General features: G+C 48.4%; 5 protein-coding genes across 10 annotated transcripts; 1 reads left to right on the top strand and 4 right to left on the bottom strand.

Annotated features, from left to right (window-relative positions):
* Positions 1-21,366: 21,366 nt before the first annotated feature.
* On the bottom strand, positions 21,367-46,125 carry Cnot12 (CCR4-NOT transcription complex subunit 12). 5 transcript variants are annotated; one of them, XM_090347668.1, is made up of 12 exons: positions 46,028-46,125; positions 42,954-43,062; positions 40,724-41,363; positions 39,195-39,264; positions 33,588-34,940; positions 29,396-31,506; positions 23,937-24,312; positions 23,589-23,739; positions 23,340-23,467; positions 22,480-22,637; positions 22,149-22,221; positions 21,367-21,798 (listed from the first exon to the last, which is right to left on the bottom strand). In XM_090347668.1, the coding sequence occupies exons 2-11, from the start codon at positions 43,045-43,047 to the stop codon at positions 22,161-22,163; spliced, it is 5,142 nt and encodes a 1,713-aa protein (XP_090203794.1). In that variant the 5' UTR covers positions 43,048-43,062; positions 46,028-46,125; the 3' UTR covers positions 21,367-21,798; positions 22,149-22,160. The 5 variants fall into 5 exon arrangements, with proteins under 5 accessions (XP_090203794.1, XP_090203795.1, XP_090203797.1 ...); XM_090347669.1 differs by having other exon boundaries at positions 42,954-43,065; positions 46,028-46,115; XM_090347671.1 differs by lacking the exon at positions 46,028-46,125 and adding an exon at positions 43,633-43,648 and having other exon boundaries at positions 42,954-43,065.
* Positions 46,126-47,056: 931 nt separating this feature from the next.
* On the bottom strand, positions 47,057-55,626 carry Ssrp1 (structure specific recognition protein 1). Its single transcript, XM_090347665.1, has 16 exons — positions 55,436-55,626; positions 54,838-55,023; positions 54,027-54,132; positions 53,585-53,775; positions 53,243-53,473; positions 53,011-53,114; positions 52,780-52,908; positions 52,278-52,499; positions 51,549-51,621; positions 51,000-51,138; positions 50,555-50,600; positions 49,320-49,449; positions 48,857-49,027; positions 48,602-48,690; positions 47,738-47,927; positions 47,057-47,539 (listed from the first exon to the last, which is right to left on the bottom strand). The coding sequence occupies exons 1-16, from the start codon at positions 55,487-55,489 to the stop codon at positions 47,468-47,470; spliced, it is 2,133 nt and encodes a 710-aa protein (XP_090203791.1). The 5' UTR covers positions 55,490-55,626; the 3' UTR covers positions 47,057-47,467.
* Positions 55,627-59,035: 3,409 nt separating this feature from the next.
* P2rx3 (purinergic receptor P2X 3) lies at positions 59,036-91,537 on the top strand. 2 transcript variants are annotated; one of them, XM_090348744.1, is made up of 12 exons: positions 59,036-59,169; positions 68,385-68,520; positions 68,877-68,948; positions 69,130-69,193; positions 69,924-70,017; positions 70,357-70,434; positions 70,623-70,764; positions 71,231-71,367; positions 89,647-89,740; positions 90,018-90,083; positions 90,619-90,696; positions 91,245-91,537. In XM_090348744.1, exons 1-12 carry the CDS (start codon positions 59,051-59,053, stop codon positions 91,356-91,358), a joined length of 1,194 nt encoding a protein of 397 aa, XP_090204870.1. In that variant the 5' UTR covers positions 59,036-59,050; the 3' UTR covers positions 91,359-91,537. The 2 variants fall into 2 exon arrangements, with proteins under 2 accessions (XP_090204870.1, XP_090204869.1); XM_090348743.1 differs by lacking the exon at positions 68,877-68,948 and having other exon boundaries at positions 59,051-59,169.
* A 14,986-nt stretch (positions 91,538-106,523) lies between these two features.
* Prg2 (proteoglycan 2, pro eosinophil major basic protein) lies at positions 106,524-108,061 on the bottom strand. The gene is made up of 4 exons (XM_090349175.1): positions 107,710-108,061; positions 107,265-107,396; positions 106,766-106,877; positions 106,524-106,582 (listed from the first exon to the last, which is right to left on the bottom strand). The coding sequence occupies exons 1-4, from the start codon at positions 108,034-108,036 to the stop codon at positions 106,524-106,526; spliced, it is 630 nt and encodes a 209-aa protein (XP_090205301.1). The 5' UTR covers positions 108,037-108,061.
* An 11,178-nt stretch (positions 108,062-119,239) lies between these two features.
* Slc43a3 (solute carrier family 43 member 3) lies at positions 119,240-136,952 on the bottom strand. The gene is made up of 13 exons (XM_090347664.1): positions 136,859-136,952; positions 135,575-135,916; positions 135,098-135,227; positions 133,219-133,265; positions 130,222-130,298; positions 129,901-129,993; positions 127,140-127,279; positions 126,415-126,521; positions 124,050-124,223; positions 123,803-123,922; positions 121,422-121,608; positions 120,943-121,066; positions 119,240-119,421 (listed from the first exon to the last, which is right to left on the bottom strand). The coding sequence occupies exons 2-13, from the start codon at positions 135,756-135,758 to the stop codon at positions 119,317-119,319; spliced, it is 1,488 nt and encodes a 495-aa protein (XP_090203790.1). The 5' UTR covers positions 135,759-135,916; positions 136,859-136,952; the 3' UTR covers positions 119,240-119,316.
* Between the last annotated feature and the right edge of the window lie 3,546 nt (positions 136,953-140,498).

The raw sequence follows: 140,498 nt of genomic DNA, 5'->3' as shown, positions 1-140,498 counted from the left end.
CCCAGGCCTAGAGCTGTGAAGGGCCACATTAGGTCATTCAGCTATGAGATCCAGCGGCCGCTTCTTTGAGGCACGCCTAACATTCATCTGATCAGTGCTCTTTGAGAGTTTCTGATGGTGCTTCCAGACCTCTAGCTGGCTCTTCTTGGGCATCCTGCTTATGAACTCATCACCCAGAGGAAACACAGAGCCCAAAGACACTGTACCTCTCCCTCACAGGGGCTGAACAGAAGGAGGAGCTCGCGCAGGGCATGGCAGCCGAGCACTCAGGCTGGCAGGAACCTTGGCACGACTGAGCTGGCAACAGGATGCTCTTGCCAGGCAGCTGAATAATCTGAAGCAGTGAGGTCTAAACCTTAACCACTATCATTTTAAAGATGATCATGTGCAGTTATTTCAGCTAATTAAACCTTGAGTGCCAGCCAGCTTAGCAGGCTTCCAGCTTAGAGAGGCAAGTGCTTTGTACAGACTTCCCCCAGTTTCTCTTCTCCCTACCTAGGGAATCTGTGCTCATAGGAACAGGACAACTTACTCTTCAGGATAGAGGGAAGGAGGGTGGAAAGTAAAAAAAAGGGGAGCCAGAAAGGGAGGGGGGTTCAACCTGCCACCTCCCATATTTAAGGAAATGGGAGGCCGCCTTTATCACTTCTCAGGGAACAGTGCGTTCTTTGAGTTTATCAGGGAAGAGCCAGGGCCAGCTTGGAGCCTGGGGCTAACAAGTTTGGGGGTCCCAGTTGTTTTTGTGGCTAGAAGTTATAAGGATTTGAAGATTTATTTCATCTTCAATGCTGTGTGAAACTTAGCTTTAGCATATAAAATAGAAAATCAGTACAAGCTGGAAGCCAGTGGCTCACACCTACAATCCTAAATACTCAGGAGGCTGGTAGCTGGGGTTCAAAGCCAGCTCAAGGTAGGAAAGTCTACAAGACTCTTATCTCCAATTGATCCCCCCCAAAAAAATCCAGAAGTGGATATAGCTCAGTGGTAGAGCACACATTTGAAGTACAGTGAATAATTTTGAAGCAGGTGAATAATTTTGAAGCAGGTGAATAATTTTCCCAGTGTCACATAGCTGGGAAGTATGGGCATGAGAACTCAGGAAGTAAGACTCCAGCCAGGCTTGAGAGCTATCAGTGTTCACTCACCCACATCCCAGGACAGGTAAGGGGAGCGGGAAGAGAACAATGTGTCTTTGTTCCCAGGGCCTCTCTTCCTCTTTCACCTGTGCAAAAGGACAGATCAATCTGCTGTGGATAGGAGGGAGGGAGGCAGGGCAAGAACCAACAAGAAAACACCTGTCCAAGGAGAGGTACAGGTTATTAATTACTACGGCATACAACTGTCCTGTCATCGCAGGTCACTCTAAGTCTGCCAAATGAATGATGTCCCATTATGCCTGGAGTAGGGCTTGAACTCAGAGCCTCCTGCTTGCCTGGCTTTTTTCTTCAAGGTTGGTGTTCTACTAGAGACACAGCTCCACTTCTGGATTTTTGCTGTCTTCTTTAAGAATCTTACAATTTTCTAGGCCAGCTTTGATCCTCAACTCAGCCTCCTGAGTAGCTAGGATTACAGATGGTAAGAACTAGACTGGCATCAGACTATTGTACCATTTTTTGAGAACAGGAAAATGACATTCAGAGGGATTAAAAGACCATTTGAAATGAAAAAAAAAGCCTCAAGCTAAGGATCAAAGTTTTGAATTTATCAAACTATCTTAGGCAATTGCAAAATTAATGGCCCATCTTTTCTTTACATAAAATAACTCTTTGGGACCAGGAGTGTGGCCCAATGGTAGACTGCTTGCCTAGCATGCACAAAACCCTGGGTTCAATTCCTCCATACTGCCTACATAGAAAAAGCCAGAAGTGGTGCTATGTGGCTCAAGTGGTAGAGCTCTGGCTTTGAGAAAGGCCAAGGAAAGTACTCAGGCCCTGAGTTCAAGCCCCAGGACTGGCAAAAAAAAAAAGAGGGAGAGAGTGAGAGAAAGTCCCATAAAATCTCTTGCTCTTATATATCTCTGGCTTAATCTCACTTTGCTACAGTGATGGACTCCACCAGGCTGAACAGAATCAGCTGTGGTAGGATTGGCTCAGTGATCAGCCAAGGGATATTGAGCAAACAAAGCCCAATATATTCACACTGGTCAATCTTTACAGGTCTGTTTACTGGTATTCCTAATGCTCTTATGAAACTGCCAGAAATTATGATATTACGCCCCCCTCCCCTGGGTCCTACTTCCTGCTCTTTGTGGCTCTGAGATTGAACTTGAACAAAGCAGAGTCTGGCTTTTCCCACCACCTTGCTCCCCCCATCCCAGCTCAGAGACCTAGTGGGTGGAAAGCAGGAGACTCCTTGACTACAGAGAACTTTGCTGGAGATGCCCCCAACCTCTCCCCACCAGATCCTCATACCGGCAGCACTGGCCACAAAGAGATGCACTTCGCCTGACACTGGCTTCCTGTCACTGCCTTTCCTAGTACAATGTCATTGGCTTTGGCTCCCTGCCTGGCTTTTCTACTTTCTCCCCCCTCTTTCTTAGAGAGGCAAGAAGGACCTTAAAAGGCCAATAACCCTAGTAGCCCAGGCTCTGACTCTCTGTCTGTTAGCAATCCCCTTGCCAATTCAGGAAGTGACTCGTTGTTGTTATTGTTGAACTGGAAAGTCAATTAGTGAATGGACAGATGAACAAGTGGGATGGACTGGACAAGATGGATAAAGGAAGCAAGGGAAGGAGGGAGAAAGGGAGCAGGGACAGATGGATGAAGTGAGGGAGGGAGGAATTGTCTCTGGGTGCCTTTGGGACACCCTACCTCCTTGTACAGGCACTGGTGGCAATCCTAGCTGTAATCCTAGCTACTCAGGAGGCTGAGATCTAAGGATCATGGTTCAGAGCCAGCTTTGGCTAGAAAGTCTGTGAGAATCCACTCCTTTATGGCTCAGCTTGTAGAGCACCAGCTTTGAGTGAAAAAGCCAGAGAATAGTGTGCAGGCCATAAGTTCAAGGCCCACGAACAGCACAAAAACCTCTCTTACATAGAGCATCCTAAGATCCACCTTTTGTATGGATAGAATAGACCTTCCTTTGTTTTTGAACCCATTACCTAATCCTTCCTAGTCATAGCTAATTTTTACCTGGTACTCTTGTTACTACTCCATGGTCTGGCTGTCATGATTGTCTGAAATTTACAATGAAAGAAACCAAGGCTAAGAGACAGTCAATTTTTCAAAGTACACAGCCAGTTGACAGCTGAGATAGGTTATATCATGGGGCCCTACACACACACACACACACACACACACACACACACACACACACACACACGCAAATTTGTTTACATCAACACCAACTTTCTCATACTCCCTTACACATGTCATTCCTTCGCTATTGCTGAGCTGTCTCAACAATTGTCCCTCTTCCCTTCCATGTTACCCGATGGAAGGAAATGCATCTGTCAGGGTATACTCAGAGCCAGGCTAAGTCTGAGCAAGTAAACCCCTAAATCCCAGTACTTTGTACAGCAAAAGCTGCGTTTTTTTGTTCATCAGACTGATGTGGATAAGATAGCTTTCCTCCATCCCATAAGTGGACTGCCCAAGCAGCTCAGCCATTTGGTACCAATGGAAGCAGGGAAATGGCTAAGGTCAGGACAGGTGATAGAAGAGTGAATAGGAGAAGATAGAAGACTGAGTATAAAGCTGTAAAACCCAGTGTTTGGGTGGAACCCATTTCTATTGTTTTTGAATATTGTTCAGGGGACATGAGCCAATGTTGAACATGGCTAGGACACTAAACTCTTTTTTATCTAGGTTTGGAGCTGTTAATGACAGGATATGACCTGAATTAAGTGAACAATATAATAAGAATAACAATCCTTGACTTTCCAAATTGCAGAGCTTATAAATCAGTACTTGCAGCCATAATCTCATTTGACCTTGACAATAACCCCACAACAGAAGTGTGTGATCACCTTTATATGGTAAAGAAGCTTAGGGAAGGAATGACATAATTCACCAAGGTCACACAAAGCCTATGTGTCTGTGTGCACTTTCCACACCAGTTTTCCAACCCATGTAGAAGCCTCTTCTGCAGGTCAGCTGCCTCCAATGCAAATTCTTAGGGAAATGGATGTGAAAACAAGCACCAGTAGGATTTTGGATCCCAAAGGTTAAGTATTCTGCACGTCAAGAACGAGGCGTTTGCTGGACACTGATGGTTCATGCCTGCAATCCTAACTATTCAGGAGTCTGAAATGTAATGATCGCCAATGTGAAGCCAGCCAAGACAGGAAAGTCTGTGAGGTTCTTATCTTCAAGAAACCACCAAAAAGCCAGAAATTGAGCTGTGGCTCAAGTAGTAAAGTACTAGCCTTGAAGGAAAAAGCTCAGGGCCAGTACCCAGACCCTGCGTTCAAGCCCTTAATACCAGTCCCCTCCCATCCACTCCCAGGGGAAAAAAAAAAAGAGGAATAACAAGGTGTTTAAGAGTGTAAGTGCCATGGCCTGTTCTTTAATCCCAGCTTGGCTTCCTGCTCCCTCAGAGACAGTTGACAAGGTAATCTATTAGGGTTCACTTTCCTCTTTTGGGAAAATAAGGACACTTAATCCATAAAGTTATGGAGAAGATTTAGGCAGATAAAGAGTTTAAAAATGCTAAGCCCCATGACTGGCTCAATGCTAAAGCTTAATACACATGGAATAATACAGTCAAGAATCTTCTTTTAGAGACAAAAAAGAGGTCACTGTGCCTTCCTTCCTCCCCAGGGTGTGATCGGATAGGATCTCACTCCTTTACACCTGGCCCCAGCTAAGAACAATCTAAGGGCCTAACCCAGCTTCACTGCCCTAAGAAGGGGATGTTCCCTTCTTTGTCTGAGGTGTAGCATTGGTCACTGCCCCAGTCTCAGTTTTGTTGCTACCCAGAGCTCATGCCATGCCACACCAAGGTTTTCAAAACAAAACAACAACCACAGCAAGCTGGGATGTAGCTCAGTGGCAGAGTACTTGCCTAGTAAATGTAACATCTTGGGGTAGTCCCAAGTACAAAAAAAAGAAGACAAAAATATGTTTATTTTATATGTATATAGTGTATAATACATTTTATATAATATTTTAATATAGTATTTAGTATATTAAAGGGGACTAAGAGTAAAAAACGTGACCCAAATTTGGTTTTTTGGTTTTCTTTTTATTTCTTTTTGCAAGTCCTGGAGCTTGAACTCAGGACCTGGGCTCTGCCCCTGACATTCTTTTTCCCAAGGTTAGAGCTCTACCACTTGAGCCACAGCACCACTTCTGGCTTTTTCTGAGTAGTTTTTTCTTTTTTATTGGAGACAAGTTTCTCACAGACTTTCCTGCCTGGGCTGGCTTTGAACCACAATCCTCAGGTCTCAGCCTCCTGAGTAACTAGAATTACAGGCGTGAGCCACCAGCAATAAGCTCAAAACACACACACTTTAGTGTGTATGCTGGTACTTGGGCTTGAACTTAGGGCCTGGATGCTGTCCCTTAGAGCTCTTTCTGCTCATGGCTCACGATCTACCACTTCTAACTTTTCGGTAATAATGGAAGGTAAGAGTTCCATAAGCCAGGATCTGGTGGTTCATGCCTGTAATCTAGCTGCTCAGGAAGCTAAGATTTGAGGACTATGGCTCAAAGTCAGCAGGGCACAAAGATCAGAGTGATTCTTTTTTTTTTTCATATATTTTTATTGTAATTAATAGAAGGGTTACATGATATTTGCCAGATAGAAGGTGCATTAATTCACATACATTGATACTCTTTCACATGTCTTGGTACCCATTTCCCTCCCCCCACCCCCACCCTTCATCTTGTTTTCCCCCCTTCCCTATCCAATTTCAAATAACCACCAGATAACCAGAGGTGGCTCTGTGGCTAAAAGGGGTGGACTGCTAGCCTTGAACATAAAGAGCTCAGAGACAGCACCCACACCCCAAGTTCAAGCTCCATACTGAGTTCCCCCCCAAAGAAAAAAAAAATTCACAAATTTTACTGCCCCCGCTAGGATTACCGGTATGAGTCACCCCACCTGACTTCAAACTCCATTAGAAGCATGCATGGAAATATCATGATGAAACTCCTTACTGGCTACCATTTAACACAAAAAAGTGGGGGGGGGAAACAACAGAAATGAAAAGGGGGGGCAGGGGACTACATCTAACTCTCAGCCAGTGAGATGTGTAACATTCAGAAGAATCACACTGGTGCCAGCACCACGCCCACAGCTCACCCCCTTGAGATAAATGGCTCTGAGTTAGGTGAAACTAGAGAAAAGAGAGAGAGGCAAAAGGAACCAGGAAAACCTTGTCTGTTCCCACAGCAACAGGAATTGTGTGTGAGCTGTTGCCTGAAAAGAGGTGTCAGCAATGCCTCACTGGATGACTTAATGTTTAGTTTTCTGACGTAATTCTCCAGCTTGTAAACACAGGAACAAGGAAGCTATGAAATGGCCTTTCCTAAATATCTTTGAAGATAAAACAGTACAAAGGACTTGTCTCTGGGATTTTGTTTTGTTTTTGGCCTGTCCTGGGGCTTGAACTCAGGGTCTGGACACTGTCCCTGAGCGAGCCACAGCTCCATTTCTAGCTTTCTCTGTGTATGTGGTACTGAGGAAACAAACCCAGAGAGAGTTTCATGCATACTAGGCAAGCATTCTACCATTAAGCCACATTGCCAGCCTTATCTTTTTTCTTTTTTTAGTGCAGGTACTGGGGCTTGAACTTGACCTTGCACTCTTACCTGACTTCTTTGCTTAAAGCTGGCATTCTACCACATAAGCCTCAGCTCCACCTCTGGCCTTTACTGGTTCATTGGAGATAAGAGATTCCCAATCTTTTTTTGATTGGGCTATTTGAAACCTTGATCCTCAGATCTCAGCCTCTTGAGTAGCTAGGATTTTAGAAATGAGCTTGACCAACCTACCTTTAACTATCTTTTTATTTTGGTACTTGTCCTAAGTCTTAAACTCAGTGGCAGGGTGCGTGTTGAGCTTCTTTTGCTCATTTGAACCAGAGCTTTACTTCCAGTTTTTTGGTGATTAATTGGAGATAAGAAACTCACTGGTTTTACTGCATGATCTGACTTAAACCTAGATCCTCAGTTCTCTGCTTCCTGAGTAGCCAAGCATGACATTTGGTCCAACCTATAATTTTAACTGCCATGTTATAATCCTCTGTACAGCATTTAGAATGTTATTTCATAATAAAAGATGTCTCATAATGTAGGAAAAGAATTTGACATGGATTTGTGACCTCAGAACAGAATTCCGAGGGTCAAGGTGCCAGTGCTAGGTAAAAAGATTTTTTTTTAATGTAAACATCTCCTGAACATTATGTGCCTGAGGCCATGGTAGTCAAAGCTCTTGTACATGCTTGCTGAGACTCTCAGGCTTCCAAAAATCTACATTCCCCTTTTTGGATAAGCAGCCAAAGATCTCAGAGCAGAATCACACCCTTACCACAGATACCTGTTGTTTCCCGGGGCCATGAGCAGAGAGAATCAACAATTAGCCTAAAACAGCTGGGAAGAGACAAACCAAAGAAATGACATCCAAATTGAGGCTGTGTAACAGCCAGTGGGCTCAGGAAAGTATAGTTTCTCGCCATTTTCCACTCAATAAGGCAACCTGCCTCTCCCCCCACCCCAGAGCCTAGCCTTTTCCCACCTGTGCTCCAGTTATGAATATTTCATCACAAGTTACTCCAAATGGTTAACACAATTCTTGTATTATGCAACTATACTTTGCAGGTCAGGGTAAGAATTTCACCAGGTGATCAGGTGAAATGTGGCGGGAGCTGGGAAGAAAGTCTGACCCAAAGGCTGAGACTAAGAGCAGAGAGCCTATGTGCCATCTGTCTATGCAGTGTGGCACCCTTTATGGATTGGGGATTAAACTTAGAGCCCTAACCCAGGCACTGGTGACTCACAACTGTTATCCTAGCTACTCAAGAGTCTGAGATCTGAGGATCACGGTTCAAAGCCACCCCAGGCAGGAAAGTCCAAAAAAAAAAAAAAAACCCAGAAGTCAAGCTGTGGCTCAAAGTGGTACAGTCGTAGCTTTGCACTAAGGAGCTCAGGAACAGCACCAAGGTCCTGAGTTCAAGCCCCACGACTGACAAAAAGAAAAGCCCTAGAGTCTTACACATGTTAGACAAGGGCCACTCTACCACTGTTACCACTAATCTTTCCAGCCCCCTTGAGACTTCTTAATTGATGGGGGCCTTGATCAGTTTTATTTCTATCATCAAATACCACAGACTGGATGCATTGTTTAAAAATAGAGGTTTGGTGGGGAGCTAGTGGTTCATTCCTGTAATCCTACTACAGGAGGCTGAGAGCTGAGGATCACAAATCCAGACCAGCCAGGGGAGGAATATGGGTGTGATCTCTTCAATTATCAAAAATCTGGAAGTAGAGCTGTGGTTCATGTGGCAGATGGCAAGGCCTTGAGCAAGAAAGCTAAGGAACAGAACCCAGGCCCTGACCTTATGCCCCAGGACTGGCACAAAAATAAATGCATAAATAAAAAATAAAGTTTGCTTAGCTCACAGTTCAGGAAGATAGGACATCCAACAGCATGACAGTGGGTTTGGGGTTTTTTGGGTTTTTGGGGGCGGTTTTGGTCACCATTCACAGCTACCCAGAACAGGAAAGTCATGAGACTCACCTCCAATGAAATACCCAAAAGCCAGAGGTGGTTATGGGGCTTGAACTCAAGGCCTAGGTATTATCCCTGAGTGTTTTAGCTCAAGGCTAGCACTCTACCACTTTAAGCCACAGCGCCACTTCCTGTTTTCTGATAATTAATTAGAGCTAAGAGTCTCATGGGCCTTCCCTCTTGGGCTGGCTTTGAACCACTTTCCTCAGCTCTCAACATCCTGAATAGCTAGAATTACAGGCATGAGCCATCATTGACTGCCCTTCTGACACTGGATTCCAGCAAAGGCCTTCTTACTACATTGCATCCTGGTAGAGAGTATTACGTGTTGAAACACAGCAAGCTGTGCCAACTTGGGCTTTCTTTCTTTCTTTATGAAATTACTAATATTCTCCTCATTATTTCTTGTCATTCTCATCATCTCCATAAAGGCCTTCTTTCCAAATGTCTTCCATATTTGAATTTCAGGATCAAATTCAGAACTTCCAGAGACCTATCTAGCTATAGCCCTGAGCTACAGCATCCCAACATATAAGACAGCAGGTACATCATGACTCAGCTAGAAGTCCCATGGCCTCATTCTCCTGTACTCCCTTCATAACAATCATCACAAGCGCATCCCTCTTTAGCGGTGGGAGAGATGGCAAGGAATTAAGTGGTCATGTTTATCATCCTCTGCACCCTGACCCCTAGGGAGGAACAAAGTGGAAGAGGCGATCTGAGAAGAATCTTCCTTGATCTGGCTATTTAGCGCCCTACAGAATCCAATGGGAGAAAGTTCCAGGCAAAAGAAGCCAGATACAGGGCTGGGAAGTAGCTCAGTGTTGGATGCTCAATGCCAGGATCCAGGAAAAGACAGAAAGAGCTTCCTGGGGTGGGTACAAAGGAGGTAGCTTGTTGAGCTCCTAGCCTGTTGTATATTTTGATCTCAGTGATAGTTATACTACTACATTGATGTAAAAAAAATTAATCAAGCTTAGACTTAAATTTTATGTTTAGCAGGGTGCTGGTAGCTCAGGCCTGTAACCCTAGCTACGTATGAGGCTGAGATTTGAGGATCACCATTCAAAGCCAGCCAGAGCAAGAAAGTCCATGAGACTCTTATCTCCATGAAACACCCAAAAGCTAAGGTGGAGCTGTGGCTCAAATGGTAGAGTGCTAGTCTTGAGAAAAAAGAACTCAGGAACAAAGTCCAGGTCTTGAGTTTAAGCCCCAGGATTGGCATACACACACACACACACACACACACACACACACACACACACACACACATTATTATGTTTAAAATAAGAATTATCCAGTCAGCTCCAGTTAGAATGTCCAGGATCAAGAAATCTAATAACAACAGATGCTGGCAGGGATATGGCCAGGAGGGATCATTACTACACTGTTGGTGGGAGTGCAAACTCGTACAACCATTATGGAAAGCAGTATGGCAGTTCCTCAAAAGACTAAACATAGAGCTCCCCTATGACCTAGCAATTCCACTACTTGGCATTTACCCAATCATCCAGAAACAAGGACATACTAAATCCACTAGCACAACTATGTTCATTGCAACACTATTTACCATAGCAAAGATATGGAACCAACCCAAATGCCCCTCCGTTGATGAGTGGATCAACAAGATGTGGTATTTGTACACAATGAAATTCTATGCTGCTGTCAGAAAGAAGGACATCACCCCATTTGTAAGGAAATGGAAAGACTTAGAAAAAATCATATTAAGTGAGGTAAGCCAGACTCAAAGGAACATAGGCTCAATGGTTTCCCTCATTTGTCATAATCAGTATAAACCTTGGGCTCTCCTAGCAGAGATTTACAATAGAGTAAAACTTAAGATACATAAGGCCATATAGTGTGACACTAAATGTAAGGACCTCCAGGATAAGGAAACAAAAGTCATATAATGAGTGACTGTTGTCTTTAATGTACTGTTATCTCTCATCTCTTTTGCTGTCCCTTGGTTATCTCATACTGTTACAATATTTCACTTTGTTATCTGATATATTCTATATATGCTTAATTGGTTATTTGAAATTGGATAGGGAAGGGGGAAATCAAGATGGGGGGGATGGGGGGGATGGGGACCATGACTTGAGAAAGGGTATCAATGTTTGTGAAGTAATGTACCTTCTATCTGGTGAATATAATGTAACCCTTCTATTAATTACAATAAAAATATATGGGAAAAAAAGAATTCTCCAGTTAGAGACTAAATGAAACAAGAGCTTTATCTTGTGTGATTGTTGTTTTTAATGTACTATGTTATTTCTCTTCTCCTTTGCTGCCCTTTAGTTAATCTCATGTTGTTACTGTATCTGACTTTGTTACCTGGTATATCATATACATACATTTGTTTGTTTGAAATAGGGAAGGGAAGGGGTGAAAACAAGCTAATTGGGAGGGGTGGAAGGAGGGACACGGGGACAAAAACATGAGAAGGGGTATCAGTGTGTGAGAAGTAATGCAACTACTATCTGGCCAATGTAACTGTAACCCCTCTATACATTACCTCAACAATAAAAAATAAATTAAATAAAAACAGTTATCTAGTCAGAGCATATCCTTTTCCATCCTTGCCCTGAGCCAGCTTCACCTGTCCTCCCAAGAAAGCAGATTCCCAGGCATCCCCACTTTACTTGGGAGATGGGGTGGGGAAGGCAGAGTCTGGGGCAGCTTTTTCTTGTGTATGTGAGTAATAAGGCTTGAACTCTGGGCTTGGGCCAGCTCAAGGCTACCACCCTACCCCAGAGCCACAGCCGCACCTCCTGTTTTCTAGTGATTAATTGAAGATAAGAGTCTCACCGTCTTTTGTGCCTGGGCTGGCTTTGAACCATGATCCTCACATCTCAGCCTCTTTAGTAGCTAGGATTACAGGCCTGAGCCACTGTGCCCAGGCTTCTGGGGCAGCTTTTCTCAGGGATAGAAGCATGCATTTTCATCCCTCTCCCCTTCCCCTCCCCTCTTCCTTCTCAGTTTCAGAATGTGAAACTACCGAAAGAGGAGCCAGGTCTTCTAAAATCAGGACCTTGATTTTATAGAGGAGGAAAGCAGGAAGCTAAAAGTTGAAGGGCTTAACTGTGGGTCCAGGAGGCAGGACCGGACTTCAGGCTTCCCAATTTCCTGCTCAAGACCCTTCCCCAGTGTGACATGAGGAGAGCCACACAAGAGGCAGAACTTTGCTCCTTGGATCTTCTTTTCCCCTCAGTATGGCTGAGCTCTCCATGGCCCCAGGCCTCCTTCTGTCAACTGTAGGCTTCATGTCAGTTAACAGAAATTTCTGGAAAGAAGACAAGTTTCCTACTTGATAAAATCCCAGGACCCACCCAGCTGGCCTGGCCAGGATCTCACAGGGGCCAGGCAAAGGGCCAGTGCTGACCTCTCCCTGGGGTGTGGATTCCATGACAAAGTCTGGGGGCTGTGTGCCTGAGAGACTGCACCCCTCCCAGAATTGTCAGAGCCTTGAGGATGGACAGCTGAGACCCTTTGCTTTCCAGTGAGCCTTCTCAGGCCAAACACAGCACCTTTGGGTCCTAATGTGTCGAAATCGATCCTGTCCCTTCCCCCTTTTCCCTAGCCACCTCTGCTCATGGACTCAGTTATGTCCTTCCAAATTCAAACATGGATGCCCTGACCTCCCAAGCATTCAGGATGTGGCTGGATTTGACCGGGCAACAATATCTCACACCGATAATCATAGCTACTCAGGAGGCCAAGATCAAGGTTCCTGAGGTTCCAGGCCAGCCTGGGCGGCAAAGTTTTGCCCTTTACAAACTTTAGTTGGACCCTGATTTTATAGAGGAGGAAAGCAGGAAGCTAAGAGTTGAAAGGCTTAACTATGGGTCCAGGAGGCAGGGCCAGACTTCAGACTTCCCAACTTCCTGCTCAAGACCCCTTACCCCACAGCAGGGACCAGGATCCTCTGATGTGAGGAGAGCCACACGAGAGGCAGAACTTTGCTCACTGGATCTTTTTTCCCCACTCGATGTGATTCTCTAAGGAAAAGAATAATAATGTGCTTGTATGGTGTGTGTGTGTGTATGTGTGTGTGTGTCTGTCTGTCTGTCTGTCTGTCTGTCTGTGTCTATGTGTATGTGGGCAGGGGGAGAGAAGATATGTATCTTGGGGCACAGAAAATCCATTCACCTGTGTGGTGAGCAGAGCTTAGAAGCTGCTAGAACTCTATGGAAAGTGAGGCTTATGAAATTTAGATAGACGATTAGAAGCTCAACTCCTTTACTGCCTGCTGATCAAATGAGTTGATGGTTCAAATGAAAGGGTCCAGCGTGTCTCCTGGTCTCTGGTGGGCATGCTTCATCCAGGCTACCCTTCCTGTCCATCTTGCCCCAGTGCTGAGCCCAGAGCACAGATGACATTCTGTTCTGGGCCGGGCTGGCTAGGGTTAATTAAAGAGAGGCAGCTGCTTCCCGCAAACAAAGTGTTGGGTCAATAGATCTCTAGCAGCAGCCATTGATCAGGGAGGGCAAAGGTCCCGAGGGATCTGAAACCTCTAGAACAGCCATTCAGGAAAGCCAGGCAGAGGCTTGAAAGGCCCTTTGTAGGCCTGTTCTGAGATCAATATTTTATGAGTGCAGGGTCCTTCTACCGACCCACAGGTTTCCTCCAGACCAGACTGAAAAATCATGTAGAATCAGAGCTGGAAGAAACCCTGACATCATCCTGTTTAGTTCCTTCCCTGGGAACTGAATGGCAGGAAAACAGTCACCAATCTGTATCTGAAACAGTATTTCTTTGCATCATGAATCCATAGCCAACACATCATAACATAGAATTTGTAGTACCTAATATTTTCTTGTTAAAAATAACAGGAGCCAGGCATTGGTGGCTCACGCTTGTACCCCTAGTTACATAAGAGACTGAGGTCTGAGGATTGCCGGTCAAAACTAGCCTGGGGAAGAAAAGTCTGTAAGACTCTTATCTCCTGTTAACCATCAGAATGCCAGAAGTGGAACTATGGCTCAAAGTGGTAGAGTCCTAGCCTTGAGCAAAAGAGCTCAGTCACAGTTCTCAGGCCTCCAGTTTAAGACCCATGATCAACCAAAAACAAAAAAGAATTCCTGTAGCCAATTGCTAGAATCTCACCCCTGAAGATCACAGTTCAAAGCCAGCCTAGACAGGAAAGCCTCTTATCTCCAATAAACTCCTCCAAAAAAAGTCCAAAGTGGAGCTGTGGCTCAAGTTGTAAAACACTAACCTTGAGCAAAATATTTCATGGATCAAAAAAGCATATATATCCTAGCTTACAGGAATCAAAACTCCCTCTAAGGGCTAGGATCTGTCTGCTGTGTATAGTCCTCAACCCAGTATTACTCACATAGCCAACCTGATCTGTGAATTGGTGAATGAATGAATAAATGAATGAATCTCTGTGAAAAAAAAATAGTCCTGCTATGTTTCAACATCTGCTATAAATGAAGAAACCAAGGCAAAGAGCAAGCAACGCTGCTCCTGAGTGGAAGGGTGGAGAGATGAATGGATGGTGTATACACAGATGGTAGGCAGAATAATAAATAGAAGTGAGAATGAAACTTACCACAGTGCTAACATAAAGAAGGAAATGTTGTTGCCCCCATTATCCAGGTCAGAAAACTGAGGCATGGGAAGTAACCTCCCCTCCCCCCCCCCCGGACACACACACACACACACACACACACACACACACACACACACACACACTCAAGGCTGTATCTACACTCAGAAATCTCTCTTCTTTATAATGCTCTGAATGACTTTTGAGTTCTGAACTCTGGTGGGCTCATAAGCCAAGGCTTAAATTCTAGCTCCACCACTTTCAGGCTGTGTGACTATGGATAATACAGGGTAGTAACACATGTAATAAATAACTACCTTCACTACTTCCTGTGCAACTTTCATTCATAGCTTGAAGACAACTGCCCCCCCTCCATAGAAATCACTTAGCACGGGGCCAGGAGTTTGGCCTAGTGGTAGAGTGCTTGCCTAGCATGCACGAAGACCCAGGTTCAATTCCTCGGTAACACATACGTAGAAAAAAGCCAGAAATGATGCTGAGGCTAAAGTGGTACAGCTCTAACCTTGAGAAAGTCCAAGGACAGTGCTCAGGCCCTGAGCTCAAGCCCATGACTGGCAAAAAAAAAAAAAAAAAAAAGAAATCACAGCATAGCACTTGAGTGAGTCCTAGATAATTTTAGTTTTAGTGATCAAACCAAAGCACAGGTGAAATTGCCCCAAAATAAGAAAAAAAAAAAAACTGGTGATACTGGAACTCAGCTTCCATGATTGGCAAAATTGGCGGGTGTCCCATGAAATTCAATACTTTTCGTGGGCAGTAGTGGGGGCAAGGGGGGCAAGAGGAGACAGGCTTAAAATGGAGGAAACTACATGGAAATGCCAGCATTAATCAGTTCTGTCCAAAGAATACAAGAGTACAATGTAAAACCAAGGGAGAAAGTAACTTCAGAGTGGAGAAAAATCAACAAAAACTCACTAGGTCAGCTGATCAAGGTTGAAGGTAACATCAATAGTTCACAGTGCACAGCCTGTACCTTTGATACTAGGGGTCAGGTGAATGAGAATGGCACTTTACTCCTATGTCCAAACATCCATAAACCCAGTCTTATCACGAGGAAAATATCTGATATTCTACAAAACACCTGCCCAAGGCTTCCTTAAAATGTTAAGGTCACCAAAACAAGGAAAGTCTAAGAGAGGATCTCAAACAAAAGGAGTGTACACCTATGTAGTAACTAACTGTAATGTAGTCTCTTGCACAGGACCCTGGAACAATTTGTTTAAAAGGACATTAGGCAGAAAGTTAAGGAAAAGCAGAGCTTACCTAACAAGTGTGGGGCCCGATATCTAAAAAGGGAGGGGAGGAGGGAGGAGAGGAGGGAGGGAAGGAGAGGGAAGGAAAAGAGGGAAAGGGAAGGGGTATGAAGAGGGAAAGAAAAGGGGAAGGGGAGAAGGAGGGGAGGGAATAGACAAAGGGGAAAGAAAAGAGAAGGTGGAAGGGAAGGGATAAGGGAAGAGAAAAAAGGAGAGGGAAAGGAGAAGTGGAGGGGAAGGAAGGAGAGGGAAGGGAAAGAAATATAAGGAATGTACTTTAGTTAATGGCTCATCTATATTGTTTCATTCATTGTCATAAATATACTACACCAATATGGAATATTAACACTTTGGGAAAGGAGGAGGGATTTTTCTGAGTCATCTACAACAAAAATAATTTGCTTTCATTATTTATTGAAAAATATTCAATGAATTTAGCTCTAAAAAGTTCAATGAATGGATGCTAGGCCCTTTGGAGCCAGTGTTGCAATATCAATAAAAGTATAATTAGAGTCGCTCCTTGGGCAGCGATTAAAACCCACTTTATCACTCTGTATCCAGGCAGCTCTGGCCACAGGGGCCTGGCACTCTCCCCAGAGTAGGGTGGTATGCTTCTGGAATCTGCCAACATTTTTCCTGTCTGTGACAGGCACTCACTGGCAGGGGAGAGGCTGGAGCCAAGGTGTCTGCTAGGAGGGCCAAAGGGCTGGTCCAGGTGAGCCTGTGCTTCTTTCTGAACTCGGTCAGAGATGCCAGGAGGCCAGCTTTCAGGCCAAGCATGAGCAGAGTCTGGGTTACCATCAGCCTATGAGGCAGGAGGCCTGCACATGGTCTCTCGTTGTCACCATAAAAACAAAAAGACAAACCCAGTGCTTTCTCTCAGACGCTTGGTTCACTATCATTCAAACCTCAGTCCAGCTCTATCTTCCTACTTTTTTTTTTTTTTTTTTTTTTTTTTTGCCAGTCCTGGGCTTGAGCTCAGGGCCTGAGCACTGTCCTTGGGCTTTCTCAAAGCTAGAGCTCTACCACTTGAGCCTCAGCACCACTTCCGGCTTTTTTTTATGTATGTGGTACCGAGGAATCGAACCCGGGTCTTCGTGCATGCTAGGCAAGCGCTCTACCACTAGGCCAAACTCCCAGCCACTTCTTCCTTCTTTTAACTGTGGCTCTGAGCATCCACAATCCATAAGGGATTAAGGAGTGGGATGTAAACTCTGATCATTTCTCTTCGCCTTCAGAGATGCTCACAGAATACCATCTTTCTTCACCCACTTTTTTTTTTTTTGATGCCAATTGTGGGGTTTGAACTTAGTGCCTGGGCACTCTGCCTGAGCTTCTTTGGCTCAAGGCTAATTCTATATCACTTGAGCCACAGCTCTACTTCTGACTTTTTGGTGCTTAATTGGAGATGCTTCTCATGGACTTTCCTAAGTTGGCTTTGAATTGCAGTCCTCAGATTTCAGCCTCCTGGATAGCTAGGATCACAGGCATGAGCCACCAGCACCTAGCTTGACACCTATTTCTTAACTAACTCTTTCAAGGACAGGCTGTGACCACAGCAAAGGGCTGGCCCACACTTGGGAGACAGGATGCTAGAGGTAGGAAGGACCAAAAAGTGGGAAGCAACAAGACCTCCTAGAGAAGCCTGATACCACCACCCAAATAGAGACATCTATTCTAGAGCCCCAATAGTTGGGAAAGTAGTGGGGACTGTTTCGCACCTGCCAGTTTCTATGGAGCATCTTCCAATAATGGTCCTGATATCTAGGTCATTCTTACCTTGGCCTTCTCCAGTAAGGGACCAGAAGCCTAGCATAGGGTTGAGCTAACTGAGGCATAGTCCTAATTCTGAGAGGATTTTGGGACAAGATTTCCCTCTCAGCAAGACCCTGGGAAGGACCTGCTCGGATAACAGGTAGGAATTTGATCAATTCAGAAACACACAGCGATATAGCCTTATAAATGGATTCCTTGGAAGACAACCCACTTATTCTAGAGACTTCCAGAGCTCGTTCAACTCCCCAGAAATCCCCTTTCAGACCCACTTTTGTCTCAGATTGATCATTCCACTTCATTGTCCTAGTGACTTTTGGGTCCTTTTAAGGCCACTCCTGGGAAACTCAGGCCCAGTCAGAAAAGGCCACAGGACAAGAATAACATTTCCTTTCCCTGTCATCTGTCCAACACCTGCCTTTATGATCAAATCACTCGTGTACTAGCCTCCATTTTCCCTATGCACAACAAAGACCTTAAATCATTCCCAGAAAGGAGAAGAGTGTGGGAAATCCCTGTCCACAATGGAGGGCCCAGCACTGCCTTCCCCAGAAGCCTGGGCCCCTGCCTCACCTCCCTCCCAGCACAGAGCCCAGCCCAAGCTCCATTCGTCCCATTAATGAGTCTTAAGTGTTTAGCTTGGGCTCCTGCCAGTCTTGATCCTACAGGAAGGGGAGGGTGGGAAAGAATGGGACTGAGCTTGTGCGTGTCTAGCTCTGCTGGGAGGTTAGGCACAGGGGTTATGTCACACAAACCCACCAACCACATGTGCTCCCTTGAAGCCCACTGTTTTCTTTGATCCTCTGCCTCAGAGACTTCCTCAAACATACATTCCTGGGCCTTGCTATTGGGTTGGGCCCAGAGCATATATCTTTCATAGCACCCAGGAAGAGATAGTAACGTGCAGTGAAGGTTAAGAACCATTGCTCTAGGAAGCTTGTAAAATGCTTTATATACATATTTTCCAAGGATCTATAGCTCTGATCAAATTCTCAGATTAAGTAGATACTCCAAACTCTAAATAAAAACAAAATTAACCTTCGAGGAAAGGAATGCTAAAGAATGGAGAAAGGCTTTGACAGGTATCCTACCCTGTTTCTTAGCAATTATGCAATTCCCCATTAAAAAAGAGAGAAAGAAAGAAAAACCCAAAGAGGTTGGATTCAGAGTTTCTAGTTAGCTAAATTCATGGGGGTTTCTCGAAGATTGTTGTTACGATGTGGATGTGAAATGCCTTCTCCCACCCTTCTCACCCAAAAAGAGATACAGGCTTCACAAGTCATGGGATCATGAGGGCTGAAACTTCAAATCCATCGATGAATTCTTAGCTTAATATGACATTGGAGGTGACGGACACATTAGGAGGTAGGATCTCATTGGAGAAAGGTGGGGCATGCTATTGAAGGGAAAGTTTTATCCTGGCTCCTTCCTCTCTCCTTTTTCTTCCCCTTTCCTTTTCCTCCCACCTTTCCCTTTCCCTGGTCATGAGACAAATTGCTTTCTTCCACTTACATCATGATATACTGCCTGGCCTCAGGCCCTAGCAACCACCCAAACGATTGTGGGTTGAAACCTCCAAAACTATGTGCCATCTTTGAAAACCTAGCTGCTCAGTATGAGAGCAAGCACGTGCATGAGCGTGCGTGCGCATACACGCGCGCGCACACACACACACACACACGTGAGCCAAAATAAAGCTCCTCCTTGGGGCTGGGAGTTTGGCCTAGTGGTAAGAGTGCTTGCCTAGCATGCACGCAGACCAGGGTTCGATTCCTCTGCACTTTACATACATAGAAAAAGCCAGAAGTGGTGCTGTGGCTCAAGTGGTAGAGTGCTAGCCTTGAGAAAGCCCATGGACAACGCTCAGGCCCTGAGCTCAAGCCACAGGACTGGCAAAAAAAAAAATAAATAAATAAAAAATAAAGCTCCTCCTTGAAATAATGTCCAGTATTTTGTCACAGAAAAGGGAGGCTAACAGTTACCACTCAGAGTCTTGAGAGTTTGAAGTCCCTCTATTCTTCAAACCATGCAGTTCTTCATTGGTATCATCTGTATTTCTTTTACAATAAACCAGTACATCTGTGTCTTCCCTGAGTTCTGAGTCACTCAAGCAAATTAAACAGGTAGAGGGACTTAGGAAAGCCCCAAGTGATAATTAATTGCTCACAAGTATAGGTTACACAACAGCAGAATATTTGCCTGAAGAAATTCTAAATCAAGTGTTGAAGGTACAGCTTTGCTTCTCTTGAATGTTTAAACTACAAACTAAAAAGAGAATTACTTAACCTGTCCTTAGGGTAAAAGCGTTTCACACTGGGAACACGAAGGGTGTGGTCAAGTGATCATTGGATATAGCAATCAGTATGAAACAGCTGAGTGCTACTCATCTAGACCATGAGAAAATGAATGACCTTGAAGCATTTCTGATTAGACCTGACCCTCCCCTACACGGCCCAGAGTGCCAAGGTCTGGGGAACAAAGGAAGGGACTGAGAGCGCCCACAGGGTCTCAACACGCACTGGCCAGCACCACCTCAAGGCTTTCTGCCCCACTTTTCAACACAGCCTCTCCAGGTTCAGCCCAGAGATAGCCCAGGACAGGCTGGGCCACTGTGGGTGTCCTCAACCCTAGAGCACATAGGTAGTAAACTTTGGTGTTGTGTGCAGAGTACTCATGCTGCGGGCACGGCTACCTTTGCTGGGACTGCAAAGGATGCCACCCAAGAGTGTAGCCACACAGGACTGCAGAATGACCCAACTAGGGCCCTATCCACTGGGGCCCAGAGTGAGGCTATCCACAACCCTACCAGTCAAGTCAACCGGACCAGTGGAGCCACCACTGTGCAATTCTAATCCAAGACTGTAATTTATGACCCAAGTACAGTCACTGCAGAAAACTGACATAGAAGCAATGAGTCCAAAGGGAAACATGGATCTCACGAGCCTGCCTCACCATGCTCCTGCAAACACCATGTCTGATTTCACAGATTGACAGCTAGAGAACAGTGTGCTTCTGACGATAAGCCATACCCTGTTAGATATACCTTAGAAGAGACCTCGGGCAGGTGGAATGCAATGGTCTATGAATATGTAGGTCCAATATACAACAAAACCCTAACCTCCTTGCTAAGGCTACGAGAGAAAGGTCTTCCTTGAGGGGACTATGGGTAGGGTTCTCACAAATAGGTAGTGTCCTCTTAGGAGTCCTCAACAAGCATCTTTTCCCTTGCACCACATGAGAGAGTGAGGAAGGTACCATTCTATATGCCATGTAAGGACAGACAGAACCTACCAGTCTCTTGATCCTGGATTTCCTGGCATACAGAATATGATAAATACAATTTCAGCTGTTTGTTGTTAAATCTTTTGTTCTCATAGTTCAGGCGGACTAGGATTCCCACCTCTCCACTGAATTCTGGGAACGACTCTAACATCCTTAAAAGTGGTCGAGCCATAATACAGGCGGGAGCCTGGGCACTAAATGACGGTGAGACACAGAGGGCTCTGCCACCGGCCCACATTGGATTTATGCCGTGGGTGAGAAACAAACCTTTCTGTGCTGAGAAACTGGGGTTTAGGGGATGCTAGATCAACTGTCCACCCGCTATAACCAACGTACTCTCGCAGGGTCACGGAGCCCTGAGTTGAAGGGAGGCAATGTGCCAATACCACAGCCAACCTCGGTTAATCTCGTCACCTCGAGGGGTTTGAGAGCACCAGAGCTTAATTCTGGGTGTGTCCTGGGGAGCATTTCCAGAAATATTCAAGGGAGGAGAGAGGAAAGACCCATTCTGACTATGGGTACAGCCTCACCCCCAGTTAGCCTGGGGAATCCATATGAAAGAGAAGGGGGAGAATGAAAAGGACTGGAGGCATAGGCTCCCTTCTCTCTGCTTCCTGGCCTCCAAGAGAGTCTTTGCCCCGCCACCCTCCCTGCTGCCATGGAATGAAACCTCTGAAACTAAAGTCTTGCTCAGGTATTTCATCCTAACCATGAAAACTTGACTCAAAGGGCTAAAACTAACATTTCCCAACTCCAGCCTGAGAATGGGTGTGGGTGCAACAATCACATCCCAAAAACCTGGGCATCACCAACTCCCAAAAAAGACTTTATTGTTTCAAATGTCATTGGTCTCCGTGGGGCACCTGGGGGTGGGGGGAAGAGAAAACGAGGGGTGGGACTTGGGTAGGGCTCTGCCCATTACAAAAATCAAAGGCTTTTTATAAAAAATGCTATAAATTGGTATCAAAAGAAAACCCAAAGGAGGCTGGAAGAGGAACAAGAGAAGGAGAAAACAGCAAAGGAAGGATCAAAACCTTCAACCACTAGTGATGGACTCCAGGCTGGGAGCGGGGAAGGGGCTGGGAAGGAGATACAAAGTGCATAAATGTGCCTCCCAGAAGCTCCTCGGAGGTGCGGCAGAATGGAGGCTGCAGCCTGGGGCCTTGGCAGGGCTTCCAGCCACCTTCTTGCTTGGGACCCCACAGGAGCAGGCACTGCCTGAAACTGCCAGGTGGGAAGGACCTGCAATAGGGAGAGATGAGTAATGGTCACAGGAAAGACTCCAGACTTCAACTTCCTCCGCCCATCCTGGCTCAGTCCATCCCAGATCTGGAAACTGAGTCTTGTCTGGAGGAATGACTTGGGGTCCCAGGGAGCAGTCTGGTGAGAAAGCGGGTCCCAGCCCCGAGGATAGACTTAGCGGAGCCAAGGGACCTGCCAAATCTCTGTGCTTGGCTCCACTCACTTCTTTCCAGCCTTGTACAGACTGTAAAGCGGAGCTAAGGTCTAGAAGTGGACGGACCAAAGGCCTCTGAAGTTCCCCACTCACTCCTGAACCCTGAGCTAGATCCAAGCCCCAGCCATGTCCTCACCTCAGTGACTTCTCAGACCTTCTTCTTCTTCAGCTTCAGGGCTTGCAGCCAGTGGGGCGATGAACCTTCTGACCTAGAAGGCAGGGTGCAAAGGTCCAGAGGGCAAACTTTAGGGAAAGTGAACTAAGAATGCAAGATAAGAGACAGAAATCTGCCCTCCAACCACAATGGCCATGGGCCCGGCTGCAGGACTAGAATTCCCACATCACACACAGCCAGCTGACATTACTTGACTGTGAGGCACACAATCTCTACTCCCAGCCTCGCTTTCCTCCAGTAAAGCAGGGCTTCCCCACTTTACCTCAGGGATGTCCAGAGTTCAGTCACCTACCCTGAGGATTTCTCTGGCTTGGGAGGTAACGCAAGAGGCTTGCCCAGCCCTGGGACCTTGCAAGACTTGGAGCGCTGGACCGAGGACTCCTTCTGGCTTGACTTATTCTCCGCTGGCTCCCCCTCCTCAGCCGATCGGTTCCTGGAGCGCAGCTTGGCCTGATAAGGATGTAAGGGATTCAGAGTCATGCCTTCTCTGGAGAGGGCCTCACACCAAACTACATAATCTAGACCCTTCTGAGGCCCTCTCCTGAAAACTTAAAGACAGATCTTTCAGATCCTCAAAAAGACACAGCTGAATTAAATTCAGTAAACTGGGATGGAAAAGGCCAGGGGTGACTTTCCACACCTATGCTTTTGTTCATCTGTTCCCTCTACCTGCAAGGTCCTCTCCACAACCCAACCCTCTCAGCCATCTCCCATGGCCACCCCAAGTCTAAGAGCAAATGCTTATCAGAGGTCCTGACCAGTCTACCCTCTATCCACAGCACCCCACAATAAGAAAGTGACTCCTCCCTCTGCAATGCCCAGCCCATGTTCTGCCTCCCAGATGACACCTACGCTTCTCCCGTCACTAGAGCAAATTATAGGCATGATTCCTGCCCCCAGTTACCACTGACAATCTGGTACAAGAACAACCTTGTTGTTCTTCCATTTAGCATCCAGGAGGCTAAAGGGGACTTCCAGGGCCCTCCTTGGAGAGCAGATAGAGAGGAGGAATAAGAGAGAGGACTAGAGGAATGGATGGACAGATAGAGGGATGGACGGATGAACACATATATGGATGGACAGCTGGCTGGAAGGGAGGCAGGGAGGCAGCAAAGCTGCCTCAAAGAGGCCAGATGACTGATTAGATGGTACCTTCAGAGCCGATGGGCTGAGGCCAGGAAACAGGTTGACTTTCAGGCCCAAGGACATCCGTGTCCGCCGGCTCTGAGGCTCCTCTACTACCTCCTCATCAGAAGATGGCACCTGAGCGGTCCGTGGCTCTGCCAAGGCCAGGAAGTACATGTCACATCACAGAGGACATTCCGGCCATCACACATGATCCAGATCACATGCGTCCAGATGGCAACACACTCACACCATCAAATAATCCACAGACCCTACCTGTGGAATCCTGGAACAGGCGTGCATCCGAGTCTGCTGCCTCCGAAAGGCCCAGGGTTCCCCCCGGCCGGATGGCTGGAGCCCGATGCCCACGCTTGCGCCCCAGGTTGGCACGGCTCCGATACATGGCACTGTCAAGGATTTCTGTGTCCTGCATGAAACACAGGCAAAATCACCGCCATCACTGCCCCCTGGTCCTGTCCACTCAACAGAGGACTCTTAGCAGTTCCCACAGCCCCCACAGCCTGTGCTCTGCCTCCCAGACTGAAAGCTCCAGGATTGTGGCTCTGGCTTCCTATACCTGGACAATGGCCTCACCTCACCCTCCCCTGGGCTCACTCCACTCACCTCGATGAACGAGAAGTCCTGACTGGGGCAGCTGGGTGGAGGACCTTGCGGGGGCCGCCGAGGAATCAGGGTCGGGGTGGACCCCTGTTCTTCCTGCCTGGCCCTGGCTGAGTCCCAGCTGCCGTCCACCTCTTCTGTCCGGCTGGCTTCACCATCAGGCTGGGGCCTCCAGGATGGCAGTGGGTCCCTGGCGGGCAAAGGCTCTGGGGACTCCTCTTGGTTAGCACCTGCTAAGGTTCCTTCCTCCTCTAGCAGGGCCCTAAGGCCTGAGGCTGCTGACTCCCTTCGGGCGGCGGCCTTCAAGCTGCTGGCAGCCAGCATCTCCTCCAGCAAGTCTTGGGAACCAGAGGGTGGGGAGCGGGCCAGATACCTGGGGCTGTAAAGAGGACAGATGAGAGAACAAGGTCACTAGTCCGGGAAGACCCCCTCTGTGGCCTGAGGCACACAGCACACAGGGAAAGGGTCAGACCAGAGTACAGTGGGTTCTAATTCCTAACTCAACACTTCCCATAGCTTCAGTATCTTTCATCTGAAATGCTTGGAATCAGAGGAGCTTGGGAATCTCATTTTTTTTTTTCAAAATTTGGGAATAGATGCATGTATATTATATGTAATGTTGTATGTATATTGTATATACTACACATGTATTTAGACATATAAGATATAGACGTACAGTCTTGGGGTTGAGAGGATTCAGTTCTTTTTCCTCCATGGTATTGGGGTTTTAACTCAAGGCCTCACACTTGCTAAGGAGGCGCTCTGCCACTTGAACCATTCCGCCTGGCTGATGGGATAGGAAAGTTCCTAAACCTAAAACACATCTATCTCTCATCTACACCTTACGTATGTAGAGAGCAAAGACAATCTATAGCTCCTGGCAAGGATGCCACCAGGTCTGGAAAATCTCAGCTGTGCTGACCACTGTCCCTGACCCTCACACTTCCTGGCATAAGCCAAGAACTGCCCATCTGCCTGTCCAGCCTGCAACCCCGCTCTGTATCTCATCTCTGTATTCCTCCTAGAGCACACCCAGCCTTCAACTGTTCCCTCACCTGGGAAGATTTCTCCACCACCCCCCAGCCAGCACGGCCCCCCAGCTCTACATTCAGCTCCTGCTGTGGCTCCATCCAGCCCGTGTCCGCCCAGGCTTCAGTCCTGTGATTCTCTCTATATCCACTCTGGGAGAAAGTCAGGCCCTTTTTGTCTTTGCCCCCAGCGTCTGGCCCAGGGGCTAGACAAGCAAATGTGTGCTGAGTCAATGAGAAGCAGAGTCACCTTGGGCCTCAATATGGCTTCTCCATCTTCTGCCTGGGGCTCCCCATAGCCCAGCACAAACGTACCCAGGCAGGCAGCACCGTGCACGCTCCCTATCACATAGCACTCAGGCTGCCACACCCTGAAACACACACATACCATGGGCAGGGCAGGTGTGTGCTGGCAGTGCCCACCATGCCCTCACACAGCACAAGCCACAGCCTGACACACATGTGTGCACACACCCCACCTGAACCACGGCAGAGGGGCAGGAAAGGCTGGCAGGCAGTGCCTAGAAGCCAGGCTACTAAACTCCCCGTGGTATTAGAGGGAGAGGAGATGAGGCAGGTGAGTCAATACTGAGCCGGAAATAAGGGCAGTGAAGGGAGAGAATGTCTGTGTCAGTCTGTCTCCCTACAAGCTGCTGACAGATGAAAATTAAAGCAGTGTGGGGAGGGAGGGAAGGGGCAGAGAGGCAGTGACTTCAGCACAGAAAAGCAGCAGAACTAGGAGCAGCGCTGGCCTGTGGCCAGAGCAAGCTCACCCTGAAGCCAGCTTAGAGTCAGGGGAGGATGTGGAGAAAGAGGACGAGAGCTAGGCCCTAAGCTTGTCTCTGGTTGGGACAGAGGGGCCAAGGTTAAGCTCTGTAGCTTGACTGTTAGATGCACAACCAGCCTGAGGTGAATGGAAAGACTACTTGAAACAAGAGCTGCCACAAGCTACAAAGGCAGTGGTCAGTGGAGGGAGCTGGTTAGGCTCTAGGGGTAGCCAAGGAGAGGACAGCCCTAAAGAACCCACCCCAGACTGAGCCATCACCCCATCAAGAACTAACTGCTTTCTTAGCCCTGAGAAAGCCCAGAACATCAGTAACCAGAGACCTTCATGGAAAGAAGCAAAAAGAAATTAGGAACCTGGGTGCAAAACCCTGTTACCTCCCCACACCCAGGCTCTCCTCTCTTCTGCACCAATGACTCAGTCCAAAGGTTACCTGTCTGCTGGGCCTCAGTTTCCTCCTGGATAAAATGGGGACAATGAAAATACTTAAAATTTTGCTGGGCCTAGTAGCAGAGCCATGTGCCTAGCATACAGTTAGCACTTGACAAGTATACAAATTATGAGAATAATTCTATCCTCAGCATCTTCTACTACCTTTACCCATCCATCACCCAGCCTCAGACTTGATAATAACCCAAGGAAGGTTGTAGACTGGCCAGGTCCTCTCCAGCTTTCTGGTATCTGAAGCTCCTGGGGATGTGGAAGAAGGGAAAAGAAGGCCTGGACTAGGAATTGTGTATCTGAAGGGACAGTAGCTGGCCTTGACTTTAGGGAACCAAGGAGGGCTGAGGCCTGTAGAGACAGGCAAAACCCACAATCACATGCTGTCAGCCTCAGTCCACTCTTCTCTGGCTGCTTCCCTGTCAATGAGACGAGAGACTCCATGGAATCTGAGGGGCTTCTTAGAAATCTGTAAAGACTCCAAAGCAGCTCGGTGACTTCTGCATTGCTGATCCAAGGCTGACCACAAGACTGGAGCAAGGAGAAGCCCTGCACGACATTCCTACCAAGACCAGGAGGGAGGGGACCCATGGGAGGGGCCCAAGCTATCCTCACGCGGCTCACCCTCTCAATAGTCCAGCCAATGGTTATCACCACATGAGGATGACAAAAATGGCCCCGAGGCATCCAAATTTCCAAAACAGATATAAAGACAGGGACAGAACACTGCTCTCAGTGTCTAGCCCTCAGTGAGCAGGCTTCTGTCTGTTGCTTTTGCATGTCGTTACCCTTGTCCTCATAAAAACCCCATGGGAAAGAGCAAGTACACTACTCCCAATTTCCAGATGAGGAGTGGGGGAGGGAGGCTCCCTGAAAGGAGAAGGCACTTGTCCAGAGGTAGTGAGAGACTCAGGACCCAAGACCAGAGGGCAAGCTCAAAGCCAGATACTCTCACCAGATACTCAACAACTCCTGGTTACAAAGGAAACCTTCCATTTTTCCTTCAAAGAGGAAGTTCCATAGCATAGAATTTCCCTCTGTCAGATGCTCAGAACATCAGCTCCAGGGACATTGATCAGATTAAGTTTTGAGGAACCCTGAAGCTGAGTCCAACTTCCAGGTCTTAAGTTGCACCAGTAGACACCGGAAATCTCGCCCTGTCACAGAGCACACAGCACTTTCCAGCCCTAAGTTGTTTGCTACAGCACATCTGGGAAAGCATGAAAGAGTACAATCCACATGGGTCCCCTCCAAGCCAGCTGTTTCCTCAGTTGTGGAGGAGGGCAGCATTTTCTATGCATACGAGGAGGTTCACCTGCACAGCATCTGTGCTAATCCCTGAGCTCAGGAAATGTCAGAACCAGCAGCACACCCAACCATCCCAGCCAGCCTCACCCCGACAGCCTGCACACAGCTCCCTCCCTCCATCCTCAACCAAGGGAAGGATTCAGCTCTGCCTTCTCAAGGGCCACTCACTTGTCCTAATCACTAGGAGAAGGTGGAAGATCCCCACCCTCTCTCCTAACCAGCACAACATGGTGGCAGCACCTAAGAGTGGTTGATAGAAACAAGTCAGAATGAGGTGTTGCTGAGGGAGAGAGTCACGCTCTCTGAACCTGCCCACAGGAGGGGATCAAAATCCTCTGCCCTGATTCACAGGGCAGTTGTGATGATGGGTGAGTCAGATATGCAGATGAGCCCTGAGATCCATGGACCTAGGAAGAGAAATCTAGAGACTCTAGGCTGACTCCTCTCTTCCACACCAGGAATCTTACAGCTGGAACCCTGGGCTCAAGCCTAATTGTTGAAAACTGAGGCTGAGTCCAGGACTACAGGAGTCTCTTGCCTTGTTGTGTACTTGTCTCACACTGGCAGTCTCCATCACTCCTTGTGCCCTTCTCCCCCCCCACACACCCCCAATCCTCTCAACTGCCTGGATCCCCAGAAAGCTGGCCCTACCCTCCCCCTCCTCCCCCTCAATCTCAAATGCCAATCCAAATCTACCCAGAGCCTCCCCAGCCCCTTCCTGGTCACCTCCTGCTCTCCTCCCGCTACCTCAGCCCCTTCCACTTACAACAGCTCCCCACCCAGCACCTCCTTTCCTTCCTGCACCACCAGTGGGAAGCACTCACTTTGATGCTGGAAAACTATTTCTACTCACTAAAGCAAATAAAACCAAACCTCTATGGATATAGAAATATTACAGACACAGACGCATCCCATGACTTTTTCACACCTTTTCCAAAAGGGGTGAAATCACTTCTGTTGGGTTTTAGAACACCTAAGCCATGAAACGGGCTGTTGCTCTGGAGAACTGTTTCAGAAACTTAGGGGCAGGAGGAACTAGGTCCTGGGAGCCAGGAGCCAGGCCCTAATAGCTAATAGCTTCAAGTTCTCTAATTGCTTGCGTCTTGGCTCTGTGACAGGGAAGGAAGAGACACCAAAATCCTAACCACCAGTGAGCGCCAGTCTACTCCTGGCTGCGGTGGCCAGGAAGCCAACACAGGGTGGTCCCTCTGCTACCTGCAAAGCAGCTGCAAGCCCTGTGGCTGTGTTGCAGAGTTCTAGAAACCACCTTGGCAGACCACCTCCCCCACAGGGCCACAACTCAAGCAGCACCAAGAAAGCCTAAAGCAGGAGCTGGCCAAGAGTAAACACCTCCAACAACCTTACACCCAGCCTTCAAAGAGGGAACTCAACTTGCCTGTATCTGTTTCATAGTCCAATTCTGCTGTTTACACAGCCCAAGTAAGCTCCATTTTCCAAACACTGCAGATCCATGGGAAACACCGGGTCTTTCTTCCTTAGCATTAGTTCCCCTTTCTTTTACCATACTGGGATTTCGACCTTACACTTTGCTAGACAGGTGCTCTACCACTTGAGTCATGTCCTCAGCCCTTTTGCTCTAGTTCTTTTCTGAAGAGGGTCCTGCATTTTGCCTGGGCTGACTTAAGACCATGATCCTATGTGTGGTTTATACAGCTGGGACAGCAGGCACGTGGCATCAAGCCCAGCTTTTTATTGGGTGAGAGGAGGGTCTCATAAACTCTTTGTCCAGGCTGCCCTGAAATACTGACTCTCAACCGCAGCCCCGGAATAGCTAGGGTTGTTACAGGTAAGCCACGACACCTAGCCAAGACTCCACTTTTTTTTTTTTTAAGGAACCAGTGTGCCTTCCCTCCCGCCCCCAGCTAGATGGACTGTCTTACCTGGCTCCAAAGCCCGGTGTTCCTCCTTTCTGCACTCCAGGGTCTTCGGGGTGGGTCTCGGAGGAAGGTGAGGTGCTGTTTTCACCAGGGCTCTCTGGTCCGCTTGTCTGGCCCACTCCTAGCTCCCTGGCCTCCAAAGGGTCTCTAGCCACCAGACCAGAGGACAAACTGCCACTGTTCCTGAGATCACCAGGGTCCACCTCTCCCACCCCATGTTCCCGAGCTTCACTTGGGACCCCACAGAGCTCCGTGGTTTGGAGCCCCAAATCCTGGGCCCAATCCATCTGCCCCACTCCGCATCCCCGAGGACTTCCAGATACCTCCAAATTTCTCAGACCCAGATTGTCACCCCAGTCCACTTGGCCCACCCCAAGCTCTCTGGGCTCTCCAGGGCTGCAGCTGGCGCCCGGGGCCATGTTTCTCAAGCCAAGGTCAGGTGTCCACTCTGCCTGTCCCACCCCACGCTCCCTTGACTTAAGGAATTCACCAGCCTCCACACCTGACCAGTCAGGCTGTCCCACGCCACTCTCTCTGGCCTGGCTGTCCTCCCCTACCTCCCCCGCTCCAGCCAAATCTCTGCTCCTCATCCCAACATCGCAAGTCCAGTCTTTCTCCCCAACTCCCATCCCCCTGGGCTCTTCAGCCCCGCCAGCCTCCAAATGGCCGGCCAGGCTGTCTGACCAGCCCATCTGCCCCACGGCATTCTCTTGGGCCTCGCTCGAGCCCCTGGACTCCACACAGCTGGATACTTCCAAGTTCCTAAGACCCAACTGGTCAGTCCAGTCCACAGCCCTGGACATGGGCTCCTCGGGAGATACAAAGTGACCACCTCCCATCTTACTGGATGGACTCAGGCTGGCACCACTCACTCTGTCAGTGCCAATGATGCCAAACTGATAGCTCCTCTCCGTGGCCTCGAGGCACAAGTCCCCACTCCAGTCTTGTCGCCTGGGACTAAATGCTGCCTCAGGCTGCGGGGCAATACCAAGGCTGAACTCCCTGTCCCAGCCTCGATTCCCTAGTGCTTCTTCCAGGCCAGCATCACCAGGGCTTTGAGCACCTACGTGCAGTCTCTCTTGCAGCCCTCCAACATCCTGTGTTGAGTCACTGCCCTGCCAGCTGCCCTGGTCTCTCTGCCCAGGGGCTGCATCTTGCACTTGGGAGCTGCTGGGGCTGAACAGGCCCCCTGACTCTGTCCCTTCTGGCAGCCCCGCCTCCCCGCCATTGGCATCACCAGAACTGTCTTCCCCACTCTGTGTCTTCTTCTCAAACTCAGCATCCTGCTGCTGGGCTTCCTCGGGGCTGAACTCTGAGTTCAGGCCTCGAGAACCAAAGCCCCCGTCCTGGGCACTGAAGGCCGCAGAGCCCGCGTCGCTGCAGTAGTCCCTCAGCCATGTGCTCTTCCCAAACTCCAGGTCCTGCTGTGCCATGGCCAGGCTGCTATAGGTACCCAGTGAAGAGTCTCTCTTCTCAAACTCTCGGTCCTGCTTCTCAGCATCCTGGCTGTTGAAGCCACCGTGGTGATCATTTGTCCCCAATTCCTGGGCCTCCTCCTCCTCTGGATCCTGCTTGATGTAGGAGCAGCTCAGTGACTCTCTCTTCCCTAATTCCCAGTCCTGGAGGCTCGTATCTCCACCGTTGAAGGCACCCAGTGAATCTCTCTTCTCAAATTCCTGGTCTTGGCGCTCCGCATCCTGGCTGGAGTAAGTGCCCTGGGAATCCCTCTTTCCATGCTCCCAGTCCTGTATGCCAGCCTCCTGGCTCTGAGTGCCCAGCTGGGCTGGCTTTCCAACAACCTTCTCATAGGCTAAGAGCTCCCCGAGGGCAGAAGCATCACTTGGGTCTGGGCTGGCTTGAACTTCTGTTCCCTCCTGGCCAAGGCCACACGTGCTGGCCCACTCCCTACTGCTCCCCTCCCCAGCTCCTGGCTGGTATTTGCTGGCCCAATCCCTCTCCCCCAGGCTTGGGTCTCTGTGAGGACTCGAACCCCCAAGGCCATAGTCCTGAGGAGCATCTTGAGACCAGCCGGAAGAGGTGAACCTGCTTGGGTGGGAGTCTGCTGCAATTCCAAATTCACTCTGCAGATCTTTCTGGGCCCAGCCAAGGAGTCCCTGGGATTGGGGAGAGGAAAAAAAAAACCATGCAAAAAAGAGGAAGGAAGAATATTTAGTGTCCACCAGAGTGGGAATCAATAGAGAACAAGTAAGCACAGCTCAGTGCCTGAAACCTCCACTTTGGCCTAGGTTGGGACTCTAGCTGTGTGACCTTCAGCAAGTCACTTAACCGCTCTGGGCCCATCCTTAAACAGAGATAATTCCTACTACTGTTAGGAACTAGCGTGAGAGCACTCAGATCACTCAAACAACAACAACCACCCTGATTCAGCATAGCCTGGCACACAATGGGCATTCAATCCATGATCCTATGGTCATGTTTACACCCTTAGGCAACAACCGGGGAGGTGCCAACAGAAATCTGCGGGAAGGAGCAGTCCGGGAAGGAGCAGTCCGTATTTGAGACTGGGGAGGGGAGGGGTGCACATGCAGTTAGAAGAGGTCAAGACCTGGGGTCCCCTCTACTTCTTCTCTGGTGAAGTCAGAGTGGACATGAATACCAAGGCCCTTTCTCCCCAAGGAAACCATGCGGCCTCCCCCCATTCCCGGGAAGACCTCCCCACCCTGGCATCCTGGCCTCAGCCAGCCCAGGGGAGTCAGGAGGAGCCATGTCTAGCACGGGGCTCTCTGTACCCACACCCCACCCTCTCTGACTCACCCTGGACGGCGGGCAGGCCTGGGGCTCAGGGCTTCGGAGCCTGCCAGCCTCGTCCCGCAGCGCTGCGTTGGCCAGTAGCCGCTCCAGGATGGACATGCTGGCCTCCCCATCCCTAGGCTGGGCCATGGCCCCAACACCCCCCCCCCCGCCCTTTCCCCACCACCCTGGGGCTGCTGGGCGCGGTGGGGTGGGTACGGGACAGGGCTGGGCCACTCCCGAGCACCCCTCGCCTGGACCTGTCTGACGACTCCTGCTCCCAGCTCCGGATCCCTGGCCAGGCTCCCTCAGTGCCTGCTGGAGCAGCTGCAGTTCTGGCAGCCCCGCCCAGGAGCCAGTTGAGTCAGCCACGTCCCAGGCACAGACACACCCACCGCAGGAGTCACTTGGGTGTTAACCCCTTCCTGCTCCAGCACCAGCTCCTCCTCTTCCTCCTCCAGGGTCTCCTCCAGCCCCACCCCCTACTAGCCCCAGCCAGGATCAAAAAATAAATTTCACAAGTCACCTGGATCCCAGCCCTTAACTACAGAGGCTTGGCAGAAGGGACACCAGGCTAGGAAATAAGGCCAGGGCACAGGCCCTGTCACCAACTTGCCGGGTACCTCTGCATAAGGCCCTGCTTCCTCCACAGAAGTATTGTACGAGTCATTTAAAAAAAACAAAACTGCACATGGTAAAAATGAACTCTACAATTTGTGGGCAGGGATGGGAGGGAAAAACTGAGAAAGAGCAAGGGGTGACATTTGTCCAAAAAGAAATGTACTCATTACCTGACTTATCTAACTATAACCCCCTGTACATCACCTTTATAATAACCATTAAAAAAAAACCCATTTACTAAACACACGATGAGTCTATCCTTCTTACTGAACGTGTTCTAACTCGTGTTATCCCCAGCATCACTCTGAGGCAAACAAAGCCTTCACAGTGATCCTATTTCACAGATGGGGAAATGGAGGCCCAGTGTGGAGAAGTTACTTGTTCGAGGTTACACCTGGGCAAAGAAACAGCACTTCGAGATGCTATTGGAAGATGAACCCAGGCCCTAAAAGGCTATGCTGGTTTACCTGGTACAGCACTCCTGCTGGTAACAGACAACTGACTCAGAATATGCCATCCTGTCATGTGTCCAACACTTGCTATACTATACTGGGCAAACAGTAAAACGAATGTCATTATTATAACGTCATTATTATTAAAGGATGTGAACACTTAGAATTAAGGGACACTGCCAAGACCACTCAGCTAGTGAATGTTGGTGTCAGGATTTGAACTCACACTAGGATGAAACGCTATGCACTATTCTGTAGATCTCCGCCAGACTGTAGAGCTACAGAGTGCCTTGCTCACCGCCCTATTTAAGTTGAAAGAATCAAGATCAACTCAGCCCCCATGGCCTCCTCTGGTCTGCCCCCGTCCTCACCTCTGAGCAGGTACTCGAGGAGTGTGTCTCCTTCAGCCTGGCGCCGCCTGCGATGGGCGGGGGTGAAGACAAGAGATCATCCAGCCAGCGAGAGCTGCTTTCAGGGCCCACGGGTTCTGGGGAAATCCGACAGGAATCTTGGGCTTCTGTCCTGGGTTGGGTGGTTTCAGCCTGGGCTAGGGTCACTGGCTTCTCCTCCGCAGGCAATGCCTGCCTAGGGTCACAAGTATCAGCAAAGAGGACACAGGGCTGGTCGGAGGGTGCTGGCAATTGTTGCCCCAGCACTGGCTCCAGAACAGGTAGGGCTGCCTCCCTGGTGGTCAGAGGGAAGGCGGCCTCCTGCCCAACCGGTGGCTCCTGGTCGGTAAACCTCTCCTCTGCTTGCAGTAGGAATGTTCTTGGTGGCGACTCAACTGGAGATGGAGGCTCAAAGGGAACTGCTGGGGCCTGGGGCTGACTCTCTCTATTGTCCTTCTGGGCCAGGGAGATACTGGGTCCTTCCTCCTGAACCCAGGAAGTAGGCCTTCCTGGCCCCCCTGGAGCTGCCAGAGTCCCTGATCCCTGCTGGGACAGTTCCTCCTCCCTGCCGGACACAGTCCAACCGCCAGCCTCTGCTGCCTCTGCGGCCTCACTGGCCTCTGTAATGGGGGAAGGAGGAGGGGAGTCCAGCCGCCACACACCAAGACCAGAGGGCCGCGTGGGGAAGGTCCACTCAAAGGACTGTGACAAACTCCAGTTCGACTCTGTCCCACTCCCAAAGGGACGATCCAGGGCTGACTGGCTTCCCTGGGATTGGGGCAGGGCAGCCAGAGAGCCCCCCAGCTTCTCCTGGTCCTGGCTGGGTGGACGGAGCACACCTTCAGAGAAGCGGCGCTGAGCCAGGCTGCTGGGGCGAGGGTCCATGCTCCCCTTGGCAGCTGGCTCCTCCTCAGCTGGAAACGTCCGAGCAAGATCCAGCAGCTCACCTCCCTCAATCAGGGGCCGGGGTGAAGTCGTTGGGGGCCTCTCTGGGCTCTGGTGCCTGGGAACCTTTTCCTGGGAAGGGCTGCTGAATCTGGGGGCCTCTGGGGCTGCTTCCACAGAGACCGCAGGGCTGGGGGAATGGCAGGGGCTCTCATCAGGCATGGCTGTAGTGGGGAAGGCGGGAGTCACAGGGAGACAGGAAGACGCCTCAGAAGCTGCAGGGCTCTGGGTATCTAGAAGCTGTGGATGGCTGGGAGTGTTCTCGTCAGGTGAATGAGGCCAGGGAGACTCAGGGCCTGGGCCAGGCACTGTAGCAGGAAGGCCCAGGCAGGCAGCGCCACTGCCGTCTGACGTGGAGCTTGGGCTTGAGGAGACCCAAGACTCAGAAACCTGCGTGAGAAAGGTCAAGAGCCATCACACACCACTCAGCTGGGCCCCACAGACACTTTGAGTCAATTCTCCCTCATGATTTCACTCTAACGGCTCCCTGGATGGGGAAAGAGGGAGCCACAATGTAGGGAGGCTAGGAGAGAGCCCAGGGTGATCTCAGAGAGAGCTTCACTGACCTTCTAGAGTCACAGAGCCACCCCCCACTTTGGTCTTTTCCCAAGAAAAGGCCCCTCACCTTATTCAATTATGATGATTCTTACCATTTTTCAGAAGTTCAAACTGTAACCACCTACCTAACAGCAAGTTCACCTGAGCATTTCCTAAGAGCCCACAGTTTGCAGATAAAGAACACTTGCTTTACAAAGAGAACGGAAAAAGCAGGCATTGACCATCTGGGCATATGGGGGTAGGCGGGAAGGGGTTGGCCTCAGAGCAGAACTCTAAGCCCAAGAGTATCAGTGAGGGATGAGCAGCACCCCTATCTTGTTCTGTGTACCCACAGGTTCTGGTGCTACCCAAGGAAGCAGAAATCCTGTGGGATTCAGGCTGAGGGCCCAGAAAAATACCTGGCTTCAGTCATCCCACAAATGACTCCTTTAGGATGTCTCCCTCCCCAAGGGTCTCTCTGAGCCCCAGCACCCCCACCTGTTCCTGTAGGCTGACAGCAACTATGTCTACCTCACACGGGTGGGTAAGAACTAAATAAGACGCGTGCATGTGGTCTGTAGGTATTGAAAAACATGGCTGCTGTGAGACTCTGGGGGCCAGGTTCTGGGGGAAAACACTAGAGAATGGATGTGGGCAGGGGAGCACCAGGCCCCTGGCTCTCTCCACATTGCCTGTCCCTAGACAAATGAAGTCCTTGGCTCCATTTTGACCTCTGCCACCTCCTCCAACATACTCTGTCCCCTCCTCACCTACTGGGTCTGGGAAGGAGGATAAAAGAAGGGGGTCTTGATTCTTCCCAAGAACCCTTTCATATTTCCTCATCCTCCCGGCTCTTTGCAATATTCTTATATCAAAGGTATGCCCTGGCTGGAATTACAAGTTCACACCTGTAATCCTAGCTACTCAAGAGGCTGAGATCTAAGGATCACAGTTCAAAGCCAGCCTGGGCAGAACCATTTATGAGACTCCTATCTCTGATCACACACACACAAAAAAGCTGGAAGTGGAGCTGTGACTCAACTGGTAGGGCCCTAGCCTTGATCAAAAGAAACCCAGGGCCAGGGCCCAGACCCTAAATTCAAGCCCCAGGACACACACACACACACACACACACACACACACACACACACACACACACACACGCAAAGTCCTTCCTCATCAGTCTCCTACAAACCTTTCGGTCCTTGAAAATTGTAGCTCCGAGACCATAGCAACCCTCTACCTTCCTAGCACCATTTATAATTCACAGTAATTTCTTTTCTTTCTTTCTTTTTTTTTTTTTTTGTGGGTCATGGGGCTTGAATTCAGCCTGGGTGCTCTCCCTACCCTTGAGCCAAGCCCCACTTCCCATTTTCTAGAGATTAATTGGAGATGAGAATCTCAGGTCCTTTTGTGCCGGGCTGGCTTTGAACCTTGATCCTCAGATCTCAGCCTCCTGAGTAGCTAAGATTACAGGCGTGAGCCACCACATGGCAACTGACAGTAATTTCTGGAGTACAGTTGACCTGTGGCATCCTGGCTCCTTGTGCCTGAGCATCTCATCCCCAGCACTTCCATAACCAAGGTCACAGCCTGGCCCCTACCACCATCATATTCATTTCAAGTGTCCCACTGGCCCATCCTACTTCCTAGCTGTCCTGCATTCTTCAACCCCTCTGGGAAGCACAGTGACTTCCTTCTCACGATTCCCAGGGCCCTCACTCCCTTGCCTGCATATGCCCCCCCCCTCTCTCTCATAGGTTATGGGGCTTGAATTCTGGGCCTGGCTTTTCAGCTCAAGGCTAATGCTCTACCACTTGAGCCACAGCACCACTTCTGGTTTCTTGGTGGTTAATTGGAGATAAAGAGTCTCAAAGACTTTCCTGCCTGGGCTGGCTTTGAACCACAATCCTCAGGCTCCTGACTAGTTAGAATTACAGATGTGAGCCACTGGTGCCCAGCCCCTCACCTCTCTTTTTAACCATTATACTTGCTTTGTATTCAATGCTCAAATCTCTAATTCCATCACATCCTACAACCTAACTGTAGCTCGAGCCCAGCACCGGGGCAGCTGGAGACAAACATGCAATCAGAGTGGCTGGGCCTGCTTCACATTCACTGTTGGCTTCAAGCCGATCCCCAAAGCTGCTCAGTAACCCCATGACACCCCCTCTTCCATTCCCTCCCAGGCAATACATCCAGTCATTCCGTTTACACCTCTCTAGCCAAGCTGCCGGCCTTGTTTCCTGTTCCCTTTGAACAGAGGTTACCAACACAGACTACCTAAGACCTCCCTCACCACCTGTCAGGGAGCCCAAGCCCTCAGCACTGTCCTTGCTCCTGGCTAAAGCCAACCCTTCCTCTCAGGCATCATTGATTTTTTTTTTTTTCCCTTCCCACTGGATCATTCCCACTGGAGCACCAACTGCTCTAATTTCTTCTGCCTTAAAAAAAATTACTTTTTACCATCCGTCTCTCCCAAGCCACCATCTGTTTTCTTGAAAATGTTGCTTAGGTTCACCATCCCGAACCCTCTCCACACATGCTTCTCCTTCACCTTGCCAACTCATTGTCTTGTCAAGGTCACCATTCAGCCTAATTCTTGGTGCTACTGGTCCTTCCTGCAGTCCTGGAGGCTGCTGTGGGCTTGGCTGGGCTCTGCTTGAGCCTCAGGGTTATTCCCTCTCAGCCCCCTTGGCTGCACCTCAGGCCTCCTCCTTCCCGCACTGCCTCCCCTCCGTCTTAGCTACCATCTCTACACTTACAAGTCCCAACACTTCTTCTCTAACTGGCCTCCAATATCCCGCCCTCTGCCTGCCTCATGTTTCTGCCAGGGTGTCTAAAAATGTTTTTGTTTTTAATTTCAAACAATCCCCAAAGCAAGCTCTTCATATCTCCACCAGACCTGCTTTTCCCCCAGCAGTCTCATCTTAGTAAATGGTAACCTTGCTATTTACCAAGGTACACAGACCAAAGCCCTAGAGTCTTCTTTGCTTTCCCTCTCCTGCTAGCAGTCCATCTGAACGTCCTGTCTACTTCACCTTTACATCTGTACAGAATTAACCACTTCTCACCAATGGCCACCTCCAGGGCCAAAATCTCCATTATCGCTCACTTGGATTTTCCAACAGCCACCTAACTCATCCGTGCTGCTGCTTTAACCTCCCCACTCTTAACCAAGCGAAAGCCAAGTGACCTCTGGACAAATAAGCAACAGCCATTCCTCTTCTCCAAACCCTTCCAAGGCCTCTGGCCCTCCCTCAAGGTCCAAGTCCTTATAGCAGCCTGGGAGATTTTAGGCCATGGGGCTCTCTCACCTCTCGCTCCTCTCTATCTCCCATCTCCTGTCTCATCGTAACCCAGACATCTCTGTTTCCTTGCCTCTGCATATGCACAGGCCATTTTCTGCCAAGAATGCACTTCCCCGCACATCACACAGCTTACTGTCCATCCTTAGCAAACAGGGCTTCTCACTGGCCTGGCCCAAGGCTTACCTTTCCAGCTCTCCAAGCCCCAGCCTTTTACACTCACTGCCTATCTGTCACAAGCAAGGGCTCTATGGTAAATTAAAGGACCCACTTTCACATAGTCTACTAGGAAAAGCAGTGTGGAGGGTGAAAAGAGATCAACAGGAAACCTAGAAGGAAAAGGCTCTTTCCTTTCAGAATTCTGAAACAGGAGCCCAGCCAAGAAGGGTTCTGAAGCCAGAGGCTCTGGTTTCTGATTCAAGCCAAGCAAGATGCTTAACCTGGTGAGTTTGGCATTCTCGGTTCCCACGTTTGGATGGACAGTTCCTACAAGGAAAGTTAACATTGCTAGGCAGTGCCCAGCACACACAGGGGGCCTCAGTCAGTGACAGTGTGGTATCTAGATAACTGTAGTTATTGCTAGTAAGGTGAAGCCCCAGGACTGGAAATACACTCAGCCATCTTGATAATCCACTGTACTGGCCTGTAGTGGAGAAATCTTAGATCTTAGAACCAGTCCTTGAGCAAGTCTGCGGGCTTCTTCCTCTCTGTTTTAACTACCAAGAGAGTGAAAGCAGTGCCTACAAGTTCTCAAGCTCTTAAATATGGAGATGCAACTCATAAAAGGAAGACAACTCACGGTGCTTGGTGGCTCAGAACTGGCCGGTTTAGCCAAGTCCCCATTGACAGCCAGGCTGGAAGGGGGGCACCTGTGAGGGAGAAAAGAGACAGAGGCACAGGATGTTGAAGCTTGCTGCACAATCAAAAAGGGGACAAGTACACCAGCACCCAAAGAATCAACACCCCAGGAATTTACTTCCAAGGCCGGCTGGGAGCCATTGGAGGACAGGAAGTTGTGTCATTTCCACAGAGCAAGGGTTCAGGAGAGAGCTGCCGACTCGCTGCCTGCACACACAGCATTAAATTCCTCAAGCTCTTTCAGAGGAAGCATCTCATGAATCCTGACTCCTCAGTGGTTCCCAAGAAGAAAGCACCTCCCTCCTCTGACCCACAGAGGGTTAAAGTTCTCTTCCAGCCAGACAGCACAGCTGGTCCAGGCTGCCCAGCCAATATGGCTGGAAGGACTGCAGGGGGAAGGCAAGGGGGAGGAGTGATTCCCCCCCCACCCCCAAGGCTAAAGGTGTTCTTAGGCACTGCTTGGATGGAGGGAAGGACATCTCCTGGGCAGCAGTGTGACCCCTGGAGCCCTGGTGTGGGAAAGGTGAAGGTGAATTCCAGAATCGAACCACTAGGAGTATTCAGATGAGAAAAGGGCAAGGCTGGAAGGCAGGGCAGAGCCAGACCTTCAGCTTCCCACACAGCCCAAGCTACACTACACTAGTCTCTACTGTAGTAGAGGGAAGGCAGCCTCTGAGCCCAGCCAATGCTTCCACATGGCTCTCCTTGCTTAGAGGATGGCCTGTGTACGCCAAAGCTTCCCCAGATCCACCAAGCTAGCCTCAGTGCCCTGGGTCCACTATCCCAGTGGGGACTGGCACCTTTGCATTGGTGCCAACTCTGAGGAAGTTCACAGTGGGCACATGTACTTGAGTCCTGACTAGCCAAAATCTGTGTAGAAACTATCACGGGTCCTCCTGTCTTCTCTCTCCCTTCAGACCCCTCCCCTCGTGGGCAGACTCTGTGCCCTGCAGATCCTGACTCCCACGCCCACACATCTGGCATACTGCTCTGCCCTCAGGAAGAGTTCACGGTTAAGAGCTCAGGCTCGGGCATCAAATGGTCCTGGCCACTTATTTGAGGAGTCACTTGTGAGCCTCAGTTTTTGCATCTGTAAAAATGGGCCTGACAGTTACAAATTTGAGGTCACAAAGTCTGTTATAAATGTTTATCAACTCTGTGAAGAGAAATGCGATCTTAAAAAAAAAAAAAAACAACTCATAGAGCTTGAGCACAGGGGCAAAGTGCAAAGTGCTTGCCTCGCATGAACAAAAGGCTCTGGGTTCCATCACCAGCCCAGAAAGCAACAAACAACAACAAAAACAAAAAGGAACAAACAAAACCGCCTACAGTGATAACACCATCTGCCAGGGAAATGCCTGGCAACTGGGGTCTGCCTAGAGTCACCACCTCCTGAAAGTAAAGGTCACAGCCCCGACCCAGCCTCTGGCCTTTAGGCGACAAGGGAACACACAACCTTCTAGCCCTCACCTCTCCTCTCCCATCTTGCTGTGCTCTTCCAGGGCCTCTGTTGCAGACTTTGCCGACCCCTGCTGGGACCATCCTGTGCTGAGAGTCTTGTGGTCCTCCTCTCTGGGGCCAGTGGCCACCCCACAGGTCCTGGAGCCATAGCGTGAGCTGCCATCATGGTTGAAGGTGAGGCGGGAACCCCACAGGCGGTCAGGGCTAGCAGGGACCTCCTTGCGAGGCTGCTGCTCCATCTTGGCCAGGATCTCTTCCACGGTGGCTGCTGCAAACCGCTCTGAGGCTGGACGGAAGGGGGCGGGGGCTTTCCGCACGCCCCCAGGGGCAGCACATCGAGCTGGAGGTGTTAAGGGGGGCAGCTCTTCTTTCCCACCCTCCTCTTTGCCAGCCTCTTGGGTGACTTCTCCTCCAGCAGCGGGGGCCTCAGCCGTGGGCCTCGGTGCAAAAGGAAGGGGACGTTTGCTGCCGCCATAGGGCTGGGGTCCTGCCAGCATGTTCATTTTCCGAGCAGATGGCAACTCAGCCAGGGGACCCCGAGGGGGCCGAGGCCCAACAGGCACCAGCAGGCTGGGCTTGGCAGGCAGGGCTGGCTTGGTGGGCAGGGCTCGAGGCTTGGGTTTGATTGGCGGTTTGGCCCGAGGGTCACCTACCAAAAGAAAAGAGTTGGTAGGGGACTGCCAGTGGCAGGTGCTTGTAGACACAAGTCTCAGGCCACCTCTTCTGTGAAGCCCTCCCAGTTTTGTGTACTCATCCCAGAAACATCTTCTCCTACTTCTCAATTCCAAAAATGTTTAGGCCATCCCCTTTTAAGCTAAAGCTATTTATAAACCCTGGTGGCACCTTATTCTCCTGCATCCTCTTTCACACCTAGTACCAAGTCCTACCAAATGAACGAATGAGCAAATGAGCCAAAAATAAATAAATAAAAATCTTGCCTGCTTGGGACCAGGAACAGCTCAGGTCCCAAACTTAGGACATTTTACTACATCTCCAGAGTGAACTCACACTCTCTTCTCTCTCTCTCTCTCTCTCTCTCTCTCTCTCTCTCTCTCTCTCTCTCTGTCTCTCTCTGTCTCTCTCTGTCTCTCTCTCTCTCTCTCTCTCTCTCTCTCTCTCTCTCTCTCTCTCTTTCTCTTTTTCTGACAGTATTGGGGCTTATACTCAGGACCTCATATGGTTACCTGGCCTTTTCTGTTCAAAGCTGGCACTCAACCATTTGAGCTACACCTCCACTTATGGCTTTTTGATGGCTTCAAACCTCAATCCTCAAGATCTCAACCTCCTGAGTAACTAGGATTACAGACATGAGCCACCAATGTCAGGCCATAGTTTATTCTTATCCCAGCTGAGTTTTTTCTACCCTGTATCCCTGCTACCCTTTCTCCTTCCACCCTCCCAGATCTTCCTCCCATATTCATCCCAGTGTATGATCAAGAACGCACTTAAGCTGGGCGAGGTGGCTCATGCCAGTAATCCTAGCTACTCAGGAGGCTAGATCAGAGGACTGCAGTTCAAAGCTAGCCAGCTGAAGCACTAAAAAAAAAAAAAAAAAAAAAAAAAAAACCCTGAGCCTCTTATCTCCAATTAATCACTAGAAAATGGGAAGTGGGACTGTGGTTCCAGGGGTAGGGTGGTAGCCTTGAGCTGAAGAGCTCAGGGACATCTCCCAGGCCCTGGGGTAGGGTGGTAGCATTATACTGAAGAGCTCAGGGACATAGCCCAGGCCAGAAGTTCACGCCCCATAACCCACAAAAAAAAAAAAGAATGCACATTTACTATTGACCTAAGCCAAACAGAAGTAAATCCACAGGAGGAGAAAAAAAACAAACAGAAATCTGCCTTTTATATAAGGCATTCCAATGAGAAAGAAAAAAAAAAAACAACTGGACTCACTCATAGCTCTGGCCCTTCTACAAGAGATTCATGTACCACCACTCATTCAGCTAAGCAAGAGTCTGGATCTGAGTTCAAAATCCCTGAGCATCTGCTCCATTTCTTCCTCCCTTGCCTCAATACCCTCCTCTACAAAGCACGTGACTTGATCCACTCCAACATCCCATCAGCTCTCACTCCCACCAGAGCCAGAGCGATGACGGTCACCAGACACTGAGATGTACTTCCTTACTCTTGCTTGACTACTGTCCCCCCAGACAGAATGGGGGGACAGTTTCTGCTCTTCCAGCCCCGTTCCCAGCCAGACACTACCCCTCTATCCACACCCACCACCCACAATTACCTGGCTCAGAGCCAGCAGGCACCAGCTCCTCCTCCATCTCTCGGGCTGGTGGAGAAGTCATGGCCGTCCTTTCCCTGAGAGTAGACACTTTCATCACATGCGGCAGACCCTGCTTGAGTATGGAGGGACAGAGACGGGCATGAGCTCACAAGAACAGGGACCCAGGAAAGGGGGAGTGAGGAAAGGAGCTGGGCGTTGACAGCAGGCTTAGCCAGCCAAGTTTCCTATTTCTAGCAGAGGCAGCATGGGACAGGAAGAGGGAAACTTGGGGAGGGGACCAGGAAGAGGTCAAGGGAGGTCCCCACAGCCGCTCTCTCAACCCTGCCAAGATCCTCTCCCATTCCTGCCTCCTCATCTCCCAAGTCCTAGAGCTTTGGGAGCCACCTTCCCCCCTTGCTCACTCCTAAGACAGGCTCTCTAAGACACCCCACTTACAGTTCCCAAGGCATTTCCCCTTGGGTCAGGTGGAGAATCTACTCCAGGCAGAGCAAGAAGGCCGAAAGTCTGTGAATCACCTCATGGGAGACGGGAAAAACCCGCTCCTTCCCAACCTGGGGCTCCGCCTCCCCTTCCTGATCACCCTCCCTTTCTGTCTCTCCCCCTCCTTCCCTCCCTCACTCCACAGCTGGGAGTGGCTCCCCCCTTCCCCCCCCATTCTCCTTCCACATCCCTGCCCCACCTCCCTTCCCCTCCGAGCTGGCTCATCCAAACACGGAAAAATAAGGAATAAAAAGTAAACATCTGGAATGCATTTTTTTTTCTTTAATTTCCCAATCGCTTTGGCTTCAGCTTGGAATTTGATGAGGTAAAGCCAGGGCCTAGTCCCGTTACCATAGCAATGGCCTCCCACTGGATTTCCAGAGCCTTGCCAAGGGGAAGGAGGAGTCCGCCCAGGCTGGGCAGGGAGAACGGGACAGGGCCTGAGAACATCCGGGAGGTGGGGGAACTTGAAGGAAAAGTCCCTTCCAGAGAGAGAGAGAGAGAGAGAGAGAGAGAGAGAGAGAGAGAGAGAGAGAGAGAGAGGAGGTACACATAGTGGAGGCCACAAGAATCAGTGGCTATCACTCCCCACCCTGGGAAAGACTCAAAGAGTTGTGAGTTTTGGGGGGTGGGACAACAGAAGAAGAAAATAAGCCAGGTGGTAGCCTCATGGTGGAGAAGTCTAACAGGTTCCCAGCCTCAGCCTGTGACAAGAACCCCTGGATCCCATATGTGAGGGTGCAAAGACCAACAAGTTGTCACACACACACACACACACACACACACACACACACCGTGACTTCTCTAAAGCTCAGTTTCCCTAAGGAGATGGACTCCATGGGACTCTCCCGAGACTGAGGATCAGATCATACATGCAGAGTGCTTAGCACAACAGCAACCACGTACGTAAGTGACCAGTACCAGGAAGACATGATCTCTGTGATCCTGTTCCCTGCCCCGTCCCCTACCCCAGGCCCCAGCATTCCTAGAACATATCTTCCCCACCACCACCCAGGCTCAGTCATGACACCTGTTCCCAGCACCACACCACCTCTTCATCCTGGCTACCAAAACACCCTTCCACCCACAGGGCTCACCCCATGGATCTCCTTTGTGAGGAACAGAGAACCCTGCTCTGGTCAAAAAGCAGCAGCAAGGGAGGGGATTCCAAAATACTTGATTTGTACATAACCCTAAGATAACTCAAACGTCTTCAAACCTGCGCCAGGCCAACCTCAAGCCACCTACTCCAGCTGACTAAGACCACCAATGCCTCAGAAGGGATCCGTGGTGTCCAGTCTTTACCAAGCCTCGAGTGTCCTGTCTTGGACCCCGTCCCAGCTTGTTTGAAAGCTAGAGGAGGGGATGAAAGCTGTGGAGGAATACACAGAGCTGTCAATCAACAGCCCAGCCCACCGTGTGTGGGTGATAAACGTGCAGAGCCAGGCCAAATGTGTACGTGGGGGAGGAGCACATGACAGAAAAATAAAATTAAAAAAAAAAAACAAGGCTGTTTCCTTGTCCTTGAACATATTACAAGGGACACACAACGGGTGGTTTGAAATACAGATAAACTTGTCCAGAATTGGAAATTCTTCTCACATGAGGAGTGGGGTTGGGGGTGGGGGATATCTAAAGGGCGAGCACCTGTGCAAGGTGAGAGGTACACGACTGGAAGGGGGAGTAGGGAGTAAGGAAGGTGGCTACAGAGTCTGACAGGCCTCAGAGCCGTGAAGAGGCCCAAATGACCAACCCTATGGTCTAAAAGCTGCAGAATCTGATCACTCCTCAACCACCGCCCCCCACAGGGTCCACAGGGGCCAAGCGACCCCAGGAGCAAAGACCACCCAAAGAGCTGGGGAGGAGCTAAGCAATCTCAGCTTGGAGCAGGCAAGTGCCCGGTGGAGCCGGGGTGCAGACAGGGTCACCCCTAGGATCTGGGGGCCAGAGGAATAGCATGGGAACTGCTGGACGAGGGAGGGCCAGCAGGACGATGGAACAGCCCCGAGGCAGGGGCTGTCTGGAGGGGCCCCGTGGGGAGCTCAGGACATGGGGGAGGGCGAGAGGGAGGAAGGCGGCGGAGGAGGGGGCGGCGGCGGTGGCAGCAGGCTGTGCGCGGGACGCCAAGCAGCCGGAGAACAGACGTTGGAGTGGCAACGCGGACCCGGGTGGCCTGGGGTGGCTAGAGGGCGGGCCTTAGGAGACCGGGGAGGGGGCTCCAGAGTGTCCCGGGATGGGGTAGGGGAGGCCGGGATCCTTCCTGCAGCTCGGCCCGCCCCCAGCCCCGCCTCGCCCCCTCCCCCCCTGCCTTGGGGCTCCGCCGGCCGTGCACCCAGCACCTCCCCGCGCGCACGCACGAGCTCCCCAGTGTCTCCGCGTCCCCAGCGGCACCCACCCCCCCCCTCGACCCTGGCAAAGTTTCCCGGTGACGCCCGCCCGCCCCTCCCCACCTACCACCACCATCTCAACCGGAGAACCCCCCCCCACCCCGCCCCGGCTCCAAAGCGCCCGCTCCAGCCGGGGCTCCCACCCCGCCCCCGATCCCGGACCCCGCCTCCCCTCCCCCGCGGCACCGCACCGCACCGCGCACTCACGCGCTCCCCCGGGATCCAGCTCCGCTCGACTTGGCGCCTCGACGTTAGTGCCCGCCGCTGCCGCCGCCGCGCCGCCGCCGTCACCGCGGGACCTAGCTGAAGCCAGCCCGCGGGGCCACGCCCCGGGCCACGCCCACAGGCGGCCTCATGAATATTCATGAGGCCGGAGACTCGGAGTGGGAAGCCGGGGCAGCATTCACTCCATCCCACTATCCGTAAGCAGGCGCTGCCCCTTGCTCAATTATTCATGACCTTTGCAAATAAGGAGCCCGCCCCGGGCTCAGACTCCCCGAGAAACTGATGCAATTTACCAAGTGCCACCGAGATGACAGCCTAGAGAGGAGATGGCTTGGGACCGCCCTTCCCATGCCCAGCCGTAGGCACTGATTGCAGTACCATAGAGCGTGGGCAAGAAGGTAGCCTTTGGCGGACTGGAGTGGCTTCCTGTACCTGCCTGGCCGCGCGAACGTGGGCCTCCCACGTGGATAAATCCAGATTTAGAGAAGCCCGTCTGGTAGCTGTTTCTTCCCACCCAAAATATACTTTGCTTTTTCCATAGAACACATGCCCCACCTGTACTTCCCTGAACCCTAACCCCCAGCACTCACACACACACTCATTATCTCCCCCCTCACACACACACTACCCCCCCCCAGGCTCAGGTTTCCACACTCCTGGCTGCAGGGAAAGATAAGTCAATTCTGATTCTATTAACTAAAACCTTGGAAGACCCTTAACTGGAAGGTAATTGAGACTGGAGCCAAGAACTGCCTCGATCTGCCTTGACTAATGGAGTGGAGCTGCGAAAGACTTCCTAATCAGATCAGTGTTCATTTCTAGACTCTCAGGTGGCACATCCTGGCAGAAGAGGGTGAAAAACAATGCTTGTCCAGCCGGGAACAGAACGAGCAGTACCTGGAGATTTACTTCCTGGCTGGTGGGGGGCCCAGCGCTCAGGGCAGAATGGTAAACACCACCATGCAAAGTAGAAGGGCTATGGGAGAGGTCTAGAAAGGAGGCATAAGGACATGGCTTCCAAAGTCAGTTCCCTTTATTAAATGTTGATTTCACAGACCAGAAATACAAAATAAAGGTAGAAACAGGCCCCATTTGGGAGCTACAAGCCTGACCTCACATGACCTCTGCTGCAGCAACTTGAACAGGACAAGAAGCAGCCACATCCCTATGGTCGTTAAGTAGGACAAGGACTTGGATCCTGGGCTGCACTGCAAAGACAGTGGACTCCTACCCAGTCTCTCCCCAGAAGACAAGGAGCTGTCCTTGAAGACACTACCCCAACCGAGAGCATGCCGCCAGGAGAGCTTGTTCAGATGGCACAGAATCCAAGGACTGCATAGCATGTAGGAGAAACCGGTACCAGACATGAGCTGGGAGCCTGGGGTGAGGCAGGGTGAGTGCTGAGGGGAGAATTTTCTCCCTCTACTCATCCGATCCTGATGCTGAGTCTTCTGAGCTGGGAGGAGTACTGGCTAGTTCCTCATCTTCAGAGTCCTGAAAACCAAAGTTCTCTTCAAGGAATGGTACACAATGTAATCTGGCTTCCCAATCACTTTTCAGGGGTGCAGGGCCCCTAATTCTGACCAACCTCTCCACAGTCCACTACCTCACCTTCAGAATTCCCCAACTCCAACTCATGACTCTCACTGACTGGCCACACCCTGTGCCCCGGCCCCCGCCTTCCTGCCGCACCTCACTCCGCCTCCTCTTCTTTTTGCTCTTGTTCTCTCCTGAAGAGCTTTCGTCACTGGACACAAATTCTTTGCTTTTGAAGCTCTCACTCAGCTGCCTTGAGGATGACTTCGATGATGACGAGCCCCTAGAGGGTGTGGATTTCTTTTCCATCTTTACTTTTACTTTCTTCTTCTTCTTTGACTTATCCCTACATGGCAGGGAGCACAAGAGAAGCCAAGTGGGCCCTGTGATGCCTTTCCCACCACACTGTTATGTCCCCAGCCCAAAGAAGATGACCAGAAGTGAGTCAGAGCCTGAAGGGGCTCTAAAAAAAAAGTCATCTTTAAAACCTCCTATGAGGGACCAGGAGTTTGGCCTAGTGGTTAAAGTGCTTGCCTAGCATGCATGAAGACCCGGGTTCGATTCCTCGGTACCACATACATAGAAAAAAGCCGGAAGTGGTGCTGAGGCTCAAGTGGTAGAGCTCTAGCCTTGAGAAAATCCAAAGACAGTGCTCAGGCCCCGAGCTCAAGCCCAGGACTGGCAAAAAAAAACAAAAAAAAACCTCCTATGAGTTTTCCATTAGGCTCCCCAGTAACTTTTTTTCCCCCCTAAATGTTCACATACCTTCAAATATGACTCCTGGAAATGGGTTCTACATTATGTAATGACTTTACAGAATACTTTATCTAATGACTTGAATTCTTCCAATCTATCACCCATACATGGCCAATGATCTACTGGGCTTGACAAGAACCATGCTACTGCAAACAAAAATGTACCGACTAACACCCCAATTCTCAACTTTGATCTGCAAAATAAAAAAATAAATACATTCTGCTAAAAAAAGCCATTCCTGAGCCACCTTGTTTCAACACTCACCTCTTAGAGGACTCTCCTCGCCCTCCTTCATATTCCTTCATGGCTTTTTCATATTCTCTCCTAGCATCCTCAGCTTTGCGGTCCCATTCCTGTCACACACACCAGAGCAAAGAGTGAGACCTCTTCCATGACACAGACAAAATCTCCATAGAGGAAGAGAATCACCAATGGCTCTCCCTGCCCCCTAGCCATCCCCAAAAAAGCTCCACTCCCAGCCTGAGAGATCCCCACCCCACCTTCTCTGTTGTCACACACCTCTTTCTTCTCTTTGGACATTCCCTTCCAAATCTCGCCAGCCTTCTTGGAAAGATCTGTGATGCTGATACCAGGATGGTCTGACTTGATCTTCTCTCGACTAGCATTGAGCCACAGCATGTATGCAGACATCGGCCTCTTAGGGGCATTGGGATCTTTGCCCTTCTTCGCCTATGTGACAAAAGAATCCAAATGCTAGTGGCCAACTATGTCCCACAGATACCCTGCATTTTTCCAAAGAAATTATATAGATCACGAAGAGGGAGAATGAACACATAAATAGTATCACGTAAGCAGGGGTTACATCTTCCCTCAAACTCACGAGGGGCCCAGGGAACACAGTTTAAGTCAGATCTTCCACAGTTAATTATCTCAGAACTGGACAGAAACACTTCCAAACCCTACCTCCCAACACACACACACACACACACACACAGAGACTCCCCTGCTACTCAGTCTGTACCTCTACAGGCTTCTTTCGGCTCTTGCGATCCTTGGCCATCTTGGCCCTCTTGAGCTGTTTCCTCTTCTTCTCCTCACGGTCACTGTCACCCTCATTGCTAGAGGAGCTGGCAGAGGCATTGCTGTCAAACCTGCCCAACAGTGGAACTGAGACTCAGTAACTGAGGCTCAAGAAAAGCATGAGACCACATGGTTCTCTTTGTACTTCTGCTGCATAGCTGATAGCACTAAGCTTGCCTGGGCCTTCTAAGGATCATCTCGCAGCCAGAAGAGCAAGGATGTCTACAAATAAAGGATTCCGAAGAAAACAAACCAGGCACCAGTAGCCCATGCTTTGTAATCCTAGCTCTCAGGAGGCTGAGATCTGGGGACTATGGTTCAAAACCAACCCGCGGAAAAGATTCTTATATCCAATTAACCACTGGAAAACCGGAAATGGCACTGTGGCTCAAAGTGGTAGTACTAGCTTTCAGCAAAAAATCTTAGGGACAGTGCCCCAGCCCTAGGTTAAGCGCCATGATTGACAAAAGGAAGGAAGGAAGGAGATACATATAACTTCTGAGTACCTAGATCTGAAGCCATTATAACCCTGGCCCTTGTAAGCCACAGGAACATATTGAAGTGCCTTTTATGCTCCTCAATGTGAATCCTAATCAAACACTAGCAATTAAAAATCATGACTAGTTAGGCACAATGGCTCATGCCTGTAATCCTAGCAACTCAGGAGGCTGAGATCTGAAGATTGCTGTTCAAAGCCAGCCAGCCCGGGATACTAAAGACCATGAGACTCTTATCTCCAACTAATCACTAGAAAACCAGAAGTGGTGCTGTGACTCCAGGGGTAGGGCGGTAGCCTTGAGCTGCAGAGTTCAGAGTTCAAGACCCACAACTGACCAAGAAAAAAAAAAATCTTGCCTGATTTAACACAAGGCAGAAGTACTCTGCCACTTAAAACGAGGAAACCAAGGTTGGTTCAGTGATTTTCGAAGAACTTCTACCAGCAAGCAGGCACTGGCTGTCTCCATTCTCCCAATATATTGTGCTGGCTTCGAGTGACGCTATGCACTAATACAGCCTCTGATCCGCTAACACCCCACACACATACCATCTCACTGGAGGCCACGTGGCCATTCTGGGTCAGTGGTTAATGCTGAGACCTAAGAAATTCCCTTCTACCTAAGGGCCTGTCAAACATACAGACAACACTCAGCCCTGTCAGATAAAACCAAAACTTACTCCTCTGCCACATCTTCCTCCTCTTCACCTGGGTTGAATGACTCATCTGGAAAACAAAACAAAAAAACAGGCTGTATCAGCTTCTATACTAGTGAAAGTCCCCCCTTCTTTTTTTTTAGGGGGGGGGGCAGTTGTAGGGCTTGAATTCAGGGCCTGGATACCCCTGTCCCTGAGCTTTCAGGCTCAAGGCTACTGTTCTACCACTTTGAGCCACAGCTCTACTTCCAGATTTCTGGGGCTCAATGGAAGTGACAATTTCATACTTTGTTTCCTAGGATGGTTTCTGAACTGAGACCCTCAGATCTCAGCCTTCTGGGCAGCTAGGAGGGCCCGACATGAGCCCCGTTTCTTCCTCAGACATCCAGCTGTAGTCCCAGTTGGTATCTAGCCCAGGCCACAGGAAGAGTCTGCCCGTCCCCATTCCCCAGAACCGAGGCTAGCCCACCGCTTTCCTCTCCCGATTCATCGCTGCTGTCATTGGCATTCTCTTCTCGGATCTTGCCCTCCTCCTTCATCCTCTCCAAGTAGGCATCGTGCTGGTCTTCATCCGAGTCTGCATATTCGTCGTAGCTTGGGTTCATGCCCTAGCCAGGGAGGACATGGGAGTAAGGGCCCGGACCCTTAAGCCTACATCCCTGTACACTCAAAACCACTCCTGCATGCCTATGAAGTCAGAGCAGCAGCTGCTGCTAGAAGACCCAGGAGCCAGACTGTCCACACACAGCCAACATGCAGGGCCTAAGTACTTCCTGCCAGACTGCGTTAGTCCAAACCCCTCCCTCTCCTGGCCCCACAGAGGGCTGCCATGGGCTACACTGATCTAAGGCCATGCAGAGAAAAACCTGGACCAGGAAAGGGAAAGGGTCACACGCACCTCTTTTTTCTATAAGGGTGAGAAGAGAAGAGAGAGTGAAAAGGAAGCCAGAGAGTCTCTGCTCCTTTCTCCCCTACAGACAGAACAGGAGAGGGGCTCATTCTCCCCACACAGAGGTACCTCTTTCAAGCCTCGGTTTTTGATGTTCAGCTTTTTTGCATTGACAAAATCAAACAGCTTTCCATACTCCTCCCTGGGAAGAGAGGCATAGTGTTAGCAGATGGTTAGGAACAACTCATGGGTGGACTAAGCAATGTTCTCACAGACGCCGGCTGGGTAGACGGTGGGGCTGGAGCTCTTGACCACACCACCCAACCCAACATCTCTGAGACCCCAGAAGGCAGCAGTCTGAAGGGTCAAACATGAGTCTTCAAAGAGGAACTAGCGTGGCCTTGAATTCTGGGAAGGAATAAAGGAACAGCAGGACGGGTGCTTGCGTTTCTTAACTGGACTGAGTTTATGCCTCACCAGGTTCTTATGTGGATTAAACACGAAGACCTTTATAAATGATTTAGCCTATACTGAGAACTCAATAAACATTAGCTGCTATGTTCCTGGGCACAAATGCTCATTCCAGGAAAGAGAGAGATAGCATTTCCACCATGGGGGGAGCAGAGGAAACAAAAGGATGAGTGCCAACACACACAGCGATCCTAACACCGCAAGATGCATTTTCTAAGGACAAGAACGAAAGAGCAATTCCCAATGAGGCAGAGGAAAAACTCCACTCGAAACATGAAAAGTCAAAATCCCAGGCTAAGAGAGTGCCCGAGGCCACACCAAACTTCCTAATGGAAGGTGGGGGGAGACGAGGATGTTGGAGTGAGAATGAGGGAGGGATGCACCTACCTCTCAATGCTGCTGAAGGTGTACTGTGTGCCCTGCTTGGTCTCGATTTCAAAGTCAAAGGAGCGAGTGGTAGTGGTGCCACGGGCGAAGTTGACAAAGGAGATCTCGTCGAAGCGGATGTGCACTGGTGGCTTGTGGACATAGATGAAGCCGCGTTCCAGCGGATAGAGTAAACCTGAACTCGCCTTGTAGGAGCAGGTGATACACTGAGCCCCTGAGTGCCTGATGGAGGGGGCAGGGAGCCCAGTCAGGGTCAAAGAACCAATAGCACACCTGCATCACATGGCTCAGGCCCTCCACCGAGCAAAATGGTTCTCACTGAGATGCCGAAACCCACCACAAGGCAGGGCCCGAGCCGAGCCTCTCATCGGAGGTTTTGCATTTCCATCTCAGGAGGGACTTACCAAAAACATTCAGCATTTCTCCCCACCTCGAACTCCCCCCGTCCCACGTTGCCCCCAATCCCTGCAGAGGCCAGGAATCCCATTCCTACGCTCCTCACCCCTGGAAGTTGCCTGGCACTGTGATCTTGCGGTTCACGAGTGCTTTCATGACCCGGCTGACCATCTCATAGAGGGATCCCGACATGTTCTTGGTGAGTCGCCCCTCAAAGCGCTTCTCCACCTCTTCCCTAAAAACAGACAGAGATGAGCTCGTGCGCCCCGAGGCCATCCAATGGCTCCCCAGTCTCCTGCCTGGGCAGCAGCAGGAAAATGAGTCTGGAGATACTCACTCGTTCATATTGAGGGTCAAAGAGATGTCCTCATCCTTGGAGAAGAGGAGGATCAGGAAGTGGTAACGAGTTTGGCCCTGCTTGATGGGGGGATCCAAGCTAATCTGGTGGAGGCAAGCGGACAAGGTGAGAGTAAAGCACCTGTCGCTGCCTCTGAAAACCAGTGAGACCAATCTACTGAAGACTTAGGACCACACGCACGCAGGCACGCATGCCCATAACTCCTGCTTACCACAAAGAACATCTGGCGTTGGTCCTTGTGGGGGAGCAAAAAGAGACGCAGAACGGTGGTGTAGGGAATCTTGTAGTCGAAGGTCTTGCCGTGCAGGTGGAGGAAGGTGGGGTAGATCCGGATGTCATAACGGCCGCGGGGTGTGAGACACTGCAGCTCCCGAAAGATGCAGATGGCATCTCCAGTGGCCTGGATGACATCCGCCTTCGACAGCACATTCTGGGCAAAGGCCTGCAAAAGCACACACGGGTCTACTGGGCAACAGACCCCCATTTCCAGGCTAGGTGGCCCAGAAGCTTGCTCAGCATCCCCTGCCCTCAAGGCATGGAAGGAAGGCCTCACCTCCACGGGGTCCACGCCATCCTCTTGGGTGGGAGGGACGTAGAAGCGCACCTCCATGAGCGACACTTCGGCGTCATCGTTCTGGTGGAATTCCAGAGTTACCTCATTCTTGCCTGTGGTGCACTGGGACACATTGCTTAGGGGTATCTCGAAGACTGGCTGGTCACCAATGTCAAAGGAAAGCAGCTGCCCTGTGAGGAAAGAGCTGATCAAACCACAAGCTCATCCTCTTAACTCTACAGACACACCTACTAGGTTGTCTGCTCCGGGAAGACAGGATGCTGGAACTATTTTGTGCACAACACAGGGCCTAAGTCACTAGAGGTACTTGGTAAATACATAAGGGACACACAAATTAGAAACGAGAGAGATTGGCACAGGAAGAACCAATGAAGCCAGGGAAGAGCTTCTCCCCAAAACCTCAAGCTTCCCCAAGACTCACCACCAAACTTCACTGTCCCCCAGTTCCAGCCCTTCACACACAGGTCCTTCTCCATTAGCTCAAGGCGATAATTCGTTTTGAAGAAATCAGAAAGTTTCTCAAACTCCTGTCAGTAGAAGGAAGAAAGCACAATCCCAGCAAATCCACGTGGCCTGCTCACAACTCAAAAGCTTTAAGAACTATCTATTTCAAAACAACTGCTTCAATCAGAAATCCACCTCAGACACAGCTCTAAAAGTGTTTAAATGGTTACTGAAAAGAGAATAGGGCCTCAAGTTAGGGAAGGGACACAGTACTAACTCAGAAAGAGGCCTAACCGTGTAGACTTTTAAACTTTGGTCTTGATGAAAGGAGAAATTAAAACCAAGTAGTCTTGAACTCAAGGAATTCAAGCCAGGCATGGCGGCTCACACCTGCAATCCTAGCTGCACAGGAGGCTGAGAACTGAGAATCTCAGTTCAAAGCCAGCCCAGGAACTAAAGTCTATGAGACTCATATCTCCAGTTAACCACCAGAAAACCAGAAGCGGTAAATAGGGCAGTAGCCTTGCGAGGAAGAGTTCAGGAACAATGCTCAGGACCAGAGTTCAAGCCCCATGGCCAACCAAAAACAAACTCACTGTGAAGACAGAAGAACATCTTCTGGACTCACGCACAAAGGAAGCCACATGACTGACATCACTCAAAACTATGATTATTTAAAGGCCTCAAGAGCCCCACTCTAAAGAACCCAAACTATCAATGACTTGACAATCAGAGGATGGAACTCCCAGCTTTCTGCAGACATGGGGTATGGCAACAAGAAGTCTCACCGATTCTCGGAAGCCATCATACTTGTAGACATGGCCGTTCTTCGTGAGCAGTTTAATTCCGTGGCCCAGGGCTACACGTCGCCAGATGCCTTCCGTCAACTCCCCAGCCTGGATGTTGTCCACTTTGCCCGTCTTGCTGTTCTTGAACATGATGCCCTGGCGACTCAACCGCAGCCGACCATCATTCTGTCAGAAAGGCAGATGCAGGAAGGAAAGACAATTGAGCACAGGAGGTTCAGTTCTACCCTAGCCCCTTTCTGGCTGCTAGGAGATGAGCTAGATTATTGAGGCAATACTAAGGGCCAGTAAGAAGGATCAACGACCTGGAAGGATGGATTTTAAACCTAGCTCTGACCTCCAAAACACTTGCAGTTCCTCAGTTTCCTGGTTTGTAACATAGTATCTACCATCTCTTCTAAATCCACAAACCTATAATTCTTGAGGCTGGTCAATTTGTGACAGATGGCATGAGATACACATTATCCTGACTATAACAGAATCGTTATGTTAAGCTTCTGTTAATGGAAAAAAAGAAAAAAGAACCTTGTACCCTCTTTTCCTTGGTCCATCAGCATTAAAAGCCCAATCCCCTCCTCACCATGGAACCTTTCACCTCCTGATAGATGTCGTTGAACTCCAGCGTCTCTGCCATGTTGACCTGCTGTGTGTGGGCCTGGGCCCGGGGCCCTGAGAAAGTGAATAATCTGGGAGCCTGGGTCCCCAACTCTCGGGTGGGTGCGTGTGCGGATGCTCACTCACTCGGCAAGGGTGCGAACCTGAATGCGGGAGGGAGACAGAGCGAGCAGCTCGAAGGGCGGGAGTCGGTCGAGTGGCAGCCCTCGACGTGCTGGAGACGGCTCCAGGTTCTCCGCCGCCAGGGTCCCCCCCAGGGCCAGGCCCACCCCGGGGGCCCGGAGCAAGAGCTGACCCCCCCCAACACACACCCACCCTCCTTCGGGAGCCATGGCAACGAGCAGCAGCCCTCCACCCCCACCCCGGCCTGCTCCCAGCCCGCACCTCAACTCGGCCCCGAGTGCGACTTTCCCTCCCCGCGCTCCCCCACCCCCGACTCCGGCGCTCCAGACCCGCGCTTCCCACCCCCCCTATTTTTAAAATGGATTCGCCCGCGGCTCGCAGACTTGAACGCGGAGCGGTCCATGGTGAGCGGCTCCGCGGGGGGGGGGTGGAGGGTGGGGAAGGGGAAGCAGGGCCCCGGCCCTGCGGGAAGAACTCCCGGGAGGCGACCACCCACCTCTGGAGAGCCGCAGTCTCGCGACGATCCCTAGGCGCGGGCGGTGGGCGCGCAGGGCGCCGCGGGGGAGGGGGCGGGGACGCCGGAGACCGTGGGGACGCTGGGGAAGCTTTTTCCCGCGTGCGCGGCCCCGCGTCCCGCCACCGGAAGTCGCGCCCGGACCATAGAGACGGCGGGCTGGCTAGAGAGGCGCTCGCTCGGAGGACCCGACCGGCGATGGGGCCTCCAGCCGAGTCTCGGGAGGCTGAGACCTGAGAGTGGGCAGTTCAAAGCCAGCCCGGGCTGGAAAGTTCGTGAGACGCTGACCTCTAAATTAATCACAGAAATAATAATAACGATAAAGAAGAAGAAGAATATTATTATTTATGTTGGAACTGTGGTTCAACGGGTATAGAGTGTCAGCCTTGAGCGGAAAATACTCAGAGATGGCAACTGGGCCGTGAGTTCAAGACCCAGGACCGGTACCAAAAAGAAAAAAAAAGAAGAAAATTAGAAAGTGACAGGCAGTTCTTTAAGGAGAGGCTAGGAAGTGTAATTTGGCTGCGGTCATGGATAATGCAGGATGCATTAGAAAAGTGGCATGATGGGTGGGCTTCTGCAAAGACTCAGTTCACTAGTGTGGAGTCGGTGGAAAGGAGTTGTGGTGAGAAACACGGCTCCCACTGGCTACTGAGGGATGGTGAGTGTGTGTGTGTGTGTGTGTGTGTGTGTGTGTGTGTGTGTGTGTGTGTGTGTGTGTGATGGGGCTGCTCTCCAGCTGTACCCTGCCAGGATGAAGGATGAAGATTAAATTGTTTCAGAAATGAATTTAGTATCTACACCCAAAGTCTTTCCATCTGTAATTGCAGTTTATGGCTTCCCTGAAAGCCGTTAGGAGATGGCAGCATCAAATTCAAGTGCTGGTGTCAGGTGTAGCTTAGAGACAGAACTGGTTTAAAATCATATCAGCCTGAGGTGACGTGACCTACACCTACAGAAAAGGCCAGGCCTGAAACATTTGAATTTTTCTGTGTTTAGAGAGCAAGGGAAGGAGGGGGGGGGGGTGTTTGCAGCTACTAAGGCTTGAACTCAGGGCCTGGGCTTTTGATTAAGGTAAGCTGGCACTGTACCAATTGAGCCATACATCCACTTCTGGCTTTTAATGTGGTTAATTGGAGGTAAGTGCCTCAGACTTTTCTGCCTGAGCTGGCACTCTCAGATCTCCACCTCCTGAGTTCCTATGATTACAGGTAAGCCACTGGTGCTTGGCTTCTACTCCTGCTTTTTGTAGATGATAAAAACAAGCTCAAAGAGGAGTTGCCCAGGGGCCAGGAGTTTGGCCTAGTGGTAGAGTGCTCGCCTAGCATACATGAAGACCCAGGTTCGACTCATTGGTACCACATGCATAGAAAAAAGCTGGAAGTGGTGCTGAGGCTCAAGTGGTAGAGCTCTAACCTTGAGAAAGTCCAAGGACAGTGCTCAGTCTCTGAGCTAAAGCCCAAGACTGGCTTTATCCAGTTGCCCAGAGTCTCAGTGATTTGGCTACAAAGTTAGAGACTAGAATCCACCTCCCTAACACCAGCTCCATTCTCTTTTGACACTATCACAATGATTCTGTGTTCAGAGTGATTGACCGTGTATGTAGAGAAGATTGAAATGTACCATTCCCTGACAATCATTGAGTCCAGTGCCTGCTTAGAGTCAAGGCTTTAACCTATAGGTTAAACAATGCTATTTCTCGAACTCTCTGGAAATATAAATTCAATGGACTTTCATATGTGTGTGTGTGTGTGTGTGTGTGTGTGTGTGTGTGTGTGTTGAGGGTCTTTGGGGGGGGGGCAGCCATAGTGCTTGAACTCTGGCCTGTGCGCTGTCCCTGAGCTCTTCAGCTCAAGGCTACCTCCCTACCTTTTAGCCACAGCCCCACTTCCCATTTTCAGGCTACCTCCCCACCTTTTAGCCACAGCCCCACTTCCCATTTTCTAGTGATTAATTGGAGATAAGTGTCTCTCGGCTTTGTTTTGCCCATGCTTTGGCTCTGAACAGTGATCCTCAGATATTAGCCTCCAGAGTAGCTAGGATTACAGGCATGAGCCACCATGCCTGGCTTGAGAATCTTTCTTTAGTCCATCACCTCTAGGATTTGAGAGAACTCCCAAATGTGTGCGGGGGGGAACTGCCCCAGCCCTCTTGAAGTATGTCATCAAACACAAAGTGAAAAATCCAGATAACAGATAACTAATACAGTAAACAACAACAAAACTCGACAAGTTAGAGCTCCAGCAATCGCCAACGGATCAGAAATATGTGACTGCCAAGAATGGGGGTTCACACCTGAAGCTCCAGCATTCAGAAGGCAGCAATAGGAGGATCACAAGTTTGAGGCCAATGTGGGCTATATAGCAAGATTCTGTCAAAAAAAAACAGAGGCAGAGGAAAGAAGGAAGGATGTAACTTGTTACCACAAATCCAGTGGAATCTCGCAGCTACTCAGGAGAGAAGGGGGTGCTCAGCTGAGGTAGACTGTAAGGTGACTGGGGGATGGGACATGGCAAGGGGCTTTAGGGAGAACCTGAAGCAGCTGGTGAGCTGGGGTGAGAGAGCAGAAACGTTAGCCAGAGAGCAGATAAAACATGAGTCCCAGAAGGCCCTAGCCAGCTGCATCCCAGGCAATCAAGAGCCCAGCATTGAAGACCCCACCCCTGCTGTGACATCACCCGGGAGCGGGGTGGAGACGAATAATAAAGGGGTCCTCCCCCCACCCCTGCCTGCCCTGGCCCTGGACGGTTGGCTGTCAGTGCTCACAGCAGGGAGAGCCTGGGTACTGGGTTAGTCTTGCCTGGTATTACAGGGATAGGTTCCAATCCTGGAGTCCCACTCAGCTGCACCCTCCAGACTTTGATTTGTCTCCCTGCCCTGAGATCCTCTCTCTCCTGAGGTGGCCACTGGACCCCTTCTGCTTGGCCACTGGGCACTCTCAGCATGAACTGCATCTCCGACTTCTTCACCTACGAGACCACCAAGTCGGTGGTGGTGAAGAGCTGGACAATCGGGATCATCAACCGTGCAGTACAGCTTCTCATCATCTCCTACTTCGTGGGGTGAGTCTCTGGTCCTTCAGGTCTTCAGGGTGAGATTGCTCCCTGGTGTCCTGCCCTGCCTCCCCTCAGTGCTACTGGGCAGTATCCTGGGCTTCTCCTCTCCCGATGGGAGGTGGGGGGATACACTTTGTTCCAGGGGAGTCATGACCTCAGGGGTCTGGACTAGGACCCTGGTAAATCCAGACTTAGACTGATATATAGACACACACACTTCAAGCCAGGGGCTTTTTTTTTTTTTTCATCTGGCATTACTGTCTTCCACCCAGAGAAGAGGAAGCACCCCCCCTCCCCACCATCTTTCCTTTCCCTCTGACAAGTCTCGGAGGTCTCAGAAAGACAAGGGAATCCAGGCACACAGCCCCAACTCCAGGGAGATGGGGACAGGATGACTGGATGGTGCACGGTGGGAAGGAGGACCGTCTGCAGAAGAAAAGAGAAAGCTGGATTTGATTTCAAATGAATTCCCTCTTGGCAGAGACAAAAACACCAAGAGCTTGGGAAGGTGAGAAAGTCTTGCATGGAAGGTTAAGGCAAAAGAGGGAATGGTGCCCATGCCATGGGAAGAGTTGCTGAGAAAAGTAGCTTTCCAGATGTCCTGTTTGATTCTTTGCTGAAAATATAGAAATGCTTCACTTTGTAAACAGCAGCAACAAACACAAAAGTAGACATTTCCTATCTTCTGATTCTGTGCCTTAAAACTTAGCCTGGGAGTTTCTTGTATTATAAGAATTATTATAATGATCTCTTATTGTTTTAAGTAGTTGTACAAAAGGGTTTCTCTTCAACATGCCAGTGTATGAGTACAACACAGCCGAGCAGATGATAAATACAATGCATCTCCATCAATGTCACCCCTTCCGTTGTTCTCCTCATCTCTTCCCAACCCCATTCATCCCATCAAGTTGCCCCATTTCACCCTTAAGAACCAGCAAGATCCAAACACTCCCCTCTCAGCGGAGGTACACACTCTTAACACATAAATACACAAAGAGCGGTCAGCAGACAATGGATGGGGGGGTGGAAAACACAGGTTCTAGCTTTCTTGTGGTCATTTCCACAGCACCAGGAAATGTAGGCAGAAATCTCAAAGGTTTTCGTTCCTGGTCTTTGGATCTGTGGTCTCCTCTTCCCCTTGAGACCTTGGGTTTTAATGTGTTGAAAGAGGCAGGCCAGCGATCAGGTCATGAGTTCATTCAAGCCAGTCGAAGAAGGTATCCTGGGCCTGTGTGGGCTGGAGCTGAAAGGTTGCGCCCATGTGCCCAGAAAGACAGGCTGCTGATGTGATGGTTGTAAGCAATTTTTCCTCCAGGATTGTGGCAGCAACCAGATGACTTTGGTGAAAGCCAGTAGCCAGTAGCTAGCCTTCCTTGCAGAGATAGAGAAACAATTCAAGCTTTGGAATGGGAAGGAATGGTCGGAAACGTCCTTCCCATATAGAGTGTCTGTGAAAGATGATGTTTGCAAAGTGTTTCAGAGCTTGACCTAAACTTGGGGTTCCGAAGCTCCCTGTCATGTGTGTATTCAGTGCCACAGCTGTGCAGAGCCTCAGGAAGGCACCCAGGTCCAGATGACAGCAAAGGCCAGTTCAGCACATTCCCAATTTAGCCCGGCTCCACAGGCTTCAGGAGGGAGATGGATGGAAGATACCAGGCTCAACCCGCTCCCCCCACCCCCAGCTACCCCGGTCTCTCCCTCCTCAAGATCAGATCGGGTTCTCCAGTGCTGGGGGCCTGGAGCCGAGTCTGTATGAGGGAGCTTGAGAGAGGCTCTTTGGCGTCTTGATATCCAACCCCATCCATCTCTCAGCCTGACAGTTCCCGGTGGAACACAGCCTTGCAGTTATAGCAGCACATTTGGCAGCCCAGCCCCCTGGCCTGAACCCATCTCAGTCTATAAGAGCCCCTGCACTATTGTGTTTTCATGAATCCATTGACATTAATTCAGAAGAGAGAGAGGGGAAAAAAAAAAGTATTGAGCGTTTCTTCATACCAGGCATTGAGCGCTAGTTGGATAACAAGGTGGACAAAAGCAGACTTAACACTGTAAGTATGAAATGTACATACTTCCTTGAATCTTACAATAGAAAAGCAAGAGAAGGTTATTCCAATCACATCCACAAACCAAATTTCATCTGTGGCTGGGAGGTACACAGGGAGGGAGGCGTTTGTTCTCACCAGAGAAGCAAGGAAGGTTTGTCTGGTCCCAGCTAGGACCTGCTGCAGCAACTACTGGAAGAAAGGAGAGGAGATTTCTCAAGGCAGACTCCACCTCTGCCAAGAGAATAAACGTGGGGGTGGGGGTAGGGTGGGGTGGGGGCAGACAGAAAGAAGTTTGTGATTGGAGCCCAAAGAACAGAGACAAGAGTTCTGTAAGATTTCTAGGAACACAATCAAATGACCAAATCTCACCTTCAGAGAGCTTCTGTTTTGCAGGAAAATAAAGGAATGCAGGGAAGCTCTTGAAACATTTGAATCCGTGTGCGTGTGTGCGTGTGTGTGTGTGTGTGTGTGTTTGTGTGTGTGTGCATGTGTGTAGACAAAGACAACCACAATGGGGAGTGGAGTTGGGTTAGATGTCTAGGGATTAGGGATTCTATGGATGTGGGTGACCCTGCAAGATGGCACTATTGTATGGAGAGCAATCACGATGCCTACACCTCACTAAGGCTGAAATCATCGCCCCCCCCCCCGTGACCCCCTACCAAAGAGACAGGATGGAGATACAGATGGAATTATGTGAGACAAGATGAAACAAGACGGAGTCATGTGAGACAGTCATTTCTCCCTTTTTTTTTTTTTTTTTGGTCAGTCATAGGGCTTGAACTCTGGGCCTGGGTACTGTCCCTGAACTCTTCAAATCAAGGCTACCAGCCTACCCCTTGAGCTACAGTGCCACTTCTGGTTTTCTGGTGGTTAATTGGAGATGAGTCTCATGGACTTTAGGGCCCAGGCTGGCTTTGAACCTCGATCCTCAGATCTCAGCCCCCTGAGTAGCTAGGATTACAGGCTGGCCAGTGATTCCTCTTATATACTCACAGCCACATGCCACCCAGTGGCTCCATAATCTCACCCTCATCCTGGCCTCAGCTACTGACCTGTGGTTGACACCATGTCACCCCCTTACCATTGCCCTAGGGGACAGTGTTTTCCTGACATCTCTAATGCCTTCTCTGGACCCAAGAGAGTGTCTCTAGTCTCCGTTGTGGGGTGAGACTTCCTGGGGAGACTGGGCAGGAAGTAGAAGAAAATCTGTGGGGCCTAACCCCTTGGAATTGCTGGCTAGTGCCAGCCCAATGTTGAAGAAACTGTCTCCATGCCAAGCAGCGGGGAGAGAGTATTTCCCAGTGCTTTGCTGCCCCTATTATCTGAAGGACCATTGGTGGACCCACGTGGCTCTCCCTGTCCTGTTTCTCCCCCATATAATAACCAGGCCTGGGTGACACAAAACTGTCATCCTGGCTACTCAGAAGGCATGAGAGCTGAGGATGGTAGTTCAAAGCAGGAGCATCCACGAGATTCCTATCTCCAATTAACCACCCAAAAGCCAGAAGTGGACTTTGTGGTACAATTGGTAGAGTGTCCATCTTGAGGGATAAAGCAGGGTCTGAGTTCAAATGCCAGTGCTAACACACATATGCACACCAAGAGACCCAGTCTACCTGTTCATCCTCTACCTGTTTCCCAAGAATATTTAGCTCCCTCTCACAGCACTGATAAAAGGACAAGGGTCTGGGCTAGGAATGTGGCTTGGTGGTAGAGAGCTTGCCTAACATGCATAAAGCCCTGGGTTGGATTCCTCAGTACCACACGAACAGAAAGAGCCAGAAGTGGCACTGTGGCTCCAGTGCTAACCCTGAGTAAAAGAAGCTTAGGAATAATGTCCAGACCCTAAGTACAAATCCCAAGATTGGCCTGATAAATAATATAGTATAATATAATACAAAGAGAAGGGCCTGGAATTCAGCCTTCTCAGCACCCCTACCGCTTCCCCTTACCTAACATAGCGTCCTGAGGTTTCTTGTCCAGCACACAAGGTGAGAAATAAGGGAGGAAAGAAAAACTGCTGGAATCCCCATCCTATAGTCCTAGACTATAGCTGTGACTCTCTTTCCTGCCTGATGTCTCCCTACACCACAGCCCTGAGATGGGAGAAACCAATATGGCGCATCGGGTCTGACATCAGCTCAGAGCAAGGCCTTGGAGGACTCCATTTTATGCCTCTGGGTCTCAGTTCCCTGATGTGGAAAATGGATGTAGGAATCCCTCTTCCCAGGGGCTTCTGCGAAGGAGGTGCCATGAATCAAGTACCTTGCCTGAGAGTGTGACTCAGTAATATTCAGTAATAAACAAGAATTATTATTATCCTATGGACTCCCCAACATGTCTCCCCCTTCTCTTTCGCTGCCCAGCTCACACCTTGCTAAGAGACCCTTGTCCTACACACACACACACACACACACACACTCTTCATCCCCACTCCCCCACCTTCTTGACTCCTGGATAGGAGGGTGCTGGCATGCCAATCTGGTCTTCTTCCTGCTCATCTCACCTGCCAAAGCACTGCCACCCGCTTTCCACTCTATAAATAATAAAGTAGGAATGAGAGAGAGAGAGAGGAGAGAGAGAGAGAGAGAGAGAGAGAGAGAGAGAGATTAAGTCAGAGAAGCAGAAGAAATGCCAAGAATCGAAGGTTTCATCTTGCTGTGTCTCCTAAGTCCCAGCCCCTAGAGACGGCCCCAGGGCCCTCTGAGCTGGAAATGAAGCACCCCTCATTTCAGGCTCTCCTGATGATGCATTCCACCCCCCTGGGATCGCTGAAATTCTTCCGCTTGTTAACTCAGAGACAGAATGCAAATGTGGCTTTTTCCTTCCTCATGGGCCCAAGAAAGAAGCCATGAAGGAAGGAGGAAGAGGAGGAGGAGGAGGAGGAGGAGGAGGAGGAGGAGGAGGAGGAGGAGGAGGAGATTGGTTAATTGCTTCTCCCAAGTTTGCAGGCCCTTCCTCCTGTGACATTCCAGAGCTAGGATTTGTGCTCTTCTCAGTGACAGAGCCAAGCCAGCAGAACACTTACCTTGAGCTAGGCAGCATCCTCCTCTGCCTCAGTTTCCTCATGGGTGTATGTTACTAGGGACTGAACACACCTCACAGTACTCTACCAATTAAGGCATTCATTACCCCCAACCCTCTTTATTTTTTGTGGGTCAAGGGGCTTGAACTCTGGGCCTGGGCATTGTCCCTGAGCTCTTCAGCTCAAGGCTACTGCCCTACCCCAGGGCCTGGTGTTGTCCCTGAGCTCTTCATTTCAAGGCTATCACCCTACCCCTTGAGCCACAGCCCCACATCCCCTTTTCTAGCGATTAATGGGAGATGAGAGTCTCTCAGGTCTTTAGTGCCCGGGTTGGCTTTGAACCGCGATCCTCAGATCTCAGCCTCCCGAGTAGCTAGGATTATAGGCTTGAGCCACTGTACCGGCTTTTTTTTTTTTTTCTTGAGATAGTGTCTCACTAACTTTGCCTCTGCTGGCCTCCAGCTGGTAACAATTCTCCTTCCTCTGCTTCCTGAGCGGCTGAGATCAAAGCCACGAGCCATCTAGCTCAGCCAGCTTCCTTATTTTTATTTGTGATATGGTGGTAATAATAAAGTCACTTCACTGGTGAACACCTCATCAGAGGAATGAGCCTAGCGTCCAGGGTTTGTTTTGTGATAATGATCAACTGAAATCTACTTCTCATCAGCCTTTGTTTCAGACTTTATGATCAGGCCTCTGAGAAGCATGTCCGTCCACACCTTGGCCAGGCACAGAAAGTTCCAGAAGGAGTCTCAGTGTTTGGACTGTGGCTTACGCTTTAGTGAGTGCTCATGGGCCATCGTAGCTGGGAGAGGAAAGCTAGGGCTCCAGTCTTGACCTCTGCATTCTGAAGTCATTGGATTACTTCTCCGTTTGCTCTAACAGGGTTCTTCTCCCTCCCCTTCCCTTCCCAGTGCAACACAGCCTAGTAAATGAGACTTTAGTGAGATTCTGCCCCCACCAGGAAAAGTACTAGGGAGGTAAAGTACACAGCAGTGCACAGGGCACAAAGGCGTGGCACTCAGAAGAGTGTTTTACAAGCATGGGAATAACTCCTAATGGTGCATTCATCTATGCACAGGTAACAGGTTTGGAGCCATTTGCCAAAGCTCACAGGGATTCCACATCTTCTTTTCAAAGAGCCATTCAGAATTCGAGTGACCACTACCAAACAAACACACAAGGGCCAGGTTCTGGTGGCTCATGCCTGTAATCCTAGCTGCTCAAAAGGCTGAGATCTGAGGAGCAGATCCAGGGCAAAGCCAGCCAGAGCAGGAAAGTCGGTGAGACTTTCCAATAAACTACCCTCCCCCACCCCTAAAAAAGGCAGAAGTGGAGCTGTAGTTCAAGTGGTCGAGTGCTAACCTTGAGAAAAGAAGCTCAGGGACAGCACTTGAGTTCAAGCTCCAGGATTGGCACCAAAACAAAACAAGGCTCATGTCATCATTCCACAATGTGTATATATCTCAAACCATTCACATTGTTTCTCACAAGTATATATAATTACTACCTATCAATTAAGGGCTAAAAAAAAAATTATATAGAAGAGGGCCAGGAGTTTGGCCTAGTGGTAGAGTGCTTGCCTAGCATGCATGAAGACCTGTGTTCAATTCCCCGGTACCACATACATAGAAAAAGGCCAGAAGTGGTGCTGAGGCTCAAGCGGTAGAGCTCCAGCTTTGAGAAAATCCAAGGACAGTGCTCAGGCCCTGAGTTCAAGCCCAGGACTGGCAATATATATATATATATATATATATATATATATATATATATATATATATATATATATATATATACATGAATGAAAAGCAGCCAGGTATGGTGGCTCACCCCTGTAATCCTAGCTACTCAGGAGGCTGAGATCTGAGGATCAAGGTTCAAAGCCAGGCCAGGCACAAAAGGACCTGAGACTCATCTCCAATTAACCTCTAGAAACAGGAAGTGGGGCTTGGCTCAAGGGTAGGATGGTAGCCTTAAACTGAAGAGCTCAGGGACAGCGCCCAGGCCTGAGTTCAAGTCCCATGACAAAAAAAAAAAAAAAAAAGAACAAGAAAAGAAACTGGGCTCGGGGGCCTCGTGCCTGTTGTCCTAGCTTCTCAAGAGGCTGAGATCTGAGGATCATGGTTCAAAGACAGCCCTAGCAGGAATGTCCGTGAGACTCTTACCCCCAATAGACTAGCAAAAAGCCAGAAGTAGATCTGTGGCTCAAGTCATAGAGCTCTAGCTCAAACGAAAAAGCCAGGGACCATACTCAGGCCCTGAGTTCAATTCCCAGAGCCAGTAAAAAGCAAAATCTGTACAAGCAAATCTGAATGAGGAAAAACCAATTATGGAGATCACTCTGAATCCCTCCCTGAAAACAAAATGGGGACTACTTGTGGTCATCAGCCTGTGAGCACGGCATGTCTGGGGATTCATTCTACATGTGCCTGTGAGTGTCAGCATGTCCTCGGAGCTCCCCGAGTCATCCAACCCAACTTCCACCCCAGGAACACATCTTAGCTCAGCACCCCTAGAAAGAGAGCATCAAGCCCTCCTTCAGTTTTCCTGGCCCTTGGTACCTCCGCCTCCTTATAAAGTCCCCAGACAGGCCAGCGCAAGTACTGCCTCTGCAGGTATCTTGCACAAGTACTGCCTCTGCAGGCTTCCAGTGCAAGTACTGCCTCTGCAGTAAGTGTTACCTCTGCAGCTATCCAGCGCAGGATGCCCACAGCTCATTTTCTCTGGGCTGCCTAAGCTCCTTGCATCTGTCTTCTCCTGATGAATGCTACCAGGTTTTCCTACTCTGACTAGGTGCACAAAAGCATTTCCAGAAGCGCACCCTTGGATTCCATTAGATGTAGCTAATCTCCCAAATTGGCTTTGGTGGTCAAGTAACATTAAGAAGGGTTGGGAGTCCGTGGCAGAGTGCTTACCTACGGTTCACGAAGCTCCAAGTCTCATTCCTAACACTGCTAAGCCATAATCTTAACTGTGTGTGCGTGCACACGTGCATGCACTGGTAATAGGGCTTAATCTTAGGGCTTCTTGCTCTTATCCAGCTTTCCTGCTCATGCCTGGTACTCTATCATTTGAGCCACATCTCCACTCCAGGATTCTGTTGGTCAACTGGAGATGGAGTCTCAGGTACTTTTCTGCCCAACTTCTCAGTTTAACTTCAAACCACAATCCTCCAGGTTCTCTGCCTCAGGAGTAGCCACCAATGCCCAGCTAATCATTATGATTATCATTGTAAGTACAGAATGGATAAATAATACATATAAAATGTATAGTATGTATAAATAAGTAAGCTTCCAGACAGTGTCCGCAGCTCCTTCTTGCTTTGAGAGAGATGTTAGGGGGCAGGGAGTGAAAGAAGAGAGGGAGGGAGCCCTGCCTTATCTTCTGGGTCCTGGACTAGTGTACCCCGGGCAGGGAGATGGCAGTACAAGTAATGACCACTGGGTGGCAGGGCAAACCAAGGAATAAGATCAGTACCCCTCCCCAAAGTAACTTGAATGTACCTGCCAGGTCCAGTCTCAAAAACTTCCCTTCCTCTCTCCAAACTCTGCCCAGCTGGTGAATATTATCTAGCACATGGTTCCAAGCACCATTCCTCAATTTACCTCCTGAGAATTTACTACGAACAAGACAGCTGTAAACATAACTTGAGATGCATGATCTCAGGGGCCTGGGCCTCTCTGCCCTGTGTTACACAAATGTATGGAGGTATGTGTGTGGGGTGGGGAGAGGGGGTAATTCCTTCTCAGGGGTGAAAAGCACAAACGTGCAGACAGGAAGCTATGAAATTAAAGTTCAATGGGAGAAGACAAGAAGGAAAAATGTCAGGTATGTCATGCTACGTGACTTTTTCAGCATAGGCTGTTATCCAAAGGTATAGATCCAAATACCTCACCCTTGTTCCTAGACCTATGAACTCTCTTGTCCTTCCTCTCTCTCTATCTCTGTTTGTCTGTGTCTCTCTGTCTCTCTGTCTCTCTCTCTGTCTCTCTCTCTGTCTCTCTGTCTCTCTCTCTCTCTCTCTCTCTCTCTCTCTCTCTCTCTCTCTCTGTCTCTCTCGCTCTCGCTCTTGCTCTCCCTCTCGCCCTCTCGCTCTCTCGCTCTCTGTCTCTCCCTCTCCCTGCCCCATCCTGGCTCTTCTGTCACAGATGGGTTTTTTTGCATGAGAAGGCCTACCAAGTACGAGACACAGCCATTGAATCTTCCGTGGTCACCAAGGTGAAGGGCTTTGGGCGCTATGCCAACAGAGTCATGGACGTGTCTGACTACGTGACACCACCACAGGTATGGCAGCACCGCCCCCTAGGGACATGCCACCTGCCCCAAAATGGGAAGGGGCAGGAGTGTCCCCATGGCATCCCCAAGATCCAGTAGCTGAGAGCTGCCCTCTGCAGTAGGGTCCTGGGCATCAGGAAGCTGGGTTCCTCACCAGGATGCCCCCTCCCTTGCCTTGAAGCCAAGAACAACACATCCAGTGAGCCACAGGGCCTGTGGGGGAGGGGGGAAGTGCTACTGTTCTGCAACTTAGCCCAGATTGCTTAACCAGTCTGATCACATCAGCCATCAACTGAGATAGCCAAAGCCTCCACCTCACAGAGTGGAACTGTTGCATTTGTTCTCTCTGTTCCCTCCCTCCCTAGGGCACCTCTGTCTTTGTGATCATCACCAAGATGATCGTGACTGAAAACCAGATGCAAGGATTCTGCCCCGAGGTGAGGGGAAAGAAGGGAGGCTGGAGGAACGAAGAGGGCCCAGGGAGGCAAGGCTGGCAGGTGGGAGCAGTGCCTCAGCATGGGTCCGAGCAAATTCCCACAGTCCAGACTTGGAGCTGTGCTGGGAGCCTCGGCTGAGGCCCTCACACACACGTGGCCCTGTCTTCCCCCTCCCCCACAGAGCGAGAAGAAATATCAGTGTGTGTCTGACAGCCAGTGCGGGCCTGATCGCTTCCCTGGTGGGGGTGAGTGCAGCCCCTTCTTCACCCTCGCAATCCCTGGGGTGTTGTGAGTGTTAGTGGAAGCCGAGAGGGAAAGCCCACCCTAGGAGGGGCAGTAGAAATCAACACATTCCATCTAGAGCAGTTGCCTGGGTGCCATCTTCTGCAGGGGAGAGGGAAAGGCTTCATGGGGAGCCTGGCCTCTGCCCTCAGAGGAGTTTGCAATCAAAGGATGAGTGTAGGAAAAAGGGATGAAAGTGACAGCAAGCGTCAAGGAGATATAGAACCATGAGGATTGGGGGTGATGAGGGGCATCCAGGAAGAGAAGGACTTGATAGGTTGGCAGGGCTTCCTAAAGGGCTAGTAATCCTAACTATTCAGCAGACTGAGATCCGAGGGTCCCGGTTCAAAACCAGCCCAAGCAAGAAAGTCCATGAGACTCTTCTTTCTAATGAACCACCAGAAAACCAGAAGTGGAACTTGACTCAAAGACCTTGAATTCAAGCTCCAGAACTGAGAGAGGGAGGGAGAGAGGGAGAGAGAAGACAGAGAGAGGTGGAGGAGAGAACCAGAGCATCTCAGGCAGTAGGGATAGAACAGACTCAGGAGCACCAAATGAAAGGAACACAGAGAAGAAGGAGTGTCAGGGAAGTTGGGGACTGAGCCTGTGAAGGGAAGGCTGTCACTTCCCTTTGACTTGGAGGGAGTGTCAACAGGCAGGTGGTCACCCAGCCTTGTGCCTCCACCCTCCCAGGAATTCTCACAGGCCACTGTGTGAACTACAGCTCTATGCTCCGGACCTGTGAGATCCAAGGCTGGTGCCCCACCGAGGTGGACACAGTGGAAATGTAAGGACTGGATCCGGAACAAAAGAGAGTGGATCCTACATTTCCCCTTTTTGCCAGTATGAGCTGCTTTGAGCATCTCTGAACTTGTGAAGATGGATGCAGTATCCTTCCTAGGGAGGGGAAGAAGCCTCCAGGTGTCCAGCCCTCCCCCCTCCATGCTCCATCTCCCCACCCCTCCTCTCCTTCTCACCTTCAGATCACATCCTGCCTTTCCACTACCAACCCCCAGAGGGCTTTGGTCTATAAGAGGCCTCTACCAGGGGGCTTCCCCCATGGGAGAAAAGGCTCCTGTCTCCTCCTCTAGTTCCTAGGAGCTAATATGCCTGTTCACATCCACAGGCCTGTCATGATGGAAGCTGAAAACTTCACTATTTTCATCAAGAACAGCATCCGTTTCCCCCTCTTCAACTTTGAGAAGTGAGTCAGTCCTGCCTTCTTATCTTGGGGTGACTCCCATTTCCATTCTCCCCAGAGGGCTGGGCCACCCAATTAGCAGGTAACCACAGGGCCCCCTCTCCAGTGTGGAGCACCCTGAGGTGACCAGAGACTGGAAGAAATTCTTTGCATTGACCCTGAGCCATGCCTCTCTCTTCTCTTCTCCCCAGGGGAAACCTCCTACCCAATCTGACAGCTGGGGACATAAGGACCTGCCGCTTCCACCCTGAAAAGGCCCCTTTCTGCCCCATCTTGCGAGTAGGGGATGTGGTCAAGTTTGCAGGGCAGGATTTTGCCAAGCTAGCCCGCACGGTGAGAACCTGATAGTTCTTCCACAATCCCTAATCTAGAAGCTCACCCTGTCCTCTCCCGCCTTTAAGGCCCTGGGATGGCAACAAGGATGCTGGGAAGGAGTTGTGGTGAGACATTGCCATCTGGTGGAAGCATCTGAGGACTGCAGCTGGCTTTGTTCCGAATCCTATTGTCCACCCCAGCCCTGAGTGGTCTTGCCTTGTCCCAACATTTCCCTAAGCTTCAGTTTCCCAGGTTTTCATCTCCTTCTCCCTTCCACATATCTACATTTTACCTCAAAGAAAGGCCTTGGAATTTTTTGATAAGGAGCCTACTCTGGCTCTCTCACTCACACTTGTAATCCCAACTGCTCGGGAATCAGGAGGATCCACCTTCCACCTAGAGAACAGAAGTCGCTTTTCCCAGAGTGGTGGCCCCTCTCCTCATGGAGAACAAGGGAGAACTCACACCTGGTCCTTCTCTTCAGGGAGGAGTTCTGGGCATCAAGATCGGCTGGGTCTGTGATTTGGACAAGGCCTGGGACCAGTGCATCCCCAAATACTCCTTCACTCGGCTTGATGGTGTTTCTGCGAAGAACAGTGTCTCCCCTGGCTACAACTTCAGGTAAACCTGCGTTCTGCTGTGATATAAGAGTCGGGCAGAGGTGGCTTCAAAGAACTCCATTTTTTTTCTTTTTTAATCTTTATTGAAATGGTGCTGAGCAAGGGAGTTACAGTTATATAAATAAAGTAATAAGCACATTCATTTTTAAACACTGTTCCCCCATGCCTTGTTTTCCCCTGCTTACCCATCCCTAACTCCTTTCCCCCCACCCCAAGTTGTAAGGTTCATATGCAGCATAGTATCAAGTGAGTATCAGGGTTGCATTTGCTCATCCTTTGTCTTGCTGTTTCTGTGATTCCCTTTCCCTTCCACAGATGGAATAATCTTTTATATATAAGACACAAGGTACAGAAAACTAAAAGAAACAATGTAAAAAAAAACCACCCTACATACAGGACAGAATAAGAACCTCTTGTTTCCATATCGTGGAGCTCATGTTGATAAGCTTAATTTTATATGGTCCAATGCACTAAGCAATTGGGTTATTGAGATCCCCTGTTAAGAATATCATAGACTTATCCTTGCTCTTACAAATGAGGAAAACCATGCAGCCTACCTTTCTTTGGATCTTGCCTACTTCACTTGATAGAATTTTTCCAGGTATTTCCATTTCCTTATGAACAGGGCAATGTCATTCTTTTTGATGGAAGCACAGAATCCCATTGTGTATAAGTACCACGTCTTCTTGATCTACTCATTTACTGAGGGGCATTTGGGTTGGTTCCATAGCTTAGCTATGGTAAATAATGTTGCAATGAATATGGCAAAGAACTCCAATTTAACCAGCACTGTGTGTTAGGAGGAAAAATTTTTCTTCAGGGAAGATGGATAAATGGATGGATGGAGGGATTGGATAGGTGGATGGATAAATTGAGGGAGGGAGGGAGAGAGGGAGGAAAGAAGAAAAGGAGGGAGGGAAGTGTGGAGGGATAGATGGATGGATGGATGGATGGATAAATGGGTGGATGGAAGGATAGATGGATGGGTGGATGGATGGAGGAGGGAGGAAGGGAGGGATAGACAGATGGGTAGATGGATGAATTGATGGATGGAGGGAGGGATAGATGAATGGATGGCTGGATAATTTTGGCAGATGGAGGGATAGAAGGATGGGTAGATGGATGGTGAGGGTACACATCATCAAAGGAATCAAGTCAAGGATTCCGCTTAGGTCAACAGACCAGTTCGTATAGGTGTTCCAAAATGTCAGAAATCTTCAGCCATTCTTACCTCTGGCCTTCTCTTGTTGATGCCTAGTGAGATACATTCCCTATCCTGAATTCTCTAAGGTCCTTCACTCCCCAAAACAAACACAATAGCTAGTCCATTTTACAAGAGGGGAGTTTGTTTTTAAGTCTTACACTAAGGAATTCCATGAGTCTCAAATAACAGTTATAATGATCGTTACTTCTTCAATGTCTTTTTTTTTGGAGGGGGACGTACGTTAGGCTTTAAATATCATGTCATTTAGATGTCCAATTGCGTTGAGACCTAAGCCATTTTCCCTGTATCTGGTGGCAGGGAAAGAAAAAAAAACCACACATATTTAGAATAGCTGAAGGACCTCACACAGCCCTTGGCCTCCTCCTCTCTTAATTTCCTCATCTGTAACCTGCTGGTGATTTTATGTTATCTTAAGGATGCTATCGACCAACACAGGAAACCCTTTAGCTCTCAGTTTCGTACTTTCTTTAAGTTTTGAAGATCCTAAAGTTTCTGCTAGATCCTGATTAATTACACTATTAGAAGCTGAAAGTTGTTTTAAAAAATTGAAGTAATGATCAGGGTGAGAAATGCATGGGAAACTTTCATATTTTTAAAAAATGGTTACATGTTGGGTTGTATGAGTTCCTTTTGTTATAGAGGTAATATCCATTAAGGTGACTTAAATAACCCATCTTGATTTACAACTTAAACAAATAACTTCCAGAAGCTGGGCACTGGTGACTCACTAACAAACTGCAATCCCAGGTACTCGGGAGGCTGAGATCTGAGGATCATGGTTCTAAACTAACCCAAATAGAAAAGTCCATGAGATTCTGTGTGTGTGTGTGTGTATGCCAGTTCTGGGGCTTGAACTCAGGGCCTGAGCACTGTCCTTGAACTTTCTCAAGGCTAGTACTCTACCACTTGGGCCACAGCACCACTTCTGGCTTTTTCTATGTATGTGGTACTGAAGAATCGAATCTGAGTCTTTGTGCAGGCTAGGCAAACACTCTACCACTAGGCCAAACTCAAGGCCTTCCATGAGATTCTTAACACCATTTAACCAATAAAAAAAAAAAACCCAAACTGGAATTGGAGGTGTGGCTCAAGTAGTAGAGAGGTCCAGCCTTGAGTGTGAAAAACCTAACAGAGAACACAAGATCTTGAGTGCAAGACCCAAAACCTGCACTCCCAAGGCATGAAAAAAAACCTTTCCCTATACATTTTATATTTAATAGTTAATATATATATTCATAAAATTTTGAGCTTCTTTTCTCCTACTTCCTCTGTGTAAAGACCAAGGTGCTCCTCTTTCTTCTATGTCTCCCTCTATTGTCCTGTTTTGCTAAACAAATCCATGCTAATATACATGCATATATATACACAGCCATGTCATATATATGATATAACATATATAAATGATATACATAATATGAAATGGCAGTGCACACCTGTAGTCCAGTTTGAAAAATGAAAGCCTAAACTCCACAGGGAGACCCTATCTCCAAAAAGGAAAAAAAAAAGAAAAGAAAGAAGGAAGGAAGAGAGAGAGAACATAAATTTTATATACATATATATGTTCTCTGAAAAGAAGAATTTAAAAATTGAAATTGCTTTCATAATCAACTCCAGAGTTTAAAAAACCATAGGAAACAACACATATTTTAAAGTAGGTTAAAAATACTGTTTGGCTCACTGGCAGAAATTGGCATATTTATTCAGTCAGTGCATCACACTGAAATCAATACAAAGGATATTTGTATGGTAGCTTAAAAATATTAACACATTTTAATAAAATTCTCAGGATCTGAAAGGCAAGTTTTCATCCTTATAAGTTCCCTCTGGCCTTTGGGAGTTATTCAGTCCACCAAATAACTCATTTGGCAGGAATTCTTATAAAAATATGACTCTGTGTGTGTGTGTGTGTGTGTGTGTGTGTGTGTGTGTGTGTGTGTGTGTGTACCAGTACTGAGGCTTGAGCTCAGGACCTTACACTTGGCCTTACATTTGGCTTTTCTGCTCAAGACTGGCACTCTACCACTTGAGCCACACTTCCACATTGGGTTTTTTGCTGGTTAACTGGAGATAGGAGTCTCTCAGATTTGTCTGCCTTGGTTGGCTTTGAACTGGGATCCTCAGTTCTCAGCCTCCTGAGTAGCTAGATTACAGACCTGAGCTACGAGCGCCTGAAAAACTATAATGATTATGAAGACCACTAATTACAGGTGTCATATAGTTTTTGAACAAGGACTTTCATTCAAAGAATGAGCTTGGAGTGCTTTACCTTACGTTATTACAATGGCCACCACCCCGCCTATCCTGCATATCCTAGTCCTAGTCCTAAATAAGCTTGCAATGGATTTCAGGGGATAGGACAGAGGATCTTTAGGGACCCTGACAACATACTTCCTGGAGTCTACTAGAAAGATTTGGAAGGTGTGGGTCCCTCTTAGGACCTCAAGTAACTGACACCCACCCCAAAGCCTCAGGAGAGAATATGGAAGGGAGATAAGGGGCCTTTTAAAGCAAGATCCTTGTGATAAAAGTCTACAAAGGAGGTAGGAGCTGATGACTCATGCCTGTAACCCAACTTACTCAGGAAGGTAAAACTTGAGGATTGCAGTTCCAAGCCAGCCTGGGCAGGAAAAGTATGTGAGACTCTTATCTCAAATTAATCACCAAAAGAGCCAGAAGTGGAACTATAGTGATAGACGCTAGCTCAGGCCCCGAGTTCAAGCCCCAGAACTACTGATGTATGTATGTATGTATGTATGTATGTATGTATGTATGTATGTATGTATGTATGTCAGTCAGTAGGTGGGTGGGTAGGTGGGTGACGGACAGACCAACAGATGGATAGGGCATAGAGTCAGGGTGGTGTCTGATGGAGTGATTTCATGCTACTCTTCAGAATCTCACAAAGCTACTTGTGTAAGAGTGAGGTGTTAGCCCATGTGCAGCATGATTTATGCATTTTGGTAATTATTCCTCATTCACTTCACAGATGAGAAAACTGAGGCTCACAGAGTGAAATCAAAGCCACAGATATAAAGAGCTTGGGAGGCCGGGAGCAAATATATTGCTTTTCTTAGTTGATCACCAACCCAAGCAGGAAGACCAGGGACATTCACAACTGTTAATCCTTGATCCTTGTTGGGGGGGAAAGGGAGGACTTTTCCTGCATAATGAAGTAACTAGGATTATCTGCATGAGCCACAGGCTCCTTGCACATTTGCTTATTTTTATGAAGACTCTTTCCAAGCACATTGAGATTGTATTGGGTGAGATCATCTGGATTTTTAGTGGACAGAGTTTATTAGCATTTCTAAAAATAAGAGCAAAGCAAGTTACTGGTGTGCATGTGAGTGCAAGGCGGTGTCTGCAGCCTAGACAAGGGCTCTTAGCTTCTTGGTGCCCTCGCACAGAAATTGTAAGATCTGCTAAGTATTTGCTGTGCACGTGAGTGCGCATGTGTGTATTGGCAGGTGAGTGGGTGGGTGTGTTTGCTCGTGGGTGTATGTGTGAGGCCCAGTGAGCGTGTGTTAGTGAGTGTGTATAAGTACACAGGCATTGATGGTGGGGAGACAGATTAATAATACTGTATCTGTCAGGGTCTCAGCAGGAAAACAGATGGCACATGCAAATTGGGTAATTTGAGGAGACTTTAATGAAGAGACTGCTTTGAAGGTGTGGGCAGAGGGTAGGGAAGCCACAGAAAACACCCTGGGGGTCTGGCGACAGTAACAGGACCTTGGTTATTACCACCAGTCCTGAAGGGGTGAGGAAAGAGGCCACTGAGGCAGTGGGACACAGAGATGTGACCGGGGAGTGTCACCTGCAGTCAGGGCTGGGAGAAGCAGTCTCTGAAGGCAGCCAGGGCAAGGAGGAGGCTAGGATTGAGAGCCCAGCATCCTGAGAACATCTCATTCGTGAAATCAGAGCCCCTCCACTAACTCATGGAGGTTCAGTCTCTTGATGCCCCGAATGACATGGAGCGTTGCCCAAGAAAAATGTCTGCTTTACAGACAGAGCAATGTTGCAGGCTATCTCTTGACTTTGTTTCCAAAAACAGGACATAAATGCCTTCTCAGAATAATAAATGTGAGCAAGTCTGATTGCCACAGTAATGGGGCCTCCTCCCTCATCCTTCAAAACTGCTAACATCTTAGGGATTTCTTTCCAATCCTGTTCTTGTGTGTTTATTTATTTCCTCATTTTAGAGAATAGTATTAGAGTTTGTACTTGCCAGATAGGTGTGCTATTTCTTGAACCATACCCCAGCCCTTGGGTGTTTATTTTTTAAATTCCAAGCTTTTGAAGAATGTCAAAAGCTTATCCCTTGACCCTCAAAATAAGAGTCCTTGAAAAAGCTGAGAGTCCATGGCTCATGCCTATCATCCTAGCTACTCTGGAAGCTGAAATCTGAGGCTTTAAGCCAGCTCAGGCAGGAAAATCCATAGGGTTCTTGTCTTCAAATAACCTCTACCCCCCCCAAAATTTTTTAAGCCAGTAGTAGAGGTATGGCTCAAGTGGTAGAGCACCAGCTTTGAGCAGAAAAGGCGTAAAGAACAATACCCTGACTCTGAATTCAAGTCCCAGGACAGGCACAAAAACAAATACAAACCAACAAACCAGTCAGAGATTGGCCCAGTGGTGATTGCTGGGGTGCTGGGAACAAACAGACGGTTGTGCACAAAGCAAAATCTGATGTCTCTACTTTCCTCTAAGACAGCTTTGCTACTAAAAGGCAATGCGATTTTTGGATTTCCTCTTTTGATGTCTGGAACCAAAAAGAAAAATCTTGTTCAGATGCTAGATGTTCCTTGGGCAGTAGGAGTTTCCTAGCCATTATTTGGTGTTGGAAACATACCACAGCAGCTTTCAAGAAGCGCAAAGATTTGGCTCCATTCTGCTTCCATACCAAAGCGAGCCAATCAGCTACGATCCCAGGCTGATCGACAGAGACAGCATCAAAGTGCGTCCCTGGCTTTGATCATTCTCTCTACAATCTGGGTTCTTCTCCTTCCAAAAGCCATAGACTATGTGTTAAAAAAGCAGCCACGTGGTGCCATCATTTCCACAGAGACGTGCAAGGCCCCCCTTAGCAGAGCACATTTGCTTCCTCTCCCTCAGATTCCTTTCTTCAGCTTTTTTTTTTTTTTAATTTGCAATAACGAAGATCTGAGCCCAAGGCTTTCCACTTGCTAGATAGGGGCTCACTTCCCTAATTCCAACCCTTTGTTCTTCTGCTGTTTTTGGCGATCCACATGTGAATTCACTAGGCAAGCACTCTACTTGAGCCACCCCTAACCATTTTTCTTTGACTTTAGTTAATTTTCTCACAGGTTCTTGTGTATTTACCCAGGAGATCCCTTGACCACAATCCATCTATTTATGCTTCCCCCAGAGATGGGATTACAGATATCATCCACCACACCCAGATTATTGGTTCATATGAGAAGGAAGATGTCTTTCTGACTTGTTGCCCAGGCTGGCCTCGAACTAAGACCCTCGGTCTTTGGCATTCTAGGTAGATGGGTTTCTAGGCATGTGCCACCATGCCCAGCCTTTAGCTTGTTTTTCTGTGGGTTTTTTTTTTGTTGTTTTTGTTTTTGTTTTTTAGATGGAATCTTGCTAACTTTTCCAGGCTGGCCTCAAACTCACAATCTTCCTGCCTCTCTCCCCTCCTGAGTAGCTGGGGGTAAAGGCATGAGCCACTTTGCCTGTCCTTTCTAGAGGCATCAGTTGGAGGTGAGACAGAGCAAGTGGTCCTGGGTATACACAGCTGTGTGTGTGTAGTGTTTGTGTCTAGTCTGCTGTCTCAGCAACAACTTAAAATCTGACACTGTTCATCAAAGAACCAGGGACTTAGCAAGTGTTCTGTATACATGGTCCTCCAGACTCTGAAGAGATAGAATTTTCTAGATAGAAGTCTGAGACTTGTCCAAGAACAACACAGTATTTGTGCTAGAGCTAAGACCCAAACCAAAGCAGCCTGGTTTCGGAACCTGCACTTGCAGCTACCGTAAGCAAGCAGGACCAACAGAGCTACCCTCATTTACAGATAAGGAAACTGAGGCAGGGAATGACACTCTCCAAAGTAGGCCCATGAGGCTTTTAACCTTCCTTTGCCTCATTAATTAAAGATCAATTAATAGTGATATTGTGTGTGTGTGTATGTGTGTGTGTGTGTGTGTGTACAACTCAGAGGTTAGTCACTGTCCCTTAGCTTTTATGCCCCAGGCTGGCTCTCTACCACTTGAACCACAGCTCCCTTTCCATCTTTATGGTGGTTGATGGTAGTTAAGAGCCCCAGGAAGCTTCCTCCGTGGACTAGCATTGATTCATAATCCTCAGATCCTGAATACCTCGGATTAAAGGTATGAGCCCTGATCCCTGGCTCCAGGCCATGCCACCTTTCTGAAGCATCACCAACAACAACTTTTTAAAAGTGAGCCTTGGGACATGATGAGGTCTGTAGACTCCTGAGTAGAGAAGTTTGACTGTGGGGTGTTCTCTAAGGATGGAGGTCCAGCCAGCTCTAAGGATGTGGCCCCCATCCCAGATGCAGTAAGTCTGCCAGGAGATATTTTCCTATCAGTATAAGATCAACTGTAAATGTGTATATATTTTGCGGCTAGCAGAATTACTTCCCAGCCAGGCAAAGCTTTGCTGAGAACACCACCACCTCCTGCACGTGGAAACTCAATTTTCCTGGCACCCAAGTTTTCCCTCACAAGTCAAGCCCAGATCTACAAGTTTGTTGCTGTTTTCCCTGCTGCTGTTAACAGTTACTGGTCTCTGCTTCAGGGAGGGGCTCCCACCACCCTACGGGAGGGAGGAGGACCATTTCTGCACAGATGCCTCAGAGCTCCAAAGAGACTTGTACATGGTGCTTAAAAAGAAAAGAAAAGAAAACCTCTTCTCCATTCAGCAAGCAATTTATTGATCAGTGCCGATGGCAGCCCAGCACAGGGAGATGTGTTTAGCAGGGGGGGAGCCATCCACAGCCAAACTCAAGCTGCCCCTGCAGGCCCTATGTTGGCTCATGTAGCTGAGAAGTCCATAATTAGGGAAGGGTAGTGAAGGTCTCTCCTGGCTTCCCGTTCGCCTGCGGCCAAGGCCAGTACCTATGATCAGAGTCCTTCTGTTAATGGAAATGATAAACTTTAACCCATGTGACAAAACCAATTGTTGGGGTGTGTGTGTGTGTGTGTGTGTGTGTGTGTGTGTGTGTGGCCAGCCCACAGGTCCCACGTCCATGGTTCTTGCATTCAACCCAATATGGTTCAAAGATATGTGGAAAAATACTTATATCTGGCCTGAATTAAAAAAAAGACGTTTTCCCCTTCTCCTTATTTCCTAAACAATACAATCACTGCAATTCTTGCATAGCATTTATATCTCATTATGCATTATAACTATCTGCAGATGATTATATATATATATATTTATGGGTGAGCATAGGATATAAGCAAATACCACATTTTCCCCAATCCCCTCAGAACTGGGGCTTGAACTCTGGGCTTTGTGCTTCCTAGGTAGAAAGGCACTCTACTACTTGAGCCATGCCTCCAGTCTTCCTTTGACTAGCGTCTTGCTTTCTGCCAGGACGGACCAAACCCTGCCTAGTGTAGGCTTCTTCCCATCATGGCTGGGGTGGCAGATGGGCATAACCACTACTAGCATCTTTCCACTGAGATGGGGTCTCGGGGGCTTTTCTGCCTAGGCCGGCTTAGAACCACAACTCTCCCAAACTCGGTCTAGTGCAGAGCTTCAGATGCAGGCATGTACGTACCACTGCGCCCAGCTATGGGTGCACAAAGTTTTCTTGCCTGGACTAGCCTCAAGTCTCAATCTTCCTGTTCTTAGCATCCCAGATAGCTAGTATTACAGATATGAGCCACGGATGCCTGGCTACCAGACTAATACATCAGGCTAATATATATAAGGGACATTAGGGTCCATGGATTTTGGTAACTACAGGGGCTTCTGGAACCAATGCCCCTGTGGATACTGACGAATGACTCCATTTTGTGCTGGGACAAGCCAATGCCAATCAAAATGCAGAAGTTAAAGCACATAAGAGCCCAGGATGTGGGTTCAAGCCTTGCTTGCTGCTGAAACCCAGCATGATTTTGAGCAAGCCCCTTTCCTTCCATGGGCCTCAGTTTCCTCCTTTGTAAAATGGACTGGTTATAGAAGATCGTCTTTAGAGCCCCTCCTAGTTTTACTAGCTTAAATCAACACGCGTGGGCGCCTGGGGAAGGGCTGGGGAAACTTAGGCTGTTGAAGCGTACACTATTATTTATAGACCTATCACATCGCAATGGAGCTTCAACCCTGCCCAGCCGACGCCATGTGACAGATGATTTATTACAGTAATTGACGTTTGTACTTACTCATCTTTTATCTATCCCTGCTCATGGCACGAGGGAGCACACACGTGAAGCGTCTCGGTGCTACCAGGTTTCACAGTGTGGTGTCCCGTCAGCTCACACAGCCCGGGTATCCTAAGTAAAGGTGCTGGTGGAAATGCTCAGGCAGCAGAGGCAGCCAGAGTAGGAGAAACACAGTAGGCCATTACCAGCCAGGCCTGGAGGAATAGGAGCCTGGTTTTAAACTGGTGGGGGGCGGGGAGAGTGGATACAGAACCACAGACAAGGGCCAAACTAGTACCAAGCAGGGAAGCCCCGCCCTCTTCTTCCTCCCCATTGTTCCTCACCAAGTCCTCCCACCAAATCCTGATGCAAGGAGCCTATCGCTGACACCTGCAGGCAGACACACACACACACACACACACACACCACCACCACCTCCACCAAAGACAAGTCAGCCTGCCAACTTTGTCTAGTGGTCTTGACTCAGTAGCCCTTCTAAGTGGGCCCAGCAGAGTTCCCCATTCCTGCCAGCTGAGCCCTATCTGGGCCTTTATCCTTCATCCTCCTCTTCCTCTTGCTAGCTCATCACTGGCAGCTGCCCAGCACCTAGCTTTTCCTCCGATACTGAGGCCTGATGGAGGCACACAGACATGCTGATCTTTTGCTGGTATCTGGGGTACTTTCATTGGCACCTCCTTACTTAGCAAGTTCTCCTGGGAAAAGCAGAGGGTGTAGGCTTTAGAGTCAGGCAGTCTGTGTTCAGATTTCAGTTGTGCCCCTGGCAGGCCAAATAACTTTACAGTTGCTACACTTTATTTTTACCAGTCCTAGGGCTTGAACTCAGGGCCTGGGGGCACTGTCCTTGAGCTCTCTCAAGGCTAGTGCTCAACCATTTGAGCTATAGTACCACTTCCTACTTTTTCTGTGTATGTGATATAGAGGACTAGAACCCAGGGTTCTGTGCATGCTAGGCAAGCACTCCACCTAGTGGCCACACGCCAGGACCCACCACACTCCCCCCCCCCCCCCCCCCCCCCCGTGGTAGTTGTGGGATTTGAACTCAGGCACTGTTCCTGAGATCTCTTTTGCTCAAGGCTAATGCTCTTACCACTTTGAGCCATAGTTCCACTTTCGGTTTCCTGGTGATTAATTGGAGGGAAGAGTCTTGCAGACTTTCCTTCCCAGGCTGGCTGCAAACTTTGGTCCTCAGATCTCAGCTTCCCCAGTAGGTAGGATTACAGATGTGAGCCACTAGTGCCTCGCTACGCTTTCTTCCACCTACAAAATAAAAGGAGTAGGGCTGGGAGTTTGGCCTAGTGGTAGATGCTTGCCTTGCATGCATGAAGACCCAGGTTCAATTCCTTGGTACCACATACATAGAAAAAAGCCAGAAGTGGTGCTGAGGCTCAAGTGGTAGGGCTCTAGCCTTGAGAAAGTCCAAGGACAGTGCTCAGTCCCTGAGCCCAAGCTTGGGACTGGCAAACAAACAAACAAATAAACAAAATAAAGGCAGTATTGCAGGATCATGGGGAGATGATGAAACTGAAAAGTATGTGTCAGGCACCTTGCTTGGCCCTGGCCCTACCAACAAGCAGCTCAGGTAAGCCTCTCAACACCTGACAGTGGTTGTTATTATCTCCACAGAGTTCAAAGGAAGACTGAAACCCTGAAATCAACAGGATAGCTTAGCAAGATCACATAAACTAGTTCAAGAGGCAAAACCTAGGACTCAGGTCTAGAATGGTCTCCAGGCCACTAGCTACCATGCTGGGAGGTGCTGGCAGATGGATGGAAGGCAAGAGTAGATGGATACACAGTGTCCAGCCCAGTACTGAGCAATGGTAGGCATTCTCTCCTCCCTCCCCCACTGCCCTTGCTCAAGGGGCTGCCTCCCCACAGTGACACCCACTTTCCCACCTAGCCAGCTGCCAGAGCTAACTGTTTTCTCTTTGAGAGAGAAACAGCCTGTTGTCACTACCTTTCTCTAGCTCTGCCTGCCAAGCTGGGAGAAGCTTGGTGCCACAAGAGAAAACTGGAGGCTAGTATTGGTAGACTCCAGCATTCGAGAACCATGGCAATTCACCATCTTCATGGCTGACGTTGGATGGGGGATTTCACAGCCTCCGCTCTGCACCACTAAGCCAGCTTTCCCAGAGGGGGGGGGCATGGAGGGAGAAGAAAACAAAACCCCTGTGGTCCATTTCAAGCTACAAGTGTGAAGTCACTAAACGTGAATACGGGCACATGCATGCACATGTGTGTGCATGTGTGTAATTGATATGCACAGTTGGCTATGCTACGGACCCAGACACAAACACTAGCAACTGTCTCTACTCGCCAAACCCACCTCTGCTTTTTCAGCTTCTTGAAAATACTTCACAGTTGTGGGGTGTGATTATGCACATTCGTAATCCCAGCTACTCAGGAAGTGGAGGTAAGAAGATCAAGGTCCCAGGCCACCTATGGCAAAAAAAAATTAGCCAGGTCACACCAGAGAAAGAGGGTGGCTCTGGTGGTTCTAAGGTTCTAGAAGCTTCTGTTTCAGAAACATAAATAAGAAGTGGATGGCTGTTCAAGGCCAGCTGGGACCATTAGCTCAAGACCCTATTGATACACACACAAAGCAAAAGGACTGGGAGTGTTGCTGAGATGGTAGAATGCTTTGAGTTCAGTCTCCAGTACCACAAACAAACAAACCCTCAACTTGGCATTGGTGGTTCATACCTGTAATCGTAGCTAGAGGCTGAGATCTGAAGATAATGGTTCAAAGCCAGCACATCCCCAATTAAACACACACACACACACACACACACACACACACACACACACACAGGCACAGAGCTGGAAGTGGAGCTGTGGCTCAAGTAGCAGTGTACTAGCCTTAAGCAAAATGAGCTAAGGCCCAGGCCCAGAGTTTAAGACCCAGGGTTGCCCCCCCAAAAAAAAAATTCTTGCCCAAGACAGACTTAAAGTTCTCCCAACCAGAAAATCTGTGCACACAAGGTAGACACTGTAACAACCCAGATCAAAGCTATGTGTGTGGTATGTGTGTAGAATGCATCTGGGCAATATGAGAAGGCAGAGAGCCACAGCCAGAGCAGTGCTGTACAATAGGGAATGGAGTCTACAGGTGAGGTCAGAAAAGTAAGCGGGCAAGGCTGGGATGGGGCTTATTACAGTCCAGGCCAAAGTGTCACCCATCTTGATAAGACCCATTCGTGTGATGAGTGGATTATCCCATACATGAATGACCTCAATGACCTCATAAACATCCTATCTGGTTCCACCTCTTAATAAATATCCCATAAGAAGAACGTCATGACACAGCATAGTCAAACTTCAGAACTGGCTAGGTCTGAGCTCTGTATCTGGACTGATAGTTTGAATCCTAGTTCTCCCCCTCCCCCACAGGGCTCTTGGCTTTGTGACTTGAGACAAATTGTGTAACCTCTCTGATCCTTACTCCCTTACCTGGAGAACAGGAAGAGCAGCAGTTGTTAATTTCTTGGGGGTGGCTGCAAGCATGAAATGAGTTCATAAATCAAAGGTATCGGGCACAGTGCCCAGCATCTAGTAAGTACCTTTTGTTCTGGTAGTTATCTGAGGCCAGTATCACCGTGTCAGAAGTCAGAAGAGAATACCAGTTAAGGTCAGTATAGATATTATTGCTTTATTTTATCCTCATCCAATGATCTCAATGCATCTGACCTCCTCACCAGTTCTTATTCCTACTTTTTTTTTTTTTTTGCCAGTCCTGGGACTTAAATCAGGGACTGGGCACTGTCCTTGGGTTTTTTCAAGGCTAGCTCTCTACCACTTGAATCACAAAACCACTCCCAGCTTTTTTCTATGTATGTGGTACCAAGGAATTGAACCCAGAGCTTTGTGCATGCTAGGCAAACACTCTACCAGTAAGCCACAGACCTGGTCTCTATTCCTACTTTTAAGGTAAAATACTTTCCTAGGAACAAGAGGCTAATTTCAAGAAAGTCTATCATCTTAGCTACTGACAAGGCTGAGATCTGAGGATCACTATTCAAAGCCAGCCCAGGCAGAAGAGTCTTTGAAACTCTTACTTCCATTTAACCAGCAGAATGCCAGAAGTGGAGCTGGCTCAAATAAAGTAGTATGTCAGTCCTGATGAAAAAGCCAAGGAAGAGCATAAGGGCCTGAGTTCAAGCCCAAGTACTGGCACAAAGAGGGAAAGAGGGAGAGAGAGAAAGACAGACAGACAGACAGACAGACAGACAGACAGACAGACAGACGGGTGGGTTGTAGTTAATGATGGCTGTCTATGGAGACTATCATGGCGTATTTGTTGTGAGAGAATGTGTCTGTGTGATGACATATTAAGAGCCGAAGAGAAAGGGAGGGAAAGAGAGAAAGAGAGAGGCCATATTTCCACACTCAGTCCTCACAGGACTTTCTTAGAGGATTACAAATGGTGTCCCCTAAGCCTCAGTCTTCTCAGCATAGAACCAGGGGAGTGGATAGGTGACAGGGCAAGCATTGCTAATTGCTGTGACAAACAAACCCTCAGCGACTTAACACAGGGGTTTATTTCTTGTTCATGGAGCAGCGCATTGTGGCTGGGTGTGGGTACAAATCTCCAAGCAGTCACTTAGCGATCCCAGGGCCCTAAGTGATCTCCCCTAAATCCTCAACAACTGGTGACTAGTTGAGGAAAGGGGCGACGAAGGTGACACCGTGACGAACCAACTCAGCCCAACATGACAGCTCTGTTACATTCCATTGACGAGAGCTAACCATGGGATCCAAGCTAGATGAAAGGGATGAGGGATGATGGGGAGTTGTCCCCAGACAAAAGGTAACCACTGAGCTGTCCCAGATGCAGGGCACCCACCAGCCACACCGAAGCACAGAAGTTCCTGAGTCCTTCTGTGGTCTTCACTCTGTCCCTCCTCCCTGCTCTGTCCCTCCTCTCTGATTCTGTCCCTCCTCCCCAAGCTCTGTCCCTCCTCCCCAAGCTCTGTCCCTCCTCCCTAAGCTCTGTCCCTCCTCCCTAAGCTCTGTCCCTCCCTTTGGAAAAGAGAATGTATTGCTGCCAAGCCTCTTCCAGGGTGGGTGGCTGGTGAGATAATGATCTTACCATACTTATTGCCTCTTGGAAGGCAGGTGCTGGAGAAAAACCAAGTCCGCTCTGATTTCTCTCCGTTCCTTTCACATTTCTTCCCAGGATAAAATTAGCCAGCTCTCACTCTGAACAGCAGAATCCAGAATGTCGTCTTCACCTTCTTCTCCTCTTCCTTCTTCTTCCTCTCTCTCTTTTTCTTCTTCTTCCTCCCCCACTCCTCCTCCTACTTCCTCTCCTCCTCCTCCTCCTCCTCCTCCTCCTCCACTTCTTCCTCCTCCTTCTCCTCCTCCTCCTCCTCCTCCTCCTCCTCCTCCTCCTCCTCCATCACATCAGAGTTTTCATGGCTGCACCTGAAGCTAAGACTTTGAAGGCTTTAAACCACACATCCAATGCATGCCCTGCCTCAAACACCTGACTCATTCTTTCTCTCCTGTGTCAGGTGCCACAATCTTAGATGAAGACGTTGAATTCTCCAATTCTGTCCAGTAGCGCCATGAGAACCCTGAATTTAGAAAGGCCTGGAGACCTTGCCTAATAACCTCCTGCACCCTTAACAGCCACCTTATAGCTGGAGGGTGGCTGGCTCCAATTCCAAGCATAGACTTTGGAGTCTCAGTACAGATCAGAATTCCCCCTTCAGCCAGATAGCTCACAGGAAATAACTTCCTGGGTCAGACTCCCTTCTTCTCCCCCTTTTCCTCTTGCCCCCCAACATTAGTCTCACCAAATAAGAGCCCATAGGAAACAACTTCCTGAGTTAGGCTCTCTACCAGGAAACTTGCCTCAAGTACTTTTCAATCTCCAACAACAGGGGCAGAGCTCAGGAGCCCAAGCTCTGGCCATGTCCCAGCACAGGAAGAGACAATAAGTGTACTTTTTCTGGGTGGGGGGGTCAATCATGGAGCTTGAACTCTGGGCCTGGGTGCTGTCTTTGAGCTGAAGAGCTCAAGGATAGCCCTTTACCACTTGAGCCACCGCATTAACTTCCCATTTTCAACCGGTTAATTCAAGATAAGAGTCTCATGGTCTTTAGTGTCTGGGCTGGCTTTGAACCATGATCCTCAGATTTTAGCCTCCTAAATACCTAGGATTACAGGGGTGACCTACCAGTACTCAGCTGACTCCCTCTATTTCTATACTCTTTTGCGGGGGAAGAGTCATGGGACTTGAACTTGGCCCGAGTGCTGTCCCTGAACTCTTTAGCTCAAGGCTACCGCCCTATCTCTGGGCCTGGGCATTGTCCTTGAGCTCTTCAGCTCAAGGCTACCACCCCTGCCCTTGAGCCAAGCCCAATTCCCCTTTTTCTAGAGGTTAATTGGAGATAAGAGTCACAGGTCCTTTTGTGCTGGGGCTGACTTTGAACCTTGATCCTCAGTTCTCAACCTCCTGAGTAGCTAGGATTACAGGTGTGAGCCACTGTGCCTGGTTTATTTCTATACTCTTTCTTGACCCAGATAACACTTTCTAAGCCTGGGCTGCCCACTTTGCAGAGTGGGGAGAGATCAGGTTAGGTGTCCTGCAGAAAACAGGAACGGTCTCCAAAAGAGTGACAGGATGAAGGGGGTATTCATAAGAGTGAATGTGGGGTAAAGGGAAACAAGCACACTGGTGAAGACCAACAGGGCTGGCAACCTATTAGAAACTTCTGCCCAGTGTGTGTGGTGGAGGGGGGTGGGAAGGGAAGGATGCACAGAACCTGGTAAAGATGAGGCCACAGAACAGGCCCTGACCTTGGCCTTCAGTAGATAATAAGCAACTGCTAGAGACCTAGAAGACTAAATACCCTGATCTTTCTGGGTCTCATCCCCCTACTCATCCTCTCATCATCCACCCCTCCCTTTCAGGCATGTATCTCCTATTGATCCTTTCCATTGATGGATCCAAGTGGGATAAATGATGGAAGCAAGGCCTCAGAGCAGCCAGGCTTCCGGGGCTCAGAGTTGGGCAGAGAATGGGTAAATGAGTGTGGGGGGCCAGATAGAATCTGGGGATCACTATGAGTCTGCCTTGAAGAGTCACAGAGCTTCAGGAAGGTGTGAGAGCCCCCCTTTTTTCCCTGGTAGACATAGAAGCCGATGCCCTGAAGCTAAGGCACATGAAAGCAAGTGGCAGAGCCAGAATGGAGATTGGTTTGTGTCCAACTCCAGAGTTGCCCTCTGCCCCATGGTAGTCAGAGCAGTGGAAATCATTTTATGCTTCAAGGTGACCTTTTCCCTCCCATGTCTATGGTCCTCCAGTACCAAATTGCTTGATCTGAGTCATTTCTTCTCCACACCGCACAGTCTCAAATGCAGAAGTCCCTGGCATGGACACCACATTACCCACTGCCGAATTTTCAAACCTCTCTCCCCACAGACAGAGACCAGGAATGAGTTGGGTCCAGGACAACTCAGAGGGGCTCATCCAGCAACAGTAAGAGCAGTGTCACTGGCATAAACTTATAGATCCTTCTGGACTCTTCCATCCCCACCACCATTTGCCAAGGATACTGGCATCAGAAATTGACTTTACATCCAAGGGACAGTTGCCTAAAGAGATTATACCATGTGAATGTTAACATTTGGGTTATGATAGCAAGTATAGTGGCTTCCGAAGCCAAAAGATGAATGCAATTTGAATCTCAAATCCAGTCATAGGCAAGGTTCCTTTCTCCCCATAGCCTTCTCCACTCTCTGTATTGAGCACAAACTCACACACCCCACTCAGTGGTGACAATATAATGTGACTGTTCTCATCGTCTTGCACCAAATCAGAGAAGGGATGGGAGACTAAGTCTGGAGCTTCTGCAAATCAGCTGGATAAGCCCAACCGGCCAAGTGACTGAAATCCTCAGAGCCTCATTTGGAGAACAAGATGGTCACTTCCCTCTCGCATAGTGCTGTCATCCTGGGCAAGTGTCTGAAATCACTTTTGTCAACAACTCCACAAAACAAAATAGATTTCATTAGATAAATAGCAGCAGCCAACAGCGGCCAGTATGTCCTCAGGGTTGCCTGCATTCCTATCCCCTGATACACGCACGCTGCCCTTACTCTATTCTCCTGGCAGCCTGGAGAAGCAGGACTTGCTCCCACTTACAAGATTAGAGAGATTACAAGCTGGCTCTCAGTTGCACAGTGGGTAGGTTGGATGAGAATCCTGGGAAGTTTGGTGACGTGTGTGTGTGTGTGTGTGTGTGTGTGTGTGTGAGAGAGAGAGAGAGACAGAGACAGAGACAGAGACAGAGAGACAGAGAGAGTACCTACAGTGAGATACCCAAATAAGACTATAGAATACCCAAACAAACAGACTTGAAGACACCTGGTCTCCTGCAGTAAGTAATTCAAACCTTTGCACATATCAGCTTCAAGAAAATGATTTGACAAGGGACAGCCTCGGGTCTCACTGCCAGAGATGTTGTTGCTACAGGTTCTGGGTAGATGTGACCCTAGAATCTGCTTTTAAAATAAGCCTCCGCACCCCTTAGAGGATGCTTATGGATGGGCGGTGTCAACCACCTAGAAAGGACTTTACAGGGTATATGTCGCAAACCACTGTGGGGTCCTCAAGGAGTCTTAAGGACTCAGGCAGGAACCTGCTTTACCTTCCATGCTTCAGATTTGCCAAGTACTACAAGACGGAGAATGGCACCGAATACCGCACACTTGTCAAGGCTTTTGGAATCCGCTTCGATGTGCTGGTTTATGGGAATGTGAGTCCTGGGGCCGGGTAAATGGAGTGGACCCGGGAGGCATGACAGGCAACCTCATGGGCCCTGAAGAGGCTCCCCTGAGGGGAGGGGTATGCTGTTGGCCACCTCTGGCCATCTCTCTGTCACCTCACCCAAGCCACAGAAGACTGGCACCTTCTGTCCCATCAAGAGCCCTCATATAGCATCTCTGGCCTGGAGCCAGAGTGCAGCCTCAGGCCTCACCCTTTCCCACCCTGCTGAGCCTTCTGCTCCATGGCCTCCATCTTTGTGCCCACAGGCCGGCAAGTTCAACATCATCCCCACCATCATCAGCTCTGTGGCAGCCTTCACTTCCGTAGGAGTGGTGAGTTTTGCCCCTCTAATCTCCAACCGGAAGCCAGACAAGCTGGGACACAGTCAAGCCCAGCTGGCAGGAAGTGGCCTGGTTAAGCCCTCCCTCCCCCTCCCTCCCCTGCTGAGTAGCCCTGGTCTGCATCCTTACTTGCCGAAGCTCATAATCTCCCAAAACCAACTTTGGATTTCCAGGAGGCCCCATTCTATAACAAGATCTCATTTCTCACTGTGAAAGTTGAGGAAGAGACTCTAGCTTCCCAAAGACCTGAAGTGCCTTAGCAAGAAACAGAGGCGCCTGGCCAGGCCGGGAGGCAGCCCCATTCCTCCAGGTCCCCTCTGCTGTGTGTATGATCTGGGGTCATATCCAGGAGCTAGGATGGTGGGCATCCTGCAAAGCCCCTGAACATGCCCTGAGAGGAAACATACCCCTGGCCTACTCTCTGCCCCATCCAGGGCCTGGCTAACTCCCTATCCACTTGAGCCCTGCTACCTTGATCCTAACCCATCCCTGGTAGCACCTCTGAGCCTTCCCACCTCTCCTCCAGGGGACTGTTCTCTGTGACATCATCCTGCTCAACTTTCTCAAGGGGGCTGATCAGTACAAAGCCAGGAAGTTTGAGGAGGTGAGTTGGGGTCCGTGAGGCAGTGGGGACAACGAAAGGTAGAGTGGACAGGGAGGGACATTAGACATCAGGAACTCTCAGTGGCTCACTTTCTGGGGTCACTTTGCAGGGGATGGGATCAATCTTGCAAGACCCAACCTTGGCTCAGGTTTCTGTTGATCCATAGAGTTCCTGGAAAGAGTCAGGATGCCCAGATTTGCTCTAACTCCCCTAATGATCAGGCTGATTCTGACCATTGCTGATTCTGTCACATGGGTCACATAAAATGACCTTGCTCTGGCCAGGCACTGGTGGCTTAGGCCTGTAATCCTAACTACTCAGGAGGCTGAGACCTGAAGATCACAAGGCAGGAAAGTCCGAGAGATTCTCATCTCTAATTAACCAGCAAAAGTCAGAAGTGGATCTGTGGCTCAAGTGATAGAGAACCAGCCTTGAGCAAAAAAAATAGTTCAGGGACAGCTGTCAGGCCCTGAGTTCAAACCTCAGGAAACCCCGCCTCCTCCCCCCAACACAGTCAGACATGACAATGCCAGCTCTTCTGTCTGCAGGTGAACGAGACAACATTGAAGGTGACTACTTTGGCCAATCCAGTGGACCCCAGGGATCTGGCCACGGAGGAGAAGCAGTCCACAGACTCAGGAGCCTACTCCATTGGCCACTAGAGCCTAGCTAGGGCCCTGAACTCACCTGTGAGCTCCAGATCTCCAAACAGGGGCCCTACCTGGGCAAAGGGAGTAGGGGGAGAGTGAGGGAAAAGAAGGGCTCTCATTTGCTGTGGCTCACCCCTAGGCCACAGATGAGACACAGCTGGCTCGGTCCCATTGCTCCAGGGGAAGGTAGTTCTCCCTACTAAGCCCTGAATTGTCACCTTCACCCTTGCATGCCCATCTGCTTCCTGGGACCCCTAGGACAGCAGCAACTGAGTTAGAGATAATCATAGTAGTCCCATGCTAGCCCACTAAGTGCCAAGCACTTTAGTATACATCATCTCAATTAATCTGTAGAAGAATCCTATAAGAAGATATTCATCTGCCCGTTTTTGAAGATAAACTGAGGCTCCGTTGGAAGAAGACTGAATCATTCAGCCTAGGAAGTGAGAAAGCTGGGATTTGAACCTAGGTCTGACTAACCCCTTTGCCTATACTCATGGAGGAACAATAGATCCCCTGGGCATCTGCTCTACTGTTACCCTATCCTGTTTCCCTGCCCGTGATTAGGACAATAAAGAGTAAATCTGAGCTGTCCCACAAATGCAAGTCCCAGTAATGGAGCAGCCTGAGGGGCAGTGGCAGAAAGCCCCCTCTCTGACTTGGGTGGTTCACAGACACAGAAAAATAGTAGTGACTGTTAGTGGATTTTTCTTTACCTCACTCTATAGCTCAATTCAAACCAAGAAATGGCCACCCCCTATTCTCCTTCTGATCCCCCCTCCTACTCCAGAAGTTACTTCCAGATAGAAGGTAGTTCTGTGACAGAGTCCTGCGCCAGGATGTCAAGGATTCCCATTTAAATGAAAGCCCTGGGCTGGTGGCTCAGACCTATAATCCTAGCTAATCAGGAGGCTGAAATCTGAGAATCATGGTTCAAACTCAGGCAAGAAAGTCTATGAGATTTTTATCTCCAATTAAGCACCTGGAGAAGCTGGAAATGGAGTTTTGGCTCAAATGGTAGAGCATGAACCTTGAGCAAAAAAGCTCAGGACAGCTCCAGGCCCTAAGTTCAATCCCCAAGACTAACATACACACACATGCACACACACACACACACACACACACACACACACACCAACAAATTCCAGTGAGTGCCTATGAGGTACTCAACCAGATCACCCAAGCCTTCTCCCACAGGACTAGCCAAAAGGGATCCCAAACCATCTTGTGAACCCCTCTTGCTTGCAAATGAGTACTCTGCAACCCCAGGCATCCTAATGCTCAAGAAAGGAGATGGGAGGAAGCTGGAGAGCTGTGGAGAGGTCCAGTCACTGCTTACCCTGGCTTCTGTTGGTCCAGATGCCCTTTGTTCCCTTTCTTGGATTTTATACAGTGACAGGCCCCTAATTATACCAGGGCAGAATTCAAGGACAAACCCAGGTGTTGTGAAGTATGAAGGAATGCAATTTGAGAGCTTGCTTGCTTGCTTTCTTTCTTTCCTTCTTTCTTTCTTTCTTTCTTTCTTTTCCTTCTCTTTCTTTCTTTCTTTCTTTCTTTCTTTCTTTCTTTCTTTCTTTCTTTTGCCAGTCCTGGGCTTGAGGTCAGGGCTTGAGCACTGTCCTTGGACTTTCTCAAGGTTAGCACTCTACCACTTGAGCCTCAGCACCACTTCCGGCTTTTTGCTATGTATGTGGGGTACCGAGGAATCGAACCTGGGTCTTCGTGCATGCTAGGCAAGCACTCTACCACTAGGCCAAACTCCTGCCCCCCCCCGCTTTTTTTTTTTTTAATGAAGTCAGGAACTCACTATGTAGCCCAGGCTGGCCTCCAGCATTTCCTCTTCCTGGCTCAGCCTCCAGAGTGCTGGGATTTCAGGCATGGATGTGAATATATATATATATATATATATTTAATTATACAAAATTAGATATAAGAAGTTCCTGCAAATGAATGACCCTGAAGTTTATATTACTTTAGCATCTCAATAAATCCACCTCTGGAAAAGTGGGCATGAGCTTACCTGTAGAAGAAGAGATGATCCTAGGTAGACATCGAGGGGGGGAGGCTGACTCATACAGTGGGTACGGGAGGCTCAAAGGGTGGGTGTGGCTAAGACCTGACCCCCAGTGGTCCCTCATGTAAGGGGAAAGACCAACCCCACACACCATAAGACCCATCACCCCTTCCGTCACCCACCACCCTGTCCTCTAGTTAGTAGGATAACATCTCCCCAAGGCTCAAGAATTAAGCAGTGTCCAGAAACCTGGCTAGCCTTCAGTTCTCCAGCAAAGACACCAGACAAGGCAACACATGGGTTCCAGGCTGGAGTCCCATGAACGCCAAGGCTCCTCTCAGGAGACTGAGGCTGAGAGCTGAGGTGCTGAGTACATCACAGGGATGTCTCTGCCATGTGACCTATTCTGCCGGGCTCCTCTCCCTTAGAGCCTCCCTAATCCTCTGATTCTGGTGGTCAGCTCCTCCTGACCCCCTTCCACACGTGCACATAAGCCCCATGCTGCCCTCCCCATGTCTGAACCAAGTTGCCAATTCCAGGTGCTAGATGCAGGGTTAACATCAGCAGTAAGGACAAACACAAACTAGCCTCTGTCAGGTCAGGGTTTACACAGCACAGTCACCAGCCCTGATGAGACTGCTCTGGTTTAGTATGTTTCCTATTTGGTAGAAAAACATTTTGGCAGTACACAGAGAACTAAAAGCTGCAGTCAGCCTGGATGCCCTGTTACCTCTCCAAGAACTTGAATGCTATTGATGACTTAACACTGGCAAGCAATGGGCTAAATGTGTGGCAGACACTGTAAGATTCAACCTGCATTTTGTAGAAGAAACTAGGATTTACTAAAATGAAGAAGTGGAAAGAAATGAAGGCTTAAACCCAGAATTTTCTGAGTCTAGGATGTTAACCTCTGTGTTCTATTGGAGAAACATCAGGAAATTTGTTGATGCTTTCTTTTCTTTTTCTTTCTTTCTTTCTTTCTTTCTTTCTTTCTGTCTTGGGGCTTGAACTCAGGATCTGAGCACTATTACTGATCATTTGTGCTCAAGGCTAGCACTCTACCATTTTGATCCACAGCTTCATTTCTGGTTTTCTGGAGGTGAATTGGATATAAGAGTCTCATGGACATTCGTGCCTGGTCTGGCTTCAAACCCCAATCATCCAATCTCAGCCTTCCTGAGTAGTTGAGATTACAGGTGTGAGCCACCAGTGCCTGGCTGATACTTCCTTTTCTTTGTAGGTTAGTTGGGCTAGACAAGATTTTTCTGCAGTAACACTTGAAGATCTGCTATAACAAAGTAGATCAGCCAACCCCTCTATGTACTACCTATGCCATCTGAACCCCATGGACTCCTAGATACCTGCCATAGGGGAGGAGAGCTAGAGGATCATGGGAATTCTTCAGGGACCAAGTCCAACCTCACCTCCAACCACACCTCATTGGACAGATGCAGTATCAGGCTGCAAAGTCCAACTTATTGCAAGGAATACTGGGAAATAAGTCCTCTTAGGACTCTGAGGAAATAGCATTGTCTTTGCTTCATTCTTCCCCATCCACCCAGTGCCCACCATTCACACTGACAATTCCACATGCCCTCCCTTTTGTATTTCCTTCTCACAAAACCTTGTTCTCAACAAGTTGCCAATCAACCTCCCAGGAGTATTAATAGAGAATGTTCTAGGGAATTTCTCCCAAGAGTATTTGCTTTATAGTGAAAAACTAAGGCCTTAAATCTCTCTCTCTCTCTCTCTCTCTCTCTCTCTCTCTCTCTCTCTCTCTCTCTCTCTCTCTCTTTCTCTGACACACACACACACACACACACACATATACACACACACAAACACACATATATACACACTCCAAGTCTCTCTGCTCTCTCAATATCCAGTCTGAGCTCTGAACTTAACTTTGTCAACTCGTCAACTGTAACTTCAGTGTCCCAGAGGGTCCAATATTGAAACCAACAAATGATGCTCTCAATGTCCCCAGGGTCTCAGATGGAGGAACCAGAGCGGTTGAGGCCTGGAATGTGAACTGAGCATGGGAGCTGTGCTACTTCCCGTCACCCTGCCTTTGTCCCTAGGAGTGGAGGCAGCTGCACTCCTAAGATCATAATCCCTCTGCACAGGTAGGCAGGGTGGAGGAAGAAGAGGACAGCCTCTTCACCCGGGTTTCAGGATTCCCTCCTTTCTGTTCCTCACAGTGAACTGAAAGCCAGAGGGCCCATTTCCTGCCACCCACCAAATGGGCACTTCCCCCTTTCCCAGGTGGTCAGGTGGAGCCACCAGTCTGACAAGAGCCTTGGGACAATCCCACCTCAGTACCTGCTCTGCCTCCAGGTGGCGCTGCAGCTGGACAGCACAGGGTGACCCCCCACCCACCCACACAGCACTGTCATCTTTCCCTTTCCCACAAAGGCCAAGGTTCATTGGATTTTCCCCAATTTTGAGGAGTACCCCAAAGGGAGCAATGCAGAAGCAAGACTTGGGGATATACTGTGGGAAGTTTGGATTTATGATAAGGAGAAGCTGAGGGGCGGAGCCCAAGGATGAACGTGGACAGCAACAGGCGTGGAGGCAGCCGGCTTCCTGTCAGCATCTAGGTGCCTCTGGATTAATAAGAGCAGACGAAGGGCAAGTGCCTTCTGCATGGAGCTCGATGCCAGTAGCCCAGTAGCCCCCTAACAGTGGAGAGCAGAGTGAGGTCAGCTGTCCCCCTTATGGGGGTCCCATCCTGTCCCTCGCCAAGTACCTCTAACTTCCCTTCCAAGGCCATGGGTGTCAGCTGCTGTCTATACTGGCTAACATTCACTGAGCTCCCACCAGGACCTAAGCTGTGTGCTCCGTGCCTTATGCAGCCTGTGGTATCTACAAGGACAAGGATATAGGTGCTGGCCTGGTCCTCATGTTACAGGTAAAAACACGGCGACTGCATGGAGGCAGACAATGTGCCTGTAATCTCTGCTGGCAAGTGGCAAAGCCAGCACATGAATCCCAGCCCCTCTTGCTCAAGCACATCTGGTCTTAGATTCTACTAAACTCCCTCACATCTGCCACCCCTGCTGGTACCCACATCTGCAGTTCAGATCTGGCATCTTGTGGTTGAGCCGTCTCCAATTCCCACCTCTTTCCTCGCCGCCCTCCTTCATGCACACCTTCTATTCACATCTGCTCTCTCACAGATCACAGCAGTGGCTCAAAGTTGCCATCCTTGTATCAGACGAAGTAACAGGCCTCCAGCTGCCTACACCCCTCCCCCAAACACACACACAAGGCACTCAGCTACTTGGCTCTGCTTAAGGGATCTCAGCTCTCCCCATAAGCAAAACTTTGGTTCTCCAGATTTGGGGGAGGGGGTACAGATGTGTCTTGAAGGGGACTCCAAGTTGCTCAGAGGAGCACTTGGTAGCTGGGTAGCAGTGGTTTTTACTCATGATCCTAGCTGCTTGGGAGGCTGAGACCTGGTTTGAAGCCAGCCTGGGCAGAAAAGTATCTGAGATTCTTATATCTGATTAACCAGCAAAAAGCAAAAGTGGAGCTGTGACTTAAATAGTAGACAACAATTCTTGAGCAAAAAATAAAAAAACTCAGGGATGGCTCGCAGGCCCAGTACTGGAGCGCATGCACACACACACACACACACACACACACACACACACACACACACACACACACACACGAGGAGTCCACCCCTTCTCCATGCTCCAGGGAGCCATTGGTGCACAGGGGTACACAATCACCTGTCCCATGTCTATGCTGCCCTGGGGCCCAGAGTTAAAAATCCCTTCCACAGGAAGGGAGGGGATGAAAGGGGCAGAGGTCCAGGAAAGCAGGAAGATGTGTTACTACTGCCTTATCTCACTGCCTTCCTGGCCAGGAGTCACATACCCTTACATACCCTTGCCCTTCTCCTTCTCCTCCTCCTTCTCCTCCTTCTCCTCCTCTTCCTGTCAGTTGTGGGGCTTGAACTCTGGGCCTGGGAGCTGTCCCTGAGCTTTTGTGCTCAACACTAGTGCTCTACCACTTTGAGCCACAGCTGCACTTTTCAGTTCATTGGAGATATGACTCTCATAGTCTTTCCTGCTCAGGCTTCAAATTGTGATCCTCAGGTCCCAGCCTCCTCAGTAGCTAGGATTACAGGCATGAGCTACCAGCGCCTGGCAAAACAAAGATTCTTATTGAGAAGGTCTAGCATAGAATTTGACATTTCTAACAAGCTACCATGTGAATGTAAACTATAATGCCATTTATGCTTTCACATTCTAGACCCACCCCAAGAGGATGTACCCATTGACCCGATGAAGAAATAAAAGACCTGAGAAAGCTCTGTAGTTAGAAAGTGACAGATTGAGCCTAGACCAATCTTCTAGAATCTGTCTTCTGACTTCAGTGTTATATAGAAAAATGCTCTATTGTTACTATCTTGTGATGGTACTGAGGTTTGATCTCAGAACCTAGTATTTGTTTGGTTGGCACTTTACCTCCTGAGCCATGATAGGAGTCTTTCTTTTTGCTGGTTATTTTGGAGATGGAGATCTGATGGGCTTTTTTGTCACTCTTTTTTTTGTTTTGTTTTTGCCCAAGGTTGGCCTTAAACCATCATCCTCCAAATCTCAGCCCCATTGAGTAGTTAAGATTAGAGACATGCCAGTCACCAGTGGCTCATATCTGTAATCCTTGCTACTCAGGAAGCTGATATCTGAGGATCATGGTTCAAAGCCAGCCCAGGCAAGAAGGTCTGTGAGTTGCTTATCTCCAATAAACTACTTAGAAAAAAAAGCTAGAAGTAGAACTATGGCTCAGGTGATAGAATGCTAACCTTGAGCACAGAGAGACTCAGGAATGGAGCCCAGACCCTGAATTTAAGCACCAGGACTGGCAAAAAAAAATATAGGCATGAACGACCAGTGCTCGGTGCCCTTGGCAGACCCTTGACTTACCCAGCGCCTGAGGGCGCCTTCAATCCAGACCTGGCCTTGGTTGACCTGACTGGCTCCACACTGAATGTGGTCGTTGTCAAGGGAGTTATGGATGGAGACGAGGTTGCCTTTGTAGCATCTCTTGCAGACAGTCTGTAGAGGGAAGAGGCGACATAGAGGATCCATGCTTTCCAGTCTTCAGGAAATCCCACCAAGAGTTTTGAAATGACAGATTATCACCTCCTTCCCTCAGTCCTGGGCTTTCCTCCTTAAGACTGTCAAGATATATTTGTGGAAAATAATAATTACAATAACTAATAATAATTAGCAGTTGGTGCTAGTGAATAAGAATTAGTATTGATAAATAATAATTACTATTACTGGTATCATTTTTGGCCTTTTGGCTATTCATAGCATCATTATAGGCCTTGCAAAATTATCAACACAAGAAAGAGACCCAAGGGCAGCCAAGGAGAATCATGGTATAGCTGTCTTATCATGTATCAAGCAATTTGAAGGGCTTTATATGGTCCATGAGCCAGATGATTGCCACCACTGGAACTTACAATGACTGTTCTGAATGCCTTATCTCATCGGCCCTCACCACAGCTATACAGGGTTGACAGACACTATAGGGTCAGTATTCTCAGCTAACCAATGTTTTTCAGTTTTGTCTCTACTGAGCATATACACTCTTTTTCCTCATCAATAAAGCCTGACAACCATGTAGGTAGCATTTACACTGTCATAAGTATCACAAGTCATCTAGAAATGATTCCAAGCATCTGAGAAGATGTCCATAGGTTATACACAAATACAGACCATAGATTTCAGGGCTTCTGGAAATAATCCCCCATGGATACTTCATTTTGCAAATGAAGATATTGAGAGTCTCAAAAGTGAAGTGATTGGCCCAGGTAACACAGCCAAGTGGGAGATCGGGTTTGAATATGGGGCCTGGACACCACTTCTGGTTTTCTGGTGGTTAATTGTAGATAAGAGTCTCATGGACTTATTTTTGCCTGGTTTAGCGTTGAACTGTGATCCTCAGCTCTCTGCCTCCTGAGTAGCTAGGATGACAAGTGTGAGCTACCAGTGCCTAGCTGGAGACAGTATTTAACATGGAGATGGGGTTTTTCATTTGCTTGTTTTGTTTTGTGGTTGCGGTTGTTGTGTGGGTTTGGGTTTTGGCTCCTAATAGTGTGATTCTCAAAGTGTGGTTCTCAGACAACAATATCCTCTTCACCTAGAAATGTATTCTAATTGCCAATTCTCACCCCTACTCCAAGATCTCTTAAATCAGAAATCGCAAATGTGGAACCCCTCGGGTGATTGCAAACCCACTAGTCTAAAGGAATAGAGACAAGAATTTTCCAGCCACCGTCTTCTCTCCCCCTCGGCCTTCAAGCCCCCTCTGCAACTTACCTTGGCATTTGTAAATGTCCTGGGGATTCACACCAGCATGTAACGGCAGGTCCTGCAGCACGGACCTCCCTCCATAGGAACGGTGTCCTCTTCTCTGGGACACAGCGAATCCTTGTCTAAGGAAACTGAGTTCAACTCCATGGCCTCCTCCTCCTCTTCTTCCTCTTCCTCAAAGACATCTCGATGCCTAGAAGCCTGGGCCCCCACTCCTTGTGTCTGAGTTACCTCTTGGGTCAGGGCCAATTCTCTTTCTTGCACCCCTGCACCATCTAGACCCTGAACCAGATCCGCTTCTGTCTTTGGGCTCTTCAGATGGGGGGGCATCCTCATTCTCTGGGAAGAAGATGTACCAATCTTCATATCAAGGGAGTCCCTTCTTCCAGGACCATGGATAGCTCCACTCGTGGGGCTCACTCTTTCCAGAGGGAGCCATAAGGAGCCTTTCTCCCTCTTGGTATTGGTGAGGAGAGAAGTCCTAGGTCAGACTTACCAAATGGATAAGAGCCTACTTTCTACAGGTGTGCATGTGGGATTGGGAGGGAGGGAGAAGCTCTCCAGCTCTTCTTCACAGAAAATCTCAAGAGATGAGCCAAGTCAACTAAAGTGAAGAATTTATGGCCATGGCCCCATCAAAGCAACAAAAGCAGGGACAGACAGGCTCTGGTGGCTCATGCTATAACCCTAGCTACTCAGGAGGCTGAGACTGAGGATCACAGTTCAAATCCAGCCTGGACAGGATAGGACTCTTTTTTTTTGCCAGTCCTAGAGCTTGAACTCAGGGCCTGAGCACTGACCTTGGGCTTTCTCAAGGCCACTTCTCAAGTACCACTTCTGGCTTTTTCTATGTATGTAGTACGAAGGAATCAAACTCAGGTCTTCATGCATGCTAGGATAGCACTCTACCACTAGGCCAAACTCCCAGCCCCCAGGATGGGACACTTTATCTGCAATTATCCACCAAAAATAGATCCAGAAATGGAGATGTAAGTCAAGTGGCAGAGCACTATCCTTGAGAAAAAAAAAGGCTAAGGGACAGCACCCAGGCCTTGAGTTCAAGCTTCAGTACCAGCACAAAAGAAAACAGGGTATGAGACAGTATAAGAGAGGGGGGGAAGAGAAAGATGAATGAGAAGGGAGAGGGAACTTACCCAGATGAAGAGAATAAATTGTCCCCAGAAGAAGTGACAGGAGCATCAGGCGTTTCATTTCTACTCAATCTTGTAGCAGGTGTACCTGCACCTTCTTTCTGGAGCACAGCTCCTGATACTTGTGTTAGAGAATCTAAAAACTTAAAAGGCAGAGAGAGGAGGGTGAGCAAGGTAAAGAACAACAACAACAATAACCCCCCCCCACACACACACACACTCCTTCTCCAGTGGGACCACATTCAGCCCAAATCCAGTCAGCTCAGAGTCAGGACTGGCCTCATTTGTTCCAAGAAAGAGGGAAAGACAGTGCCCAAGACTGTCCTGAAAACAAGCTTCTAAACGTTTCCATTCAGAAAGCCCTATTTCATCTCACACCCTTCCACCACTCACTATGGAGAGCCTGGAGCCCCCACCCCCAGTGCCTCTACCTGCTGGGCTTTGCAAAGCAACCTTTTTTTTTTTTGCCAGTCCTGGTTTTGGGCTCAGGGCTTGAGCACTGTCCTTGGACTTTCTCAAGGCTAGAGCTCTACCACTTGAGCCTCAGCACCACTTCCGGCTTTTTGCTATGTATGTGGTACCGAGGAATCGATCCTGCATGCTAGGCAAGCACTCTACCACTAGGCCAAACTCCCGGCCCCCAAAGCAGCCTTTATATCCAGTCTTTGGGGAAGTAGGAAGAGACCAGGATGGTTGCCCCAGGCCAGGATTGAGAACAGTTGAGCTGATAACAAGTTTGTTCCATTTTCTCAACTCTGGGCCCTGTTTTTGGCTGGGACTGTAGGGCCCCCTTCCTCCGGGCCAGCTGTCCTCAATGGGAGCCCCCTGGTGCTGACTTGTTTGAGAAGTCCATTTTATGTCCTGTCTATGTCCAGACTTGATTGTTGTGAATGCCCCTGAACCTAGGAGGATTCTAGGAACCAAAGTCCAGATCTCAGGTAGCAGCTGGGAGACCAAAAGTGAAGTCGGAGGGGGGGGGAGGGGCGGTGTTGGGGGAGGGGAGAAAGGAGAACTCAACACCCCTGAATTCTTACCTGTACCAAGTGCTTCCTCGGCATTACCTGGCCCTCACCTCCTCCCCCACACCCAGGACCAAACAGCCACCCCTGCTTCCCAAAAGCTTCTTTCCAAGTGGAAGATTGGGACTCCACAACTTTCTGACTCTTTCTCCTCCCTCCCCTCAACTCCCTTCTCTCTTTCTTCTCCCTCTTTCTCCCTTCATCTGTCCCTGTCTCCCATCTTCTCTCTCTCTCCCTCTCTCTATCTCTCTCTCTCTCTCTCTCTCTCCCCCCCCCGCTCTTTTGTCCTCTCTTTCCTCTTCCCTCATCCTCTTTCTTTCTTCCTTATCCTCCCTCTCCATCCCCTTCTTGTTTTCTCTCACTCTCCCTCTCTCTCTCATCATTTATTTCCCTATCAGCAAATTTTCTCATCTTTAGTCTGTGACCACCAACATGGATTATTTTGTACGGTGGCTCTTGATCAAGGTTTCCCTCCCTTTGAACGATTGGAATGCTAGTGCACAGGGCAGGGCCTGTCCTGTGCATTGTACAAAGTGGAACAGTACCACTGGGTCTCTACCCACTGGGTGTCAGAAGCCCCTCCCCCTCCCCTGTGTGAACAATCAAATATGGAGTTGGGAGTTACAAGTTCTTATCAAGCAGTGCATGTGTGCCGCTCCTATTTCAGCCCAGCCTTCCAGAGGCAACAAGGACAGATTTCTCAGAAGGGAAAGAAGCCTAGATTCTGTCCTCTCTTTTTCTGATCTACCAACTGTCTTAAAGAAATGGAGAAGTGACTGAGAAGTCATTGCAGGGTCTGATTGCAGAGTAAAAGTCTCTCGGATGCTTATCTCCCTGTCCAACATACAGCTCTGCTTATCTACCTGACTGTGGAAGGGTTGGACAATTCCAGGACGCCAAACCTGATTTCTGAGGTTCAAACTTGGGACCTTCTCAGTGAGAAAGTGAAGAGTAAAGCTCTCCCTGACTACATTACTCCCTCATCCTAGGGCCCAGCCCAGAAGTAACATTCCCTCCAATAGCTGGGGTAAGAGATAAGGCTGGCTCTTCTCAGGAACCACCACAAGCTTTCCATCATCTTCTTTCATTATAGATGCAAGGAAACATGTTTCAGAGAGTCTAATGGGTTTCTCAAGATGACACAGCGAGTCAAAGACAAGTCTGAAGTCCATGTCTTCTGGCTCCTTACTTCATGTCTGCCTTCCTCCAGCCTCCTTTCTGGACCTCACTTTCTCTCCAGGTCTGTACCCTCCTATGCATTTGGCCCTGCTTTCTTTTCTTTTTCTCTTTCTTTCTGTCTGTCTTTCTTTCTTTCTTTTTTTCTTACTTTCTTTCTTTTTTTGCCAGTCCTAGGTCTTGAACTCAGGGCCTGGGAACTGTCTCCAAGCTTCTTTTGCCCAAGGCTAGCAATCTACCACTTGAGCCACAGTGTCACTTCCAGCCTTTTCTGTTCATGTGGTACTGAAGACTTGAACTCAGGGCTTCGTGCCTGCTAGGCAAGCACTCTACCAGTAAGCCACATTCCTAGCCCATGACCCTGCTTTTCTAGGCAAGGACATTCGAATGACTTCAGTGAATTTATCAGTGCCCACCACAATCCCCTTCTGATTTTAAACAAGAAATGATGCTTTTGAAAATCTATCCCAGATCAGATGATACAGTTTAGGTTTATATATTCACTACGTCTGTACTTAATCTGTAAAAATTACTCTACCAATTGGGTATGGCTGTCTACAATCTACATAATTACTGCAAAAGGGCAGGGGAGGTGGGCGTGGTGGCTCACACCTGTAATTCTAGCTACTCTGGAGGCTGAGATCTGAGGATCAAGGTTCAAAGCCAGCTGCGGCACAAAAGAACCTGAGACTCTTATCTCCAATTAACCTCTAGAAAACAGGAAGTGGGGTTTGGTTCAAGGGTAGGGCAATAGCCTTGAGCTGAAGAGCTCAGGGACAATGTACAGGCCCAAGGATAAAGTGGTAGCCTTGAGCTGAAGAGTTCAAGGGCAGTGCCCATGCCAAGTTCAAGCCCCATGACCCACCAAAAAAACAAACAACAAAAAAAAAATCCCAGTGGAGGCTCATTAATTTATCCATGTTCACACAACTAGTAACAAATAACAATCTTGCTTTGTCTGACTCTCATATCTTTGTTGGGTACATCTAAATGTGTTATCCTCATATAATCTAACCAAGGGTGTCAATTTCCCAAACCTCTGCCTTACTATTTGTATTTCTTTCAACAGGGTTTCAAACTCAACCTCTACATTACACAAAGGGCATAATTCATCATCTGAAGATGGTGTCGATGTGATATATGCAAAATAATATGGTCCAAAGCTGGCCTATCCGTGTCTCAGTATTTTTGTCTGAAAGCAAGACAGTGACAGGAACTTCCTCTAAAGAGATTTGCTAGAATAGGCCTCCTAGAAAAGTATGTGGCACGTGGCATTGGTGGTCCTTACCAGTCACCTTCTGAGATAAGATGTGTGGTTATGGGGAAAGCAGAACCAAAAGCAAGGCCTCCTGGACACAGCAGCAGTGGAAGCTGCATGGACTGGGCTCTGAGTGTCTGCTTTGCTCCAAGAATTCCATATAAAGATGTGATCTTCATTTCACAGAGTCCAGTTGTCTTCTTAGAGATGCAAGATATGCATATGAACCCGTATTTCAAATAAGACTAATAGTAAACTCAAAATATACCCAAGACATTTTACTCTGTTCAAACTAGCCAGTAGCTAACAGATTGTGAATCTGAGCTCAACCAATCAGAGTAGAGGGGTGGGGCCTGCTGTATTAGGGATCAATGGGGGAGCAGTTGGCCTGCTCTGTGTCCTTGCTTGCTTACTTGCCAGATTTTAGGCTGGTGGTACATCCGACTGCAGAAATAAATTCTGCCTTGCTGAGACAATTCTTTACTTTTCTTGTCATTGTGGTGACTCTAATGGCTCTTGGAGCGCCTACTTAAAACACTATACAAATGTAATAATGGAAATACAGTAGATTCAAGGGTGATCTCAAATAGTGTAATTCCTTAGAAAGGCAAAATCAAAGTTCAGCCAATAAAATACCAGGAATCAGGTACTCCAAAGGGGTGAGTTGGAATTAAGGGGAGAATGATAGACCAATGAAGAGAAGAGATGGAGTCAAGAATCCAATGCATAATCCTCCAAAATTAAGAAGGGGTGGGTTGGGGAGGGATGAATGAGAATGTTGAAAAGGGTGACATTGATTAAGATCTATATAAACTTCTTTGTTAAATGGCAACTTGTTGGTACAACTAATAAAAGGAAAAAAAACAGCCAGGCTTCAGTGGCTCAGGCCTGTAACACTAGCTACTCAGGAGGCTGAGATCTGAGGATCATGACTCAAAGCCAGCTTGGGCATGAAAGGCATGAGACTCTTATCTCCAATTAACCACCGGAAAGCACCAGGTAGGTCTATGGCTCAAGTGGTAGAGCTAGCCTTGAGCTGAAGAGCTCAGGGACAGCGCCCCCAAGTCCAGAGTTCAAGTCCCACAACCAAAACAAAGAAAGCCAAATCCACGTGTATTTGGAAATATAGGACCAGTATTCTCATTTCATTACTTTTCTTTGTTTGTGAAGGTCCTGTTACTTGAACCCAGGTCCTGGGCACTGAACCTGAGCAGTACCTCAAGGCTACTGCTTTACCAACATCCCTAGCCACAGCTCCACTCTACTTTTTGGTAGTTAATTGGTCTTGAACTGAAATCCTCAGACCTCAGCCTTCTGAGTAGCCAGGATTACAGGTGAGAGCCACTGGTGCCCTGTCATTATCTTTACTTTTCAAAAGCAAATATCTGAATGAAAAAATAACCTGAATCCTTTCAAGTGCTCCTGAGACTTGCACAGAGTACTTAGTAAAGACATTCAAAGAGACATATAGAATGTGGCCAGGGAGACAGAAACTCCATCCTGCCATTTCTTGACCATACTGCTGTCAAAGAGACCTCTAGGAATGAGGAGTCACAGAAGCAGATCCCAAGACAAGGATTTGCATTAACATGGATGTTCCAGGGACACTGGCAGAGGCATGGAGAATTCCTCTCAGGATAGGCAAACAGCACTAAAATGAGTTCTAAGGTCAATTGAACATCTGAGTGAGAAGCAATGCCCCATACCTGCCATGGATTTCCTCCACTTGAAGGGAGAAAGAAAGGAATACTTTCCCACCACTTCTGAGGGTTGCCCACTGCTTAAGAGACACTTGAATTTCCTTACACATCAGGCCACACACAGTTTGGGCTTTGAGGGAGGACCTTGAAGACAGCAGTATGTCTAGACCACTAGAAGTCTGCCTGAACCTTAAAATGTCTGGAATGGTTATCTGGTTCCTTATCATCTCTAATCTCAAGTAACTGGACAAGAGCCATTTACACCCCTTCCACTGTTACCAAAAGGTCTCATAATCTCCACAACCTGCCTCATCCTGGAAGGATGGTAACTGCTGACCCTTGTGATAGGGGTGAGGGTTGGGAGAAAGTGAGATGGAACAGTCAACAGGGAGCACAGGAGCACATACATCTGTTTTGATAAAGCAATTTTATTGTAAGGAGGAGGGAGGAGGGGCAGCTGGTAGAACAGGAGCAGTAGGTGCCCAAGGTGTGGTAGATTTCAACTCCTGTCTGGAGCAAGTTCAATAGGAACAGATGTAGGGGAGCGCCCCAGCACAGTGAGAGCTCTTCCAGTGGCCTCCTGTGAAGGCAGAACCGGGAGGACCCTTCAGCGTATTATCTACTCCTACTCAGTCCCCAAGACCTCTCCCACCAATGACAGGTGGTGCCCTGAAGACCTCAGCTTTCTTCCTGGACTCCCCTCTTTGGGGGATCCCTCCCTACCTCCCAAGACCTCCCTGTGTTCCATCCTAGCCCACTGTACCTTGGACACGCATGGACACGCATTTGCCACCACAGATTGAAGGCTGGCCAGCAGCCCAGTTTTTAAAATTCCAAGGGCTTTTGTCAACCCAGCGGAAGTACTGGCAGTGACCCTGGAGAAGAGAAGAAAGTAAAGAAGGAAGGAAGGAAGGAAGGAAGGAAGGAAGGAAGGAAGGAAGGAAGGAAGGAAGGAAGGAAGGAAGATTCTTGTTGAAAAGGAAGCAGATGAGCACAACCTACTCTTCCTGCTGCCCCCTGAGCCCTTGATCATTGAACCCCAATCCTAGTCAACTAAATTATTGATCCATCCCCCACACCCCCATTCTGTGTTTATCCTGATGACTTGATCATTTTAATGTCCCAGCAAGAGGTGGGGCAGGGACCACCCCCACTTCAGCAGTGAGGAACCAGGCCCCCAGACTTGGAGGGGCATGCGGAACATATAGAAGAAGTAGCTGTGGCTGAGATACTCCTCTTTTTGAAGCAGACACCCCTCTTACCAAGACTGAGATTCTGCCTCCAATCCAGACTTGACCTTGGTTGAGAAAATGAGCAAGGCACTGGATTTTGAAGTTAGAGAAGGAGCTGTGGATGGAGACGAGGTTGCCGTGGTAGCACCTTTGGCACACATGCTGCAAGGGGAGTATAGATGAGAAAGGAGGGGGTGTCCCTTAGAGTTATGGGGCAGTCTTCAGTGTCAGAGCCCCCAAACTCCCTCGCCTCATCCCCTCCCCTTAGCATTGCTACGCAGATACTAGAGACCAAAACACAGCCTTTCCATGTGGCCCTCTCTTCTTTCAGTGTTTCTGGAGAGCATTTTCTGACTCTAGAATCTCACACACACTGCGCAGAACCCACAAAGAGGGACAGGATCTGTGATAAGGAGCCTCAGACCATGTTTCCCACTCCCTGTCTCGTCCCCAGCCTCAGCCATGGACCACTCACCTGAGCTTTATTGAAGCATGCAGCGGCTGTCACAAGGATGTAGCGGCAGGTTTTGCACCCAGGGACGCCCACCAGGTTCACTGTGTCCTCTTTTGCAGGACACTGAAAGCTGTTGTTTGCTGTATCCAGGGCTGAGACCAACTCCACAGCTCCTTCTTCCCTTGAGGCCTCTTCACTTTCAGAGCCCTCTGCCTCCTCCAGTGCCATCAGTCCCCCAGACAGGATCTCCTCATGCGTGGGTACCTCCTCATCACGAGGCAGGCTCTTATCTTCCAAAGGGCTCTCAGAGTTATGAGTATCCACACCTGACAAGGAGAAAGACCACATGTCCTTCCTTCATTCATATCTCCCACCGCTCTCTGCAGGACCATGGACAGCTACTGTTTCCCCACTGGCTACCAGAGTGCTTACTAATGCCTGGAGACAGAGGAACCTAGAACAACATCTCCATGAGAAGACCTATCTCCATGAGAACCTAGAGTACAAACATCATGATGTTCAAAAGAGTTCTTTCCATTTCTGGCCACTGAGTTCTGATTTCTCAAGTACACAGAGATTCTAAGTGAGGAAGCCATCAAAAAAAAAAATGCAGGGGATATGATTACCATTTCCTAGAGGAAGGAACAAAACAGAGAAAGACCAAAGGCAAAGGAGACTTACCCATCAGATGAAGAGCAGACACAGCTCCAACCAGAAGAGCCAGAAGAAGGAGCTTCATCTTGGTTTTATTCTGCAATGGAGAACACAGTTTCCCTCTCTCTCTCTCTCTCTCTCTCTCTCTCTCTCTCTCTCTCTCTCTCTCTCTCTCTCTCTCTCTCTCTCTCTCTCTCTCTCTCTCTCTCTCTCTCTCTCTCTCTCTGGATAAGCCAGAAAAAGCTAAATGCTGAGCCAAGCCCCTACTGCTCCAAGAGGCTCTATATGAAGGGAAAAAAAGAGAATATGGGTCTGGAAGTAGAAATAATATTATGTTTATTAGTTAGTGTTTAATAAACAAGCCCCCCCACAGGCATAATACAAGAATACGTAGAAACAACCTCCCTGGGAATTTGGGCCATTTAGAAAATATGCCCCTCCTCTAACCCCCAAAATCATAGGTACTTCTCTTCTCTTCTTCCTTCCCCATCCCCTACCAAGAAGAGTTCTCACAGACCACAGAGGGGCAAGAAGTCCTGCTCTGCTGGATCACACTGAACCTGAGAGCCACACTCAGCACTGCAGGGACCCCAGAACCCTCAGCCAAAGTCAGGTGCCTCCCAAGAGACCAAACTGTCCCCAGAGACAGAAACACCCAGCAGAGAAAGATCTCACCTGCCCAGAAGGTCTTCAGAAACTTCTAAAGCTCAAATCCTTTCTTCCCCGAACTTGCAATGACATTTTATAGACATACCATGGAGGAAGTAGCTTAAAGGAAATAGGGTTTGCCTCAGTGACTGGGAGATGAGAGGACTGATAATCCTTTCTTCACTTTCCTGGGGACCCCACTCCTTAACGGCTACATGCTCCCCCAGTCCCTCCTTGCCCAGATATCTGGAGGTTGTTCTGTTTCTGCTCTGGGCTGAGAGTTCCAATTCTGGGCCATACTGCTGAAATTCCTCAGAAGCTTTTCCCAAATGAGTGCCTTTCCTGCTTCATGTGAGGCTGTGAACAGACAGAGATTTGGGGAGCAAGTCTTCCAATATCTACTCAAATTTAAAGTGCATAGTTGAGTGATTTTTCTCCTTCATGATTATTCTTTAGTCACTTGACAATAAGAAGCATTTTAGTTAGGTACAGTTTGATTGTTTCTAGAACTGAAAACAACCTGGAATCCCACCAAAATGGGTCTCAACTATTCTAGTCTATATTAGGTGATTGTTAAAAGCAGCCCTGAGCCAGGCTCACACCTGGAATTCTAGCTGCTCAGAAGGCTGAGAGAAAAAGAACCATGTTTCAAGGCCAACCCAGATTTTTTTTTAAGGGCTTTAACTCAACCAATAAAACTGAACATGATGCTGGGTGTCTTCTTTCTCTAACAGGAGAAATCAAAATAGGAGGATTACAATCCAAGCCAACCTGAGCATAAATGTGAGAGAAACCTATGTAAAAAAAGAACTAATGCAAAAGGGAATGAGAGTATGGTTCAAGTGGTAGAGTGACTGCCCAGCCAGTGAGAGCCCCTGAGTTCAAACTCCAATAGTGTCAAATTAGAAAAGAAAAAGAAGAGCCAGGCACCAGTGGCTCTCGTCTGTAATTCTAGCTTCTTTGGAGACTGAGATCCTTGGATCTCATTCAAAGCCAGCTTGGACAGGAAACTCTGTGAGACTCTTATCTTCAGTTAACCACCCAAAAGCCAGAAGTGGAGGCATGGCTCAAGTGGTAGGGCAATAGCTTTAAACAAAAGAAGCTTGGGACTGGGAATGTGGCCTAGTGGCAGAGTGCTTGCCTAGTAGGCATGAAGCCCTGGGTTCAATTCCTCAGTACCACATACCCAGAAAAAGCCAGAAGTGGAGTGGTCCAAGTGGTAGAGCAATAGCTTTGAACAAAAGAAGCTGTTCAACCTCAGGACTAGTCAAAATAAAAATAAAAAAGAAGAAGCTCAAGGACAGCGCCCAATCCCCGAGTTTAATACCTAGGACCAGTGTACATGTGCATGAGTGTGCGCACACACACACACACACACACACACACACACACATTGGATCTATATTTATAAGCCTGGGGGGTGGGGTGCTGCTATATTGAATGTGACAAAAGCAAGACACAGAGAAAGACATTCCGTATGACAAAGTTTCATAATGAAAAGAAGGGGGGAAAAAACCCCCCATGCCAGTCCTTACCATAAGTTTGCTTTCTATTACTTGGACTTTAGAAAGGATTCAGGCCATACAATTGACCTTGGGTGGGGGTGGGGGGCTCCCTTGGGGCCCTCCATGAGCCCAGAGGAGAAGGAAGGAAGCGAAGGGGATCGTTGCTTTCCTTCTCTTTATAACCTCACATTCCTCCAGTGGCTCTGGTCGATATGGATTAAATCTATAATTTAGAAGAGATTTTTAATTACATTTTTTTTAAAAATAGACAGACCTGGAACTGGAAAATTCTGGCCAGTAGGTCTGCAGTACAGAGCTGGTAGCAGGAATGGAATGAGTCTGGAAATCTTCCAATCTAGGAAGTGCCTCCCTATCTCTACTTCCCTAACACATCCACTTCATTGCCATAATAATGAACTTGAGTGCTGTCCTTTCGCTTTTTTGTTCAAGGTTGGTGCTCTACCAGTTGAGCCACAGATCCACTTATAGGTTTTTGGTGGTTAGCTGGAGGTAAGAGCCTCACAAGAGCTTCCTGCACAGGCTGCCTTCCAACTTCAGTCCTCGGATCTCGGCCTCCTGAATAGCTAGGATTACAGGTATGGGCCATAAGCGCCTGGCCTCATTATAACAATATTTGCTGACCTTTAAAAACATTATGCATGAATAGTGTTATCTCATTTAAACTGTTGTTTTGCCAGTCCTGGGGCTTGAACTCAGAGCCTGACCACTGTCCCTGCACTTCTTTTGCTCAAGTCTAGCGTTCTACCACTTGAGCCACAGTGCCACTTCCTGCTTTTTCTGTGTATGTGGTACTGAGGAATCAAACCATGGCTTTATGCATGATAGGCAAGCACGCTACCACTCAGCCAAATTCCCAGCCTGTCATTTAAACCTTTCTAAACAATCTAGTGAGCTGAGTAACTGATGTCTCTATTTTCTAAGTGAGGAAACTGAAACTCATGATGCTTCTTGATTCCTCACCACCCCACTACCCAAGTGGGTCAACTACTCTGTACCCTCTTGGAACTCTACATGTTTGTCTTTGTTGCAGTAGCCTTTTCTATCTCTTTTGTGAGATCTGGTTCATGGATCAATATCTATCTTCTGTCTTCCTCTGGTATCTTTCATAATACCAGAGGCCATATCTGTCTATCCATCTATTCATCCATCAATCTATCATCTATCCATCTACCATGTCTTCTCATCCATCCATCACCTTTTATACAAAATGATGGGCTTTGAAGTCGTGTCACTTTACTTATCATTACATCCTTGTTTCCAGATTCAAGTCCTGGAACATAGTAGGGCTTCTATAAATAGTTGCTGAATGAATGAATGAACAAATGAATGAATGAAGGGCTATATATGAATGGTTAGAATTCAAATCTGGATCTCTCTGGCACCAAACCTCCCTCCCTTCCCATGTGCTGTGTGTGATTAAATGGAGACAAAAACCCATGTGCGGTATAGATCTTAACTTCCATTTGCTTGCAGCTTGGCTTTGTGAGCTGAGACAAATCCAAATAAAACCAAAGGACAAGGGTCAAGATTCAAGCTAGGCATGCCCAGAAGGAAACCCACTCATAAGGGGGAGAGAGAGAGAGAGAGAGGGAGAGAGACAGAGAGAGAGGGAGAAAGAGAGAGCAGAAATGCCTCCATGGAAACATGGAGCCGCCTCCAGCCCCCCTGATAGGTGGTGAAGAGAAGGGAAGAGAGGGAAGAGAAGTGTTTCAGGTAGAAAGAGCAGTATGAACGAAGCTGTGTCAGTGAGATGACCTTGACAAGTGCAGGAGACAATATCATCTCTTTCAGAACCAAAGACCCCAATATCCAATCGAGAAAGATTAGGAACATCAAGAAAGTACACATGTCATCATATTGGGCTAATGACAGAGAGCTTTCCTCCCTTGTCTCCACTGGTTTAAGGAGGTAAGGTGAGCAAAAGCAGCCACTGTATTCAATGTACAGGACTGGCAAAAATAAATAAATAAATAAATAAATAAATAAATAAATAAATAAATAAGACAATTGTTTTTAAAGATTGCTGGTGGCTCACGCCTGTAATCCTGGCTACTCAGGAGGCTAAGATCTGAGGATTCCAGTTCAAAGCCATTCTGGGGAAGAATGTCTGTGAGACTCTTATCTACAATTAACCAGCAAAAAGCCAGGAGAGAAGCTGTCTCAAGTAGTAAAACACCAGCCTTTAGCATAAAAGTTAAAGGACAGTACCCAGGCCCTGAGTTCAAGCCCCAGTATTGGCATGATAAAAAAAAAAACGAAAAAGGAAGGAGGAGAAGGAAAATGAGGAGGAGGAGGAGGAGGAGGAGGAGGAGGAGGAGGAGGAGGAGGAGGAGGAGGGTGACGACAATGACCTTCTAGGTCCAAGTTGCTGCCTCAGAGATGGACCTGCAAAGCTGAGCATCTGCCTGCTGGGGCAGATAAGAGGTGTTGAAAGTCTAACACAATCCAGGGACCAGCAACCCAGGAGATAGGGTGGCTGCTCTGTGAAATCAGCCTCAGCAACAGCTCCCCTAGCACTTCCCCCTTCTGATGCCCCATTGATTGACAGAGGTGATTGACATATTGAAGCTAGAAAGGCCCTCAGAGATGACCAGATCCAGTCTCCATGTCTCAGATTTGGAAACGCACTTAGATGTGCCCAGAGCCCAGCCCCTCCATGTCTTCCACTCACTAGCAAAACACCCAAACCCAATGCCACAATTCCAACCTAGCTCATCCATTAATAAGATTATGTTACTGATTCAATACCCATCAAACTGGAACCAGCTCCACTGACCATCCTGTGTGTGTGTGTGTGTGTGTGTGTGTGTGTGTGTGTGTGTGTGTTACTAGGGCTTGAACTCAGGGACTTTTGAGTTCAAGGCTGGCATTCCACCACTTGAAACACACCTCCAGTTCTAATTTGGGTAATTAATTGTAGCTAGCAGTCTCATGGACTTTCCTGCCTGGCTGTCTTTGAACCAGGATCCTCAGATCTCAGCCTCTTGAGTAGCTAGGATGAGCAGTTGGCTCCCAAGCCAAAGGCTTTGCAGCAGCTTTTGCTCATTGGCCAAGTCTCAGCCCAGGGGTCACCTCCTCTGAGATATCTTCTCTGAAAACTTCCCTCTCCTTATCCAGTTACTTTTCTCAACATCCTCTCCTCTGTTTCCATCAGGGCATTGGCCAAAATAATAAATAATCAGGGTGATTATTCACTGATTTCTTATTTCCTGTCTCCCTCTCACCCCCACCAGCAGGAAGTAATCCTTAATGACAACAGGGACACATTGTTAATCTTGTTCAATCTTTTTCTGCCTAGAATTCTGCTCAGGTCAGAGGAAAAGGTTTTCAATGAGATGTTGAGTTCATCCATCTATTGACTAATTCGCTTGAACTTTACACCCTAGAGAAATTCTGATTATATATATACATATATATATATATATGAATATCCAGCAGCTCCTGAACTGATACTCAGAGGTAGTCTGTACTGTCAGGGTGGTTTAAGGTGGCAAATAACTGAGAAGGACAGGGTGACCGATTAAGGAACAAAGGCTCCACTCTGTCTTCTGGGTGTGTGCTCACAGGTGTGGAACATGTGTGAGCTGTTCTAACAAGAGCCACATAAAGGACAGGCAAAGAGGGCTTCCTGGAGGCAATGGCACTTAAGCTGGGCTCTGAAGGATAACAGATGGAATAGGACAGGCAGAGGAGGCGTGGGAGGAAACTCCTAGGGACCAAGCCAGGGCCTTGGACAGCTGGCTCTTGAGCTAGAAATATGGCTGATTCGCTCTTTCCTGGGAGTTGAAAAACAGCAGCTTCCCTGCTTTGCACCAAAGCTGGGGTCCTCCCCCAAGCTTCCTTTGAGCTTATAATCTAGTTTCTACTGTTCCAGTTGCTCTCCCAAGAAATCTCCTCCTGCTGCCAGAATGTCCACTGACCACCCAATGGCCAAACCCAACAGCCCACCTCAGTTCTCTGCCTTCTTATCTTCTGTACTACCCTCCTCTTAGACATTGTCTCCTGTCACGTGTCGATAGCTCACACTCATCATCCTAGCTACTCAGGGGCTGAGATCCGAGGATCACAGTTCAAAGCTAGCTTGGACAGGAAAGTCCATTTGACTCTTATCACCAATGAACCAGCCAAAATCCAGAAGTGGTACTGTGGCTCAAATGGTAGAGCACTAACCTTGAGTGTTAAAGCTCAGGGACAGCTCCCAGGCCCTGAGTTCAAGCTCCAGCACCAGCACAAAAACAAATTAATTCCTGTCTAGTAAATATGAGGCCCTGAGTTCAAATCCCAGTACCACCCCAAAAAAAGTTTCAGTGAGTATGGCCCAAGTAGTAAAGTGCCTGCCCATAATAAAAATCAATAGATGTGGTTAGTTATGGACCTACTGTGTGATGAGACCAACCATTTCCACAGGAATTTACTGACCCTCACCACCTTTATTTTTCCAGAAAGGAAACAGAGGTGCCAGAGCTCAAGGATACTTGGCGTGGGAACGAGAGACCAAGCTGTCTCCACTCTCTCCATCCTCTCCACCCTTGCCCCAGAAGGAGTAGAAAGCCAGCCCCCTGGTACCTGACATGTCTGTGCCCTTGGTTTTTCCACATTGACTGCAGGAAGAGCAGACACAGCACACAGATTCACACACCCTCACACATTGAATATGAAGATTGATATTTTGCATTGACTTGGGGCTGAAGATTTGGGATAATTAGAAAGTCTTTTGTTTTCTTTCTCCTTTGATGTTTCTCATCTCAAGCAATGGAGAAGACCCTGGGCTGCCTTGTCAGTCAAGAAATGAGCCAGACAAAAGGCTGGGAGGATAGTTTCTCAGCCTGAACTGAGGTGGTGGCAGGGCAGAGTCCTTCAGGAATAAAATAAGGCCATACCTCACTCTATATTTGCTTAGGTCCCCAGTGACATCGGCAGCCATGTGGCGTATCTACGTCTAGGCCGGTGGCTCCCACAGACGGTGCTCTGGCATGCCAGACTCTGAAGGAAGCGCTGGGCCTTCATTAAGTCACTCATCCTTCACAGTGCCCTCATGTATTCCTGTTACTGCTCCATTTTAAAGTTCAAGTCATGGAGGCCAGGGTCTGTAGAAGAAGTGAAAGATGAGCTTGGACAGTCCAACTAAGTCCAGACGCTAAGCTCCTCTTTACCCTTTATCCCAAACCTTTCTCTCTAATGTGGGCCACAAAGCCCAGAAGTATGGAAATAACTCCATTAAAGTTGAGGAAACTGAGGCTCTGTGTAGTTGAGGGTTTTTTTTTTTTTTGCCAGTCCTGGGCTTGAGCTCAGGGTCTGAGCACTGTCCTTGGACTTTCTCAAGGCTAGAGCTCTACCACTTGAGCCTCAGCACCACTTCTGGCTTTTTTCTATGTATGTGGTACCGAGGAATTGAACCCAGGTCTTCATGCATGCTAGGCAAGCACTTTAACCACTAGGCCAAACTCCTGGCCCCTAGTTGAGGGGTTTTATGGAGGCCTTGCAGCTGGTCAGTACTTGCAAACCCCTTTTCCAACCACACACTTCATGCTCCCATTCAACATTAGACAAAATGCAGAGATAGCCTGTGAGCAGATGTCTAGGGTTAATGTTTCAGTCAAATCAGAGCCCAGGCATGGTGGCACGTGCCTGGAATCCCAGCATGCAGAAGGCTAAGGTGGGAAGATTTTTTAGGTCCACCCTGGCCCGTGCTACCCACTGAGTCCATTTCATGACTGTACACTGAAGGACTGAAAACATACACAACAGCCACAGCAAAGCAACAGTTATGTCAAAGGGGTGAGCCATTAGCCGCGATGTCTCTTGACCAAGCCATTCTGCATTTTCTCATCTGTTTTGCAACAGATGCATGTATTCTTATGTAAGGATAAGCGTAGCCCAAGTGTAGTGTCTTATAAGGCAGAAACACCAGCGTAAACCCCAGCCTCTTAATTCCATAGCTAATGAACTAACACTCTTGGTTTTAAAAAATGGGCTGTTCAGATTTACTTCCTGACCTAAAGAAGGAGAGAGAAGAGAACACCACACAGATTCCCAGGTCCCTTCTTTCCATGGCAGGTCACTGGCCCCCTACACAAGCCCTGCCTGCCACTGCTCAGGGCAGAGTCTGGTGGCGAGAGACAAAGGCTGTGCTGGAAATCCGTTACTGAGTCAACCTCAAGTTTGTGAAAGCCTGCATTGCTTATTTCCTTATTTGAAAGAGCAGTTTGTTCCATTTGAGGAAGAAATTGCAGGAGGGGAACTGCTTCTTTCTCTCCTTGTCTCTATTCTCTTTTTGGGGGGGGGGTGTTTGTACTATAGTACCAGGGCTTGAGCTTAGGGCTTCCCAGTTGCTAGGCAAACCTTCTGTCCCTTGAGCCATATTTCCAACCACTTTTGCTTTTATAAGTTATTTATTTTTTTAGACTGGCCTGGACCATGTTCCTCCTACTTATAAAAGCTTCCACACAGCTGGGACTGCAGGTGCATGCCACCATGCCTGGCACATTGGTTGAAATTAGGTTCATGGTAACATTTTTGTCAAGGCTGGCCTTGAACCTCAGTCCTCCAGGTCTCTACCTCCTGTATATCTGGGATTACAGGTGTCAGGTATAGCACCCGGCTTTCCTATCTCCCTTCTTGCCCACATTCATCAGAAATAGAAATCATCTTAAATTCTCTCAGCGTGTGTTATCTGTATAGTTGTGTGTATATGTGTTCTCTGTACTTTTTAAGGAAATCAAGGCATCTTTTGACTTTACTGAGATATAATCCCTATACCGTTATCCATTTTTTTTCCTTTTTGGTGGTACTAGAGTTTGAACTCAGGACTCTATACTTTCTAGACAAGGGTTCCACTACTTAATCACATCTCCAGCCCTTTTTGCTTCAGTTATTTTTCAGATCAGTTCTTCACACTTTTCATTCAGGCTGGCCTCAGACTACAATTCTCCTGACTAGGGCTTCCTTAATAGCTGAGATCGCAGGCATGAGCCACCATGCTCAGCTCATTTTATTAAGATAGGTCTTGCTCCCTTTCTTGCCTCAGCTGGCCTTGAACCACAACTCTTTCAGTCATTTTCCACACATGCATGTGCATGCTCACATATATACACACACTGACATGTACACAGTGAATACACACACACACACACACACACACACACACACACACACGCACACATTAGTCCCTAAATGAAAAAGTAAAAAAAGAAACAATGGCTGCTTTCAACACAATACCTTTATTGCTCTATGAACTATTATGCCACAGAAAAATGTTTTTGGTTTTTCCCTTTTTAAAAAATTGTTATTATAAAGGTGATATCCAAAAAGGTTACAGTTGTATGAGTAAGGCAAAGAGTACATTTCTTTTGGGACTAAGCTACTCCTTCCCTCACTCTCTCCCAGTTTTCCCTTTCCATCCCCATCCATAAGTTGTTATAGCTCATTTCCAACATAGTGGCTACTGAGTAAAAAAAAAAAAAAAAAAAGAAAAAAGAAAAAAGAAACAAGGGTCAGTGGCTCATACCTGTAATCCTAGTTACCCAGAAGACTAAGATCTAATTATCACAGTTCAAAGCCAACCCTGGGCAGGAAAGTTCATGAGACTCTTATCTCCAACTAACCACCAAAGAAAAATGGGAGGGACATTGTGGCAGAGCGCTAGCCTTGAGTAGAAAATCTCAGGGACAGCACCTGGCCCTGAGTTCAAGCCCCACAACCAACAAAAAGAAAAGGCACAAAGTAAACAACTATCCTCCTTCCTGAACAGGAGACATCCCAGAGGGCTCATCAGAAATTTTCTCTCTAGGGGATAAGCTGGCTCATAAGGCTCCGACACACCACTGCTCTGAAAGCTTTCCAGGATATCAGCTCCAGAAAGAAACTTCAACTGCAAGCTCTTACTTGATACACCAGAGGAAACTGAGTCTCATACCCACAAAGGGCAGGCCGCAGGTCCCTGAACCTGAGGCCCAAGGACCTCCCCTCTCTTCTTCTTTCTTCAAAGCTTAAGGAGAGCTCTCTAATCAAAAGTTGCTTCTGAGTCACCTAGCCTTCCTCCAGTGCCACCTGAAATTCCAGTGGCTTCTCTGAGCCATGACAATAGCAGGCATTGCAGGTGAAACATCTTCATATTGCTTGCTGCCAAGTCTTCAAAGTCATGTACACGGAGCCCCTGTCTGCCTCAACATCACTGAGAACTTCCACACATGCTTTTGCTTTGGGTCTGTATGACATCAGTCTGCCTGGCAACTAAGATTCTTTTTCTCTCTCTCTTTTTTTTTTTACTTCTTTCTTTTTTATGGTAGTAGGATTTGCACTCAGGCCTCATGCTTGCTAGGCAGATGTACCACCACTTGAGTCATGTCTTCTGCTTTTATGACTTTTTTTTTTATAGAACCTCACTTTTTTTTTTCTTCCCCGGGACAGCTTCCATCAAGATTCTGCTACCCAATGTAGTTAGCATGAAAGATGCATGCCACCACACAGATTTTTATTGGTAAAGATGAGGTCATATGAACTCTTTATCTTGTCTGGTCTCACTATTCTGAAGATCTTGGCTTCCTGAGTAGCTGGGACTACAGGCACAAGCAACAGTGCATGGCTGAGGTTCTCTTCTTGCTGGTCAGAAATCCTGGCTTACCTTGAAATATTCTTCCTTCCTCCTCTTCTTTTTATTTTTTTTTCAGTCCCTTTCCTTTCCTTTTAAAATAATGGCTACTTGATAGGAGTAGCCTGAGTAGGCAGTCTTTGTAGTACTTGAAGGTGAGGAAAAGTTAGATAAAACATCCCCAGGGCTTGAAAAGCAATGACTTTTGATCTACATGGCCGAAGAAGGGCTTTCCTTCTGAAGGCGGCACTCACGGTACACTGAGAAGGGATGGACAAATGTCAGCAGAGCGGCCAGCACTAATGTCACGTTCACCTGGGGGACAGGACAAAAGAGGCCAGTCCAGTGGTTCCAAGCTACACCTACCTCCACCCGCAGGCCAGAATTGGGCCTCCTTTACAATCTGCTCTCCATGAGCACACTGTGGTCCCCAGAGGTAGGACCTCTGGCTGTTTTCAGGATGGAATTCTACACTGATTCCCCCCCCTTTTTTTTGCCAGTCCCAGGGCCTGAACTCAGGGCCTGAGCCCTATCCTTGAGTTTTCTCAAGGATAGAGCTCTACCACTTGAACCACAGCTCCACTTTCAGACTTTTTGGTAGTTGGTGGAGTTGAGAACCTTATAGACTTTCCTGAACTGTGAACTGTGATCCTCAGATCTCAGCCTCCTGAGTAGTTTGATTATAGGAATGAGCCACCAGTGCCTCGCTTTCTTCCATTTTTAAGTTTATACCTTCCATCTGAACTCCATAAATTTTTAAAGAGGCAGAGGTAGCCAGGCACTGGTGACTCAGGCCTATATAATTCTAGCTGCTCAAGAAGCTGAGATATGAGGATTGTGGTTCAAAGCCAGCCCAGGCAGGAAAATCCATGAGACTTATCTCTAATAAACCGCTCAAAATCTGGAAGTAATACTGTGGCTCAAAATGATAGAGCACTAGCCTTGAGCAAAAGAACTCAGGGACAGCACCCAGGCCCTGAGTTTAAGCTCCAGAATTGACAAAGAAAGAAAAAGAGGCAGAGGTATACACAGCTGAGATTCCAAGGGGACAGACAGATTCAGCCTGGTAGCTGTCTGAATACATAATTGCAATGTCTTTAAGCCTCTGTTTCTATAAAACCTGGAGAGTTTGGCCCAGCTCCTAGGGAAGGTCCTATGAGGTACGGGGGACTCAGAAATACAAAGTACAGAGATCCTACCCTCTACCAGCTCCTACCCATACTGGTAGCGTGTGTTGGAGCCTAAGGAAGAGGTAAGGATTGGCTTACACTCACCGAAGTCAGATAAATCATTGCATTCTTAAGATTTTTTCTATTGTTGTTGCTGTATGGTGTTGTTTGCTTCTTGTTCTTCGTGCCTGTACTGGGGATTAAACTTAAGGCCTAGCGCACTGTCCCTTAGCTTTGTGCTCAAAGCTAGTGTTGTACCACTTGAGCCATACGTCTGCTTCTGGCTTTTTAGTGGTTAACTGGAGATGAGTTTCAGAGACTTTCCTGCCCAGGCTGGTTTTAAACCATGATCCTCAGATCTCAGCCTCCTGAATAGCCACTGGTACACAGCTGGAATCTTCCATTTTCGCTTGAAATTTTTTTTAACAATTCTGCATCCTAGTTTACAATACGTATATGTGTTTACACCCACACAAAATTCTTCCCCAAAGCTTTAACCAGCACAGACTCTGAGAAACTGCACCCTGTGGTGCACCAGCAAGGGTACTCCCCACAGGCCCTACTTTGAGAAGAAAGACCTCTACCAGGACACCTGAGCCAGCTGTAGCCCTCTGCTGGAGCCTGGTGGGGTGGGATGCCCTCCCTCAGGTGTATCCACAGCACTCACGTAGAAGGGGTTATTCTGGAGGGGGCCTTTGATGAGCATGAAGATGGGGAACTGGAGCAGCGACACAATGGCCGACAAGGCCATCACCAACCCAAACAGCTTGCCAAAGTGCTCTGAAGGGAAACTAGGGAAGAGAAGCATACAGGACACCAGTGAGTTTCGGGGACTCTCCCTCCAAGCAGGGCCTTAATCCCAGGGGCCTTTGCCAGCCATGTTTTCTCAACCTCTCCTCCTTCTAGCCCTTCTCTCCATCCACCCACCAAGCCTTTCCCTCTCCTCTTCCTTTCTTACGCACCCAAAAGCCCAGGACAGAGAAAAGGTACTATGCTGGGCCCCCAGATCCCTTTTTGTGTTCCCAAATCCAATTTGCTGTGATGTAATCACTTGCAGACCTATCTCCTTACCTCCCAATTTCTTTACCCTCAGCCCTCTTCCCTTCACTTCAGAGGTTTCCCCATCACAAAACACATCTCACTTACGCCAGGGTGAGGAAGGCAGCATTGCCTCCATATAGGAAGGAGCGACTGACCACTTGCAGGATAAAAGTGGCATACTGGAGGGAGAGGACTGGGATCGAGGCACAGATGGCAAAGCCCAGGCACAGTAGAGATGTGAGGGCCAGGGAAGGCACCGCAGAGTAAAGGGCCACAGCCGAGGGGGAGAAAGCTGGTTCAAAAGAAAAAAGGACAGTCTGTCTGGAGGCCCATCCACCATGGAGGGCCAGGAAAGACCAAGATCAGAAGAAGGGGGATCAACGAGCTCTCCGGGAAGAAGCACATAGGCCCCATCCTTGACCCATCAGTCCAATGCCAACTCCTCAAAGATGGTGATCACTTGCTTCCCAAATATCATGCAAGTGCCTCCACTGCAGCCTTTGCCCACCAGCTCCTCGCTGTTAACTCACTTAGAGATCACTTTGGTGAGCTCTGAACAAACTCCAAACCCACCTGTGCACCCTGCGACCTGAAGCCATACATTCTGTTGTAACTCTACTGGTAAAAAGAAAAGACCAGAAACAGGCTAATAAGTGGAGACGGCATCAGGTCCATCACAGCCACGTGATGGAGAACTAGGCCATTGTTAAGAGAGAAGGAAAGGAACCTGCTAGGAGAAGCCTGAGGCTGGAGCATGGGGTAAAAATAAAATGAGAGGGAGAGGAAGGGAAGAGAGAGAGAGACAGAGAGAGACAGAGAGACAGAGAGACAGAGAGGGAGGTGGGAGGGGAGAGGGAGAAATGAGTAGCTAAAGATGGAGGAAAGGGGAAGTGGCACTGTGTCTCAAAGCAGTAGAGCACTAGCCTTGAGCAAAAGAGCTCAGAGACAGTGCCCAAGCTCTGAGTCCAAGCCCCATGACTGACGGGAAGAAAGGAAGGAAGGAAGGAAAGAAGGAAGAAAGGAAGGAAGGACACTATTCTTGACATATTTAAGAAAAAATTAATACATCTCTTGCCTCTATCCAGAGTCTAAACTCGGTGACAACAGAGGAGCCATTAGGAACCTCAGTATCCAGACTTCCATCTCTAAATACCATTTCCTTTTAAAGGGCCCAGGGCTGATTGGACAAATGGCTAACAGCAAGCCTGAGCAGAAAATAAAACTCAATGCATTGGCCCTAAAACTCACAGAAGCTGGGTGTTGGTGGCTCATGCCTGTGATCCTAGCTACTCAGGAGACTGTGAGACATGAGGATTGAGGTTCAAAGTCAGTCCATGAGATTCTTATCTCCAATTAACTGCCCCCCACTCCAAAAACCAGAAGTGGTGCTACATGGTAGAGGTAGATTTGTAGTAGAGTGCTAGCCTTGAGCAAAAGAGCCAGGCCCTGAGTTCAATCCTCACAGCTCACAAAAAAATCCTTCATGGAATTGTTTCTAAAGGACACAGACACTAGACTGGTAAAGCCCACAATAGTCAAAGATGGGGCTATTCCAGCATCAAGAACAATGAAACCCACTTACTTCATATCTGAAATCCTAGCTATTCAGAGGGCGGCTATCTGAGGATCAGCATTCTAAGCAGGCCCCAGCAGAAAAATCAGAGACCAATTAACCAGCCAAAAGCCAGAAGTAGAGGTGTGTGGCTCAAGTGGTAGAACACCAGCCTTAAGCAGAAAAAATATGGTCCTGAGTTTGAGCCCCAGTCAAGGGATCCCCAAACTAGTAAGCAGAGGGGGAAACCTAGTATTTATTTCAGTGTCATGACATAGTATGGAGGGAAGATTTTCTTTCTAGAAGAATTCTAATTATAAAAAGACAGAGACAGAAGATCCTCTTTTTGCAGCCCTAGTCAAATAATGGGCCTGGAAGTTGATCAAACAAGGGCTGGTAAAAATCTTCAGGCACAGAATTGGGGTGAGAGTCTCCAGAGGAGGGGATATGATTGAAGCTAACATTGTAACAACAGACACAAGGGAGCCAGCTGAGAGAAGGCCAGAGGAAAGCCAGAACTCTTTCCCGCAACTACTCTGTATGTGTCTCTGTGTGCAGGAGTACCAGTCACAGGACTTGAACTCAGGGCCTGGACACTGTCCCTGATATTCCTTCTCTTCAGGCTAGCCCTCTACCACTTGGCCACTTGAGCCACAGTACCAGCTTTTTCTGAGTAGTTTATTGGGAGATAAGAGCCTCATGGACTTTTCTGCCCAGGCTGGTTTTGAACTGCAATCCTTCGATCTCAGCCTCGTCACCTAAACCCGGCTTCCCAACTACTCTTGACACAAAAATACATACATACATACATACATACACACACACACACATACATACATACATACATACATACATACATACATACATACATACATGCATGTTAAGGGCAAAAAGAAGGAAGAGGGCTTTGACCTCCGCTGCCTCTCCCTCTCACCTGTCTTTGCTGCTTCCTTCTGGTATCTCTGTTTAAGGAAGTCCATCAGCAGTCCATTCCAGGGGGCACACAACACCCCAAAGAACTGAGTGATGGCGAAGGCATTTGTGTAGGCACTGACTGACAAGAGGACAGCAGAGCAGAGTTGACTGGTAAGAAATTTCCAGGCCTGTTTTACAGGCTAGCCCTCTCCTACCCCCGCCCTCTGGCATCTACAGACACACTGTCACCCAAGCCCAGCACTTACCTTGGATCCTGTCCCCACCAGCCAAATTGGTCAGCAGAGAGTTGAGAGTGCCAATGAAGAGATAGTGCCACAACTGTATCAGAGACAGCCACACCAGGTGCCAGGTGAAGCGCCAAGAGAGAACACAGCTCCGAAAAGAGCGGACTTCCTGCTGCTGCTCCAGTCCTGAGCTCTCTGATGGGCAAGGAGGAACTGGACATGAATTCTGAGGAAAGCAGAAGGACAAGAAGAGCCAGACTGGTCCTGGACAGGACAGCCTCAGGTTCAAGTTCATCTTCTAGCCTTGTCTCCAGAATGAGCTGCCTGCAGCTCCCACCCACTCCCTGACTGTGTCATCCTAGCCCCTCTGCCTGGAATGACCTTCTCCTGCCCTTCAGCCTGTGGAGATCTCTTCTGTCCCTCAGTGATTACAATGACCCCTGCTCAGTAACCCCTCTTGAAATAATCCATCCTTGAGCTTTTTAATCCACAGTGGTGAAAAGAAAGACAAAGAAAGGAGAAAGACAGGCTATAACGATTTGTGATAAATAGATTATTCTGAGGTGTCCTGTTTCCTCTCCTTTTCTTGGGTTTTTTCTCTCTTCTTTCTTTTTTTCCTCTCTCTCTTTTTGTTGTCTCTTAGCTTTGTGCACTCAAGGCTGGTACTTGGGCTACTCCTCTACTTCTAGCCTTTTGCTTTCCCACCTAGGCTAGCTTCAAACTGTAATCCTCAGATCTCAGCCTCCTATGTGGCCAGGATTACACGTGGGAGCTACCAGCATCCATCTTCCCCTACCTTTCTTTAGATCTCCCACATTTTCCTGGGAAATTTTGCATTGCCCTATTCTTCATGTCCAGATAGGACTATATCTAAAGATTCTGTTCCTCTCTCCCTAAACAGGTGGCTAGGACCTTTAACTAGAATATCCAAATGTTTCCTGGTTCTACACTGCCTGGTGAGTTCAAGACTCCCTCTTGGTTTTGTGAACTTCCTGGCATTCTGTTAGTTTTAAGAAAATAATAATAATAAATCTGTACTAGAGGCATGGTTCTAATGGCTAGAGCACAAACTCCAGTACTGTCTGATGATGATGACAATGATGACAATGACAATGATGATATAGCTGGGTGCCAGTTGCTCATGTCTATACTCCTACTCTGGAAGCTGAGATCTGAGGATCGCAGTTTAAGGCCAGCCCAGGCAGACAAGTCAGTGAGACTCATCTCCAATAAATTACCAAAAATAGCCAGAGTGGCTCAAGTGGTAGAGTTTTAGCCCAGGAAAGCCTCAGGACCAGCAAAAAGTAAATAATAATTTTATATGCATGCCAGTGCCAGGGCTTGAACTCAGGGCCCTGTGCTCTCACTTGGCTTTTTCACTCAAGGGTGGAGCTCTCCCACTTAAGCTATAATTCCACTTCCAACTTTTTGCTGGTTAACTAACAATAATAGTCTCATGGACTTTTCTGTCCTGACTGGCTTTGAACTTTGATCCTTAGATCTCAGCCTATAGAGTCGCTAGAATTACAGGCATGAACCACCAGCACACAGCCTCTAATAATAATAAGTTCTATTGTGTATATATAAGGTATATAGCATGATGTCATAGGACACATATAGATAGTAAAATGGTTACCATAGTGAAGCAAATTAGCATATCCATCATCTCACATGGTTACACTTTTTGCGTGCCAAGAACAGCTAAAAATCTGCTCATTTAGCAAAAATTCCAAATACAATTTTATTAATTACAGCCCTTGTGATGTTCATAAAATCTCTAGTCCTGTTCATCCTGTACGTCTGCTACTTTCTATCATTTTCACCTGTGTCTTCCCATTTCCTTTCTCCATCACCTATGTTTTATTTCAACAGCAGCCCAGCAGGAGTTGGTGATATTTGAAACCAAACACCCAAAACAGATAGAGAAGAGAAAGGAGGCAGAGATAGAGATGCAAGTGATTGACCCGCCAGACATCGAGACAAGGCACCTCAAGCCTTGGTGGGCTGCAGCCAGAGGGCAGGACAGAATGGGGGTGGGGAGAAGATGTTCCCTGATTTCCATAGGGTTCAGGAAAGATAAGAAAAAAAAGCACCAGAGAAGTGCCTCAGGCCTGTAATCCTAGCTACTCAGGAGGCTGAGATCTGAGGATCATGGTTCAAAGGCAGCCTGGGAATTAAAGAACATGAGGCTATTATCTCCAATTAATCACTAGAAAACAGGAAGTGGGGCTGTAGCTCAAGGGGTAGGGCAATGAGATCCTTCAATACCTTTTCTGGCCTGGTCTGTCTGAATGATTCATAGCCACTGGGGACATTCTGAGGTACAACAGCAAGGAGAAGCCAGGCAAGTGATGAGAAAGGCCTAGTTCTGAGCAGGAGCTCTTACCTTCCTTCGCTATGGCCTGTAGCTCTCTATTCTCATGCTCCACTGTTTTCTCCTCTTCCTCGGCTGTTTTCTCGTCTTCTCCTTTGATGCCAAATCTGGAGCACAGGCTGTGGAAACAGAAGCCCAAGCAGCCAGCCAGGCCAAGGACCTGTGAGCTGAGCACAAGATTCAAGCCAGCGGCTGCTACACATTTCCCTGCCTGTGCAATCGCCTTTTAGCACTGCCGGAAGCTAGCTACCAATGGCTTATACCTGGTAATCCCAGCTAGTCAGGAGGCTGAGAAGTGAGGAACTCCATTCACAGCCAGCACAGGCAGGAAAGTCTCTGAGTATCTCCACTAAACTACCAAAAGAAATTCAAAAGTGAAGCAGTGGCTCAAGTGGTGGAATGCTAGCCTTGAGCAAAAGAAGCTCAGGAGTAGAGCTCAGGTCCTGAGTTCAAGCCCCAGGACTGGCACAATAAACAAAAGTTGTACCAACCTCAGAAAGTGCAAGCCTGAATGACCAGGTGAATAAGTTCAAGCTAACCTGCTAACGATGAGTATGTGACTCAGGTATCCTGGTATGGAAATGCTTGGTGTCAAGCTATTGAATTTGAGGGGTAATTTGTTATGCAGCAATAGCTGATCGATACTCACCTCTTCTCATCCTCACTTCCTACGATAGATTTGCTCTTTCCCAGCTTCCTGCCCTACATCAAATTGGGCAATGGCCAATGGTCCTTACCCATAGCTGTAGTTGGGAGGCACTGGGTAAGGGATGTGCCCTCGAGGCATCAGGAAGAAAGTACGCCCAAGATGCCAGGCACTGCAGACAGACAGGAACAGGAAGGAGGCTCTGAGGCTGATACCCTGTTCATAAAGGAGCTGCAAAAAAAAGGGGAGGTAAGTCAGGTTATAACCACATCAGTAGCTTCAAAGGAAGCAAGCCAGTGTCCGTCAGTGGGTGAATAGATAAATGAATTGTGGAATATCCATTCAGAGGTGTATTGTTCCATGTTAATACATGCCACACTATGGATGAACCTTGACAAACCTTACATCCAATGAAACAAGCTGAGCACAAATGGGCACATCCTGTAACTGACACTCCTTATGTGGCCAGATTCATTCTGAGGAATGCACGTGTCATCGGTACAGAGTTCCAGTATGGCGAAGTATAGAGAGTTTTGGAGATGGATGGCTGGGCAGTATTGCCATGCATCCTGTTGATGGACTGGACACCTAACATGGCTAAGATGGAGAAAGCTGTGCAGTGTATGTTGCTATCACAAGTACAACCCACAGAGGAGCCAGGTTTCCAAGGAGTCTCAACACTGCCTGGGATCTATCCCTGAGTGTCTCTTTGCTCAAGGCTAGTGCTCTATCACTTGAACCATAGCGCCACTTCTCATTTTTTCTGAGTAGTTTATTGGAATTATCACCATGGCCTGGCACAGTAGCTCACACCTGTAGTCCTAGCCACTCAGGAAGCTGAGCTCTGAGGATCACAGTGCAAAGTCAGCCCAGGCATGAAAGCCTGTGAGACTCTTACCTCCAATTTACCACCAGAAAAGTGGAAGTGGCACTGTGGCTCAAGGGGTAAGGCAGTAGCCTTGAGCTGAAGAGCTCGGGGACAATACCCAGGCCCACAGTTCAAGTCCCATGACCAACCAAAAAATAAAAATAGAAGAGTTACCGTGGACTTTCCTGCCCAGATTGGCTTTGAACCATGATCCTCAGATCTCAGCCTCCTGGGTAGCTAAGATTACAGGTGTGAGCCATGGGCATCTGGCCTTTCTTTGGACACAGGGTCTTGCTCTGTAGTCCAGCCTGATATCAAACTCAAGATCCATCTACCTCACCCTCCTGGGAGCTGGAATTACTGACCTGCGCAGCCACACCCAACTTTAAACAATTTTTTACATACAAACTCAACTTACAAAATATGTCCATGGGAAGATGTTGAGTCATTTTTCTGAGCATTCTTTTAGGAGACTGACACAACATCAAAGGGAAGCTGAAAGTTCCTCAATTGCTCATGTAGAAACCACTGGCCTAGCCCCATTTCTTCTTCTTACAGAGGCCTAGAGAAGCCCATGGTCAAAGGAAATAGCTTAATAAGACAAAGCTAAGCATTCTAGTCTCTGCTCCAGCCCTTCTCTTCCATCTCCAGATGTGAAGGAGAGAATGGGAGGCACAGCCTGGAGGAGGGGAGTCTAAAAGTAGCTCTTGTACAAATCCCAGGAGCTCAGTCTCTGAGCCTGCAATCTAAGGTACTCAATGGAACTCAATGAGGTTTATGTCAGGAGAGTGACCATCAGAGACCTCTTCTCTTCTACCCATGGTGCCAGCCACCATCATACCCAAAGGGAAGTCCCAGATAGGACTTTCAGTCCTTTCACTTAGCCATCTTTAGTGTGCTGGGTTTTTCCTTTAGCTCCTTGCCTCGTGATCAAAGTGTGACTGCCACAGCTTCAGCTATCATATCCTTGCACTCACTCATTCAAAGAGAAAGGGTAAGAAGAGACACAAATGTTAGAAATAGCTTGAGATATTGGGGTGTCACGTAGGAATAAGGACATCAACTGGAAAGGAACTTAGCACAGCAAAGTTTACTTCTGCAGAAGGGTGCCCCATCAGCCAAAACTCTGGTAAGCAAGTAAAGCAAATAGGCTGCTCCCTTTTCATCCCTCACCCTGCAGGCCCCGCCCCACTGCTCCCATTGGCTGAGCTCAGATTCACAGTCTGCAAAGGGATGTGGCTCCATAAACAGGACACGATTAAAATTCAAGGAGCTTCTAACAGGATGTCTTAATTCTTCAGGAAAGAGAATTAATCAGGAAAAAAAGGATGCATGTAAGTAAAACGTAGTTGCCAAAGGCCAAGCCACCTGGCCAAAACAGGAACCCTTCAGAAAAAATCATTCTCTCAAAATTTACAGAAAAGGAGCAAACTCCTTTGTTGGAAAAAGTGCTTTCTCTCACACAAAGACTGGCAGCTGTCTTCTTCGCTCTCACCTTCCTAGGTTAAGCCAGGCACTGGTGGCCCACACCTGTAAATCTAGTTGTTCAAAAGGCTGAGATCTGTGAAAGCTTTTATCTCCAACTAACCAGTTTAAAAAAAAAATAGGAGTGAAGTTGTGGCTTGAGTGGTATCACACCAGCCTGGAATAGAAAAACCTAAGCAAGAGTGAGCATGAGGCCCCAAGTTCAAACCCTATTTAAGGCACAGAAGAAAAAAATAACAGCCTAGGTGACACAGAAAGAAGGGAGGAGCTTAGTGGTCAAAAGCTCAGTCTCTAGAGGCGTTCAGGCCTGGGTTCGGGTTCAAGTACCATGGTTATTATGAGGTTTTCTTTAACAGGTGGCTTAGCCAATACGGAGACAAACGAGTCACCTGTGGAATGGTGTTCCTTCCAGAGAGTTCCCAGAAATCACACAAAAGTCATGCCTGTCACAGATAAGTGTTCAAGTACTATATAAAATATGTGCTATGCCTATTCTTACCTTAATAATAAGAAAGACTGCTGATGACGAGTCGAATGCCCCATTGTAGAGCGTGATGATGGTAGACCGGTGTTTGCCAAATAGATTCCCAATCTGAACAAGACATGACTCGCCTACATCACTTATTTATTCACAAAACAAATATGTCCAGGGCACCCGGTACATGCAGGGCACTCATAAGTCCCAAACCCTCCTTCTTCCAGATTTCCCACCCTGCCTTGGGCCCACCCCATCCGAGGCAACCAATGGAAGGAAGTACCTTCCTTTCCCTCTAGTTGTCCCATCCTCCCCCAACATGCCTGGGATTGGGCAGGCTCACACCTGCAGGTTGGTGATGAGAAACAGGATCCCCCCAATGGTAAGCATAGGCATGGCCAGGAAGAGCAGCAGGGCAGAGTCTGGAAACAGTCAAGTCATCAGAGGTAGCTAGGTGCCAGAGGCTCACACCTGTGATCCTGCCTCCTCAGGAGGCTGGGATCTGAGGATTGCTGTTCAAAGCCCAGTCTGGGTGAGAAAGTCTGTGGGCATGGTGGGGGGAGGGGTCCTATCTCCAATTAGCCACCACAAAGCCAGAAGTAAATGCGTGGTTCAAGTGGTAGAGCACCAACTATGAGTGAAAAAAGCTAAAGGAAAGATCAGATACTCTAGTCGGTGTCCTGATTCTAACTATGCCTTCTAGCATCTCCCAAGGGCTCAGCATATTAGTCAAGGCAAAGTTCTCCTGAGCCACCCTCATGCCCAACAAAGAGAGCAGTGGGTCTGTGGTAAATGGGGAGCACCCCTTTCTATTCATCCGGACTCTAGTGAAGCTGACCCTCCTGGGCCCACACTGGGCCCAGTATCCAAGTCACTGCCTGACCCTCACCTCCTGAGACTAGGCCTGTCACCTCATTTGCTAAATGAAAACAATGGTCTCCATTTCTTCTGCCTAGAAGGAGCACTGTGAAACTCTGGGCCAGGCATTATACTTGATCTTGAAACTGTGGAATAATAAACACCCTGATTGGCTCTTGAAAAAAAACTAACAGGGAAGCCGGTTAGTTAAAACACAAGTATTAGATCATAACAGAACAGCTCCAGGATCTCCAGTAAGGGAGCTCTTGATAAATTAGTCTTTCTCATACCAGACTTCTGCCCTCCTTTGTGATGTTGGTCCTAACCCCTGCCTATCCTGTGTCCTGATTTGTTACAGTGTTTTGCTGTGGGGAATAGGAATTCAGCTCCTAGAGCTGCATGTTTAGCCATGTGTGATGCTTTGAGTTTGATCAAAAGAAAAAGGTTCTAATTTGACTTGCTTTCATCAAAAAGAAACCTGGTTTATTGTTGGTTTTTTTTTAAAGGACATTTTGTACCACTACTCTGAATAGAAACATTTGCATGGGCTGTCATGAATAGAAAGTCAATTTTAAAATGAAACACAATGAAATCCCTTTCATCGTGTAATAACATTAGATACAAAGTTATTGAATTAAAGCTGGAAGCAGAGGCCTCAAACATCCTCAGAGCCTGAGAACAGCAGTCCCACCCGCATCAGCCATACCAGACCCCCACATTAACTCTGTCAAGTCAGAAGGACAGGACAAGCAATAAAAACAGGTTTGGGCCATGCACTAATGGCTCTCCTCTGTAATCTTTTCAGCTTAGGAAGCTGCAATCTGAGGATCATAGTTTGAAGCCAGCTAGCACAGAAAAGTCATGAGACCCTTATCTCCAATTACCCACTAAAAAGACAGAAGCGAGGCTATAGCTCAAACAGAGTAAGCACCAGCCTTGAGCAAAAAAAAAAAAAAATCTCAAGGATAGCACCCAGGCCTTGAGTTAAAAAAGGGGGGGAAGGGAGAGAAGGGAGTAATTATTGTTGTAAATTGCTCTGTGTGTGTGTGTGTGTGTGTGTGTGTGTGTGTGTGTGTTCAAACTGAGGCTTGAACTCAGGGACTGGACACTGTGCCTTGGCCTTTTTACTCAACGCTGGTGCTCTACCACTTGAGAGTTCCACTTCCGGCTTTTGGGTGGTGGTTAATGTAAGAAGAGCATGGTAGATTTGTCTTCCAGGGCTAGTTTCCAACTGTGATCCTCAAATCTCAGCCTCCTGATTAAGCTATGATTAGGGGCAAATTCTGGAATAAGAGGAACCCTTGTAAAGAGCTCATTTTAGAGGGCTTATGCCTACCATGTATTTCTTGTCTGCAGCTAATAATCAATTCCTCTGAGGAGTTAAAGTTTGGCGATACCATTTACAATGGACATATTGTAACCTCGATGGCATTTTCCAAACCAAAAAGTCCTGTTTTAATGCTCAAAATTCACAAATGCAGATCTCAGGAGATTGGTTCAGACCAAAGTATTCAGCCTCCAGATTTACCAGATATATGCAGAAACAACACAATGCCATAGCCTTGCTTCAGCACATCACAGTTACAATTTTCCTTTTGTTCACTAACCCCCCAAAAAGTGGAGCCATAAAATCTGAAGCATCTTTGGCCTAGCTTTGCCAAGAGACTTGCAAACCTTGCCAGGGAAGGAGGCCTGCAAGAGTTTTCTTTATAACCTTGTGCAAGTGTTGGTTAGAGATCTCTCTCCAGCCTCAGTGTTCTCTTTGATGTAATGGAAGAGACCAGATTAAACCAGATTGGAATTCTGAGACCTTTATAAACATGTATTATTCTAAAACAAACTTCCTGGGTTTATTGTTATTGTGTTGCTGATTTATTGTTATTGTGTTGCTGATGTTGTTTTTAGTGTGCGCTTGCACTTGGACTTGAACTCAAGGCCTTAATGCTTTCCCTAAGCTCTTTGACTCAAGGCTAGAGCTTTACCACTTAGCTACACCTCCACTTCTGGCTTTTTGGTGGTTAATCTGAAATAAGAGTCTCTAGGGCTTTACCACCTGATCTGACTTTGAACAGCAATGCTCAAATCAGTTTTCTGAGTAGCTAGGATTACAGAAGTGAGCCATTAGCACCCAGCTCAAAACAAAACAAACTCACATTTGTATGATACTGTTGCCTACTTTTATCCTGCTAAGTAAGGATACTTTTAAAATTATCACTCCCATCATCTTTTCTTTATAAAAAGAGAAAGAACTGTGTAACACATTTAAGTAAGAACAAAGCAATCTCTTGAGTACATTCGCAGATTTCCTCTCTATTGTTTTTCCTTTCTTATTTTCCCAGTGGACTAAACTTTTCACAGATAAGCGAGAACTCACTTATCTCTCAGGGGTTTTTCCCAGCTGTGGATCTCTGATGAACCTCTGCCCTTTTCCTTCCACACCTGTTCCATCCATCTGTCCCCTCCCTTCTACCTAACAGCACTCACCTGCAGAGATGAAGCCTATGATGAGTGTGGCACTGGTGTACAAAAATCTGAAATGCAGAATCAGAGCATACTGCTTAAAAGGAGAAATGTAGGAGATGAAAAGAATTCTGCTTGCTCTGGGCTTGGTGGCTCATGCCCATAATTCTAGCTATTTGGGAGGCTTAGACCTGAGAGTCAGGGTTCAAAGCCAGCCTGGGCAGGAAAGTCCACGCGACATTCCACCAAAAAGCTAGAAGTAGGGGCTGGGAGTTTGGCCTAGTGGTAGAATGCTTGCCTAGCATGCACAAAGACCCGGGTTTGATTCCTTGGTAGCACATACATAGAAAAAAGCCAGAAATAGTGCTGTGGCTCAAATGGTAGAGCTCTAGCCTTGAGGAAGCCCAAGGACAGTGCTCAGGCCCTGAGCTCAAGCCCAGGACTGGAAAAAAAAAAAAAAAGCTGGAAGTGGAGCTGTGGCTCAAGTGATACAATACTAGCCTTGAGCAAAAAAGTTCAGGAAGGGAGGAGGAGGATGAAGACAACAACGAGGAGGAGGGGAGGGAGGAGGAGGAGGAGGAGGAGGAGGAGGAGGAGGAGGAGGAGGAGGAGGAGGAGGGAAAGGAGATTCTGTTCACCAAACCTTCAGATTTAGGCCTTAAGTAAGTCTTCAGCCTGGAATTCAGGGAGGACCGATATCACTTGAAAGACTCGGCAGATGTTGTGAGAAGCCCTAATGGGGCCCACATGTGGTCCTTAGCTCACCTGGGGGTGATTTTTTGGTTTGGTTTTCATTTTGTGCCAATACCAGTGCTTGAATGCACCATCTCTTAGGTTTTTCACTCAAGGCTGGTACTCTGTTACTTGATCCACACCTCCACCTCTGGCTTTTTGGTGGTTAACTGAAGATAAGAGTCTATTGGTATTTTCTGCCTGGACTGGCATCAAACCCTGGTCCTCAGGTCTCAGCCTCTTGAGTAGTTATGATTATAGGTTTGAGCCACCAGTTCCTGACCATCATAGTGCATCATGTCAGAGTCCAAGGCTAGACCACAAAGTCTTGAATAATAAGTTCAGCAGAGACTGTCATAGCCTGAAAAATAGGGTGAGAGTGGACAGAACCTTCCCACTTGGAAGTCTCAAAAGGCTCCCTGGGTAAAGTTCATATATATGAACTTTGCATGGCCTGGAAAACAAAAAAACAAAACAACAACAACAACAAAAACTGGTTCTTTGAGCCTTCTCAATGCCTCCTCTAAACCTCAGTCAAACTTTTCTGAAAAGGGAAAGGAGTGACTGATCTAGCCTCCAAGCTCAAAGCTCCAGTAAACGAATGGTACCATGATTTCAGAACCACAACCCCACACAGTGAACAGTCTTGTAAGCCATAGTGTAATAAAAAGCAATGTTCTAACGGTAGAGAAGGAATTGGGTAAAGGAGAGGGGTGGGGTGGGAAAGAGAAGGAAATTGGAAACCCAAAGATCATGACAGATTGACCCACAGTTATTATCCATGCAAAGGTTTAAAGAATAAGAGATTCCCTTTCTTGTCTGGCTACTTCTAGCTCAGGGCCAAACTTCCATCTTTCTGACTACTGCTCTCTCACAAGCTTCCTTGGGGCTGCTGTGGACCTGGCTATGAACACATAGAGATCTGCACCCCATGGAGGCACAGGGAAACTGAAATCTCCCTGGGACTACCAGCCAGAGTCTGACTAGCTAGACCTCAAAGAATGATGGGGCTGAAGAAGACGAAGCCAGAGAAGAAAGTAAGAAAAGTGAAGCAGGGGATATGGAAGGAGGGTGGAGCTAGCAGCAGCCCTGTCCGATCAGCGATTGGCTAGGGCAGGGCCTGGCCTAAAGTCTTCCTGTTACTCACTTCTGACCAGGCCTCTGTACTTACATGGCAATGAGGCGGGCTATAGCAGTCTTGAACCGGTCAAAGATGTAGCCAGTGGGGAATGTCATGAAGTTGTTCATGAAGGATGCCAGGGTAAAAATGAGTGAAAACCTCTCATCCTGGCCTTTGCAGTCTAGAGGAAAAATAAAACTCTCAGAAGCCCACGATACATGAGGCAAAGTCCCATCTACCCAGCTTTCCTGCTAGGCATTCATCCAGCCTGGGACTCCCTCCATCTTAGACAGCTGGACTCTTGGAAAGTTGCCCCTCAAGTGGAGTTAAAAGGTGGCTGCCCCTAACAACCCCTCAGGAGCTGGTACCTCCCTCCTCTTACACAAGGTGGGGGTGGGGGTGGCAGGACATTCCTTTTTCCCACAGAAAAGCTGGCAAGTGGGCAGATGATGGCATTCTCCCTCCCCCTCCCCATATCCTAAGGAACAGACTCGGCTTCCTTAGAAAAACCACCATGGGTGCCCTTACCAGCCTTTTCTGTGGCATTGCTCATGGGCTCAACATTTGGTTCACACAGCTCTTCAAAGTAATGCTCTGTTTTGAAGACAAATACCAAGGAAGCCCAGCCAAACAGGACCCCAGCAAAGCCAAGGCATTCCAGAAGCCCTGTTAGCAGGGTAGCCACATGAAGGGACCGACCCTGGCCCGCCATGGCCTGCTGGTAAACAGATCCTCAAACCCTGAAAAAAGTCCAGGCTCTTTACACACTTGGAAAATTCCTTTGGCAAGTCTTTCTTTCCTACAAGAAGCGTTCTGGTTCCAACCCTTTCTGGCTTACGCGAAAACCATCAGTGGGTGAGTCTCTGGATTCTGAAAAATAAAGCAGAAGCTAGCAGGGTGCTAGCTCACATTTGTAATCCTAACAGTGGAGGAGCCTGAGATCCACAGGATCAAGATTCAAATTCTGCCTGGGAAGACAAATCAGAAAGACCCTTATCTCCAACTAACCACGCAAAGAAAAAACCCCAAAAGGCAGAAGTGGAGTTGTGGCTCAAGAAGCAGAGCACCAGCCTTGAGGGAGGAAAAAGAAAAGCTAAGGGACAGCACACAGTTCAAGACCCAGTAGCAGGAGGAAAAGAAAAAGGACAGGTGGAGAAAGAATCCCTTATCAAGTGGCTAATGGGAAGAATGGCTATGAGCTTTGACAGCCAAGTTTGGGGGAGTCAGCTCTTGCATACATGGCCTGGGGATATAATTCAGCCACAGAGCATGTGCAAGAACTTGGATTCCCACCCCAGCACCACACACACACACACACACACACACACACACGCACACTTTCATCCCTCAACCACAATGTGGATAGCAGGAGATAAGGCAGGACTTACTGGCACCTCTCAAGACACAGATAAGGCCAATAAGAAATGAGGCAGCAGGAAGTACCTTCCCAGCTCCTCTAAACTGGGTGCAAGGGCTACGGGACTTGACAGGCATCTTGCACACAGCTTGCCAGCCCAAGTTTGTTGTCTTCTATTGACTGACAAGGAAACAATGGGAGAGGGAGGAAGAGGAGGAGGAGGAGGAGGCTGTATGGGGGGGGGGCAGCGAATGCAAATCTATTTCGACTCCCAAGGGTTCCCTGGCCCCTCTCCCTACGGCCCCTCCCAACAGCCACTAACTTCCTCCAGGCCCAGGGGCGGCGCCCGCCCCGCCCGACAGCCCTCCAACGCAGCCCCAAGGCCAGCACGGCAGAGTCACGGCCTGGGGTCGCCCCCGCCACCCCCGTCCTGCCCACCCAGCCCCAGTCCTAACCGCGCTCCTGGCCACCTCGCCGGCTGTTCCTCCCAATCCTCTCCTGGCCTCCGCCCATCCGTCCGCGTGGGGCCCGGAAGGGGTTGGGCTGGCCTCTTCTCCATCACTCACTTGTGCTGCCACTCCCTCCTGGACCTCGCCACGCCCTCCTGGACCTCGCCACTCCTTCCTGGACCTCGCCACGCCCTCCTGGACCTCGCCACGCCCTCCTGGACCTCACCACTCCCTGAACTTCTCTTCCCTCTCCCCATCCCTCCTCCTAACCAAGATGGGCAGCCTTGTTATTTCCCTGGAGCTGGAGCTAGAAGTTGAGGTGGGGGTTCTCTCTATGGAACCCAGGCTGGCTTCCTTCCAACTTGCAATCCTCCACCACCTTCAACCTCCCCAGTGGAACCAGCTTGTGCCACACCGCCCAGGCCCTAGTCAGACTTCCTACAGCACCAAGCACAGGGCCCCCCACAGAGATCCCACCTGGCCCATGGGGGAAGGAGGCTGTTATAGGTGAGCAGGTGAGCGCCGGGACCCTCTGAGTTTTCTACCTTGTCCTCTTGAATGAGCATCAAACCCATTATTTCCCCTTTGCCTAGCAACTCATCCCTCTCCTGGAACCCACACCCCCGGGTCTGCCAGAAAACTCCCACCACAGAGGGGACTTTCTGAAAAGCATACCCTACATTGGGGGATACCTGCCTCTTCACCCCCAAGGACCCCTTTTGATTATTCCCTTCATCACCCCCAGCCCGGGGTTCTGAAACAGCCTTCTTCCTACCAGACTGTGTTGATTAACTATTCATTCATTGCCCCATTTTTTATTAATCAAAGACACACATAATTGCCCATCGGAGCTTGTGATCCACATGAGATAGCCAGCCAGGCCAGCTGCACTGCTATCTTTCAAGCCCAGAGCAACCCAGCTGGTAAGAATACTATAGCATTTAAGCTCAGACCAAATGAACTGCCATCTTGCTTCTTGTACTGGCACTCCCCTACCCCAAATCTCTTATCTGAGGGTGAGCTTGCATATTACATAAAAGACAGACATTATTTTCTCCCACCCCAACCCACCATCTCCCCACCCCCAAGAACTCTATTCCATCTCCAGCCCTCTTTTTAATTTTTTGAGGAGGTTTGCCAGTACTGGGACTTGAACTCAGGGCCTAAGCAATGTCTTAGCTTTTATTTGCTCAAGGCTAGTACTGTACCACTGGAACCACACCCTCACTTTCAGCTTTTTGCTGGTACATTGGAGCTAAGAGTCTCATGGACTTTCCTGCCTGGGCCAGTTTTGCCTCCTGTGTAGTGACTAGAGAGGATTACAGGTGTGAGCCACCAGCACCTGGCCCCAGCTCTATTCAAAAGAAAAAGAAAGGTTAGAGTATTGGAAGGCCAGAATCAGGAAATGTTTTCAGGTCACTACCAAAATACAAAGAGACAACATCTATGAAGGCAGGCCCGTAATCCTAGTTATTCAGAAGGCAGAAAAGACCGTGAGACTCTCATCTCCAATTAAGCATTGAAAAAGCTAGAAATGGAGCTGTGGCTTGAGTGTAAAAAGCTCAGAGTTCAAGTCCCAGGACAGGCATCAAAACTTTTCTTTTTTTTCAATCACTCAGGTGACTTGACAGTATGGAAGGAAGGATGCTCTGCCTTACACCTCAAGAACTAGCCAAGCCTGCCACCTCAGCCAGGCTCTTTGCTTACCCTATCTACCTGAAAGACTAGAAGAAGCATGAGAAGGCTTTGGGGAGTTCATTTGGGAGCAGGGACCACAGACCCCACTGCAGAGAAGTGGGTTTTCCCAGGTGCAGCTATACAGATGGAACCAAAGAAGCAGCTTTAACATAACCACCTTCAAGGAACTTGCCCAAGGTCATTCTAAACATGGCAATGTCTTCCAACCTCCAGACCTGGCCATTATTACAGAAAACAAGTTTTATTTCCTTTCGTGTGTGTGTGTGTGTGTGTGTGTGTGTGTGTGTGTGTGTGTGTGTGCGCGCGTGCTGGTACTGGGGCTTGAACTTAAGGCTTAGACACTGTCCTTTGGCCATTTTGTTCAGGACTGGTTCTCTACCACTTCAGTCATACTTCTGATTCCAGCTTTTTACTGATTCATTGGAAGTAAGTCTTACAGACTTAGGGAAGTCTGAGGTCTGGATTCAAACTGTGATCTTCAAATCTCAACCTTCTGAGTACTTAGCTGTAAAGGTGTGAGCCAATAGCCAGTGCCTGGCCAACAAGTCTTTTCTTTAAGAAGAAGAAGAAAAAAAAAATGGGGGTAAGATGTTCAATCTATAGCAGTGAAAGACAACCAGGACTAAGGATGGAAGATTTTCTATTTCACTGCAAGTAACAAAGACACTGAAATTAATGCATGCCCTGGCTTTTGCCCTGGCTTACAATTTGCTCTCAGGGGGACCTGGGGGGATAAGGAAGTGAAAATAGCAAGGGAAGAAGGGAAAAAGTTAAAGCAGAGCTAGAATATAGAATACAAATCAGAAGGCACAATCAGGCAGGCCCAACTCACAAGCTATCTGAGCATCCAGGACTCTATCTTGCTCTCTCCCCTCAGTTCTCAGGATCCCCAATTAACACCCCATCCATGTTGGCAGAAGACATTGCCTCTCATAATATGATAGTCCAACTGAAAATGCTGGGACAGAAGCTTCGAATGTTCCACAAATTGCTTCCCTCTTGTTGGTTCAACTTCCAGTGGTTAATAGAGACAAATACTATCCTGATCTCTCTTCCATCTCTCTCTGATGAGGATTGGCATGAGACATCAATTATTCTAATAAGATCTGAAGTCAAACTCATGTCTTCATTCCTACTTGCTTGACCTACCCGACTTTCATCTTACATCTTTTTTTTTAATCATTGATTGCTTGGCTCCAGATCAGGTCCTTGGGATTCAGAGAGAGGAAATGAGCACCTTCCTCTGAGCTTTCATTCATGAGTGGAGACCAAAAAATGCAAGATTTCTGGAGTGAGGAAATGTTCTTTAAGGAAGAGGCCAGCACTGAACCTTCAAAGGCATGGAGTCTGGAAGGAGAAAGAACACTCTGGAAGCAGAGACCAGCAAAGGAAGTAATAAGACTGAAGGCTATGACAGCTTCGTGAAGGAAGGCTTCTGGATTTCAGCTCATATCAATCCCTTATGCCCTACTGATTCCATCTCTTACTGGCTCTCTTACCCATCGTGGGCCATGAATATATTCACACACCCATCTGATCTCAGACAGCCATTACCAGTTTCCACACCAACACCAATCTGCTACCGGTCTCTCTTCATGGTTCCTGCTTATACTGGAGCTTGATCTCAGGGCCTGGTACTCTAGCTTGGCTTTTTCCATTCAAGGATGGTCCTCTACCATTTGAGCCACAGCTCCACCTCCAGTTTTTGGCTGGTTAATTGGAGTTAAGAGTCTGGTAGACTGTTCTGTCCAGGCTGACTTCAAACTGCAGTCCTCAGATTCCACCTCTTGAATAACTAAGGTTACAACAGTCATGAGCTACCAGTATCCCATTTAATGGCATTTCTAAACTGCTTAAAAGTTCTCCAAGGCCAGAGAGCCACTCAGTCTACTGGTAAGAGCTGGCTCAGGCTCTGGAGATACCACTCCCGGAATAGTCTGCATGGAGG

This window comes from Megascapheus bottae, chromosome 16, assembly GCF_031878675.1.
Source record: "Megascapheus bottae isolate mThoBot1 chromosome 16, mThoBot2.hap1, whole genome shotgun sequence".
In the NCBI taxonomy this organism is placed as follows: Eukaryota; Metazoa; Chordata; class Mammalia; order Rodentia; family Geomyidae; genus Megascapheus; species Megascapheus bottae.
This window is presented reverse-complemented; position numbering and strand designations above follow the sequence as displayed.

Excerpts from the sequence above, each read along its gene's own strand:
- Cnot12 (XM_090347668.1), bottom strand. The coding sequence starts at position 43,047 with ATGAAAGTGTCTACTCTCAGGGAAAGGACGGCCATGACTTCTCCACCA. Across the intron at positions 41,364-42,953 it reads GCCTGCTGGCTCTGAGCCAG|GTGACCCTCGGGCCAAACCG; the intron begins GTAATTGTGGGT and ends TTCTTTTGGTAG. Across the intron at positions 24,313-29,395 it reads ACACCGGGCTTTGGAGCCAG|CCCCAGGTATCTGGCCCGCT; the intron begins GTAAGACAGTCC and ends TCCTCTTTACAG.
- Ssrp1 (XM_090347665.1), bottom strand. The coding sequence starts at position 55,489 with ATGGCAGAGACGCTGGAGTTCAACGACATCTATCAGGAGGTGAAAGGT. Across the intron at positions 54,133-54,837 it reads ATGATGGCTTCCGAGAATCG|GAGTTTGAGAAACTTTCTGA; the intron begins GTGAGACTTCTT and ends TTCTACTGACAG. Across the intron at positions 49,028-49,319 it reads GCCGAAAGAAGCCTGTAGAG|GCGAAGAAGGGCAAAGATCC; the intron begins GTACAGACTGAG and ends TTTGTCACATAG.
- P2rx3 (XM_090348744.1), top strand. The coding sequence starts at position 59,051 with ATGAACTGCATCTCCGACTTCTTCACCTACGAGACCACCAAGTCGGTG. Across the intron at positions 59,170-68,384 it reads ATCATCTCCTACTTCGTGGG|ATGGGTTTTTTTGCATGAGA; the intron begins GTGAGTCTCTGG and ends CTTCTGTCACAG. Across the intron at positions 89,741-90,017 it reads ATGTGCTGGTTTATGGGAAT|GCCGGCAAGTTCAACATCAT; the intron begins GTGAGTCCTGGG and ends TTGTGCCCACAG.
- Prg2 (XM_090349175.1), bottom strand. The coding sequence starts at position 108,036 with ATGTGGTCTTTCTCCTTGTCAGGTGTGGATACTCATAACTCTGAGAGC. Across the intron at positions 106,878-107,264 it reads GAGGCAGAATCTCAGTCTTG|GGTCACTGCCAGTACTTCCG; the intron begins GTAAGAGGGGTG and ends TCTCTTCTCCAG. Across the intron at positions 106,583-106,765 it reads CGTGTCCATGCGTGTCCAAG|GAGGCCACTGGAAGAGCTCT; the intron begins GTACAGTGGGCT and ends CTGCCTTCACAG.
- Slc43a3 (XM_090347664.1), bottom strand. The coding sequence starts at position 135,758 with ATGGCGGGCCAGGGTCGGTCCCTTCATGTGGCTACCCTGCTAACAGGG. Across the intron at positions 126,522-127,139 it reads CCTCCCAACTACAGCTATGG|CCTGTGCTCCAGATTTGGCA; the intron begins GTAAGGACCATT and ends CTGTTTCCACAG. Across the intron at positions 119,422-120,942 it reads TCCAGAATAACCCCTTCTAC|GTGAACGTGACATTAGTGCT; the intron begins GTGAGTGCTGTG and ends CCTGTCCCCCAG.